The sequence below is a fragment of the Hydra viridissima genome, unplaced genomic scaffold (genome assembly GCF_058129835.1).
Source record: "Hydra viridissima isolate aposymbiotic clone 2 unplaced genomic scaffold, HvirCarnegie_v1 scaffold_22, whole genome shotgun sequence".
NCBI classification, from domain to species: domain Eukaryota; kingdom Metazoa; phylum Cnidaria; class Hydrozoa; order Anthoathecata; family Hydridae; genus Hydra; species Hydra viridissima.
Genome location: NW_028324321.1, coordinates 383,286 through 525,809, shown reverse-complemented (window position 1 = coordinate 525,809; position 142,524 = coordinate 383,286). Strand labels below are relative to the sequence as shown.

The 142,524-nt window shown below is 28.0% G+C and overlaps 14 protein-coding genes, 1 long non-coding RNA gene and 2 pseudogenes across 33 annotated transcripts; 9 read left to right on the top strand and 8 right to left on the bottom strand.

Annotated features, from left to right (window-relative positions):
* Positions 1-2,707: 2,707 nt before the first annotated feature.
* Positions 2,708-4,473, bottom strand: LOC149876327 (E3 ubiquitin-protein ligase MSL2-like). The gene has a single exon (XM_090075507.1). It carries the CDS (start codon positions 4,364-4,366, stop codon positions 2,762-2,764), a length of 1,605 nt encoding a protein of 534 aa, XP_089931633.1. The 5' UTR covers positions 4,367-4,473; the 3' UTR covers positions 2,708-2,761.
* A 48-nt stretch (positions 4,474-4,521) lies between these two features.
* Positions 4,522-15,201, top strand: LOC145191105 (propionyl-CoA carboxylase beta chain, mitochondrial-like). The gene is made up of 19 exons (XM_090075508.1): positions 4,522-4,809; positions 4,977-5,090; positions 6,162-6,230; positions 6,851-6,907; positions 7,216-7,329; positions 7,651-7,711; positions 7,830-7,879; positions 8,065-8,106; positions 8,374-8,440; positions 8,529-8,574; positions 9,268-9,342; positions 9,430-9,511; positions 9,631-9,754; positions 12,453-12,560; positions 12,729-12,829; positions 13,899-13,997; positions 14,106-14,151; positions 14,574-14,633; positions 14,734-15,201. The coding sequence occupies exons 1-19, from the start codon at positions 4,645-4,647 to the stop codon at positions 14,853-14,855; spliced, it is 1,602 nt and encodes a 533-aa protein (XP_089931634.1). The 5' UTR covers positions 4,522-4,644; the 3' UTR covers positions 14,856-15,201.
* Positions 15,202-20,915: 5,714 nt separating this feature from the next.
* LOC145191316 (leucine-rich repeat-containing protein 40 pseudogene) lies at positions 20,916-22,837 on the top strand (annotated as a pseudogene). The gene has a single exon (XR_016448826.1). The product of XR_016448826.1 is annotated as a leucine-rich repeat-containing protein 40 pseudogene (transcript).
* A 1,814-nt stretch (positions 22,838-24,651) lies between these two features.
* LOC149876326 (general transcription factor II-I repeat domain-containing protein 2-like) lies at positions 24,652-25,262 on the top strand. The gene is made up of 2 exons (XM_090075597.1): positions 24,652-24,867; positions 24,990-25,262. Exons 1-2 carry the CDS (start codon positions 24,652-24,654, stop codon positions 25,260-25,262), a joined length of 489 nt encoding a protein of 162 aa, XP_089931723.1.
* Positions 25,263-29,753: 4,491 nt separating this feature from the next.
* LOC149876324 (follistatin-related protein 1-like) lies at positions 29,754-38,656 on the top strand. Of its 3 annotated transcripts, none has more exons than XM_090075581.1 (10): positions 29,754-29,850; positions 30,011-30,043; positions 30,367-30,403; positions 30,501-30,725; positions 31,675-31,737; positions 31,947-32,140; positions 32,277-32,412; positions 32,496-32,559; positions 32,665-32,711; positions 38,525-38,653. In XM_090075581.1, exons 2-9 carry the CDS (start codon positions 30,011-30,013, stop codon positions 32,708-32,710), a joined length of 798 nt encoding a protein of 265 aa, XP_089931707.1. In that variant the 5' UTR covers positions 29,754-29,850; the 3' UTR covers position 32,711; positions 38,525-38,653. The 3 variants fall into 3 exon arrangements, with proteins under 3 accessions (XP_089931707.1, XP_089931708.1, XP_089931709.1); XM_090075583.1 differs by having other exon boundaries at positions 29,843-29,925; positions 38,525-38,656; XM_090075582.1 differs by lacking the exon at positions 38,525-38,653 and having other exon boundaries at positions 32,665-34,078.
* Positions 30,979-36,753, bottom strand: LOC149876325 (uncharacterized). The gene is made up of 3 exons (XR_016448814.1): positions 36,670-36,753; positions 35,612-35,671; positions 30,979-31,133 (listed from the first exon to the last, which is right to left on the bottom strand). It is a non-coding gene; the product is annotated as an uncharacterized LOC149876325 (long non-coding RNA).
* A 2,173-nt stretch (positions 38,657-40,829) lies between the features above and the next one.
* On the top strand, positions 40,830-63,840 carry LOC145191104 (phospholipid-transporting ATPase IF-like). 7 transcript variants are annotated; one of them, XM_090075571.1, is made up of 35 exons: positions 40,830-41,008; positions 42,667-42,727; positions 43,810-43,950; positions 44,136-44,225; positions 44,838-44,924; positions 45,001-45,108; positions 45,814-45,945; positions 46,032-46,135; positions 46,231-46,272; positions 46,825-46,889; positions 46,979-47,060; positions 47,422-47,554; positions 47,690-47,774; positions 47,911-47,969; positions 48,225-48,281; positions 48,380-48,469; positions 48,568-48,633; positions 48,811-48,948; positions 49,274-49,317; positions 50,212-50,280; positions 50,358-50,535; positions 50,975-51,156; positions 51,281-51,335; positions 51,461-51,609; positions 52,786-52,874; positions 53,096-53,169; positions 53,805-54,053; positions 54,222-54,281; positions 54,676-54,803; positions 54,899-54,957; positions 55,057-55,133; positions 55,220-55,285; positions 55,437-55,546; positions 55,687-55,873; positions 62,550-63,840. In XM_090075571.1, exons 2-35 carry the CDS (start codon positions 42,725-42,727, stop codon positions 62,721-62,723), a joined length of 3,432 nt encoding a protein of 1,143 aa, XP_089931697.1. In that variant the 5' UTR covers positions 40,830-41,008; positions 42,667-42,724; the 3' UTR covers positions 62,724-63,840. The 7 variants fall into 7 exon arrangements, 6 of the variants coding, with proteins under 6 accessions (XP_089931697.1, XP_089931700.1, XP_089931695.1 ...); XM_090075574.1 differs by having other exon boundaries at positions 40,978-41,504; positions 63,185-63,840; XM_090075569.1 differs by having other exon boundaries at positions 40,978-41,504.
* Positions 57,370-59,616, bottom strand: LOC149876323 (uncharacterized). 3 transcript variants are annotated; one of them, XM_090075575.1, is made up of 4 exons: positions 59,177-59,616; positions 58,835-59,020; positions 58,199-58,489; positions 57,370-57,774 (listed from the first exon to the last, which is right to left on the bottom strand). In XM_090075575.1, exons 1-4 carry the CDS (start codon positions 59,432-59,434, stop codon positions 57,481-57,483), a joined length of 1,029 nt encoding a protein of 342 aa, XP_089931701.1. In that variant the 5' UTR covers positions 59,435-59,616; the 3' UTR covers positions 57,370-57,480. The 3 variants fall into 3 exon arrangements, with proteins under 3 accessions (XP_089931701.1, XP_089931702.1, XP_089931703.1); XM_090075576.1 differs by having other exon boundaries at positions 58,835-59,002; XM_090075577.1 differs by having other exon boundaries at positions 58,835-58,985; positions 59,177-59,291.
* A 4,562-nt stretch (positions 63,841-68,402) lies between the features above and the next one.
* On the top strand, positions 68,403-76,564 carry LOC145191367 (protein IWS1 homolog). Its single transcript, XM_090075559.1, has 16 exons — positions 68,403-69,204; positions 69,437-69,530; positions 70,093-70,156; positions 70,278-70,317; positions 70,617-70,695; positions 70,868-70,910; positions 71,048-71,077; positions 71,260-71,331; positions 72,819-72,901; positions 73,184-73,235; positions 73,403-73,480; positions 75,183-75,300; positions 75,384-75,498; positions 75,643-75,681; positions 75,812-75,929; positions 76,011-76,564. The coding sequence occupies exons 1-16, from the start codon at positions 68,478-68,480 to the stop codon at positions 76,134-76,136; spliced, it is 1,878 nt and encodes a 625-aa protein (XP_089931685.1). The 5' UTR covers positions 68,403-68,477; the 3' UTR covers positions 76,137-76,564.
* Positions 76,565-79,858: 3,294 nt separating this feature from the next.
* LOC149876322 (very long-chain specific acyl-CoA dehydrogenase, mitochondrial-like) lies at positions 79,859-89,962 on the top strand. 2 transcript variants are annotated; one of them, XM_090075590.1, is made up of 26 exons: positions 79,859-80,268; positions 80,476-80,542; positions 82,200-82,272; positions 82,757-82,821; positions 82,949-83,041; positions 83,455-83,496; positions 83,840-83,908; positions 84,129-84,194; positions 84,425-84,490; positions 84,746-84,813; positions 85,149-85,194; positions 85,286-85,371; positions 85,463-85,511; positions 85,632-85,677; positions 85,843-85,946; positions 86,069-86,173; positions 86,378-86,464; positions 86,919-86,981; positions 87,318-87,419; positions 87,531-87,628; positions 88,627-88,699; positions 88,826-88,898; positions 89,195-89,267; positions 89,397-89,472; positions 89,603-89,741; positions 89,898-89,962. In XM_090075590.1, exons 1-25 carry the CDS (start codon positions 80,213-80,215, stop codon positions 89,738-89,740), a joined length of 1,884 nt encoding a protein of 627 aa, XP_089931716.1. In that variant the 5' UTR covers positions 79,859-80,212; the 3' UTR covers position 89,741; positions 89,898-89,962. The 2 variants fall into 2 exon arrangements, with proteins under 2 accessions (XP_089931716.1, XP_089931717.1); XM_090075591.1 differs by having other exon boundaries at positions 80,109-80,268; positions 80,479-80,542.
* Positions 88,791-95,674, bottom strand: LOC149876321 (neurocalcin homolog). 3 transcript variants are annotated; one of them, XM_090075592.1, is made up of 3 exons: positions 95,469-95,674; positions 91,556-91,809; positions 88,791-91,205 (listed from the first exon to the last, which is right to left on the bottom strand). In XM_090075592.1, exons 1-3 carry the CDS (start codon positions 95,627-95,629, stop codon positions 90,895-90,897), a joined length of 726 nt encoding a protein of 241 aa, XP_089931718.1. In that variant the 5' UTR covers positions 95,630-95,674; the 3' UTR covers positions 88,791-90,894. The 3 variants fall into 3 exon arrangements, with proteins under 3 accessions (XP_089931718.1, XP_089931719.1, XP_089931720.1); XM_090075593.1 differs by lacking the exon at positions 95,469-95,674 and adding an exon at positions 94,562-94,705 and having other exon boundaries at positions 90,645-91,205; XM_090075594.1 differs by lacking the exon at positions 95,469-95,674 and adding an exon at positions 92,894-93,033 and having other exon boundaries at positions 90,645-91,205.
* A 5,039-nt stretch (positions 95,675-100,713) lies between these two features.
* On the bottom strand, positions 100,714-111,521 carry LOC149876320 (protein EFR3 homolog B-like). Its single transcript, XM_090075557.1, has 23 exons — positions 111,251-111,521; positions 110,869-111,019; positions 110,667-110,788; positions 110,178-110,244; positions 109,899-109,975; positions 109,585-109,740; positions 108,626-108,704; positions 107,186-107,321; positions 106,895-106,971; positions 106,496-106,547; positions 106,187-106,319; positions 105,548-105,599; positions 105,238-105,331; positions 104,687-104,765; positions 104,492-104,564; positions 104,060-104,221; positions 103,128-103,259; positions 102,808-103,006; positions 102,637-102,725; positions 102,360-102,411; positions 101,686-101,768; positions 101,240-101,289; positions 100,714-100,993 (listed from the first exon to the last, which is right to left on the bottom strand). The coding sequence occupies exons 1-23, from the start codon at positions 111,466-111,468 to the stop codon at positions 100,915-100,917; spliced, it is 2,412 nt and encodes an 803-aa protein (XP_089931683.1). The 5' UTR covers positions 111,469-111,521; the 3' UTR covers positions 100,714-100,914.
* Positions 111,522-112,482: 961 nt separating this feature from the next.
* Positions 112,483-122,796, bottom strand: LOC149876319 (phosphatidylinositol-glycan-specific phospholipase D-like). Of its 5 annotated transcripts, XM_090075551.1 has the most exons (12): positions 122,611-122,749; positions 121,943-122,264; positions 121,605-121,821; positions 121,323-121,526; positions 120,037-120,382; positions 119,649-119,914; positions 119,093-119,420; positions 118,677-118,873; positions 118,314-118,556; positions 118,109-118,203; positions 117,693-117,719; positions 112,483-112,653 (listed from the first exon to the last, which is right to left on the bottom strand). In XM_090075551.1, the coding sequence occupies exons 2-12, from the start codon at positions 122,258-122,260 to the stop codon at positions 112,534-112,536; spliced, it is 2,361 nt and encodes a 786-aa protein (XP_089931677.1). In that variant the 5' UTR covers positions 122,261-122,264; positions 122,611-122,749; the 3' UTR covers positions 112,483-112,533. The 5 variants fall into 5 exon arrangements, with proteins under 5 accessions (XP_089931677.1, XP_089931679.1, XP_089931678.1 ...); XM_090075553.1 differs by lacking the exon at positions 121,605-121,821 and having other exon boundaries at positions 121,323-121,525; positions 121,943-122,040; positions 122,611-122,796; XM_090075552.1 differs by lacking the exon at positions 121,605-121,821 and having other exon boundaries at positions 121,323-121,525.
* On the top strand, positions 115,883-117,337 carry LOC145191107 (beta-1,3-galactosyltransferase 1-like). Its single transcript, XM_080068062.2, has 2 exons — positions 115,883-116,876; positions 116,970-117,337. The coding sequence occupies exons 1-2, from the start codon at positions 115,961-115,963 to the stop codon at positions 117,173-117,175; spliced, it is 1,122 nt and encodes a 373-aa protein (XP_079924188.2). The 5' UTR covers positions 115,883-115,960; the 3' UTR covers positions 117,176-117,337.
* A 2,927-nt stretch (positions 122,797-125,723) lies between the features above and the next one.
* Positions 125,724-128,107, top strand: LOC149876318 (uncharacterized; annotated as a pseudogene).
* A 451-nt stretch (positions 128,108-128,558) lies between these two features.
* On the bottom strand, positions 128,559-131,903 carry LOC149876317 (uncharacterized). The gene is made up of 2 exons (XM_090075530.1): positions 131,140-131,903; positions 128,559-130,891 (listed from the first exon to the last, which is right to left on the bottom strand). Exon 2 carries the CDS (start codon positions 130,800-130,802, stop codon positions 128,847-128,849), a length of 1,956 nt encoding a protein of 651 aa, XP_089931656.1. The 5' UTR covers positions 130,803-130,891; positions 131,140-131,903; the 3' UTR covers positions 128,559-128,846.
* Positions 131,904-132,462: 559 nt separating this feature from the next.
* On the bottom strand, positions 132,463-136,792 carry LOC149876316 (uncharacterized). The gene is made up of 3 exons (XM_090075531.1): positions 136,359-136,792; positions 135,587-135,653; positions 132,463-134,448 (listed from the first exon to the last, which is right to left on the bottom strand). The coding sequence occupies exon 3, from the start codon at positions 134,442-134,444 to the stop codon at positions 132,726-132,728; it is 1,719 nt and encodes a 572-aa protein (XP_089931657.1). The 5' UTR covers positions 134,445-134,448; positions 135,587-135,653; positions 136,359-136,792; the 3' UTR covers positions 132,463-132,725.
* Positions 136,793-142,524: the final 5,732 nt, after the last annotated feature.

Genomic DNA, 142,524 nt, shown 5'->3' with positions numbered 1-142,524 from the left:
TAACAATAGTTTTGAGTGCTACTTACATTCATATTCTTATCTTTATATACTTATATTCTTGATAATATTGTTCACCAAAAGAGTTTTGTAGATCCAAATGATCGACTGTGCGCAATCAGCTTAAAGATGCGGGCGAAAAAGAAGTCGAGTTGTCAATATGTGGCTGCATTTTCATTGGCCCGGCATTCTCATTGCCCCGGAATTTTCAAGCATTTAAAAGATTAAGATCCAGGCTAAAAAACTTTTTACTGCAATGAAAAATCGAAATGAAGTATTTTCATCCATAGACCATTTATGCTATAAGTTATAATACATATTATAACAATATATAAATATTAAAATACTTATGTTAAGAACTTTTGAAAAGCAATCACCTTAAACGTACAGTTAGAGATACGTAGCTTACAGCAATTAGACTGTGTGAATCACCATTTGAAAACAAACAGCGGAAGTTTTTGTAAACAAATATATTTTTATCTTTTTGAGTAGCAAAATCACTTCTTTAAATTTTTGAGGTAGAAATAATAGCCGGACCATCTCTAGAGCTCTTGCCGCCCTAGGTAAGAATTAAAAACCGGCAACACTTTCAGAAAAATACACCCCACCCCCATTCCCCACCCCAGTTGCCGAGTTTTGTGTATAGCATTAGTTTATTATTCTTTACAAATGATCAATTATCACAAAGCGTGTTTCTTTTTCTTATCCCCTCCGTCACGTGGAACAGTTCAACAAAGCTGCGAGTGATGTGCATAAGACATGCGAAACCAAGTCGGTAAATGACAGTAATTAATAGAAATCAATAGGAATATGGTAGTTAAAAGATAGTCAAATATGGTTGTTAAAAGGGACTATCGGACAGTAAGGCACCAATTAAAAAATTAAGCTTTTTTTTTTTTTTTTTTCGAGTAATTAAAAAGAAAAAAAAAGAAAAAAAGTAAAAAAAAGCGAAATTGAGACTCAAAATCAAAAACTTTTATAATTAGAAAATGTTTTAGTTAAGTTTATCATCATAAAGCATTTTAGCGCCCCTCGTTTTTTTTTTTTAAGTCTCCTCTTTCTTTTCCTTTTTCTTTCATTTTTAGATCCAGACTCTTGGTTTTCTGGTTACCAAAATAGATACTTAATAAAATTAGATTTATAATTACCAATATTAATTAAAAATTACTAATTTGTAAACACTTTAAAAAGAGGTTATAAAGCATTTTTATTTCTTCAAACGTAGCATTAGAAAAACGGATAATATTTTTTAATGAAATCATGTTACAAAAGAGTTAAATTGAGATGAAAAATATCAAAACTTGAGTTTATAAATTTTGCAATTCAAAACACACAAAAAATGTTGTTCGAAAAAATGCTTTTTAAGCAGTTAAGTGAAAAGCATGCAAATTTATGTTCAAATAATTCTTTCAGAACAGAATACAAAAAAATTTTTTTAAACATTAGAACGTTCGATTTTATCTGAAATTCGATTTTTAATAGTTTGTAAATTGTTGAGATTACTAAGTTAAATTTTAATTGAAGTATATCTCAGAAGGGAAATAAAATTTGCTTATAATAATCTGTTTTAAATGGCTAAGAACGCTCTTAAAAATACTACCTCCGTTCCACAATATTTGTCACATTTGATACATAAATTTTGATTTATAATACTTTTCCCATTTGATCAAACTTTTATAGCTATAGCTTCGCTTGTGTTAAGCCAATTTTCAAAAGTAATAGCTTGTTGAAAAGGATTACTCAAGGCTTTCTAACAAGCTTGGGGACTTAAAAGTAGGTGATCAATAGGTGAATAAAAAATTGCCAGTCAGAAGTAATTTCTTTATTAACTATATTGTAGTAATATTTATTTAAGTTATTCAATATTTAAAAAACTTTTCGTATTCTTCATGGCATCGGCATTGCATTTTAAATTTATGGGGAGTCGAATTTTGCTTCAAGGTTTTTTTTTATTTATATGAGTAATGCTTTAAAAGATGTTTCCGTTTGATATCATGATATTTTCCATAGAGGGCAGATTCACACTGTAATACAACTGGTATTGTGTTGTGAGTAGTACTGATTTTTTTTCTTCTTAAATTTGCACTATTAGAAAATAATTAGAGCGGGACAAATTTAGCAAATCTTTAAAAACATTACTCAAATGGCACAGATTTTCAATATTCGGACTAAAAGTATCCAAATGTGACAACTATTGTGGAAAGGAGGAAGTACTTAATTGCAATGAATAATAGGCAAATATTCCAAACAATGTCAACAAACAATGGAGGTGGGGAGGAGGGGTGGGAAAGAGGCTAAAAAATTTCACCTCAAATTATCATTTAAAACATAATAAGTTCCGTTACGAAAGAAAATATCTAAACATATTTAGAACGTAAGAATTCTAAATATGATTATATTTTGTTTTGTAAAAAAGTAATGTAAAAAAGGTATCATTTTTTTTTCAACTAAAAACAGTTTAATTCCGTTGCTTTTGATTGAATTACCTAATTGCAATTCGATAAGTAAGATATTTCAAACTGACAAAATAAGTCAGAGTTTTAATGTTTGATACAAAATTACACCATTAACAAAATAATTTTTGAAATACCCTTAAAAGAAACAAGTGCCAAATTTTTTGAGAACTTTTTCAGTTTTAGATTTTAAAAGACTTTGTTCATAATAGTTTTTGTTGTACAACCATTGTAAACTAGGAAGTCAACAGAATATGTAGACTTGTTAGTTATAGCTTCTTATAAAGAAAAAATATTATAGTAAAATAAATTTACAAAGCTTCAACATCAACTAAGTCAGGCTCTTCTTTTGCCCATTGCTGAATAAAAGAGTCTTGTAGATTTCTTTTACTGATTGATTGGCACTCGCTAGAAGTACTTCCATGATCAAGTGGTACTTTGTCATTTTCTAAAACGTAAGGATTAGAACAAAACCGGCATTTACAATTTAAACAAGCACGACCTTGCGAATAACAAGGACATCGAGATCGTTTACAAATATCATTAAGGTATTTTATATTGGTACCAACACCACAGCCACAAACACCACGAACTTCTTTTGGTGTCCATGGTTTTTTTCGTTTTTGATATTCCTGTAGCTGTTCAAAATCACTGTCATCTGAAAATATAGCATAGTTTGTAATAAATGTACTGGCTCTTCGTTTATTTTTACGACATGCTTCAGGATTGTATCTCTCTGATTCATCATCTTCTAAATGAAAGCTTGAATAAGCTTTCTTATCAATACCGTTTGTAATATTATATTGCACACTGAAATTAGAATCATCACTATCTGTTGCATTGACTCTTTTCATTTTTAATTTTAGAGGCTCTAACTTTGGTTCCTTGCAGCCTATTTTTTGCAGATCATTTTGCTCTTTGTAAACCTTCTTATTATGAGATTTTTTTAGAGACCCAATAAAATCAGCAGCTTTTTGGGGTGGAGTCAATGCTAAACCAAATTTTTCAAATATGTTCATGTTATTGCGTTTTGAAAGTATTGTTGAAGAAATGGACTGGTACAACTTTTTTTCAGATCTAATTAAGGGATCTGATTCTGTTATAAAATTTTTATCTTTTGAAGCATAAAAATCCTCCTTTCCATTCAATTGATTTTGAGATTCATCAGGATCTGTTATCTCATGTTTTTCTGGTGGTTTGCAATTAACACGATGTGGTGATGATGGTACTTTCTCATTGAGATTATCTAAGTCACCTTCTTGTAAAGAAATAGGTCTTGGATCATGAGAAAAATCAGCAAAAGTTTTTTTCCTGGTTGTCTGGCATTTACAGGTATAGCATGTGGAAGGAATGTCAATTTGGATATTTGCATCTTTTTTATTTATAACAGGTCTATCAGGTTTTGCAGAGGAATTATTACCATAAGCAAATTTATTATTACTTTGATTGAAAGAGAGTTCAGTTTTTTCATGTGTGATTTTGCTATCACAACTAATTTTGTCCGGTAATGCACCATCGTTCAAAAATTGAATAAGTTTTTGTTTAGTATTAGAAATTCCCGTCCCACCGTCCCACCCGGTAACATAATCAAGCAAAATGGCGCACAAGTTCTTATACAATCCCAACAAAATGTTATGTTTGTAATCCTTAACTAAACTGTCTTCACTGCGACACCATTTGCAGCCATTGCTGTATTTATTTTCGTTAAAACACGATTTGCATAAAAGATGATTGCAGTATTCAGCACCATATGGGTCTGTGCCCAATTTCCTACATGATCGACATGATAAGTACGTTTTTAGCTTAAAAAATCCTTTTTCAGGATCGAGAAAAACGTTTAGTGACTCCTCAGGGGCGTCTGCTTTCAACATCAATACTTGACGAGATAACTGAGTATATAAAATAGTTGCATTCATTACTTAAATGTTCCACTTCCCATCACTGCGTAACCATGAATATACATATTTGATGACTTTATTCGCGTCGAGCTTTGAACTTTACTCTAAACACGGATTTTTGTGTGTGGTCTAACGCACTAAAACTTAAACATTTTCAACTACAAAAGGTCATTATTTCTGTATAACTGCGTTGAAAACTGTTTAATTTCCAGGTCCCGCGTTATTCAAAATATGCACCTGAATTCCAGTTTTTCTTAAGTCGAAATTTTTTCAAGTCTGATCAGTACTGTGTAATCATGTCGTTATGTAAAGCATTTGTACCTTATAAATATTGGAGGAATGTTATTATTCCTTCAAGATTTGCAACTGTTTTTAATCCGGTTGCTGAAAAGATTGCCAAAAAAAGAGAGGCTGCTTTGGTTGGAGGAGGATTAAAGCGTATAGAAAGCCAACATAAAAAAGTAAAAATCTTTGAGTCTGTTATTAGTTTTTATGTTTGTAACTATGAACTCGACGTAAAAAAAGAAGAGTTTCATACTGATGTGAGATATAATATCAGCTCTATTCAGTAAAAAGATTGGTAAATAAATTAACATACATCAATATTTTGTTATAAATTTTTATTTAGGGTAAATTAACTGCACGTGAAAGAATTCAATTACTTCTTGATGAAGGCTCATTCCATGAATATGATATGTTTGCAGAGCACAATTGCCATGAGTTTGGAATGAATGAACAAAAGGTAAAAGTTTTAAAAACTTATCCAAACTCTTTTTGTAGAGTTAGATATAAGTTCAAATGTTGCTCATGTTTGCTTAATTTTATTTACACCTAAGAGTTACAAAACCATGTGGCTTTCTTACAATCATTTATATTCAATCTATATTACGAGATTATTCTAATTTAGAAAGATATTTGTATATATGGTATACTGATAAACATCTCATAACATATCATGTTTATCAATTAAATTTTTTTGTTAAATAAAATTAGGTATTTGTTTTGCGTTTTTTTTTTTTTTTGTTTTTTGTTTTATATTGAAGAAGATTTAATATAAGCATTTAAAATCATTCTAAAAATTATTTAAATTTGTTTGAGGAAATGTATTTATTTAAATATAACAAATACTGAGGTGAAATAATTTACACTTTTTTATTGAGTTATTTCTAAAAGATCTAAGCAATCCATACTTGGCATATATTTTTTTATATGAAATCTACATTTCTTATTTCAAGAAATGAATAAAAAATTTCTTTATTGATAAAGTGACCTAAGCATTAATTACTTTACATGAATTATGTTCTGTAAAGTTTGTAAAGATTGAAAGCTTGTCAAGTTCTAATTCTGTTTTGGTGAGTAATTCAAAATAAGTTAGCTATCATTTTGTTTACAATAACATAAATAATTTTTTAATTTAGCTTTGTTAATCTGAAATTAAGTAATGATTTTTTAGAATTTAAATTCCCTTAATAGATAAAGTTTATAAAGTCATTTTAAAAATAAGTGAACCTGTTTTAATGCAGATAAGATGGCTCTAATCAAACTGAAAATAACAAAATAAGCAAAGCAATACAAATTTTTGAATAGAAAAACATTTTAGAAGCTGATAGTAGTAAGTTTTTATGTGGAATCTTAATAGCCAAATTGTGAATTTCACAAAAGAATTCTTTTATTTATTTATTTATTAATTTTTTGAAAAACACAACAGATCCATTAAAAAATTTTTTTTTTTGTTTAAAAATTACCTAATACTATGTACTTAATTTTAAGTTATTTCTTCAATCTCAAATATTACTTTAAAATTGAAATTTAGTTTGCTGGTGATAGTGTAGTGACAGGCCATGGAAAAATCCACGGCAGACCTGTGTTTTTGTTCAGTCAGGTAATTTGTAGCTTTAATTTTTATTTTAATTTTTTGTTTATTAAACTGTTTCACTTCAATTTTTACAGTAAATAATTTTGTATTAAATCAAAACTAGTGCTCACTTTTTCTTCAAGTTTTATAGTCAAGGTTTTCCAACTTTTTGTATTTTGTATGCTCATTATTTGAGCATCCAATTCTCAAATGTAGTATGAAAAAAAATTGACAGATTTTTTAAGAAATTTTTTATATGGACCATATTCTAGTTTTTTATACAAAAAAAGATTTTATAACACTTTTATTTTCCTTTTATGAATTTTAAGTGAAAGAAATCAAATAAGATTTTTTTATATTTAGAAAAAATTCAAACAAGAACTAAAAGCATGTTTCTGCTGATGCAGTTTAAATTGTTTTTATTGTATCAGAATTGTTTTCTTTTGTTATTAGATAAAATGGTGCTGAAAAAATTTATACCTTAATTTACTTGTCCATTTATTTGCAGTGGTGAACAAAAGCTAAATATTTTGAAGACAAAAGAATCAAACTCTTTAACAAAATGATATATTTTTTAAAAATATATTTCAAGCTGAATAATACTGAACATGTTTGAAAAATATTTGAAAGGATTTTTTTTTTTAAAGGATTTCACAGTCTTTGGTGGTAGTCTGTCCATGGCTCATGCAAACAAGATTTGCAAGGTAAGCTTTAAAATTTCCCACTAATAGAAAATAAAGTTAAATATGTTTTGATTAAGTGTATATATATGTATATTTATGTATATACAATCAAGTCACACACACACAAAACAAAACAAAGAAATAACAACTATTTATGGTACTTAAAGTTTCATCCCTTTCAGCAATCATCAGCTGTGATATACCTATATATATGCATACATACGTATATATTGCTCTATTAACACTTAATATTGAGTACTCTCATACAAGCATAAGGCTGTATTTTAAAATAATAATAATTGCCTAACTTAAGCTCATTTTAACATTAGATAATGGATAAAGCATTATTACTGGGATATCCTGTTATTGGTCTTAATGACTCTGGTGGTGCCCGTATTCAAGAAGGTGTTGATTCATTGGCTGGCTATGCACACATCTTTCAAGTATTTACTTTATATTATGGTTGTGTTTTTTTGCCTCATTTTTTTGATTATCAATTTCATTAAATGATGATTAAAAATCATTAAATTTTAAAAGAAGATGGTGTCAAAAATTTGATTATTTAATATTTCTTGTGATTTAAAAGTTTGTTATTTAAAAAGCAAGTGATCAGGAAATAAACAAAAGAATTTTATGATCTTGTAATATCAAATGAATCTTATGAAAGAAACTATTTACATAATGCTATCTTTTATAGTTAATATGGTTTTGATTAGAAAAAAAGAGTATATTTATGATTAAAATTATAAATTTATTATTTTTAGCGCAATGTTTCTGCATCAGGTGTTATTCCTCAAATTTCTCTTATTATGGGTCCTTGTGCAGGTAATTTTTTTTAAATGATAAATTCATGTTTTATCGTTTGTTAAAATGAGTCTTTCTGATTATATTTTCTTCTATCTGCATATTTCAATTATCACCCAATAAAATCAATAAACTTTAGGTGGGGCAGTATATTCTCCTGCTATAACAGATTTTACTTTCATGGTGAAGGTAGGTATTTTGCAAGTGCAGTATTTTGGAAGTTCTTATACCACTTTGAACAAATAATATAAAAAATATTTTCCATTGACAAAATTTGACAAGAAAAGTTTATGCACCTGCAAGATTATTGCAGCAAAATTTGAAATTTTTTTTTTTTTAAAACCCTTTTTTTTTAAATCTTATTTTTATTTTAGGATACATCATATTTGTTTATTACTGGTCCTGAGGTTGTCAAGGTAATATTTGGTTATTTTTCTTTAAATTGCTTAAAGCAATTAAAATGGTTAAAAGACTAAAAAAATCCTCTGCATTAAAAAAAGTAAAAAAGTTCCAGGTATTGAAAAATTTTTTTTTTCCCATGAATGTATTAGTACCTTGAATATTAGTTAGTTCTACCCTTTAATGCTCCTAATGATATCTTTTTATGAATATTAATGCTCAAAATATTTTTTTTACATATATAAAAGTTATCTATGTTAAACTGCATTAATTTTTTTTTAAAGACTGTTACAAATGAAGACGTGAGTTTTGAAGAACTTGGTGGTACTAAAGTTCATACAGCCACGTCAGGTAATTGATTAAGCACAATTCTGTTTTCTGATGTTGACTTTTGGCTTTACATTTTAATTAATATACAATTGCTATGCAATAATTTTAGGTGTTGCTGCAGGTGATTTTGAAAATGATGTGCATGCATTGTCTCAGTAAGCCAATATTATTATTGCAGTTGCTGTTATTTTTAGTGATACTTTGTATTGTTTTTTTACACCTACAATATCACCGGCTGGGAGTTTTGGTATAGTTTTGGTATATATATATATATATGTTTTTTTTTAAATGGAAGTAATAAAAGTTTTTTTTTTTTTTTTTTTGACTTAAACATGTTCTACTCTTCCGTGAGTTTTAACATTATTTAATATATTATATTCTCCTGATTTTTTATTTTTAATTGTTTGCATTATTTCCTCTAAAAAGCTATATTGTAAGCTATATTTCTAAAAAGCTAAAAAAATTAAAAACAAGAATATTATTATTTTTGAGAAATAAAATTTTCTTTTTAATAACCTATTTTTTATTTTCTCATAAAATGTGATTTACTCAGAAACAATTTTTGAGCAAAATATTTTGAAGTAAATTAAAAAATATCCAAGGTATAAATATTTATGCTCATTCAATAATTATTCATTCTCAGTGTTCTTTATTTTACCACTCTGATTGCTAAATATTCTTTGCTCATCTTTTAAAATGTTCTTTGTGCACCTTTAAAAATAACATTGTTTTAATAAACAGTTTGTTTTGATAAATCAAGAATTTTGACACATGAAGTCTATTCTTGTTTTTAATTTTTTTAGTTCTCCCACATTTGTATTTATAGATAATATTTTCACTATTTTTAGGTTACGGGAATTTTTTGATTATTTACCATTAAGTAATAAAGATGAAGCTCCAATTAGAGTTTGCAATGATCCAAGGTTAAATTTCTCTCCATTTGATTGTCATTTTAGATTCTTAATTCAAAGTAATTCAAACCTTAGGTTATTTGGTTGCATTTTTTTTAGAGATCGACGTTGTCCAGTGCTTGATAAAATTGTACCATTGGATCCTCTAAAAGGATACGATATGAAGGAAGTTATGAAAGCTGTAAGTTAAAAGTTAATTCTTTTGTAATCCAAATTAAACACTTGTTATCACCTAATTTTACATTTTTGTTTATGATTTTCATACTTAAGCTCTCAACAGATTTACATTGGTTTTTTAAGGTTGCTGACGATGGTGAATTATTTGAGATCATGCCAAAGTGGGCTGAAAACATTGTTATAGCATTTGCCCGAATGAATGGAAAAACTGTAGGATTTGTTGGAAATCAACCTTTAAAACAAGCTGGTAAGCTAAATTTACATGTGGGAGCACTTAACAATAAATGGTATTCTGAACCTTTGCTAGAGAAACAAGAACTATTATGTATTGAAATACAGAAAGCCAAATATTTATATAATTTCATTTTTCACTCTGCATAAATACAAAGTTCAACACTTCAAAACAGGTTCGAAATTTATTGGGATAAATAGATTTGATTTATTATTATTGTTATTATTATTATTATCATTATTATTATTATTATTATTATTATTATTATTATTATTATTATTATTATTATTATTATTATTATTATTATTATTATTATTATTGTTATTATCATTATTGTTATTATTATTATTATTGTTATTATTATTATTGTTATTATTATTATTGTTATTATTATTATTATTATTATTATTATTATTATTATTATTATTATTATTATTATTATTATTATTATTATTATTGTTATTATTATTATTATTATTATTATTATTGTTATTATTATTACTATTATTATTGTTATTGTTATTATTATTACTGTTATTATTATTATTATTATTGTTATTATTATTATTATTACTATTATTATTATTATTATTATTATTATTATTATTATTATTATTATTATTATTATTATTATTATTATTATTATTACTATTATTATTATTATTATTATTATTATTATTATTATTATTATTATTATTATTATTATTATTATTATTATTATTACTATTATTATTATTATTATTATTATTATTATTATTATTATTATTATTATTATTATTATTATTACTATTATTATTATTATTATTATTATCATTATTATTATTATTATTATTATTATTATTATTATTATTATTATTATTACTATTATTATTATTATTATTATTATTATTATTATTATTATTATTATTATTATTATTATTGTTATTATTATTATTGCACAATATTTAGCTAAGGTTAAGCCCAGCATCTGTTGCAAAAGTATGGTACACAGTTTTGGTAGACACTGCATTTTCAAGGTGATCATTAGGTTCCTTCGATGGTTTTGTTTCACAATACATGTTGTGTATAGCAACTTTCTGAAAGCTTTGCCTTTCTTCTGGAGTTTTGCCTAGATGGTGTTTTTCCCTTCTGTTTTAATGCAGACATTTTTTTTAAGACACTGCTTCTTGAAACTCCAAACAATTCTGCTGTTTCTGTAACACTAGATGCTGCTATACTAGCACTAACAATTTGTCCTCTTTTGAAATCTGACAAGTTTGTCATTATGCTTATTTATTTTTTTCTTATATCTGGAAATAAACAAAGATACTAGAGCGTTGTGACAAAGTACACAAATAACTAATAGGCCACAAAATATTCTTAATTTTGAAGATTTTGGAAGATATTAGAAAATTTTTCTTATTTTAGGCTGATGTTCCTATGATCTTGTTGATTACCTGTATGTAATTTCATTCTGTTACATATCCTATGATATATGTTATGTATTGAACAAATGTTTTGATAATATAAAAGCATTTCATAACTACAAACAAATCAGTGAAAGCTACTATAAAGTCTACATTAAGAGCATTAATAGATATAAAATTACATATCAATATAAAAAAGTTAATAGTATAATGGTTGCAGAACATAGAGCTTTTTTGTAGTCATTTTTCTTTTGGATTAAAAAAGAACCTGATAGAGAAATATTGCAAAATTACACTTATTTTACAAGTTGCTGCTTGTCATTAAATTACAATTTCTTTTTTTCCACACAATATATATTTAATGAATGAGAAATGTTTGAAATAAATACCTCACCTGCTCCCTGCTTGAGAGAGACTCAACTCAAAGCCTAAAATAGCAGTTTCTGTTTGAATTTGAGTTCAGACTTCTGGCAAGTGAAGATTTGCACAGTTATTACATTTTAAAAAATTCTTCCTTTTTACCTTGTTACCTTTAGTTTAGAAAATTTGCTGTTAATGGGAAAGAACTTAATTGATAGATGATTTTGTTTAGTTTTTGATAAGTAGTTTTTATGGATATTCAGAAAATGTAAAAATTTAGTTAGTGTTTCTAGAGTCTTATATTGTGCAAGGAGTTAAATCTATTTTTAAATTGTACAACATCAGCATGCAGAATTAATTTTTGTATAATAGATATATATTCTAAGGTTAATCTAGCAAATGTTTGATAAAAATGTTAAGCCAAACAGTTTTTTAAAAGCAACTTGTTAACAATTTTAACACATTGATGGACAGTAGGAACAAGTGAAGTTCGAAAATTAACACTATATGTTTTTGTAATTTTTTGAATAATAAAAGTATAGTTTTACTTTTTCTGTTTAAATAAACTTAACTTTTATTAATTCAGCATCTTTATATACATTGCGGCTGTAACCATCATCTTACATAGTGAACTTCGCTTTGATGGCGATAGACGCAAGTGTCTGTCAACAGGTTAATATTTTGAGAATGTGAATAAATGATACAGACCTGGTACTTTGGTATTTTTTAAAAAAAGTTAAGTTTGAGTGCCGCAACTTTAAAATCTAGCTGTGTCTTTGTTCAGAATGATACCTATAGCTCAGAAACAAAATAAGCTCTAGTTCAGAAGCAAGAGTCAGAATCAACTTTATTTCAAAGTTTTCTAACATGTTTGTAAAGACAAACACTTATGTAACACTTATATTAAAAACAATATAATTAAACAGTAAAAATTGATTTTTGTTTAGGATGCTTGGATATCAATGCCTCGACCAAAGCTGCACGTTTTGTGCGTTTTTTGGATTGCTTCAACATTCCAATTGTAACTTTTGTTGATGTACCCGGGTTTTTGCCAGGTCTCTATAATACCTATTTTTTATCTGTTTCAAAATATATTTGTACTTGTGTATGTACATTTGTATTTATATACATATGTAAGCACAAATATAATACGTTTATAAATATATTTGTTCCATGTAAATATAAATTCTATTGATATTATATTTATTAAGTTTTTTCTTAAGGTTTGCACCAAGAGCATGGTGGCATCATTCGACATGGTGCAAAACTTTTGTATGCATATGCTGAAGCAACTGTTCCAAAAATCACATTTATTACCAGAAAGGTTGGTTTTGAAGCTGAACACCTGAAATCATGATCTATTTTGTATTTCTCAAAAAAAAAAAATCTTTTTACTTGTTTGTTTATATGTATACATTTATATATACACATTTATATATACACATTTATACACAAACACACACATACACACACACACAAACACACAAACACACACACACACACACACACACACAAACACACACGCACACACACAATCAATAGAAAGTTTAAGGCAGGGTTGTTAAATTGTAAAAATAAGTTTATAGCTACAATATTATCAGTTAAAACTTATTCAAAATATTTTTTTTGCATAATATAGACATTATTTGCTACAATATAATTTTGATGATATACTGTTTATTTTTTCTTGTAACATGTTCCAGAGGGTTTGAGTAGAAGATGGCTACTGTTTCTGTATTTATCTTTCAAAGTTCTTTCTAGAATAACTCAATGGGACTAAGATTGAGGGATTGGGGGTGGCCATTCTATTCATTCTAAAAATTGATTTTGTTCCAACTATCCCAAATAATTTTTAACGATCTTACTAGCATGTTTGGGATCATTATCATGCATAAAAACATAGCAATTAGCAAATAATCGCTTACCAGATGGTATTACTTAATGCTCCAGTCCCTGTAAGTCTCTTTTGTCATTATTATTTTTAAAATTGTATTTTTAAAGTAATATTAGTTTTTAAAGCAGTATTTTTTGAATTCTCAAGAAAAATTTTATGCATAAAATCATCAGTATAAAAATAAAGAATTCAACTAGAAGTGTTAGTTAAAAAGTAAATATCAAGTCTACAGGATTCAGCTTGTTCATATCATTTGTAAAAAAGACAATCAGTATTTAGCGTAAAAATAATAAACTAATGCTATATTCAAAGCTTGGCATATCTAAACTGATGTTTATGTGATAAAGTATATTTCGATAAAAGTGTAATACATCTAAACGACTGTTTTTTAATCAAATTTTTGTTTTAAGTAAAAGTTTGCAACCTGCCTTAAACTTTCCGTCGCTAGCGTGTGTGTGTTTTTGAAATAAATGTAAATTGACAATTGTCAAACTTTTAGGCTTATGGTGGTGCTTATGATGTCATGAGCTCTCAACATTTGCGAGGTGATACCAATTATGCTTGGCCAACTGCAGAAGTTGCAGTAATGGGAGCTAAAGTTAGTTTTATATGCATATTAGTGGTCTCTAGTTATTAGTTTTTAAAAAAGAATTTTTATTGGTTAGTTTAATAGTTGCAATATTTCTGTAAATCTGTGTTTTTTTAGGGCGCCGTACAAATTATCTTTCGAGGCAAAGACCCCGAAAAAATTGGTAAGGACAGTGAAAGTGAAATACAAGATCATTTTAAACTGACCGTTTTTAGAGATGAGAGAAGACACGATTGTCGAAATATTTTTTTAAAATGATTTTTGACAGTCCGTTTAAACCTATCCGTTTTTTCTTAAAAAAGGTCAACTGGATTCTATTTGAATTACTTTTTTTTTTGTTATCGATCAAATGATACCGATGAAAATAATCTTTTTATAACTGCATTTCAAGAATAAAAAGTTAAAAGTTTTTTTGTTTAACGGATCTTGTAAACTGGTGTCCATCAATGTAAACGGATTACGAAAAAACGGTCTGTTTAACTTATCATGCGTTTCAGCCTTTTAAATTACGATGTAAAATCCCATTACTCTGCTTTTCTAATATATTTTTAAAGGATCTTTTTTTTAAAAAATAAAATTCTTTAGCTCACGATGAACAGGAATATATCGATAGATTTGCGAATCCATTTCCTGCAGCTGTTAGAGGTACAGAATATCATTTAACTTTTTTTTAAGCTACGAGTTTTTATGAATAATGAAACTTGATATTGAATTGAAAGTACTTGTTTGGTTATTTTCTTTAAAGGTTACATCGAAGATATTGTTCAGCCTAGTGATACTCGTTCCATTATTTGTGATGATTTAGAGTTACTATCCAAAAAAGATCTTAAAAACCCTTGGAAAAAGCACGGCAACATCCCACTCTAAAAAAAGGAAATGTTTCTGAAAAAACTGCTTGAGTGCTTGAAAAAAAAATTTCTCTAAAACTTCTCTCTTTTTTCTTTTGATTTTCTTCTTTTTTCTTTTTCCTTTTTTCTTTTTTAAAGATGAAGCGACAAATTTCTTTTTAGGGTTGATATTTTTACTCGATAAAATTTTTCGAAAAGCACGCATTTAAAATGTTAGTATTTTTATTTTATTTATATTTTTTAAAGTATTCATTCGCATAAGCATTTCTTACGAAAATGTAATACCATAAAACCACCAACTCTTGTCAAAATGTGAATATATCAGTTATAAATTTAGAGAAGAGAAACATGTTTATAATTAGAAAGATAAATGTAGTTGTTATTAAAATTATAAAATCTGCTTAACGAGTGACAACTAAAAAACGAGACGGGGATTAAATACACATTTCTCTTTTAAGGTGTAAGGTAAAACAAAAAGGAAAAATATTTTAGAAAGTATTTTTATTCTAGTTTTTAAATATTTTGTTTTTACTTTTTTTTTTAATAGAAAAATGAATAAATAAGTTCAAAACAAAAAGAGATAAGAAAGCTTGTGAATGAATTTTTATATATAACAGAAATGTAGGTAAAAAGTTCACTTATGACCACTTTGAAACTGAGAACATACCTAAAAGTACTATATACAAGGTAATTAAACGTGCTGAAAGTGAATCTGGTTACCTAAGAGTTCAAGGAAGTGGAGGAAAGGCTAAGAAAATGATCGAGACAAACAAAAGGCTCAAACTTATGTTTGACCATAAAGACAGTTTCTTAACGACAGCTAAAAAGTTCAACTATACTCAACAACACAGTAAAAGATTTTTAAAAAATGGAAATTCTAAAACTGTCTACCAGAATCGGTTTGCATTTTCGAAATCTTTTACCATAACGTATAACTAAAGCTAAATTCTAAAAATATTTTGTCGACGTCAAAAATAATAAAATACGTTTTAACAGGTCGGTCTGGGTTTTTTTAGTGTTCTAGGTAACTTCTAGAAATGGCGTAAACTTTAAATTTTTTTACCGTTGTTTTATTTAAAACGCTCTTATTTGATACCTGTATGAATTTATATTCACACAGGTGTCAAATAAGAGCGTTTTACATAGAACACCGGTAATTGGAGCAATAATAATCAGAAAATTCGGGTCCACTTCTCTTTATTTCATTCCTCATGGAATGAAATAAAGAAATAAATTCTTTGTATTACCTTAAACTATGATCGAAATTCATGGGAAAAACTTAAACATCGAGAATTTTATCGTTTAGAAATGGCGATCATGTAAATCTTACAATCCCCTATCTGGAGGGGATGTCAACTTTACGTGGTTACAAAGACTTCTACAGCTAAAGTTTTTAATTGCACAACTTTTATAATGCTACTCTCACTCCCATCAAGTAAGGTGCTAAATAAAATGTTAATGATGGTAAGTAACGTTTACGTTTTAAGTTTATGACGTAACGTACGCTCCTTCGCTAAATAGATTTCCTTGTGGAAGAATTTATTAACACATATTTATTTACGTTTCTAGTCTACTTCAGTAATTAAAAGTAGCGTTTCACAATTAGTGAGCATTGTTTAAAAAGCTGACAACAAAACTCATAATAGTAAAAAAGCCTCAGTCTGTTTAATTTGCTTTTCAAAAGGATCAGGAATGACAGAAATTAAAGAAGGAACTTTTTAAATTGAACAGGATAATCAAGTTCAGGATAATCAAGTTTATTTGTTAAATCATTTGATCTAACAAACGTATTCCTAATGGCATCTGTAAAATAAATGTTAAAAAGCTTTAGAAGGACTGCACCAATAAAATCACCAATAAAAGTGTGTAAAAGGTCTTACTATCGGACCGAGATTACCCACCCTCACAGTATCACAAAGTGAGAAGAGAAAATTTAACAGAGAAACTGGAAAATGGTTGGGCGAACCTTTTACTGTCGATTCAATAATTCAAACTTAAAATTCAGAAATTTATATAAAAACTCTAAAATATAAAAACCGAAGGCCTGGATGTAAGTTTCTTTTCATACTTAGATACACGAGTTGCCGAACATCTACGCTCAAAATTATTGCAAAGAAATTTTTCGGAGGAAGGAAGTGAAATCAACGTCACAACCAAAAGTGAAGCGTTTGCCGTTTAAAAATCTAAAACCTTTTTTCAATTACAAAAAATCCCTGTTTTAAAAATAAGTTTAAAAACGACTTAGTAAAAAATCCAAGCAGAAATGCAAGATTTTCAAACTTACAGTGAGCTCAGAACACTACGGGGTATCTGTTTATCTACAAATGCTGACTGAGAGCTGCTAGTAAATCTAATGTCCCCTTTATCTTTGATCCAAATTGCTAGTGAATTTTTTGAAATGTCATAATTCTTAGCTACCTGAGACTTTGAAAATCTTTCTATAAATTTTCTCTATGCAGCGACAGTAGCCATTGTAAAATGTAAACACAACGTCTTCTATTATTATTTTCCGATGTAAAGATTTTTTAAAATAAGCCACAAGTAAATCTTCCTGATGACGCTAAAGAAAATTGAAATTCATCTACTTCAAGGAAAAAATTATCATAATCTTGAGAAATAATTATCATAATCTTGAAAAACGTTTGCAGCTCCTGGATACCACTTTATCGACTAGCCAGTGGAACCAAAATTCAGATTTTCTAAACCCTAAGCTGCATGGTGATCATTTTAATGGTGAAGAATGTTCTAAATTGCTGATAAGTATTCACGTGTAAGTAGTTTTATTAAAATTATCAAGAACAGATAAAAGTATACATATCAGTTCTATAGTTAATTTCCTTAAATGTTTGAAAGCTGTTTAAGTAACCTGTCTTGTGTCAATCTTGTTATCTGAATATGAATCAATCATTAACGAATACATTGAGGCCTACGTCAAATATTATCCTTTAAAGTGCATACTCTTGTCAAGCATACGAATAAAGGAGAGGGTTTTTGGTCTTAAGAGACCTCTGAATCTGTTTTTAATGATTTTAAATAGTTTTCGGCGAGTGAATACAAAGATTCTGGCTGCTTTAAAAGTTATCCGCAAAGCCTGCTTAAAGCCATGGTTGCATACAACCCCCGACATGCCTTTTTCAAAACGATTTTACTCTAAAATAAGCATAAAACATGTATGCGTATCTTTCGGAAACTTAATTTTAATAACAAAAGTTTGAAAGAATGCACAGCAAATGTAAAATAAACATTTGTGTAAACATTTTTTTTGTCGTTTAAATCATTCTGTGATTGAAAAACACGTGATAACAGTGATCAAAATTTGGGAACAATAATACCGTAAAGTTAGGATCCGTAGGTCCAATTACCTGTGTGAGTGTGTTGGAGGGGATTAGGGGTTGGAGGGGTATAATGGCATTAAAAAAGACTGTTAAAAGTAGACCTGAATTCATTTGTAAAATTCTTAATTAGTGAAAAAATCTTTGAATGTTCAAAGGGTATGACCATGCCAAGTCGACATATTTTCTATATAGATGAGGTTGTAAAACCCCTACAATCCTTGTTGCTTCAAATCTTAGTGAAATCGATGTAGTACGATCATTAATAAGAAAGAAACCAGCTAAACATCAAGCATTCACTAAACATCCAGCATTTACTAAAACATCCAACATTCACTAAAACATCCAGCATTCACTAAACTGAACCAACGAGCGTCTCAAACAGGTTTTTAGAAAATAAAAAACAATTCTTGCATTAATGATAATTTGTCACTAAAAATGTTAAAGTGAGGTTGGTATATCTAAACTTCTTCCCCCGGTCCTAGTTTAAACTATTTTAAGGCTGTCGGGTTTTTTGCAAACTGACAATCGTTAAGTATTATCAATATCTGAACTGTAAAATAGTTAGTATATATTTCATTTCATCTTATTAATATTTTATTATCTATTTTGTTATTATTTATCTTATCATTAACTTTTATATTTTATATCTAATAAAAAAAAGTTTTCTAATTCTAAAAATACGACAAAATAGAGAGAATGAGATAAAAAAAAAAAGAATCCTAAAACCAATTTTTTTATTTGTACTTTTTTATTAAAGGTTTTTATTAAAAGCAGAAATATTGAGTAAGAAGCTCCTCTTCAAATTTTTTCCTCAAGTGACCTTGTCTGCTGCACATCCCCTTAACATACCATGTTCTTATCCACATCCCTCTACCTACTTCGAAACATTTTTTTCATTTACATTTATAGCAGTAGCTGATATATGATACTTTAAAACAAACGTCAGGTAGAGCTTTTTAATGATGCCGCTTAAATATGAGAATCTCCAGTTTTCATATTCAAGTTGATTGCTTTCCTTTTTTCTGGTAAGTGGTTTAAGATTATCGTTGTTCCTCGATAGAGAAACTATTGAGTTTCACCCTACATATGTACACGTTGTGTGGCGTTCATGTTTTTGCTAATAACTCTCTATGCAAGAATATTAAGATATGTAATCAGATAGTTCAAAGAAATTCCTGGTTTTTTTGCAAAACCTATCATTGTGCTGCAGCTTCATAAATTCGTTATTCTGTAAATTTGCAATAATATAATTAATGATATATATTAACTAAATATCTAACTCGCGCGTCCGCAGTGAAGCAAATTTTTTGCCAACTAAGTTTGTTTTGCCAGCCAGAAACAATGATATATTATATATACTAGATGTCTAACTTCGATCCAAAAATTGAACCCGTGGAAGCCATTTCTAATTCGGGCAAAAACATGCATTTTTAACTTTTATTTCGCACGTCGGATATAGCTTTTGGCCTTATTACAAATGGCGAATTCAATTTGTAAACAAAAAAAGCGGCTTCACTTTTCGTCTAATAAAATCCCGCAAGTTAGACATCTAGTATATATAATATATCATTGGCCAGAAATGACGCATTGATAAAAACAAAGCAAAACAAAAATGAATTATTGTCAGTTTAAATAAAACGGCTACCGGCTTTAAAAATTTTTAAAAGTTGCTTCACTTTTTCCTTCGGAATTTTTCTGAAATTAGAAATCTAGTTAATATAAATATACATAATTGAATATTAACTATTGCTTGAGAGTTAAAATTTCATGTTTTTGATATATATAGTTAAAACACATTTTTGGCAAATTTTATTTAGGAGGACGAGAAATGGTCAGTTTCTTTTCAATAAAGACTCTCTAATTATAGCTGTAGTTTTTTTGAGAACGATTAACAAGTTGATGCGAACAACTCTCAAATTAATGCATGCTTCGTATAATTGCAATTATTTTGCATCCGCCATTATTATTAAACTACAAACCAACATCTCAACAAGCGTGGTTAAACAAAATATTTTCTCTTGAGAAACTTTAGAATTGCTATTAACACCAATTATTCGTGCTGATTAAAAAAAGTAATACCGTAGTGTGACCTAACAAAGTCCTATGCTTTAAGAAAGTCCTAATTTAATAAATGACAAATTTCGTATATATAAGATAAAATTTAGAGAAAAAAATTTAGTTATTTTAACTTACTAGATATCTAGTAGAATAACTAAGTTATTTTCCCCAAATGTTTATTTTATATATACGAAATTTGTCATTTCTTAAATTAGGACTTTCTTAAAGCGTAAGACTTTGTTAGGTCACACCACGAAACTCTGCCGATATAATTATTTATAATTTAAAAGGAGTTGAGTGCACCATTTTGATTTTTTTTTTTTTTTTTTTTTTTATTATCAGTCTGTTTAATTGCTTCCAATATACATGTTAGAAACATTAAGTGTGCTATACTATTTTTTGCTCGAACATTTCTGCGAACCTTTTATTTTACTGACACTGTTTTACCATAACTTAAATTTGCATTTTGAATTTGAATACTGTAAAAAATATTTAAACCTAAATGACAGTTGATGACTTTTCTGATCTTTTTTAATATTTTTTTTTCTTTATCTTGCATGTTTTTATATAACTAAAAAGGTAGCTTTTTTTGTTCTTAATAAGCATTTTATGTAAATCTCAGCAGTCCTTTTTTTGAAATTCTTAATGAGTATAACTTAATGAATAAAAATGCTTATAAAATATATAATTCCCATTTTCTTACATAGATCCAAAAAATGAATAATAAATCACGAACCAACAAATCACTTTTTAAGCCCATACAAGAAAAACAAGATGAAAAAAAAGCTGGTGTACCTATCAGTCTACTTAAATCAGCCAGACAAAGTGGTCAGTTAAATATATCAGGTCGTTCATTAAAAGAAGTGCCATTAGGGGTATGGCGTATTAATTTAGATATACCACCTGAAGCTCAAACTGTTTCCTTATCTGATGTAGATGAGAGGTGGTGGGACCAAGTAGACTTACGTAAACTAATCTTGGCATCAAATGAGATTCAATCCATTCCTGATGAGATCAAATTTTTGCCTGCTCTTAATGTCTTAGATGCCCATGATAATTGTATAGAGAGTCTCTCTGATGAAATTTCAGAACTGAGAGAACTGACAAAACTTCATTTAACTCACAATAAATTATCTGTCCTTCCAGATTCGTTATGTAAAGTTACTTCTTTAAAAACACTTTTATTGGCTGGAAACTTGCTTCAATGTTTGCCTGTAAATTTTGGTTTTCTGAGTAACATTGAAGAGCTTGATTTAAGCGATAATAAATTGATATCACTACCTGAAAGTTTTGGCAGCTTGGTACAAATTAGAAAACTGGATTTGTCAAAAAATCTTCTTAAATCTTTGCCAAACAGTTTTGATAATTTGGTGTCTCTCCTTGATCTCAATTTAAGTACAAATAAACTCACTGAATTACCTAAGGGTTTTGGCAAGTTAACTTCTTTAGAAATATTAGAATGCAGCTATAATCAGATTACAATGTTTACAACATTCAATGATCAAACCAATATAAAGCAACTATTTCTGGGGTATAATAGGATTCAAAAAATAGAAGAAAATGCCTTTGAAAAATTTCAATCTTTGGTTTCTTTAAGTCTGAGAGACAATGCTATTTCAGAGATTCCTGAAAGTTTTACAAAACTAAAGAAATTAGAAAGGGCTGATCTCAGCAATAATTCATTGTCAACTCTTCCTAATGCTGTTGGGAAAATGGATCTAAAGGCCTTGACACTTGATGGAAATTCTATGCGATCAATTAGAAGAGACATTGTAGATCGTGGCACTAATGCAATTCTTGCTTATTTAAAAAGCAGAATTCCTGAAGAAAAGGCTCCAACTAAAGTTGTAGATGTTAAAGATACAAAAACTACTTGTGATGTAATGGCTTCAAATGTCAATAATAATGCTCACCAACAAGGAAAACCATGTGTTCAAGAAAATAGTAAAGCAGTTACTGAACAATATTTAATTGCAACCACTAAAGTACTATCTTCATTAGGTGGTTCAGGAGGTTTGGCTAATTCTTTTTGGCTACCTGGTGCACAAATCTCTAAAATTGCTATACAGCGTAATAGCTTAAATAATTTTCCTCCTGAAATCTTGACCTATGCAGCTACTCTTAGTGAGCTAGACCTATCTCACAATAAGTTAAGCCATATTCCAGACTCTGTTTGTTCTTTGGCAAAATTAGTTTCCCTAAATTTAAGCAATAACTCTCTCTCTTCGCTACCAAGCAGCGTCAATCAGTTGGAGCATTTGTTAGAAGTTGTTTTGTCATTTAACAAGTTTTCACAAATTCCTGAATGTTTGTTTAAATGTAAAAAGTTGCAAACAATTCTGCTTTCGAACAATCAAATTACTGATATCAATGTAGTTGGATTGATGGAAGTCAAATGTTTGCAAACTTTAGATTTATCTAATAATAGTATTGCTTGCGTACCCCCTCAGCTTGGAAATGTAGAATGGCTCCAGTCATTAAATCTTGATGGAAATTGCTTTCGAAACCCAAGGCCTCAAATTATGATAAAAGGAACCCAAAGTCTATTAGCTTATTTAAGAGATAGAATACCTTCATAATTTTGAAGGCTTTATAAAGCAGTATCAATATTATGTGTGTTTCTATATATATATATATATATATATATATATATATATATATATATATATATATATATATATATATATATATATATATATATATATATATATATATATATATAATATTGATACTGTTTAGAATATTCTAATTATGTTATTTGGTAATTTAGTAAATAGAAATGAGGTTTACTTATCAAATAGCAACGAGTATTACCTATCAAATAGTCCCTAAAAGTAATAATAACATATGGTTTGATCAGCTTAACAAACTAATAATTTGCTCAATTTATAATCAGTGTATATTATGATTTAAATTGGCAGTTCGTGAGTGACATAATTTCATTTTTTTACTTTTCTGATATTTAAGTAGATGAAAATAGGATTCAATTTTAATTTTTTTTTTTTTCGATGCTTCAATTTAAAAACTGCATTAAAAGAAGTTGCTTTTAATTTTTTTTTGAAGTTTGATTCTACGAGTAATAAATTATGACATCTTTTTTAAAGCAGACGCAACTGATGTTTTGTTAAGTTCGTTGTATTATTTTGTAATTCTCCTCTAGTGTTATAAAAATATAGAAGAAACTTAATTTGATTATTACGCTTATTTATAAAACAAAAAACGTAAATATAAATCAATAAAATAATATAAAATATACATAAAAATACTTTCAATAAAACAATTTATTTCTCTTTAGGGTGGAGCTTAAAAAAACTTTTGAAAGTCTTACTCTCTTAATTTGTTCCTTATAATAACATTATCCATTTCATCCTCTATACACGATGTGTAATCTTTCTTCCGCTGGAGTCAGTTTGAATTGAGTCTTGAACTTCCAGATCTTCTCAGAGACTATGTGACTTTACTAGTTCACCAAGCATGAGTCATTGCTTCGGGCAACATATTGTACTCCTCTGGCAGGAGCAGCACCTAGAACAGTGGTGGGGAACCTGCGGCCCCCAGACACTCTTTGTGCGGCCACGAAATGTAAAATTAAGAACTTAAATTTTTTTTAAAATATTTTAGAGAAAATAATGAAATTTAAAAAATTACTTCGTTTTACCTTTTAGTTATAGTAAAGTGTATGAATGCTAATGTTAGTTAAGGGAAAAAATTGTTTAACTTGGCAAAGCTGGTACAGTAGTTATTGATTGACAGAAATAACAACAAAACAAAACAAAATGAATAAATAAAAACACCGTACGGATTTTTTTTGTGACAGTAGAAATCGATTGACTGCAAGTTTTTGTATTATAATGCATATCATGGTTTTCTATTTATGTCTAATTTTTCAACTAGTGTCAAAATGTCAGTTCTCCCTAAAAAAGCAAGAACAGTGCAAGAGGAAAATCGGTCTTTTAATGAAAAATGGGAGGAAGATTACTTCATGATTCCAACCAAGGATAAAATGCTTTGCTTGTTGTGTGACCTCACAATTGCTACTTTGAAGAATGCTACAGCGAAGAGACATTATGAAAACATTCATAAGGATCATAAGTATGCAAAATTAGAGGGAGAAGCTCAAAAAAATGCATTAGCAAAACTGAAGTCTCAAAAGAGCAAACAACAGCAGACATTTTCAATTGTTCAAGAACATGGAAATAGAGCAACTGAAGCAACATATAAAATTGCTCTCATTCTTGGCAAAGGAGGAAAACCATATAGTGATATTGAAACCTTGAAGGCTTCCTCATTGAAGCAGTGTCATGTATGGATCCAGATAAAGTGGATAAGTATAAGAAGCTTTCGCTTTCTCGGCGAACAACTACGGACCGTCAACATGAGCTTGCTACAAATAGTTCTGAGCAATTAATCTCAATATGTCAAATGGAGGACGCATATTATTCAATTGCTTTAGATGAGTCCTCTGATGTGACTGATTCTGCCCAACTTCTGTTATTTATTCGGGTTATAACTGCAGACATTAAAAGTTATGAAGAATTGTTTGCTTTAGCAACACTAAAAGGAAAAACACGAGGCTGTGATACATTTGCTGCTTTTAAAGAAAAAATTTGTCAGGCTCAACTTCAGTTGAAAAAACTAGTCAGTATTTGTTCTGATGGAGCTCCTTCTATGCGTGGAAAAAATGAAGGGTTCATTGCTTCCTGAAAAAAGAATTGCCTGATACAGATTGTCTGATTACATTTCATTGTATTCTCCATCAGCAAAGTCTTTGTGCAAAAGCTGCTACTTTGGATGACACATTAAAAAAAGTTATAGGGATTGTAAATTATATACGGGCAAATTCTTCACGCCATCGACAGTTTCAAAACCTTTTGCAATCTGATGAAGAAACACATTCTGTGGATCTTCCTTACTCTTCCAAAGTTCGTTGGCTGTCACAAGGATTAGTTCTGCAAAAATTGCTTGAGCTTCGAAAACAAATTGAGGAGTTTTTTACAAGTCAAAAGGAGATCTGTGAGCTTTCTAATCCATAATTTTGTAGAGATACTGCATTCCTCTGCGATCTGATGGCAAAGCATAACATGATGAATAGTTCATTGCAAGGTAAAACTAAGTCAATCATGAAATGCGGCAACAGATTCAGGCATTCAAGAAAAAACTTGTTTTTCTCAAAGATGCTATTTCTAAGTCAAATTTATCAACAGAACATTTGCCAGAACTCACAAAAATTATTCTTAAACAAAAAAATGAGAAAAGGTTAGAAAATAATGATATATCAAGATATGAAACAGTCCTGGATTCTTTGATTACAGAATTTAATGACAGGTTTAAAGACTTTGAAGAACATAATGAAACACCGAAACTAGCTTTTCAGCCTCATCTTGTTGAAATTTCAACAGCTCCAGAATATTTACAGATGGAATTGATTGAGCTTTCTGAGGACAGTATCCTAAAATCTCTCTTTGACAACAAGAAGGATTCATTGGAAATTTGGAAAACTGCAGTTGAGTATCCAAAACTCCATCAAATTGCCAGGCGTCTGAGCTGCTTTGGTACAACCTACTGCTGTGAATCTACGTTTTCACACATGACATTTATCAAGTCTTGTTTAAGGTCACATTTGACCGATGAGCATCTGAAGACCAACTAAAGCTTAAAACTACGAAGATAGTGCCAAATATTCAAGCTCTGGTTCAAAAGAAACAGAATCAGAAAAGTCATCGATAACTTTTGTGATACATGATACATTAAGAAATATTGTGATACATGCGTTAAGAAATATTGTGATACAAGATGCGTTAAGAAATATAGCATTAGTAAGAGTACTATACACCAAATTTGCATATTTATTAGTGCGGCCCCCAAACAATTTTTTTAAGGGTAATGCGGCCCCCAAGCTCAGAAATGTTCCCCACCCCTGACTTAGAAAAATAGTTATAAATACCAAGAGTTCTTTGTATAATTATCTCTCGGGTGGCTCTGTACGAGATGTTTCATGGCAAAATTGACGATGCTTTGCCTAACGTCTTTCACTATACTTGCCACGTCGTCTGCTGCACCTCTGGTTTGTAATTGGCCATTTCTATGAATGCATGCATTCCTGAAAGCGTTTGAAAAGCTGAACCACGAGAGAGGAGGTGGTTCCCATACAGTTTTAGAAGAATGCCACAATGATCAGTACTAGAATATGATGTCTGCAAGCCAGCGATAACAACTCTTAAGTTTCTGCTATGGATGGACGCGGGCACCAAATATCCGACCAGTGTTCGAATTAGTCCGTATCAAGATATATTTCGGATCAGGCTGTGGAGTCTGTAAGCCGCTGTTCCGACTTCTTGATTTTATCATGGACCAACTCCATACTTAACTTTACCGACTCCGACTTCATAAGTAACCAATTTGAAACAACAAATTTACTGTAGTAAAATGTTAACATTAGCTATTTCATAACCATGATATAAATAATCCAACCATTTAGTGCTTTAAACAATATTTATTAGAAAAAAATTTCTGAACAAACAACTTTTCTGAATTCTTGTTATGCAATAAACTCTTATGCAGTCACTAATAAAATTATGAATTTGTCAAAATCATGTTTGAAACATTGTCAGTTGGATAGAACAAATTTGTTCTTCTTTAAGTTCATATTCTTGAATAATCTTTTTCACCAAGACCTGGAAAAATTCGCTGGTATGATTAGCATTGGTATCTTTTACTGCCAATGCCTAGGTAACTACTTCATTTTTTTTTCAAAAACAAATCGGACATTGATTGCAAAACAGTTCACTCTGTTAAGAAACACAAAGCGTCCCTTGAGACATTCATTAAGTTCTTCTTTTTGTTTAACAACCTCTTCAATCACTAATTTTTAATACTCTCTCTCTCTCTCTCTCTCTCTCTCTCTCTCTCTCCAGAGAAACAAAGTTAGTTGAATACTTAGTCTTTCTAATGCAAAGTTAATTGAATACTTACAGTCCTTCTGTTTTGTGAAGCAGTTCTTTTGTGCTTGGTGGTGGCACACCTAGCTTTCTACTAAGAATATGCAGCACAGTGTCAAACAGTTTAAGTCAGGGGTTGGGGCATCATGAAGTTTTTAGTTTAAGGGATGGTAGAGGAGAGCCCAGGGGAGGTGATTTATGATTCTCAATGATAAGCAGCAAAATACCCTATTGCTTATCACTGTTTTAAAGGTCTTAAACTAACATGTCAAACTCCTTGCACTCCAGTTGTACAATTCCCATTATATCTGGATATCCTACAGCTATCAGAGCATCCTGGGACTTGTAGTTTTGTAACAACTGGAGGGCTACAGATTGGTGCTTGTACTTTACACTGACAGAATATAAAATATTTTAATGAGAAACATCTATAAAATCTGTATAAAAATTATGAAACTTTGTGAGCTGCTGACCTCTTTTTCTTTTCGGTGTTCGAAATGTTATACTTCCAAAAGCCTCATCACACGTATTATTCTGAGTTTCTATCTTCTCTGTGTCTTATTTAATATTTTGATTAAATCTGTCAACCCGCACACTGCAAAGCATTTAAAAAAAGTCTTGCAGCCTTAAAATTACAGGCATAATGTTGAAACATTTTTTTAATCTTAGAGTTAATAAAACAAAAAGCAATTTACAGGCTGTTCGAAACCAAGTCATTTACTTACAGTTGATTTCATCAAATTCATGTAATTTTTATAGGTTAAAAATTGAAGAACAAATGTTCAGTTCTCATTCCACCTTTTTTTTTTTTTTCTAATTAAATTTACCTACATTTTCAACTACCAAATATTTAAAACTGTAACTACATACATTACAGCATCATTCAGATCATTATCACGCATGTGAAAAGCTGCCCCCCCCCCCCTCTCCCCTACATTACAGTGTCATTCAGATTATTGTAGATCCCCGAAGTCACTAGAAATAACAGATTTATTTGAGCGTTAAAAGAATTTTTTAAGAAAGTTAAAGAGTTCCACAATATTTATTCATCAAACAAATTTTAACTAGCACATCCCCCTAAAATGCAATTATATTTTCTCCGTATAAATTAGTGAGACTTCGCAAATTTTACCTTTTACGAAGAATGTTTGAATTTAAAAATCGATTTTCGTTATACGATAATACGATACGATAAAAATGGAATCAATAAAAAGGTTTCTAAACTAAACAAATTTAGCGAATATTCGTTCATATCAAATTGCAAAAACCAAACTTACAAAATCACACAATGAGATGCCTATTAGACAAAAACAAGTCAAGAGGTCGATAAAAGTCTTTTAATAAGAGGTCCTGTAAATTTTTGTAATATAAAAGATATGTCTTCTTTAACCAAACTGAGAAATTTTTGTTTCTAAAAATGTGCCATTTGCAACGTTTAAAAAAAGAACTTCTCAATAGGTGTTCCTCGGTGTAAAAATATTTTTAGCAAAAGAAAAAAAGAGTAATTTAGTACTTGAAAGTTAACTAAATGCTATCTAGTTACAACCCTTTCGTTATTTTTCATTTAATGAACAAATAAAGAAAAAAAGCACTTAATTTTCTAAGTTGTCTTAAATTTCTAGTCTGAAAATTTCGAGAAAGTTAAAAACATTTTTTTACTTCCGGGGGATGACGGGATGCTTTATATCAAATTTTCAAAAAGTAGGATGGTTTCTACATGCTGTTTATTATTCACATTAAAACTGTGCAATGAACTTGAATAAACGGTTAAACTAGACTTTTCTAAACTAAACAATTCCTTGCCCACTTTAATGCTAAATAAGTTATAATGATTTTTCGATTTCAATTTTAGATTGCGGTACTTATATATATAAAAAAAAAATTACCTGACAATTAATTGAAATAAAAAATGTGGTATTTCTAGGATCTTGTATTGAAAAAAAATGACAAAAAAAAAAGAAATATAATCAATGAATTTCTTTTCTTTTTATTTTTTTTTTAATTTAAAACTCATACTTCATCAAAGGAACCTTTTTAGATTATCTTTTTTTTTTTAATTATCTTTTTTAATATCTTTTTTTAGCAAACCTGTACATGAAATTGTTAATGAAACTTGGTTACCAGGCTTCCTGGAAAATTCATCTTCAGTCAACTGTTGGTTAAATTGTTTTCACTTTATGAAGAATATTTTAACTAAATTAAAAATGTTAAATGTTTTAAAAATGTTTTTTTTTTTTTAATTATCTAATTAAATAAAATTGTATATTCTATCATATTTATAATTATTTAAAAACTCAAGCTTTATTTCTAATTAAAAATAGTTAAAAATTTTATTTCATTCAAAATAGTAATTATTTGAATCTCTTTTTTTCTTCTAAACTTTTTTTAAATGAAGAAGGTTTATTAAAGTATTAATTAAAAAAATTCAAAATTTTAAAAGATCCATCAAAATTTGAACAAGAAAAAATCTTCTGAAACACACAAAAAAAAAAACAAAAAAAAAAACAAAAACAAAATCAAGATATAATCAAACAAAGTTTAACTGTGACATCCTGTAGCACAACATCTACACAAATGAACAAATCACAGCGTGTTTGTTTATTTGCGCTGTCCTCATTTCTCTTAATTTATGCGGTTATCAAGGGAATAAAATTTCATTGGAAAAAGTAATCAACAATTTAAAGTAAGTTTATTAACTTTTTTTTTCTGGTTGAAGATTTTAAAACGTCCTAAGATTTTTTGAGTTGACTTTAAATTGGTAAATTTTTAATCATAAACGTTAAAGAGATAAAAATAGGATATAAATATTAGAATTATTTAAAAAATGTTATTCTTTTTTACAGATGCAGTTGTATATTCTTCTGGTTTTTGCTCTAGTAAGTAAATTCTTTAATGTCCACACGCGAACTTAACACTAAAATCGTTTTAGAGATTTTAATACTAGCGTTTTATCGGTTATAAGTTTGTGAACGGATTAATAAGTTGTTTATTTTCTTTAACTTTATTTACTCAAAAATTTGTTGTCTTTTTTTGTATAATTTATAAAAATAATAAATTTATATAAATAATAAATTAAACTTCGTGAATTTGTTTCTTTTTTATTATGAATCAAAACTAATCAATGTCCAAATTAACGATTAGCAGCTTTAGTTAAAAATTTCAATTTGTAATTAAAGCTGGTAACAACTTATCTTTTTAGGGTGGCATACAAACAAAAAGAATATGGAATACTAAAAGTACGATGTTTCCATTTTAAATATATATATATATATATATATATATATATATATATATATATATATATATATATATATGAGTTTTTTGTATTGATAGATAAAGAACAGCAGTCATGTGATGTGGTATTTTGCGCTCAGGGGCAAGAATGCATGGAAAGTAACGGTAAAGCAGAATGCCGATGCATTCGATCGTGTTTTGAAGAAACTTCCTTTGTTTGTGGAAGTAACAGAAAAACATATAGCAGCAGGTGTGAACTTTTTAAAGATGCATGCGTTAAGAACGAATCGATAACCTTAGTGGCAACAACGTCCTGCGAGGAAGGTAGTATTTTGGGCCAAGAATGTGCCCATTTGAATATGCCCATTTGAATGTGCCCATTTGAATGTGCCCATTTAAATGTGCTCATTTAAATATGCTCATTCAATTCTGTTCATTTGTGTGCAATCCATGTGAGTGCGCTCAAAACGATATAAAATCAGCGTAAGATTATAATCATATTTAACTATTATAATTAAACTCGAAATTATAATTACACTTCAAATTAAATAAAAATATACAATTTGTTGATATTTGTACTTTGCTTCTCTTTTATCAAAAATGTAATTTAAAAAACTCTTTCCTCATTAACTGAGTAGACAACAATCAAATCATTTAGAATGCTTCTTGGCAGATGATTTTGTTCTTCACTTCCTTGCAAATCTGAGCGGAGAGATCATTGTACACATTAGCCTGCAATAATTTAAAATATTTTATATTCAATACAAAAACACTTTGTAATTGAATATAAAGTTGTTCTAGAACTTTTCACTTAGAAACTGTATTAAAATGTATCTTGATTATTTTTAAAAATATTTAACGATAGGAAAAAAACGTCGGTTACAAAAGCAAGCACAAATTTGCTTTACCCCAGCAGTATTATTTAATAATAATAATAATAATAATAATAATGATAATAATAATAATAATAATAATAATAATAATAATAATAATAATAATAATAATAATAATAATAATAATAATAATAATAATAATAATAATAATAATAATAATAATAATAATAATAATAATAATAATAATAATAGTTTATATTTTATATTTTATTTAATGAAGATGATTTTCTCTCTACATAAATGATAACACATTCGACCAACATTCCACGAAACTCATATTTGGTAAAATTAAAAAACTAATATCTCAATTATATAATATTATATAATAATTATATAATAAATCTCAATTCCTTTTTTATATAAAATAACTTTTTTTTCAGATGACAAAGCGAAGAAAGAAATCAGCAAACAAATTGAAATGGATAAAAGCAAGCCAAAACCTGGTGAGTTCTGAGTCTCATCAATGGAGTAAAACTGGAGATTTTTTTTTTTTAATGAAAAGCAGAAAAGTCACTTTTAGATTATTTATTTTTAAATTTGTGCATAAAAACTTAAATAAGATATTTATTCAGTTCTCCTAAATAAAACTCACGCGCATTTTTTTAAAGTATGGCAAACACTAGTAGTTTATTTGTTTACTATATATTTCCAGTTGTTTGTTTACAAAAAGATCGTGATGAGTTGCGATTATCACTCATAAATCACCTTGAGAGCATAAAAACTCGTGCAAGGCAAACATATAAAGATCAACTTCAAAGATTTTTTTATTCTCATGACAGAGATGTGAACGGAGCGTTAGATATGTTTGAATTAATGAAACTATTAGAAGGGGAGCTACCGGCCGATGTAATTTTTAAAGTTTTTTGTTTGATCCATCTAGCGCCTTTAATAAGCTAGAGACACAATGTCAACCCTACTTTTTTTTCTTTATTTCAGATTTTTTTAATAAAACTGTTTTGTTTTTTTTCCCCATATTTTTTAGATCACCAGCAACCCAACTTTTAGAAAAATTTGTGTTGGAGAGATGATGTCATCGACAGACGACAACTTTGACGACAAACTTAGCTTGGAAGAATTTTTTAAATGTTTCGCTCCAGATTTTCACCCGACTCATGATAGTAAACAATATTTTTTTGTAACAAATAAATTTTCATTTAGTTTGTTATAATGATACATCCTTTAAACTGATAAATAATTCTAGATTGCGAACTAGAAGGTAAAGTGTATGAAGATGGTGACGATGTGTTGCAAAATTGCAACACATGGTAAGTCTTCGCTTATTGACTTTTGTAAGTTATTTTCATGGTCAATTGAATGATTTGTATTTCAATTTCAACATTATGTATCTCTTTAAATTTGTTATTTCTTAGTAAATGCTCTTGTGGAAAATGGATATGTACGTCGCGTGCTTGTTGAAGTAAGTTGTCGCTCACCACTTACTATTTTGGATCCCATGATATTCGTGGGATGGAGCAACATTTCATAACTGTTTCACGCTTTCCTTTTTTAAACTTTATTTTTTTAAAATTCTTTTGTTATTTTATGTTATCTAGTTTTTTCCTTTTACGTTGACATTAAGCTGCATTATTTTCAGTGTCATACAAAACTGATTCTTTATTAATGCACTAGGGTTATTAAATTCAATATTCCATTCTTTAAAACTACTTAAAACAATAGGAATAAAGGTATGGCTAAAAAAATTTTTTTTAAATTTTTTGTTTCCAATGACACCATAAGTGTAGAAATCACATACCACATTTTTAAACAGAAAATACCATTAGAAAGTATTATAATTTAAAAAGATCCACCCACCCTCAACCCATCTCCCCCTCCCTCAGCTAAAAACTATTTTCTCGTATCTTTTTCTATCTTTAGATAGGTACAGTTTAAGGTAACACAGCTTCAATTAATTCCTGGTATTACTTTGCTAACTATATGCATGCTTGTTACAAAATCTTTATATTAAATAAGATGTTTGTTACCTGACTTTTGATGTTTTATAAACTTCTTTTGGTTGCCTAACTTATAAGATTTTTTATTTGTTTCTAATTAAATTAAATATCAAATTGTTGTTTGATGAGACTAAAACCCAGATGTCTTAAAATAGTCATCTTTTAGAGTTGAATAAGAAAGATTGGGAATCAAATTTGGTGAGGTTTGAAAAAAAATGAAAAAAAGAAAGTATACAAGGTTGTTGACCTTTGTAACTTTCTTGTATTGATTTACATTTTACCAACTTGTGTGTTAAGACTTTACCAGCTTGTTAAATGTAACTGATAAAAATTGAGAATGGTTATACCAGGAAGATAGGGATTTGAAATCTTCAGATGTCAAAAAATGGTAGAGCTGGCTACTGTATTACAATTGAAGATATTTTATCTTAAGAGTTCATCCTAGAAATAAAAGTTCATCCTTGAAGTCTTAGTCTCAAGGAAGAATTCATTGCGGATCTTCCACTAAGTTGTATAATCAGGATAACTTTTCAAAGATCACTTAAAAACAATAATAACTTTAAGGAATTTTCGGTGTGTTGAACCAGTATCAACTCCAATTTAACCTCATCAATGGATTTAAAGTCATGCATTGTATTTTTGTACTTTTTATTAAAAAGCCTTTTTTCGTGCATATAAATTTATCAAAGGCTGACATTTTTTAAAAGTTGACTCATGCAATTCGTATTTTCTTTATTTTTGCATAAAAACTCCACGAAAAAATGTGCATGGGGATGATGACGAAAAAATGTCCATATTTGGTCATATCCAGCAGTTTTAGAGACAACAAAAATTATTACCATAAATTCATATGATAAATAGCCTTTATAATCTTTTACTATTTACAGTTTTTACATCGGTTTGATGCACCAGTCGAAAAACTAAAGGCTGAAACGTAACATAACTTCATCAATAATAAATTGAAGAAAGTTATATTTGTGTTTTGTAAACACAATAAAATTGTAGTTTAGCATCCTGGGACATAATGTGTCAAGTGTTTTTTATACTAACTGGTTGTTAAGATTTTTAACGGATGTTTCTACACGGTCATTCAGAAGCGCCAAGTTATTATACGCAAGCGCAGTAGTAACTTTAAAAAAAGTCAAATTTTGATAATGGCTACGGTCCGTAGCAACGAATTTTTTTATTTAGTTGACTGATTATTTATACATGTTTTCACATTAATCAACATTTTAAACTCTTTCTAAAACTGAAATCATAATAAGCATATCTCAGTTGCATAAGAAAATGAATCAAATAAGCTTAAGACTATATCAAAAAGTTTAAAGTTGCGCTTTTCTAAGTAAATTAACATTCTTGAATATGCTGATTTGTTTACACTCTTAAAAACACATTATCTAATTTTCTGAGCGTAGAAATTTAATAATTTTTTCGTTTTAAGTTAGATAAATTGTGTCTAGATTTGAAACTGTATTCATATCTGAGATTACAATTTTTTTTTGTGTTAAAATATATAGTTCTTCTGACTTATAAATTTTACTATCTATGACAGAGTGTATTTTACTATCTATGACAGTTAGATACCCAGTATCCCAATGACATAGTCTATGTTCAATTCTTAATTTATAATTAAGTAGAGCTATATTAAAATTAATAATAATACAGGGTTCATGGCACTCAGGGAAAACCTGGAAAACCAGGGAAAAGTTTTTAAAATTTAGAAAATCAGGGAATACCAAGAAAAGTCAGGGAATTTTTCTTGAAAATCTTGAAAATCAGGGAAAACTCAAGGAATATTTTTTATTTTAATATTCAGATTGAAGTAACTTTACAGTATCCAGTTTTTAAATCTTTTTTAATATTAAAAGTTGCTCTATACAGTGGCTTTATAACATTTATAATAAATAGTAGCTATATTAGATAAATGAATTACTATAGTAACTATATGTTTTGGGAACAAGGATTCAGTTGCAAAAGTAATATATCCTTCAACATAAACAGGGAAAACTATATACTTTCCACCGCATGAACTCAGGGAAAAAATATTTAAAAATATAGGAAAAGCAGGGAATTATCAGAGGAAAATGGATTTTCAAAACTGCCATGAACCCTGTAATAATAATTGTATTATTATTATATTGTGGTTTTGTCTTAGTGAAGCTACTGCAATGTTTGCACTTGCTCCACTATGACAAAACCACACATGTAATATGGTAGTAATACTAGTCTAATATTACTACCATACAATATATTTGTGTTTATATATAATAAATAAAAATAGTAAGCAAATCTATTCAAGATTAATAATAAAAAATGTGTATAAGCTACGCAAATCAAAGGTGGGCTTTAATTTGCCACATCCTACCATTATACAGATTCAGGAAAGCAGCTGGTAGAACTATCACTTGGCATTAACTTTGAGTATCTGAATGTAAAGTGAAAAATGTGTTATGCTCTATCAAAGTTAAAGATTTAATATTACTAAACTGTAGCCATTTATCATTATTATTTTTTTCATAACAAACTTTATTTATGAGGTTTGTTTTTAATACCTCTAAACTTAAGTTATTGATAGTTATATATATTTTGATATTTGATTACAAATTTATTTAACTAAAATAATATTTGCTATAATTAGGCTGATGTATCAGAAACAAAGGAAATATATTGTTACAGAACTAATCGTAAACATTTTGTTGCCAAAGTTTGAAAAATACCTCTGAGGTTCACCATTCCACCCTCTATACACACACACACACTCACACACACACACACACACACACACACACACACACACACACACACACAAACACAGAGAGAGAGAGTTTATTATTAGTATATATATATATATATATATATATATATATATATATATATATATATATATATATATATATATATATATATATATATATATATATATATATATATATATATATATATATATATATAGTCCAGTATTTTATCAACTCATAATTTATTTTTAAATTAGTAGAAGCAAATTTATATATACTTGCTAAAACTGTTTAAAAGTCTTATGAAAGCATTATAATGATTTTTTTTTATAATAATATTAGCATAATTGTATACAATGCTACAACTGTTTATAAGTTTTCAAGAAATTATTGTAATGATTTATTGATATTTTTGCAATATTTTAATACAAATTTATTAATACTACCAGTTATTTTATACTTTTACTTATAAATGGAGACTAAGTCTTTATAAATTGTTATAAAAACTAATTATTGGGAAAAGAACAAGATTATTTAATTTAAAACTCCATAATTATAGTTTTATAATTATGGAGTTCTTATTAGCATATGTTATGTTTTGAAAATTTTTGATTTTTGTAAGGAAGTAGTTTAATAAGTTACACATTGATTAAATTTAACATTTATCTGTACTAAAATGATTAATTACGTCATATTGTTCAAAGGCAATATGACATGATTTCCATCATGTAAAGTGATCTTTCCAAGATCCACAGCCATTTTGAAAATATCTATAAAATAAATGATTTTAACAAAAATTAAAAGAATTGTCTTATTTATTAGAATATATATATATACATATATATATATATATATATATATATATATATATATATATATATATATATATATATATATATATATATATATAATATATATATATATATATATATATATATATATATATATATATATATATATATATATAAACACAAATATATATATATATATAAATACAAATATATATATATAAATATATATATATATATATATATATATATATATATATATATAAACACAAATATATATATATATATATAAATACATATATATATAAATATATATATATAAATATATATATATATATATATATATATATATATATATATATATATATATATATATATATATATATATATAAACACAAATATATTATATGGTAGTAATATTAGACTAGTACTACTACCATATAATATGTGTGGTTTTGTCATAGTGGAGCAAGTGCAAACATTGCAGTAGCTTCACTAAGACAAAACCACAATATAATAATAATACAATTATTATTACAGGGTTCATGGCAGTTTTGAAAATCCATTTTCCTCTGATAATTCCCTGCTTTTCCTATATTTTTAAATATTTTTTCCCTGAGTTCATGCGGTGGAAAGTATATAGTTTTCCCTGAGTGCCATGAACCCTGTATTATTATTAATTTTAATATAGCTCTACTTAATTATAAATTAAGAATTGAACATAGACTATGTCATTGGGATACTGGGTATCTAACTGTCATAGATAGTAAAATACACTCTGTCATAGATAGTAAAATTTATAAGTCAGAAGAACTATATATTTTAACACAAAAAAAAATTGTAATCTCAGATATGAATACAGTTTCAAATCTAGACACAATTTATCTAACTTAAAACGAAAAAATTATTAAATTTCTACGCTCAGAAAATTAGATAATGTGTTTTTAAGAGTGTAAACAAATCAGCATATTCAAGAATGTTAATTTACTTAGAAAAGCGCAACTTTAAACTGTTTGATATAATATTAATCTTATTTGACTCATTTTCTTATGCAACTGAGATATACTTATTATGATTTCAGTTTTAGAAAGAGTTTAAAATGTTGATTAATGTGAAAACATGTATAAATAATCAGTCAACTAAAGAAAAAAATTCGTTGCTACGGACCGTAGCCATTATTAAAATTTGACTTTTTTAAAGTTACTACTGCGCTTGCGTATAATAACTTGGCGCTTTTTGGTAAAGTTTGAATGACCGTGTCTAATGATCCTTTGTAATGTGTTTTTTTTTTTTAAAAAAAAAATAACAGTATTATTAAAGTAGACTTTAATTGTTTATTTTTTTATGAGCCGAATGGCTCTCAAGTCTTAATTACTCATTATTATTATTATTATTATTATTATTGTTATTATTATTATTATTATTATTATTATCATTATTATTATTATTATTATTATTATTATTATTGTTATTATTATTATTATTATTATTATTATTATTATTATTATTATTATTATTATTATTATTATTATTATCATTATTATTATTATTATTATTATTATTATTATTATTATTATTATTATTATTATTATTATTATTATTATCATTATTATTATTATTATTATTATTATTATTATTATTATTGTTATTATTATTATTATTATTATTATTATTATTATTATTATTATTATTATTATTATTATTATTATTATCATTATTATTATTATTATTATTATTGTTGTATTTTGTTTTTAGATTTAAAGAAAGAGAATTGAATATGAACGAGTTTTTAAAAGAAAGAAAATTAAAGTTGAGCGAGTTGTTAAAAGAAAGAAAAAAAATTATGTAAGAAAATTAAAAAGCAAAAAAAAAAAAAAAAAAAAAAAGTGTTATCCAAACTGTTATTCAAATGTTTAACTATGGTAACTATGGTAGGCATTTTATCACAGAATTCAGTAGAATTAAACTAAGTACCATCTTGTTTATTATTCCAATGTTTTGCTCCGGTAGCCATTTCATAAAAAAAAAGAAGACTATACATTATAATAAATATATTCATTAATTCTATTCAATGATTGTAGAACGATTCCGGTTTGTCTGAGAAATACCCATTTACGGCTGGAATGGTTTCTTTGTTAAATGTAAAAACGCTTAACCAGCAGGCAATTCTTTTTATTTTGGAAATATATAATAGTCAATAGAGAGCAATTTTGAGGAATACAATAGATAATTATGCAGCTTTTATTTTTATTCATTGATTTTAGCGATTGTCAAAACGCTTTTGTGAGCTGATGTCACGAGTTTTTTCATCCAATTAGATCTAAAAGTTTTATATGTGTAATATGGATAATATTCCTTGTGCAATGTCCAAAATTTATTATTTTGCCTTTCTGAAGACAATTGATCAGCAAAAATTGTTTTTTACTATAGAAAAATTGTTGCCATAACTTTACCTGCTCTAATAAAACAAGTTTTTGCCTTCTTTTGTGCTCTTCCCATTGGTTCTCATTTTTTTTGACTGTTGTTTTGTTTTGGTTTTGATTTGTTTGAGAGAAAAAAGTTCACATATGTTCATTATAAGGAAGTTTTGTCAAATGAAAAAAAAAAAAGATGGCCGCTGATAAGTTCACCAATATTTGTCATTCTCGAAAATTATCAGAAGGCCTATGTTATCATAACTGACAGTTGTATCTTAACAGATGGTTTTATTTACCGGAGGCAATTTTAATTAGACTCCTTGGGAGAATAGGTTTCTCAGCATAAGTTGGTTAATTGTTCTTTCATCACTTCAAATTGCTACCATCGAAAATTTAGTTCAATACAAAAGGGTGCGTCTTGGTCACTATTGGTATAATTCCCCAAACGTCAAAGCAAAAATTGTTTAGCTTCTCCAATTTATAAAGACGATAATATCGATTGGTTAGGTGTTTTAGAGTTGTAAGAGTAAGTGTAAGGGAGTACTAAAGGAGTACACATTAAATTGCAACGGTTACTATGAAATGCTGAACAAATAGAAACTAATCTGTAAAGGGGAAAAGAAGGGTCCCACATCTTTTGATTTGAAGACGTTGTTCCCGGGGTAATTCCTACTAAATTTTCTCAATACAAAGCTTAAGCAAATTTTCTATATAGAATTCTTAAAGCTAAGTTTACTACTGAACTTAATGAAATTTTATATTTAACTGATTATTTATCTTTAATTTAGCAAACAGGGTGTTTTAATTTAGCAAACAGGGTATTGGTAATATTACGGAGACATTTAATTTAGCAAACAAGATGTTGGTAATATTACGGAGAAATTTAGCAAACAGGATGTTGGTAATATTACGGAGACATTTGGCAAATTTGGTTGAAAGCAGCGAAGTTTTTTTTGCCGCTGAAACTAACTTTTTTTCTATAAAACTACAATCTGTAAACTTAAAGTTTTTCTATTATTAAAAAAGTTGTATTTTAAGGGGAAAAAAAAAAGTTTTTTTTCAAAGGGGAAAAAAAATTTTTTTTTTCTAAACGGGGGAAAAAAGTTTTTTTCCCCTTGAAAAATATCTTTTTTAACAATAAAAAATTTTAACCTTACAGATTGTTGTTTTATAGACCTCATAAACTGTGAGCTGACTTCAAATATGTTGGTTTAATGGATGCATATTATAACTATACTTATTATCTTCATCATAGGCCTAATGATCTTGTCTGGAAATTGATATTAACCATAAAATTTATGATTTATTTATGAGTTAATAAGTTGTATTTTAGATAATTAACTATAAGAAGAAACAAAGTTTACTGATATTTTAGTTTAATCTGTTATTACAGATATTTCAGTTTAGCCTGTGTAAAAGTCGAATCGATTTAATTTTATTTAATGCTCCATAGTACGGCTCCTGATTAGCACGGTGGAGACAGTTGATAAATGCAATGCATGTTAGATATTTTATCTCATATTCAATATATCTTTTGGGTTGTACGAGGTTGGTGAAATAATAAAAAAACTTGAAAACATAAAAAAACTCACAATAAACATGTAAAAATTTGAGAAACGGCCATTTTTTCTTCTATATGAATTAGTTGAAGAAAATTTTCGTTTTGACGCAGCCTCTTGAACATTGTGAAGATACAAAGAAATGACGTTTAACGAACGTTACGATGTAACCAAACAACAACTTTTTAGCGAATTGCTGGCAATTGCGAGCAATTCATTGCACATGTTATGTAACATACCTGAATTACATTTCTTTTTTCCGGGTTAGTTTTCAAAGTTGTATTTATTTGTATGTTCCTGATATAAAATTTAGTTTCTTTGATGAGAAATCGGCCATGAGCCTCTGCTTTGTCTAGTCGGCGTGACCTAGTTTGTTTACGCAATTACCTTATGCTCGAGATGATGGCTAACCACAAAATTATTTGAAAATTAGATTTTTTTAATTTCTTTTAAAATTCTTGTATGTTAAGTAAATACACGAAACATTTTTGTAAATCTAAACGATTATTTAGCATGACAAATGCGTATAGACAAATCGTCTTGAATGTAAATAGTGTACATTTGGATATTTATGTGCAATGTAATAAGACTAAGGTGTTGTGGGCAATATTCCACTTAATGTAATCCAAGATAAAATATACAGAGGAGGGAGATGAGAAATGAGACATAAGAATTTGCATCTCAACAAAAACAACACTTTTTCTGTCAATCAATTTGGAAAAATCCCAAACTCCTCATTTAAAGATGATGTTGTTAAAGGTTTGACTTAGTTCTTAGCACTCACGATAAATACTGTAGTTTTGTACTTTACAAAACAACAGCAAAAATATTATAGTAGTAGTGAAAAGTGGGGTGCAGGTGATTAGAGGGATGCAGTAGGACAGGCCACAAGAGAGAAGTGAGACAATCATGGCAAAAGAGTTCCATCAAATATAAAAAATTGACATAAAAATTAAAATTTAGCGCATTTTTTTCATGAAAAATTGTGCTTTTTCAGGTATTAGTATGATGTTTCATTCTGGTACAAAAGTTTGAAATAATGAGCTCTCCCACTCCTCCCTTGTCTTGCATCTTACCACTTCCACTTACATGTGTGTATATTTGTGTGTAAGCGTATGTGTGTATATCAGCAGTGAAATCAAATGTATATAAGGAGATAAAATTTAGAAATGGCATTATTTTTTTTTTAAATAGATTCAAATATAATGAGTCTTAAAGTTATTTTTTAATTAACCTAGCAGGAATTCAGTGCCACATATGTTTTTACATTTATTTATAATCATTATATATATATGTGTATATATATATGTATATATACACATAAATTTATGTGTATATATATATATATATATATATATATATATATATATATATATATATATATATATATATATATATATATATATACCTTTTCTTTTATATATATATAAAAGCAAATGAAAACAAAAGACTTTTTCATACATCAGTGTTGTATCAACACATATTTTTTCCCGTTTCCTTGGCACTTATACTTAAGTATATACATAATAAAACATTTATAAAATTAATTATTTATTTAGTACCTTTGCTTGTGTTAATATTGAATGCCAAAGTGAATAGCAGAGGATGAATAATAGATTTCTAACATTTTATCAAAAAAAATTTTAAAACCAAGTTGGACTTTGTAGGTGTTTCTCTCTATATTTTATGTCCACTAAAATTTGAATATTGTGTTTCTTTGAATTTTAACTTTTATTTGAATTTTAGTTAAAGACAAACAAAAAAAAAAATTTTTTTTTTGTGTGTTTATTATTTAATTAAAAAAATCTCTACTTCTTTCTCTCTCTTTCTCTCTCTCTCTCTCATATATATATATATATATATATATATATATATATATATATATATATATATATATATATATATATATTCATTCATTCAGTTATAGAAAAACAGCAGCATTAAAACCAATTAGTTGCTTATGTCACAGCCAAAAAGTTATGGTATGAATTACTTTTGTTCAATTTAAATTATTGCAGATTTTATTTATTGCAGATATTTAAATTATAGAAATTTGTTATCATTTGCTGATTAAAAAGAGTTAAAAATATGTGTTGGTTATTGTTTATAAAGCTTTAAAAGTTTAAAGCTTTTTAATCAAGTGAATTTCAAGTTACAAGGATATTTGTATTCTAAAATATGTTTAAAAAAAAGCATCAAATTGATAAACGTTGATTAATATTTGTATTGTCAGATCCTTTTAGTATATATTATAACTTTGTTTTAATTTTATATGCATAATGTTGTTTTTATTAAAACTGTAGTAATCAATTTAAGCTTGGTTAAGTGTATTTATTTAAAATATCTTTAAATGTTTTTCATTAATAAATTTTTTGTTAATTTTAATCTTTTTATCTAGGCAGAATGAAATTTTTGGTGCAGTTGCATGATAAATTTAAAACTAGTTTTATAATTAGCATCTTTAAATAGTGCTATATATAAACTTGTAAATTTTTAAAATAATTATTATCTGTGATTCTCATTTTCTTTTATTACTCTTTTTTTTTTTTTTTTTTTTTGAAATTTATAAAAATTGCAGTCTGTAAATAAAAAAAAATTGAAGATTTTACATTCTATATTCAAATAAGTGCTTAGAGTATATATGTGTTCTATGTTCTCTAGATATCAGTGTATAAGTGGAGATTTTAGGGCATTTAGAAATGGTCAAAAAAAGAAGAAGTTTTATCTTAAGATTGTGATTGTATAAATTTGTTAAGATTATAGTAATAAGATTGTTTTTAACCATTTAAACCAAACACATCTCACTAGAATACACAAAATCAGTACAAATAAAAGGATAGAAAATAGTCTTTAACTAATGTTCAGTTGAAGCCACATTCAAATCATCATCTGAGGATTTTAAATGACTTTTTTAAAATTTACATCTGCAGAGCTCATTCAATATGTAAAAAATTTTACTTGAAAACCAAAATAAGCTTTGTTGTTAAGCATACAAGGGTAAGATAATTTGGAACCATGCCTAGAGACATGTTCAAGTTACTTTTCAAACTCCGATTTTTTTTAGAAACTTCCATGTTTCAAATCTCCAGATATTGGAGAATTTCGTGTTGTGTATGCAAACCAGTACATTCCTTCAGGAGAAGAAGGTATTGTGGTGCAACAGACTCTTAAACATTATGCTGATAATGTTGTAAAAACCTATAAGGTATGTATGTGAGTTTTTTATAATTTGTTTGTGTTGTTTGTTGAAAAAGGAATTAAATTATTACAGTATTTTTAACCAAATCAAATTATTTTGCTTAAGTGCTATATTTTTCTAAATGTATATTTTTTAAAAATATTTTTACTTTTTTAATGTACTGTCTTAATTTTTGATTTTTTGTTTTTTAGTATGAAATTTGGAATTTTCCGGCAAAGAATCTTTTTGAGCAATTCCGAAGAGTGGCAAACTTTTATTTTTTGTGCGTTGTGATTGTTCAGGTTGAAAATGCATTTTTCATTAAAATAATTGGTTAGAAAACTCTGAAAATCTAAGCTGTAAGCACTAAAATCAAACTCTCATGTTCTGTAAAACTTAATCTTAAAAAATAATCTTGTGGCTAAATATGTGAGAATCAAAAATTGCTGATCCACTAAAAATCCTTGATGGGTTTATTCCTAAGAATATTCTAACCATTATGTTCTTGAATTCATATTTGTGTTTACCTAAGACAATGTTCTTTATAAATCAGCAGGAGGATAGTTTTAGTGTACATATATTTTGTCAATAAGTAAGTATCGGTTATTTATAACCTAAAATGACAAAATTAATTTTCTCTACACAGTGTGCACTGTGTAGAGAATACACATTCTTACCCACTTCAAGATATCAATAAAGCAATCTCTATCTCTTTTTCTTTCTCGCCAACAAAGATTTTATTTAAATTTTTATAACTCTGCCATCTTAACTTTCTTAAACTGATCATTATCATTATTATTTGAAAAATATTTATATTATCAATACTGATGTCAAGCTATTTTTGTAAATTTGCTTATTTAAAGGTTAATGAGCTATAAAAAGGTCCTTATACAGAAAGGTTGTTCTTTTTTTAGTTTGCTTTAAGAGACCGAACACCTGTCAGCCCAGTAACAAGTCTGCTTCCATTACTATTTGTGATAGTTGTAACTTCTATCAAGCAGGTAACTTTTGTCTTGCTATTTTACAGTTAAAATGGCTTTATCTGCATTTATTATGTGTGTTATTTATTACAAAAAGGGCTATGAAGATTGGCTTCGTCACAAAGCAGATAGAGAAGTCAATAACAGAAAAGTTATTGTTGTAAAAAATTCAGAAGAGCAAGCTGTTTACTCCAGGGACTTAAAAGTAAATTACTGAACAGCTTTCTTAAATCTTTTTAAATTTCTTGTCCAATTTTTGTTTTATTTGGATTTTCCTTAGTATATTTCTATAGTGTTTAACATTTCTTTTATTACACATATTTCTTTTATTAAATATATTTATTTTATTTTACAAAGTTTATTGTCATTTTCTTAAAGCTGATTTGACCGCTTACATATATTATTATGTATGTGAGCAGTCAAATAAGCTTTAAGAAAATTACATTTAATCATTAAAACCCAGTAAAAAGATTGGACAAAATACAAAGGGTGTCTTTTAGAAAAAAAGAAGTGTTTTGTCAAGAATAAGAAAATAAGACTTTAGGTTTTTGTTGGGGAAAATCAAAGTGAAACATTCTTATGATAACAATATGTAATCTTATTCTTTTATGTTAAAAGTCATCAATATTCTTCTGTTATAAATTAATACCTCATTTGTTAACTAAATAACTGAGATTTTAACAATTAGTTTATTATTATATATAGTAATTTACATTTATTGATATTGAGTAATAATATTTTCTTATGTTTTTTATATTTTTTCTAATATTTTTTTTACAAATCCTTTTTTTAATTTTTTTTTTTAATTTTAATTTTATTTTTAAATCTTTTTTAAGATTAATTAAAAAAAAAAAAAGGAAAATTGCGGAAAGTTATGAGGTGATTGTGTATTAATTTGTTTCTTTTGCAGGTTGGGGATATTATCAAAGTTCAAAACAGAGAAGAGTTTCCTTGTGATATGGTTGTTATTTCAACCTCAGAAGAAGATGGTAGTGAGTGCAGCATAATGACTGCAAATCTTGATGGAGAGACAAATTTAAAGGTATCTTTTAGGAAATCTTAAAATTTGAAAGAAGTATTTTAAAAAGATATTTTAATCTCATTGTAATTTATTGAAAATCGATTTAGATTCGTTACAGTCTACCGCAAACAGCACAGTTAGACAGTCCTTCTAAATTAAGCAGTTTTCATGCACGTGTAGAGTGTGATCATCCTGAATACGATATGTATAAGTATGCCAGATAAAATTCAGTTTATCTCTTAAAATCTCTCAATCCAGTTAACTAAAAGTTGAGTATGATTTTCAAATGCTTAATATATTTTTCAGGTTTAATGGCAGAATGATATTGGGTAACTCATCAACTACATAGTAAGTTAACCATAAATTTCTGTTTAATTCATTGTAAAATTATAAGCATGTTTACATGTGTTGATTGAATTCATTCATTACATTATGGCTTCCATCTTATATTACATATTTTGTATCTTACAAAACATCGTGTGGAAAAGAACACAGAAGCAATGCAAAAAAGTTCAAAATATCAACATGCAGCTATTTTTTATTTAATAGCATAATTTGAGACACTTAATATATAGTTTAAAGTTATATAGTTTTGAATTTAAAATTGCCTTTTATATCATACACTTTAATTTTTTTTTTTATAGTTTAGGGATATTATTTTTTAAATTTTCTATTTTCTGTTAAGTTTTTTTTTATTTAAAAGAACTTTTCTTGTTAAAAATAATTTTTTTCTTCTACAACATTGTTTTATTTTTGTTTGATGTTGTAGGTATGTGTTTCTCTAAGTTTATATTTTTGTTTTGTTTCTTTGTACTTGTAGAGTTAATTATATTTTTATCAATTCCAACTCAGTTTTTTTTCACTCTTTTTTACTTTTTTCCAACTCTTTTTTTTTTTTAGTTCTCTTGACCTAAACAACCTTTTACTACGAGGTTCAAAACTCATGAACACAAGTTATGTTTATGGTAACAATTTGTTTACTTTGTAATTAAAACAAAGCTAATGATTTAAGATGTTCAAGTAATTTTTTTTTTATAAAAGCTGATTTATTTAGGTTTAGTTATATATACTGGAAAAGAGACAAAAATGGCTTTGAATCAACAATCAAAGAAGTCAAAGTTTTCTCAAGTTGAAAAGTACAATGCTTTGCAAATGATTTATTGATTATTTTGTGAAAATGTCAATTACGGGAAAAACCTGTTTGTTTCTTTTTTTTTTTTACTTAAACACATAAGTAATTAAAAGTAATCAAGTTATCGTTTTTTTTGTCGTTTTATATTTATAAAACAAAAAAACGTGATGAAAACCTCTTCTTAATGATTTTTTGTGTGATAAAAACAGATGGGCAGGTTGAATTAACAATATTTTAGAATATGTTTGAAAGTTGATTGATGATAGCAGTCTATAGTGCTGCTGTTGCATTCATTTAATTGATTAGTGTTGTTGGTGTGTTATTGTCAAACTTGTGCTTTTAGTTACAACTTGCTAATTCTTTAGAGGGCTGAACACATTTTTATTGATATTCCTTGGACTGCTACTTGTAGAGGCATGTATTTGTATTATATTAAAATTCTCATGGGAGAAATCTGATGAAGGAAATGCATGGTACTTACTCAGGAATTATAAACTGGTGAGAATTAATTTTGTTTGTTATATTTGCAATAAAACAATAATGATTGCTAAATTGGTAATAAAATGAAATTGATCAATACTCCTTTATAGTTCAATAAGAATGCTGTTATGATGGTGAATTTTATTAATTTAGGATTTTGAGCAAGTAGTGGTGGATCTTTTATCCTTTCTTATACTGTTCAATTATGTTATTCCCATTTCCTTATATGTTTCTCTAGGTAAGTTAGATATAAACAATTACTGAGAAGTAATGCATGAGTAAGAAAAACTGAGAAGTAATGCATGAGTAAGAAAAAATGTTTTAGCAAAGTATTTATATTTTAATTATTTTTAATTATAATTTAATTATTTAAGAACTACAGAAATTTTGTGGAGCAAGATTTTTTAACTGGGATTTGGACCTGTACCATGAGGCAAGCAAACATCTTTATTTACATTTAATTCCCTTTGATATGAACTCTATAATTTATATTATATGTTTAATATATGTGTATATATATGCAGTAAATATATAAATAACATCAATAAAAATAGTTTTAAAAAGGAGTTTATTTTTAAAATGTATCAAATGTTGCTAGCTAATATCTTGTTTTTAACCTCGAGTAGTGTTCATTATATTAGTTCCTGCATTTAAAATTTATTTTTCAAATCAAAATTTTTGTTTTCAGCCGACAGATGAGCCGGCAAAAGCTAACACTTCAGACTTAAACGAAGAATTAGGGCAGGTACAAAGTGTTTGAGCATTGTTTTGAAGTTCATGCTAAGGCTTTAATGTATATAAACTGAAGTTTATAAAGTGTTTGTAAAATGAAATGTTTTATAGATTGAGTATGTGTTCAGTGATAAAACTGGTACATTAACAGAGAACAATATGCAATTTCGACAGTGCTCGATTGGTGGCGTCAGATATGAAGTATGTTATCACAAGTATTCAACCTTGAGATAACTTTTTTTGCATTTTTAAAATCTATTATTATTTTGTTAAATGTTTAACACTTTTGTTGTTGTCAGGAAAAAAATCATAAATTATTTCCAACTGATCAAGAACACAATGGTATTGATTGCAGCTGTTTGACAGTGAGTAAAAAATTTTAAGTAAAAAGAAAAAAAAAAAATTTTTATTAATAACTGCATCATATTTATACTGCTTTGTATGTTCTTTAATTATATTAAGTTATGTTTTTTTGTTGTTTTTTTTTTTTGTTATATTTTGATTTTATTTAAAGAATGCTTTTTTAATCCGTTTTCTTTTAGGAAGAGTTAAAAGATTTTTTCATTGCATTAGCATTGTGTCATACTGCTCAAGCCAATGAGCTTCACAATGACGATGATATCCCTGATGGTTGCTATTTGTCAACAGCTGTTTACAATTCTAAGTTATATAAATATCAGGTAATTTATCCTACTTTATATTCAACTGCTTATGCAACATGACAGTTATTTTGCTGCTGTTTAAGTTGCTTTTTTTTTTTTTTTTTTTTTAGATGTCAAATTACAAATTTGATGAGTTTTTTTAAGCAATGTTTTTACCAAAATAAAAATGAAACTCAAACTACTGTTTTTCCCAAAGTTTAAAAATTACTTTTGAAACAAATTTCATTTTCATTTTTGAGATAATTAACTGAAAAAGGTAACAAAAAAAAAAAAAAAAAAAAAAGGAATGTTGCAAAGGGTTGTTTTCCCCCTTTTTTAATATATTTACTGTTCTACTTAACAGGCTTCATCCCCTGATGAAAAGGCTCTTTGTGAGGCTGCTGCCAGGTAAGCAAAGACGTAACTTTTGTTTATAAATAATAAAAAACAAAGTTTGACATTTTTGATTTCATCCATTTTATTAAAGTTTTTTTTTATATATGCTTAAGTTATATCTATTTAGTCAATATTATTTATAAGTGAGCTCTTTGTGTAGTTGTCAAAGACAAGATGTTCAGGCAAGTTTTTTCTAAAAAGTTTTTTCTAAGTATTTTACGAAAAAGAATATGAGTAATATTCATGTTATAAAAGTTGAAAGTTTACAACGTTTTTAAGTTTTTTTAAATTGGTAAGTTTTGTTAAGTTAATAAAGCTGTGAAGTTTACATCTGAATTCGTTTCACTTTTCTAAGTATCTGGCTTGACACTTAAATAGCGTATTAGCTAGTGCAGTAATTATTAAACATAAAAAATCTTTTTTTAATCTTAAAACAACCAACTATAAATATTCACTCTTAATATTAACAGTCACTAAATATTCACTATTAATATTAACAGTCAGTAAATAACCTTTTAATGTTCATATTCATTTTTCTTCCCTTTAAAAAGGAAAAATGGATACAAAATAAATAAAAGAAGTTAGTCAAACTTTCGATAAAATTTCGAAACTTGTAATATTGGTCAAGTAATTTTTTTTTTCTTTTAGAAAGTTTTTTTTTAGACTCAAACTCAAAACTCAAAGAAAAGGGCTACAAACTTTTTAAACTGTTTAGTGTGAATGTTAAATAATGATTTTTAGTATTGGACTGGATAATTTTTTAGTGTTAGACTGGATAATTTTTTGAAGTATTAGTTGATTGGTTTTTAGTTTACTTGATATTAGTATATCTGTTTTAGTAAGTATTGAATAAGGATGATTTTTTTAAGGTATGTAGTTATCTTTAAATAAGGATGATTTTTTAAGGTATGGCGTTATCTTTAAAGGCAAAGCCAATGATTATATGGAGCTTGAAGTGTGTGGGAAGTTTGAAAGGTGTGTTAAACTACTTTTCTCCCACAACTGTGCTAATAACAGTTTGCAGTATCTTAAATATTTATTTACTTTAACAGATACAAGCTCCTACATGTCTTAGAGTTTGATTCAATTAGAAAAAGAATGAGTGTAATACTTGAAACTCCAACCAAAGATATACTTATGCTCTGTAAAGGAGCAGACTCCCATGTCATTCCGCGATGTATTACAGGACCTGCTCAAGAAACCTTGGCGCATATTGACAAATATGCTATGGTTGGTATTCTTTTTTAATTTTATTATATTCCATTATTTTTTCTAGTTTTATAATTATTTTTTTTATGTAAATATATTGTTTATGTCATAAACCACAACTTATAAATTTTTTAAAATTTAGTGTCTCACTGTATATCTATGTGTCTGTAAGTGTGTTTATATACATATATATATATATATATATATATATATATATATATATATATATATATATATATATATATATATATATATATATATATATATATACATGTACATATATATACATGTACATATATATACATGTACATATATATATGCATATACAAGTATATATATACACATGTATATATATATACATGTACATATATATATATATACATATACAAGTATATATATACACATGTATATGTGCATATATATATATATAGGTATATAAAATTTTTTTTTTCAAAAAAAGGAAGGTTTGCGTACATTGGCAATAGTGTCTCGAAAAATTCCTGCTCCATTGTACAAAGAAATTAATGACAAATTGCTTTATGCACAAACTGCTATTTCCAATCGCCAAGATTTGCTGGCAGAAGCCTTTGATGTGTTGGAAAATGACTTTCATTTGCTCGGTGCAACAGCAGTGGAGGATAAGTAAGTTTTTTTCAATTATAAAAAATTCATTTGCTCCTTTTTTTTTCCTGTTTAAACTTTTGTTCTTACTTTGTTTTAAAAATTTTAAGTTTTATTTTGAAATTTTTTATGTGAAATGGTTTAGACTTCAAGATGGTGTTAAAGAAACTATCGAGTCATTGCGAGAAGCTGGTATTAAGGTGTTCTAATCATTTTTTTTAATTTGACTTTTTTTTTATTCAAATGACTGTTAAACTCAAATGTTGAATTGTTGAATTCAAAAACTGTTTTAATTGGTCAAAAAATTGAAAATGTTTTTATTTAGGTTTGGGTATTAACTGGAGATAAACAAGAAACAGCAGTTAATATAAGCCTTTCGTGTGCTCACTTCAAGCAGGATATGGATGTAACATACCTTACTCAAAAAAAGACCAATTCGGAAATTGAAAAAATATTAGATGAAGCATTAAAAAAGTAATTTTTTTATGTACTATTATTATTTTTATTTTGAACATAGTTATTATTGTATAATTATTAAGCAAAATTTATAGTAACAACTAATTAAAAGTGAAATAAATATTACATCAAACTGTATTTTTAACTAAACCTTTTAAAAGCAATAAGGAAAAGACCATTCCAAAAAAAATTTTCTTTTTATATACATGATACACCCCTCCTATCTTGTTTCTTTTGGCAAAATGTGAATGTGTACAAAATTTTAGATAATTTGATGATGTTTTGACTCCACTCAACCCAAATAACTAATTTACTGAAGGAATCTTTATTTTTCCACACTAAAACCATGAAAAAATATTTGTAATGTAGTAATAGTAATAAAAAGAGAAGATTAAGTACATAACTGAAAGGTACATTAACATAATAATAGTTATAATAAAGTTTGTACAATTGTGAAATTGCATTGTTAATTACATTGTAAGTCAGTTTATCTAAAGTTAAATAAAAATCAGGCAGAGAAAATCCTGCTCAGTGGTGAACAGGATGACCACTCAGTTATTTATGTTGTGCAGGAGTCAAAGCGTTATCAAATGATCTAAAATTTTGTACACGTTCAAATATTTTGACAAAAGAAACAAGATAGGAGGGATGCGTCATGTAATTTAAAAAAAAAAATTTTTCTTTTTTTTTTTTGTTTGCAATAAGGAGTTAAACAATTTTTTTTTTATGTTTTGCATAAAACTTATGTAAAACTTGTTCATCTATTTTCTCCTTTTAAATTAATTGGTCATATTGGATGATATTGTTTATACTGTTCTTAAGCCTCTTGTCTCACTCACTCAATCTTGTTAACCAATCCTTGAAATCTTTTAAACACTGAATGTGTTTCACAAGCCTCTATTATTGATAATTAATCTCATGATCTTTTGATCACTGTTATTGAGCAGATTAAATTTGTTGGACATAATTCCTCTGAAAAACTGAAATAGAAAAATTTTCTGTATTTTGTTCTTCAGCGATTGCGTCCTAATTTTTCAAATTGTTTCATTAGAGTCTGTGGCTTACCATGTCATGTCACCATGTCACAAAAATTGCATGTAATCATCAGACTCTTTAAAAGTAAATTTATATTGATTGTACACAAATTGTATATATAATAAATATTTTAAATATTTAAAAATTCTTTTTCATTAGAATATACGATAAAAAATCTTATGAAAGCATAGAAAAAGCAGTGGTTGTTGATGGATTAACACTTTCCTTGATCCTCAAAGGAAGCACAGGTATCTTCTTCTTTTTTAAAATAAATGTTTAAATAACAACTTCTTAAGGTTGCATTATACAGATGATTAATTTTTTTTTTAAAACTAGTTATTGACAAAATTTTATACTTTATTCTGTTTTTTTTATATTGAGTTACAATATGAACTATTGTTTTTAATTATGTTGTATTTTAATTATGTTTTATTACATTTTTACCTTTTAAAATAACTTTTACATGTAGATAAATTTATTGAATTCACTCAGCAATGTGTAGCGGTTTTATGCTGTAGAATGTCACCATTGCAAAAAGCCCAGGTATCCATTCATAAATAATTGTTTAAACCATGCGCAGTGGTCTCAAAAAAAGTTGTATGTTGTATATGAAGTTACAATCCAAATTTTTTGGGTGCTAAAGGAATTTTAAAGGTACTTTTAGGGTGAAAAAACAATATGAACTTTTTTAAGCATGTGGACCACTAATACTTGTCAAAGCACTCTAGAATGTTCAGAACATGTTTAAGAGATATCCACAAAATAATCCAATATCTCATCATATAGTAATGATCCTATCATATAAGAGCTTAAGAGATAAAAAGTCTGAAAATGTTTACTAACATATCTTTTTGAAATGCAGTTATTTTTCTGCTTCAAAAAATTTCTGTTGGAAAAATCTGAGAAATATTTTTTTTTTGTGTTACAGAACAATTTATTATGTTTACGCATCGCATTATACATATACATTATCCATATACATTATACATATTGTTATTAAGAACATGCTTTGTGGGCATCCATCAAGTTCCAACATCAACCTGAGGTCCTGTAAAATTAAATGAGCTATAAATTTTGTGTTAAGACCCTTTCTGGACCATTGTACAATATCTTTACTTTAAAAACAAAAAATTTCTTAAGTCTATTTGTTAAAGTTACCTTACATATAATTTTTTTAGGTTGTGCGCCTTGTAAAGGAATCTAAATTTAAGCCTATCACCCTGGCAATAGGAGATGGTGCTAATGACTGCTCAATGATCCAAGAAGCACATGTTGGTTGTGGCATAATGGGTAAAGAAGGAAGACAAGCTGTAAGATGCAGCGATTATGCATTTCATAGATTTCGTTACTTAAAAAAGGTTTTACTAGTGCATGGTCATAACTACTACTCAAGACTTGCAACAGTTGTGCTTTATTTTTTCTACAAGGTAAGTTTTACTAGTGCATGGTCATAACTACTACTCAAGACTTGCAACAGTTGTGCTTTATTTTTTCTACAAGGTAAGTTGATGCAAGAGTTGTTTTTTTTTTTTAAAGGAAATTTAAAAAAATAATTTTTTTAATAATTTTTTTCCTTTTTTTCCTTTTGCGATCAGAACATTACCTTCATCACTCCTCAGTTCTTCTTTCAATTGTACAATGGATATTCTGGTCAGGTTTGTATAATATATAGAAATTTTATAAATAGAATCATGTAACAAAGTAAATTTCAAGTTTTTATTAACAAGAGTAAGTAAATAAACATGCAGCTTTTTTAGAATGAAAATAAATCACAAAAGTTTTACAAATCAGAAAAAAAATTTATGAAACAAATAGTGAAACAAGTACTGAAGTAAAGTTTTTGGCACATAAAATTATTTGTAATATCATATTACTTTTTCTAATCGCATACAACTATTTGTAATAATGTAAAAACATTTAGTTTAAAATTATGTATTACCATAAAATAGTAAAATAAAATGATAAACCAAATAGTTGGAATTGAGATGTATGAATTGAGTAAGTTTAGTTTTAAAAATGACTTCAGGGACTTAAATTTTGTTATTTCAGCCATTGTACGCAGGTGTGTTTTTGACCACTTTCAATATACTTTTCACTTCCATGCCGATTTTACTATATGGTATCTTTGAGAAAGATCTTAAAGAAGATACTTTGATGGAGCATCCAATTTTATACAGGTTGCACAATCTTTTCATTGAAAACTCTCTTTGTTTTGAATACGTATTTTTTAAAATTATTGTTCTATCAAATGACAAAACATTTCTTTTTTTAGAGACTTGGTGAAGAACTCAAAACTCTCTTGGAAGCAGTTTGGATTTTGGATTCTTGCTGGTTTGTCATTTTTATTTTAAGTTAACATTTTAAATAATCAAGTCAAGTACATAAAACTATTGGGTTTCTCAAACTTTTGATTATCAAACTCATTTTTAGGAGTTTGGCACGCCATTGTGATTTTTTTTGGTACCTCATTTATCTACAAAAATGACCATTTTGCTTCATTGATGCTGGTATTTTACTTATTTTATTAAAATCTTTTTATTATTTGTGATTTTGAACTCTTTTTTTTTATTGCTTAATTTTTTTTTTGATAAAGGATTATGGTTTGTTTGAGTTTGGAGTGTTTGTATTTACCCTTACGATTCTCATCACGAATTTCAAGGTATAAACCTTGAGTTTTCCAAGTTACTTCCAGCTATTCTTAAGCTTGTATAAATTTATTGTTATATAGTTCCATGCTTAAACTATAAAGTCAATTTAGGGGTTAAAGTCAATTGATGTAATACTACAAACACTTTAATCTTGTCGTCTAGATTGCACTTATAATACGTTTTTGGCCGTGGTTCGTTCACTTCTTTTTATGGGGCTCTATCCTACTTTACGTTTGCGTTGTTTTGATTGTTAGCGGTTTTGTGTGGCCATGGTAAGTTAAACTGTTCATTAATATATGCACATCCTGCTTCATTCGTGAAAAAAGATGATAAAATCATCATAAAGATGATAAAAAAAGATCGGTGTTGCTTCAAAGTTAACGATGGGGTGTTCATTGATTTTTTGTTTTAGGCCTGGTATAAGAAGCACGTTTAACTTAGCTTACGACTTAGATTTATACGATTCATTTTACATGCTAATCGCTTCGTGGCCGTTCTGGCTCTCATTATTTATTATTACACTGGTTGCGCTCATTCCAGATATTGTTTTTAGCGTTATAACAATGCATGTGAGGCCAACGAAAACCCAACTCTGTCAGGTAAAATAAATATTTGTCATTCTGCAGGTGTTTACCTATTCTGCTGTGGATTGGTCAAAGCAAGCAAGATCTTCAAGAGATGTTAGATTTCTATCTTTAGTTTACCTATGAAACAAGTAAATTGAAGATTGAAATCTGGCAGAAAACAAAAATTAACAGTATTACGGCCGAAAATTGTAGTGTAAATAAAGCTTTACACGGTAGTTATAGTCTTCCTTTTAAAATATAAACACAGCGCTTTCGTCTCCAAAAAAAAAGTTGAAATTTTTAAATTTCCATGTCGAGTTTTAAAAAGAAATCGTGTGAGATGGAAGAGAGTAGGGGGGGGGGGCGCGACTAATTCAATCTTTACTATCTCTTACTGTATTATTTTTTTTTTACTTAGTTTTCTTGCTTCGTTGACCAAATTTTCAGCAGCATTGTTTTGGTGCTTGAGTGTAAAGAAATTCTTTCTAAAAACTAGAAAGATAAGGTTATATAAGGGATGCTAAATCATCTTATCGTAAATTTAATTGTATTTTTAAAATTAAATAAACGAATTTATTACTGTGTGAGATAAATAAACTTGAAAATTTCCTCGCATTAAAGAAAATAGTTCTCCATAAAAATCCTTTTGTTTTTTTTTTGGGTTCGGGAACAAGTTCATGGCGGTTTTTTAGTAAAATTCAACTGATTGTTTTATAGTGTGAAAATAAATTGAAACCAAATATCCCCCATTATTATCGACAACGTTTTGTTATTTTTGGATAGGGCCAAGATGCCATCGGTCAGGAACCTCTATAGTTTCTGGTTGAAAAATTAAATCAAGTAGTTTTCACAAGCTTCACACTAAAAAATTATGCTGTTATATTTAACAAAAATATAACAGCATTGGGACACGATATAACAGCATTAATGGCGTTATCTTGTATTGTTATGGTGTTATTATGCTGTTTTTTTTTTCACTTATGTTGTTATATTTTTATAAATAAAAGCAAAAATAACAGTAAAATGCTGTTATTTAAATATAAATAACAGCAAAATGCTGTTATATCGTTATCCAATGGCGTTATATTTGGTGTTATATTCAAAAACCAAGCTAACGGCATAATATGCCGTTATATATTTTTTTACACGTTTTGTCTTTATCCATGGATAAAAACAAAGCGTGTAAAAAAATTACTTGCAAGTAAGATAAAAAACTAATCATTAATACATTATCTATATATAATATAATTAATAGCAGTTATTTGATCTATTAAACAATATGAGTTCTTTCAATGCAAGTATTACTAGTAAGGCATAATATATATCTTATAAAATATTTTTAATATATCCAATGACATTTTGATATAATTGTAAAAAAGACACCATAAATATTCCTTGTAAAAATAATTTTAGATCAATGAACTTCTAATAAATCTGTTTATTTTAAGTAACCGCTTAAACCAAGGATTAGGTGTCATATTTTTAATGACGTGTCAATTATCAAAAATTTATAAAATCAGTTTATTATTTTTGTAATTTCAAAAAAAAGCTTTATATCCCTTAATCGTTAGGCATAAAAAAGTTAAATATAAAATGAAATATTTTATAAAAAATTTAAAGAATTACTTAATTAAAAAAAGTTAACTGTTTATACATGTAATATAAGAGTAAGTCTTCTTTGATTTTTTTTCGAAACATTCATTTAGTAACATTTCTTGGAAAAGGCCCATTAGTTGTGAAAAAGAAGACGGATAAGAGAGGTCTAACAAGTAGTAAATGCAAACAATAACGCATAAAACTTCTTTAATCGTCCGTATATCTGTGTTGATCATTTCGCATCCTGATCTACTACGAACGCCATATTGTGTTGCGTTATAAAGCACTTGCGGACCATACTTTGCAGGTATCTTCAACTCATCGAGCAGATCGTCAGACTTAATGAAATATATTCAAACTTTAATTATAAAAATTTCTACAAATATAATTTAATAGGTATTTTCCAAATAGTTTAAAAGATTTCGTTGTAACAGATTAAAATTTATAAAATCTTTTCTTATAACACCAGATTTCATTTTAATTTTTTCAGCTACTATTTCATGAATTTTATTCTTTCAGCTTTTAATCTATTTTTGCATTTTAATTAAGGTATTGTATAATTATTTTAATTTCTTTTATAATAAGTTTATACTGAAATGAAATAAATATTTATGCAAATATTATTCCCAAATAAATATTTGTAATAAACAAATAAATTCTACATTAAGTAGATTATTTAACACAAAAATAATGTAGACATTTTCATAAATTCATTATTTGAAATCATTAAACAGAATTCATAAAATATTTCATTTTACTTACTTCAGATTTCTTAAACAAGACATCCTTTGCTTTTTTTGAACCTATTTTACATTGTAAATCAAGCAAACTTTCAAGATGATTCGAAGATCCTGCAAATGCTTTATTAACAAAAATTGTACATGCTTCTTCAATAAAACTATACTGTGGGTAAAGGCGCTTAAACTCAGCAATTATTAAACATGGAGCCAGTGACAATCGAAGCGGGAGTTTTTCATATATTTTTGGTTTAAAAAGATTTCTATTCAAAATTGCAAGAACATTGATAGATGGTTTTGTTTTTGTTATTTCATTCTAAAAAATATAAAAATAAAAATATTGTAAATTCAAAAATAAGCAATGGTGCACATAATCAATTAACCAACCAAAAATTGTTTATCATAAAATCGTTTAAAATAACATGATATGGCGCATGGTGCTAAGGTGGGTATAACACATGTTATAAAATTACTTGATATATTATACATTAAACAATTTTTTAAAGTATTTTTGATTGTGAAAAAGTATTAATTAGTAAAAAAAACTATATAATAGTTACTAATTATATAATATTTACTAATTCAGTAAAATATTTCAAGTATTGATTATCATATTGCTGTTCCAATTAAGTTAGCATAATAAATAAATTAAAAATATAACCTCAACTTCAAGAAGAAGCTGATCTTCTGAAAGTACTGGTTCAGCTGTGGATATTGAATCCATAATATATGGAGACTTTTTAGGTTTTGAAACCTGTTGAAATTGTCTAATTGCTTTTCCATTTGGATGACTTTTAGACCAACGTTGTTGCCTAATTATGTTTGATACCTGGGTTAGAAGTGAATCCTAGGAGAATTTATTTTTCAAAACTATATCATTTAAGGGTACATAAACAAATACTTATTTCATACAACAGCAACAAAACATGTATGTGTCATAAACACACCTAAAAAATTATAGCAGTGCCATGAGATTGTAAATAATTTTTAAAACAATTCTTACCCAGTGTTCCAAGCAGTTTGGAAAATTAAAACGAAGTGTTGACTTAAGTTTAGAAAAAAACTCTCTCCGAACCCATGCATCATTGTCTGAAGGAAGGGCAACATGACAATACTGAAGAATGCTACTTTTTAACTCCTTTTTCAAAATATCATTTGTTGAGACATTGTTTAAGAAGTTCAAAGATGATGTACTAAAAAAAGTCCTCAGGTGAGCAACTTCATCTGAATCAAAAGGAACTGTTGAAATCTGAAAAAACATTAACACAATAAAATGTTTGACATAATAAATATTACAGCAAAGTGTGTGATATATTAGCTAAATCATAGTGGGGCGATTGTTTAAATGGTTTTTGAGACTTAGAATTTAGGGTGTTTCATGGTGGCATATTAAAAATCAGAGCTTATTATAAGCAACATACATTAAATAATAATACATTGTTTACAATAAGGTTTAGATAAATTTTTTAATATAAATTTTATATAATTTGTAATTAAATGTCACAACTATTTATATTGTGTATAAAAGAATCATGTTAGAAAATGTTCATATCTTTTTAAGAACATTATTTGTGATTTTTATTGCAACATATTTATTGTGTTGTTGTGTCATGTCAAAATGCCAACATTTATGAAAGTTTAATAGCCAAAAAATAAAATAAAATGCAAGAGTTATACAAAAGATTTCAGTATTTCAAACCAAATTTTCTGAACATACAAAAAAGGATATAATATATGTTAAAATCTGAATTTCCTTTGAATCTTTATTCAAACAATATTTTCACATTTTAAATGTGTTTCTGCTGTAAAAATAAAAAATATAATAAAATTAACAAATTTTTATTATGTACTTTAAAATATAAACTTATAAACATATATTAAAAAAACTTAGATTTGGCACTGCTAAAGGAAAAATACTGATTCTGCCATTCACAGAACTTGAATTAGAATATTGTATGACGCACCAAGGAAATATCAAAGTATCTGGATAAATAAGAACTTGTTCAGAAGATTCACAACATATCAAATATGCTGAGTGCGCTTGTACTATAAGTTTAGAGCATTTAAAAGCACGCTTGTCAATTAAAATGATAAAATTTTTAGTCTAAATAAAATAAAATATACCTACCAGATGCACAAAATTCTAAAAAATTACTGGCAATAACTATTTCAGCATTTTCTTTAAAATTAACTTTAATTGCTTTCATTTTTATTTACTTTTTACTTTTATCAGCTCGTGCTAACGCTTTAGAAACTAATTTGGCAGTTTCAAAACATCTTATTTAAATATGCCAAAATGTGGCAGCATTGCAGTGATATTTTGCTGATATATTTGCTGTCACGTGTGTGACATTAAATATAACAGCAAGTATAAATGCAAAACTATCAGTAAAAATAACAGCAAAAATCTTTAAATATAACACCATAACATAGCAGCATAATATAACAGCAAATATAACACCATTATAACGCCAAAATTGTTTGGTCTCCAATTATATCTTTGGATCCGTGAATATAACAGCATTAATAACGGCATTATAGAATCTGCGTACATAAATGCTGTTATAATGCCGTTAGTTTTTTTAGTGTGTTCTTTTAAAACCAGATTAATCTTATTGGGAGAATTTTATAAAGATCGGAATAAGTGATAGTCAGGGGGTGCTGTGTCTGGAATATATACAGTGGATGCTACAAAATTTTCCGTTCAAGCTCTCTTTCGCAATTTTTGACGGGTCATCAAGAATTGTGTAGTCGGGGGTTGTCATTATGAAAGAACATCTTTCCTATTATTCCACTCGGGCCGTTTTCTTTCACTGACCAGAACGTGAGTCATTCACATTTAAACTACGAGAACAAAAGCGAGCGAACCATATTTTAGCGCAGCAGATTTTTATAAAGCACCTTAACCGTACACAGCGCAAATTTTTTCACCTGCGCCATTTTTCATTACTTTTCTCCATTTTCAAACGCAAACAACTTTCTAACCGCTGCACAAATTTGGATGTTTAGACACGCAAAGTAACGCTCCAACTGTCACTTTTCCTAGGACCGCTTAGTGGTGTCGCTGCGATTTGTGTTTCCTGAGTTATTTGCAATTGGCGCCGTCTGTCGGCAAAAACGCTACGAACTTTTTCCAAGAACCAATACTTGTGTTGTGCTGTCGGTTTTTTATTTTTTATTTGTCGCTTTTCTTACGATGGCTTAATTTAATATTATTATAGTTGTCTAGTGTGCTTCATTTCAAATTACTCATGGATTCAATTATTCGATGTGCTTATGTTTCTAGTATTTCCAGGAAAAGTTTTTCGAGTTCTAAATTTTTTTGAGAAAAAGTTGTGACGTGGCTGTGATTTAAATTGAGAATTTCAACAAAATTGTCGATTCGGGTCTTTTTTTTATCGAATATTTTTAAAATTATTTTATTGCGTCTTGTACACCTACCTTTACTTAGTGGCAGCAACTAACACAGAAAATCCCATTTAGATAAATGATTCTGACTGTTCAGAGCAATCACATGGAAACAAAGTAGGCGAAGCGCATGTGGGAGAAGCATTATCTATGCAAAGCCTCAGTGGAAATTTCGAGAAAGATAACATCAAACTAATAAATACAAAACCTTTCTCCATTAATTAACTTAAAGACGAAATTTTTATAGCGAAATGTAAATAACTTTAACGCTTCTGATAATTTAAATGAAATGAAATTTAAATAAAAAATATTTAAAAAAAAATAGAAGTAGAGATTTACTTACGAAAGGATTTACATAAAGTAAGGACATGGTGCTCACAATACGTCTTGTATCAAGAATCGAAGGAGAATTAACTAAAAATCTTTGATTAAGAAATTGTAAATGACATGAGAAAAGACCGATATTAATTTTTAGGATTACTGAACGGTTAGATGTATTTACCTATTTGCAGCAAAGTTAATTTATTATTTAAATAAATATTTCGCTATTTTAGCAAAAACTTATAATATATATACACAAAATTTTGCTAAGCATTTTATAGATATACTGTAACTATTACAAAGTATGATTTTTTATGATTCGATGATTAAATGATTTAAAATATTGTTGGTGTGTATATATTAATCGACTTAATTACTATTAATGTAAATATTGTATTACTTAAATATATTTATTATCTTTATTCTTGACTGCTCGTATGTTACTTGTTATTATCGATATTTTCCACCAAATCCAGCTGGAATCATTAAAAGAATTTTCAAAGATTGCATCTGAAATCACAGATGCATTCCGTGAAAAATTTCTTTGGGTTCTGCTATTTTAATGAATCCCAACAATTTAGGTTCAGAAACAATGGCGGAGTCTTTCGTGTGATCATCTATTGGTGATTTTTCTTTCATTTATTTAGATTAAAGATTCATCATCTAAACAAGTCCTATGTTACAACATAAGTTTCAATTATGGCTCGTTCTTAAGTTCTGAAGAGTATAAGCGCCAGTTGGTTGAAAACATTGATGAGCCAAGTCTTTATTACTATGGCTCTCTCACAAACAAATATAGAAATAAAACACTGAGTTTCTAACTTTTTCTAACTTTTCGAACCATGTTCATTTCGTTAGGTTTAATTGACTTTTTGTTTGTGTCCAATTTACTTATCTTCTTTGCTTGTGTCTAACGTAATGTCTTCTTTGCTTGCGCTAAAATATTCAATAGAGTTGGCGCTTTAACTATCCTACTAACAAAAGAACGTGACTAAAAGTTTTATACGGAATAGACTTTGTGTAAATGCAGAAAGTTTGGGTTCAATGATGAAGTCAAGTTTGCTATCAATTACTTACGTTTTATGTCCTTTTCATCTTCATTTTTATCTCCAACTCATTTTTGATTGTTGTTTTGGCTTTTTTTGTTCCCCGCAAATTTTTATCTTCTTGCGTCCTGGTTTTGTTTTAGGAGTAAGCGTCGTTTTTTTGTTACCACGTTCTACATTTTTTGTAATTCGAATATTCTCGTTTGACTTTCAATTACAATTGGTGTCTTTTATAGGTTGAGTATTTCAAGCTTCTTCGATTTAAGTATATCACCTTGTAGTTTATTGAATCCCCCTCTTGACAAATACGAAAATGATGCTCAATGTTTCTGTTTGACTAACATAACGATGTGTTAAAAGGTAACTAATCAATTACTAATTTTTCGACTTTTTATTTTGTATGTCTATAGTGGCTGTGTGTGCGCCTGCTTTGTATATAAGTTTAGAATTGTATTAACAATATAAAAAAAGATATTGTTTTTATTTTGATTTACATATATACGGATGTTATTTTGCCTTTTTTATATATAAATTTTTTTTTAGAAGCGTTTGTATTTAGAATATAATTTGTAAAGTATTTTATTTTTAAGTAATTGAAAAAGCAAATTAAAAAAAAAAGCCTGCCAACTTTTATTTTATGCTGATGAAAATTTCCCAACCGTTAGAATGTAGAAAGTTGTAAGGTGTTCGGTTCTTTATTCTCATTGTTGACCCTTTTTAAAGGAACTAAATTATGTTAATTTATGACTTACCTTCTCTGTGACTTTATATTTATTTATGCTAATTTATGACTTTATGTTAATTTATGACTTACAGTCTCAGTGACTTTGCAGCGAATACTTGTATCTTGTGTCCAATTTTAATAATTATTGAGACCCAATTACGACAAAAATCTGTTTTTAGTTTTTATGAAGTTTTTTTATGAAGTTTGCTACTATTAATAAAAATGGCATCCAAAATGGGGCTTCGTAATGGCTTTTTTACAAGATTAACTTTATAAAATTTGCCAGTGAGTTTGGACTCGGTATTGATCAAGTTACCAACCCTGAGGACCCTGAGGAAGAACAATCTCAAACTTTGCATTGAACGTCCCCTCTAATTAATTATTAGATTTAAAAAAAAGCTAATTACTCAATCATTCAAGCTAACTAACCTCTTTAGCTCTTCGCCTTATTTGGTGCCGTTGTTTTAGTCACAAAATTATTAAATTTTAATTCATTTCTGCTCAGAGCATGGTTAAGCATTTCTTGCGCCTATCTTTTTGTGCATTTTTACACAAAAAGGGGCGCCCCCTTCCCTTCATTCATTTACAAGCTCATGGTAAACTATATAACGAGGATTTTTAATGAGAATAGAATAAATTAAATTCGTCTGCAAACAAATTGAAATACATAAGATTTGATTTTAAGTAGATGTCGTTTTTTATACAAAAAATACGGCAAGGGTCCTAGAACAGAGCCTTTATACCATAGTTCAGTGTGTTCAACTTTCGGTGTCAAATACTTTTTGAGAGATCAAGTGAAACAATTGTGTTAAAAGCACGAATTATTTCTATGACTCATTTGCTGCGTGGTCAGTGGAGTATTGCTTTTAAAAACAGAATTGTTTGCTTTACAGCATGTTATTTTCCGTTGCATGCTTATAATGATTACTATGCGCTCCAGCAAAACTGAAAAATAAGGAAGTACAAATATGGCTCTATACTTTGAGACATTACAGTAATCACCAGTCTTAAACATCGGTGTGACGCGGCAGTTTTTAATTTATCAGGAACACTTCTTGTTTCAAGAAGATGACTGAAAATACTGTATCAGATAGACTTAATTGTTTCCAAAACTGATTTGTATTTCTTTTTTTTTTTTTATAAATTCCTGCACATTTACTATTTTTAAGAGTTTGGATTAGTTAGGGTTATTCCTAAAATGTATCAAAGTTTTGATATATGACTAAAATGTATTAATGTCTTAAAATATTACTAAAATCCATCAATGTCTTCAAATATGATTTAAAAAGCCTTTAGAACTTTTACCGCTAAAGTTGAGGCAGTATGAGAATGCTGTTGTTTAATTTTGCAACTAAACTTGCGTCATCGTAAATTAGTTCACCATCAGAGGTTTTTTTAGCTGGGGAAACGAGGTTTAAGATCCGAGGCCGAAAAAAATCTACTGCTCGCGGCTCTGAAAATTAAATTTTAAAACTTCTCTTATTCGATAGAAAAAAATTTAATGTTAATTTGGTTCAAATTAACATTAAATTTTCAGTTTTTTTTTTTTTAAAGTCAACCCAGATTTTCTTAGCCCAATAAATATTCTTAATTTCCCGCACCCTTCATTTCTTAACTCTTGACAAACACAGCTATGGTCTTTTTCTTGAAGTAAAAGATTTTAAAAAAAAGATTCTTTAGATAAAGCTTGACTAAACTAACGAGAGTTAAAAGATTTTACGAATTGAGAAATTACACATCTTAAATTAGTTTTTATTTATTCAGAGTGACGTAGTTATGTTAAACACTGATTCAGGATTATCTTAGTGCTCTTTTTTTGCTAAAGTCGAAAAGTGTACTTCATGTAGCTACCAGGGAAGAGGTTTGGATAGACACAATTCAATCGATTGAATGAACACAGTTCAATAGATTGAGATAGAGGAAACAGAAAGCAAAAAAAAATTAAAAAAATGAAACTATTAGAAAAGTTTTTGTTATTCCAACAAATCAAAGAAACTTTTATCACAAAATTTAAAGTTTAAATAAATAAAAAAAGAATAAAGCTTGGGAAATCAATATTCTACTGTATTGTACAGTCGTGGAACACCTCAACTGAGGATTGAGCAACACTGCTGAACATTGCAGAGAAGTCACTTGTACAAATTTTAAACCGACATGAGTTAATTATGGTTTAATAGACAGACGTTTATGCAATCATGGTTTAATAGACAAGAGAAGCATCCAGATCATGGAGTCATCCAGATCATGGAGTCATTAGACCTTGATTTAGGAGCGAAAAAAAGAAAAAAAAAATTGTTTTTTAAACATTTTGAATGTAAAATTTTTGAATCCGTAAAAATGTAAAATTTTTGAATCCGTAAAAAATGTAAAATTTTAAAACATTTGTTATTTTATACCTCAGCTTAAAGAGGGTCCAAATTTGTTAAATAATAAAATTATTGTAAATGTAAACTTAAATAAGTTTGAAGAGAAAAAAAAAACAGAATCAAAGGACCCCAATCTCCACTTATGCTTACCTACAGGGTTAGTAACCATTAGGACCGCAGGATTGGTAACCTACATGATTTAGTACTCTTATATAAAAGTTCCATGCCGGTGCAATGACGTTGAAATCTTTTTGAAAACTGCAGCCCGGAGTAAATATTAGACGTTGATTACTAAAAATTTTAGTTGCTTCATTCACTCGTTCAAATTCTGTGGGCGGAGTACTGTTTTTAAATACCAAACTCATTACCATGCAGCGTGTCATTTTTTGTCAAATGTAAGTACGTGTAAGTCTACTTATACATTTTACGCTCTAACGACCTTGAAAAACAAGGAAGTACCGATATAGGCCTGTAGTTTAAGACACGTGAGTCATCATCGGTCTTTATTATCAGCACGAATATTCAATAATTTTGAAAAAAGATATGCTTGCATTCACGCTGCTTTTATCAGTTTGTGCACTTTCATTATTTTGAAAAGTTCGAAAGATATTTTCTAGTTCATTTTTGTTAATTTGATCGGTCCCTAAATGTCTCAATCTTCTGAGGCGTTATTCGCAATGTGTAGAACGTAAAGGGATTTTTTGCTGATAAATTTGCACCTATAATTGCTTTATCATAAATTCGTTCACCATCCGATGCATTTTTTTAGTAAGCTTTGAAGTTAATCCTTTTTATGACGTGTTTATGACGTTTTATGACGTTTTTATGTGTTTTCTTAGCGTTTCCTTTGTTTGGTTCTAATAACTTTGGGTAATGAGTATTTTTATAATTTTTATTCATTTCGTTTTTTTGTAAGTTTTATATTAAATAATTTCTCGTGGGGTTTTTTTGTTTCTTACTTGAAGCATTCAAGTGTTTTTATAATTTTTTTTCTTTTCAGGAAAGATGTTGTTTATAGAAACGTGTGAGAAATAAATCATGAGCATTTTTAAAATTACTTGATTAACACAAGATCCTTACCAACATCGCTAGTTAAAAGATTTCGAAAATGAAATACAGAATCCTTACTAATTTGTCGAGTCTTGATTAAAGATTTTGCGTGAATCGTCAATTAATTAATAAAATTGAAAAACTTGAAATAAGATTGCATTCTAGTATGTAAATAAAACACCATTGCATTGACTTTTTTTAAAGCTAAAAGCTCCAAGATTTCACGCTTTTCATTTTTAACTTTCTGATTATATATATATATATATATATATATATATATATATATATATATATATATATATATATATATATATATATATATATATATATATATATATATATATATATATATATATATGTATATAATATGGAAATTATATATATATAATATGAAAATTATATATATTATATATTACAATATATTATATCTTATATGTTATTACATATCATATTATATATATTATACATATATTATATACGCTATATATATAATATATGTGTGTATGTGTGTGTTAACAGCTGATTTTAGAAGGTAGTTCATGTTATAAAATTGCTGAAAAAGTTTCTTAGTAATCTGCATAAGATAAAGTCGTCTTAGGAATATTTATGAGCTGCAGTAACTTTTTTCTGAAGGTCAAAGATTTTCAACTCGGGCTCTCTTCCGTATTTTTTGACTTGGACCGTATGGAGCAAGGAAATTAAGTTTTGGTTTTAAATAACGGCATTTAATTATGCGTTTTCGATGAAAACAATTTTCCCTTCTTCCAATTTCACATCTAATTCTGAAGCTTCTAAATGTTAGCAAGTAAATTTAATATCATGCTTTTAAGTTTCTTCCTGAATCTTAAATAATTTTTAAGGTTAATGAAGAAGTTCCGATTTTAAGCTGGAAAAAAGTTTAAAAGTTTTTTATATTAGAGAAAATTTACCAAGTTCTATTATCAACCTATCTATCTATTATTTATTATTATTTTGTATTATGATTTATTTTTGTTATTACTATTATTGTTAATAATAATAATGACAATAATAATAATAATAATGATAATAATAATGATAATAATAATAATAATGATAATAATAATAATAATAATAATAATAATAATAATAATAATAATAATAATAATAATAATAATGATAATAATAATAATAATAATAATAATAATAATAATAATAATAATAATAATAATAATAATAATAATAGTAATAATAATAATAATAATAATAATAATAATAATAATAATAATAATAATAATAATAATGATAATAAAAATAATAATATTGAACAATATATTTTTAAACAATTTTAATATTATTATTAGCCAATGACACTCATTTCTATAGTACAACATTATCATTATATTATAGTGCATCTTTAAAAAAATTAAAATGGCAGCTGCCCTAGATGATGATGATGATTTAAATTTTTCTGATATTGACTCTGATGATGACACTCCAGCACCTGCCCAAACAAGTCGTTCATTTATTGCTCATAAAGAGATGAAATCATTTATAAATGAAGAGCAGCATTCTAACCATTCTAATGAAAGTGATGAATTTGAACCAATTAGTCCTCCAAATGAACAAGGAAATCTTGTTGCAGATGATACAAATCAAACATTTGAACCTATTAGTCCAAGTTCAGATCCAGGGGAGGATTTTGAAGCTGTCAGTCCTGTTGAAAAGTTAGGTAATGCTTTTGAAAATATAAGTGATGAAGAAAATGATCAAAAAGAAGATGAGCCTGAGGAAGGTAAATTTAGTCCCACTCAAGAAAGTGACAATGAATTAAATTTTGACGAAGAAAACTCAAATGATAGTGGTTACAACCTGCTTACTTCTAAAAAAACAACTTCATCAAAACCATCTATCTCAAAAAATGTTGATGATATTGAAGCACCAGTCCCATCTCCATTTAGTGATGTTGAAGATATTGACGATTTGCCTGTTCAAGATGATACTTTACTAAATGATTTTTTAATCAATAAAAGTAATGATAAAGATGTTGAACCAATAGGTGACAGAAATGAAGTAGATTTTGATATAAAGACAAATGAAGAACTAGATAAAGATAATAGTGGCCATTACTTAAATAACATGGATAAGTATAATTCAGGTTTGAAAGTTAAATGCTAAATTTAAAAGTTTTATATTTAAGGGTTTAAGAATATTTGTTTTGTTAAAATCATTTTGAGTAATAAGGATTTAGGCTTAAATGATTTAAAAAAAGCTATATTATAAAATTTGTTTTTAACATGGAACAAGCTTAAATTTTTTTAAATGTCATCTGGTTTCAATGGTTCACTAATAAACACTATTGACTATAAATCCAATCCTTGTTGGTTTAGAGAAAGAAAATGGCTCTACAGAAAAATCTGTAGTCAATCATGAGGTAGAAAGTAGTGATCCAGAAGAATCTGACACTCAAAAAAAAGATGAGCAGTAAGTATACGCTGGCTGTAAATTATGCTTCCTTAAGTAAATAAAAATAAATTGAAATTTGATAAATTGCATATAAAGAGTCACTTGTTTATTGCTTGCTAAAGCAAGTTAATTCCCAATTGGCAGTTATTTTTGAGTAGTAATTAAAATTTTTTATGGTACACAAAAAAAATATAATTTATGCATTTGTTAAATGTATCTAGCATCTACTTTCATCATGGAACCTTTTTGAAGATGTTTTTAAAACAGCTACAGTTGTTTTCAATGAGCATCAATAAATTAATTTTAAAAATACATTTTTTTTTTAAGAAATAAAATTCTAGCTCTTTAAGACAAACAATATAAATTGATACAAATTTATTAAAATTTCCACTAATAGATAACATCAAAGTAACACGTTTTAAATTCTGCATTTTGTCTTTTATAATTCTCAGTTGTAGTTTTTTTAATTCCATATTGTATTTTTGTATTCAAGTGGCAGCTTGTTTGGAGGCTGTAACTTAAAGACTTTTGATGGAAGTTTTTACTAATACTGTAATGTTTTTTTGTCAAATGTGTCTAGAGAAGATGCTGGTAATCTAATTGCTGATATATTTGGTGAAAGTGATGATGAAGAAGAATTTGAGGTTATTATTTATACGTCATATATTGATGATTAGACTTATTTTATTATTTTTGTTTGTGCTGTTTGGTAATGAGTGTACTTCAATCAACTCCATAAAGATGTCTTTTTAAAAATTTTTAAAGGGTTTTGACGATGAAGAAATATTACCTGAAAAAGAGAAAGGTAACAGTTTTCAAAATAAGGGTTATTTTCAAGAATTAATGAGTATTTTTTAAAGTATGCTTTTAAAAATCACTCAGGTTATCTTCATTTATCTAAATCTTTAAATAATCATCAGTTATCTCCATCATTATCTCAGTAACTATCTCTATTATCTAAAATAAAACAACTGATATTTATATGATTTATATTGATATTTATATGATTTATATGTGATTTTCTATAGCACAAAAGTTATCTGTTATTGGGGTTTTCATCATTGTTTTATAATTAATTTAATCTACTCTTTCTTCTCATTTCAGTTGTAAGAAAACAAGAAGATGGTAAAAAGTCTGGAGATGGAGAGGAAAGCAGTGAGGATGAAGAACTCCCTGTTCGAAAGTAAGTTTTACATCATATGTTCGATAAGTACAATTTTATTTGAGTTATTACAATTTTTAAAATTTAGTTGATGTTTTGTCTGGTTCCAAAAAATTTCTACAAATACCAGATCAGAAAAGTTTAATGTGATGTTGTTGTATGTGTTCTGTTAAGTGTACTTTTTAAAATTTAGCTTTGTATCCGATTTTGACATAATGCTCCAAAAAAAGAAAGAGGTAATGATTTTTTTTCTCGCTGTTCTCCAGTTAAAAATGGAAACCAGCAATGTTCATAAATATTTGTGTTCACTTGAAATCGAGGATGTTAAGAATTTTAATTATTTACTTTTTACTTTATTTTTTCTTATTTTCAGCTAAACAAGTTTAAAAGGAGATCTAAAAAGGTAAAAAAAAAGTAATAATAATTCGAAAACTTTTTTTTTTTAATTTCAATTTGAAGAATTTTTGTCACAATAAAAAGTAGTATAAATCATTTTAAAATATGATTTTTTTCATGTGTTTGGATCACTACAAAAAATAAGCTAAAATGTTTGTGTAGTAAATTCATTCTTTTTTTAAAATTTAGGACTTTGAAGTAATTAATGACAATGATGACATCATTGAATCAATGATAAGAAAAATGAGGGAAGCTGCCGAGGTTGGGAACTAGACATAAAAAGTTTTAAAGTTTAACGGATGATGCATAAGTTGTTGGACAAGTTTTAATTTAATTCTTCTAGCAAAATAAACAACCATGTGGTCTATAATGCATTTGTAAATTTTTCTAGTGAGTTAAACAACAATGTGGTCTAATGCATAAGTAAAAAAATCTATGAAATGTTTTCTTTGTTGTTTTAAACACATTTATTTAAAAGTTTACTTGTTTAAAAATTAATTTATTTAAGGTGAAATGCAGCAGAATGAAACTCATTTTGAAAACCTCTTAAAATCTCTTTTGTAAATCCAACTCTAACCTAAAAAATTTGTAAACTCCGAAATCATTTTGAAAAAGAAAGATTATATCAAAATACAATCTATGAAACTTAAAAAGACTTGAAACTAGTCAGTCTTTTTCTGATAAAAAGTGCTCTGGTAATCTAACATCCTGGACAAGAGAAAAGAAAGAGACTTGTCAACAATTTAAATGGGATCAGTCAGAGAAAATTGGGTCTTAAATCTTGTGTAAATTTTTCAATAATTGGTTATCAGTTTTAAAAAAAGAATATTCAATACAGAAAGCATGAAAAGACTCCAAAGTATGGAACTATGGAACAACAATTTAAAGCAGAGAAAATAAACAAAAAGTTTGTTAATCAGCTCCATAATAAATTATTTCTGGTCTCCAATGATGAAAAATACTTTTGTTTTGCAGGTGATAAAATTCCCGGAAATTCTGGATACCACACAAATGTGTCCAAAAAGGGTTGGGTTTGTAGAAAAGAGAAAATTGCCTAAAAGTAATTAATGTGGATAGCCCTATCTGACAATGGTATGTCCAAGCCATTATTTCATACTTCAAAGGCTTTAGTAATCAATGCACCAATTTATGTTAATGAATGTTTAGAAATAGGATTTAACAAGTTCCATAACAACTTTAACTATTTGTTTTATTCAAATTTAGCAAGTTCTCATTACTCTTAAGATTCTTTAAGTTGGATGGGCAATTATGTTAATTATGACAATTATGTCAATTATGTTGATAAAGAATCCAACCCACCAAGTGTGTCTCAAGCACAACCAATTGAGAACTTTTAGGGATGTTTGGCTCAAAAGGTTTACAAGGGAAGTTGGCTAAAAGAGCAAGTCTTGAGTGATCACATCAATTTAAACTAAAATAATTTGAATTTTTTTCAGTAGCTTATGAAAGTGAGCGATGCAAAATTGAGATTTATTGCAGTTGATGGAGTTTTTCATAAAAGAAATAGCTGATTTTTATTCAAAAAAAAAAAAACTTTTAGGAAAAAAATTTTAGAAAAAAATCTTCGTTGTTTACTTTATTCACAAATAAAGTATTAAACCTTTTATTTTGTCTGACAACTTATCCATCGTTCGTTAAAATGTTTTTGACAATATTTGTTGCTTTATCAGCTAAATTGCTTGAAAATTTTCTGTATTGAATAAAAATTTCCTAGCATGTGTTTTTAGACTGATCGCATGTTGAATCAATCCTCTAAAGCTGCTACAAGCAAGATGAAAATGCTGCCAAGCGTGTTGAATCATTTGAGAAAGTATTTTGATATTTTCTGTTGGCAATTAAACTTTCAGTAATTAAAAGGTTTTATTGAAAAAGACAAAAAAAATTCTTGAGATGGAAGATTTTTTTTCAATGATGTGCCATTTGAATATTAAAAGTTTATTACTTAAAGATAAGAAATAAATAAAATGAAAACAAATATAATGAAAAATAAGATAATGAAAATTGAAAGTAAATTATTTCAAATTGTGTTAATAATTTTTCTATTTGTGGCTAGTTGTTTTAAAAAATTTTCAGATGGTATATTTTTGTGTAGGGCAGATCTACAACAGACATTGATAGATTGCGGAGTGTTGCCTGCAATGAAGGTAAAAGATTTGTTAAGTAACAGTATATTAAAATGAGATTAATTATTGCTGCAATATAAAAAAGTGAAAAAGTTTCAACTGTAATAGCTGACAAAGTAATTTTTAAATTACTTTGTCAGATTTTACATTTGAAACTTTTCTTAATTTGATAAATGTTTATCTTTTAGGATTGGCTGACACCATTGCCTGATCATGCTCTTCCACATATAAATATTCGAAAAACTTTTTTAAAAGTGCTGAGTGAAGTAAAAATTTTTGTTATTATCATTTTTATTATTTTTGTTGGTGCTGTTCATATTATGTATTGTTATTTCACCCAAGTCACATGCATCCCTCTTTCTATTCTCATTATGATACTTATGCATTATATTACAAAGCAGGGGTGTATCCAGGAATTTTCAAAGGAGAAGGAGTGGGAGAAGTAAGGGAGGTGGGATTAAGAAGTAGAAAAATATTGTTAAAAAATTCTAATTAAAGTTTTTTAATAAGAATTCGTTTTCATTTATTATACATTAAAATTATTTTAACAATTTGAAAAAAAAGAAATTCGTAAAAATACCAATATCACTTATAACTTACTAATAAAATTTTTGTTCACGAACAAAAAATTTGCTTAACTTTTTTTAAATTCAAAAAAAATATTATTAATTTTAACAGATGTTTAATCTTAGTATTAACTCAAACATCCCTCCCCTTCCCTTCCTTCTCCTTCCCCTCCCCCCCCCCTTCCCTCATTCTTAATACTTCTCTGTTGCAAAGTAAGCTGTAGTAAAATAATTAAATGTTTTGTTTCTTGTTCAGCTGTTGAATGTTGGTCAAGTGCTATCTTTTTTTACACTTGTATATTTATTTAAGCAATTTAAATTTTGACATGGTAGAATAGTTGCTTTGTAATAAAGGTAATTGCCTTAAGGGTTTTATATAATTTTCTGAGATTCAGGTCAAAGATCTCTTCATAGCAGCCTTCAGAGACTGTGTGAAAGTAAGACTTTGAACTCGCAACCTTTCAACTATTGCCAAAATTGAAAGGTGCAGAGAATTAAATTTTGGGAGTTAGGAACGGACAACCTGTTGAGTAAAAATGATGCTGTAGAAGGTCATGTATAAAATGGAGATAACAAACAAAGGTTTTAAAAAATATAAAGAGATCATCCTGAAAGTAATAAAAAATGTAAAGATATTTTTCACAGAACGGCTGAGAGCCACAACAGAGAAGAGATCGTTATTGTTATTTATAACACGTTTTTTATTTTCAAGGTCAAAATTAATTTATGTAATTGTGCTGAACAAAAAATATAATGCAAGCATTTTTCAAAACATAACAATGGATAATTTTTAACATTTGAAATGGACCTACATCATATTATGTACATCATGTTATGTACGTCATGTTATGTACGTCATGTTATATACGTCATGCTATATACGTCATGTAATGTACGTCATGTTATGTATAGGGATCGCTAGTGTACGGTATACTAAAAATTTAGTGTACAGTTTACCGTAAAGTATACCGTAAAGTATACTGTAAAGTATAACGTAAACTAAACTTTTTACTTATTGATTTTTATGATTACTATTGTTATTAATTTATTTCAGATCAGAGAAATCTATAGAATAAACAATCTTAAAACGGTGAAGAGCAGCACAAATAAAAGTTTTTACTAAGTAAATCTAAGAAACAAATTGAATTAAAAATAAACAACACTTTAATCATGATTAGTCAAATAATAGACATAGTCCAGTAATTTAGTTCATTAAGAAAACATAATTATTAAATTATCAAACCAGTCCGAAAATATTTAACAAAAAAAATTAAACAGGTATACTAATCTGTATACTAACTTTTAGTATACCAAGTATACCGTAAAGTTAGTATACCGTAAACTGTAACGGGCGATCCCTAGTTATGTATGTACATCACGTTATGTGATTTTTATATTTTAGTTCCCTCCTCTGGATAAAGGTGTTTTAAAGTCTAGCGGTATTGGACGCGCCGTAATGCTCCTTTTCAAGCATCCAAAAGAAATTCCTGAAAATAAAAAATTGGCCGGAAAAATAATAAGTAAGTGTGATTACATAAAATTTTGGGTCCCTTAGTTGCAATTCAACGGGATTGTTTGTTCAGTAACTTTATTTCCTATGTAGGTCAATGGGCTCGTCCCATTTTTAATGTGAGTACTAATTTCAGCGAGATGTCGCGCGAAGAAAGAGAAATGCGAGATAGGGCGAGTATCTCCGGCGTAAAGCGAAGAAGGCTCAGGTAATTTTTCCTGTTTTCGTTTTTAAATATTTATGCTATTTATGTAAATTTAGTTTAGTGTAAAATAATTTTTTTTCGAAAACTACAAGATTACTCAAACGTCTTTATTGTGACGAAATCATTAATGTAAAGTTTTTTTTAAAGTTCTGACGTGGACAAGAACGAAGAAGACGATGAATCAAGGTCGGTTATAACATGCTAGCTTGCATTTTGTATATATAAAAACCTTTTTTGAGTTATACTCTTGCACATGTGTTTTTGATTTAATGTTGTCTAATTTTTCTTATTTATGTTAAATGACTTTAATTTATAGACCTCGAAAACCTGGCGATAAAGGATGGATTGGGCGTGCGAGAGTGCCAATGCCTTCGCATCGTGATTACCTTAATAGACCAGCCTCAAAGGTGGAAGGATCGTTTGAAAAATCAAAGGTAAACCTTTTTCAGATTACGTGTAAAAGATTCTCATTGAATTCATGCAATGACTCATTGAGTCAATATGTTTCTCTTCAGGGCACAAAGAAAAGTTTATCGCGTTATGAAAAACATGCTCGTAAATATAAAGACAAACGAAGCTCTCTAGGCGGTGCTCTAAAAGCTGTGAGCATTAGTTTAAATGGTGGCAAGATGGCTTTGTAACATTCACTTTGTGTGAAGCGGATGATTTCTCGTACCATCTCATCAAAGAGTATATTTACTAATTCGTTTGAGATATCTTCTAGAATTGGTTGGCATTAGAATTTTAAACAAGTTTTGCTCTACTTATCAGAGTACCCGCAAGAAAGAGACCCGTCAAAAGACATTTTGGAAGAGAAAAAAAGGCGGCATTAAAATTTCTTTCACTTTTATGAAATCTTGAACAGCTTCTGTTGCCCAATTTTTCTGCATGAACTCTTTGTTCGATTTGGCAAAAGTTGTGACGTAAATGTTTAAGTTGCATGTTTTCTGATGAAGCTTTTTTAGAATTTTTTTTAGTAACTCAAGTGGGTTTCTCATTATTGTTACTATCTCTACTATTGATAAAATAGGTTTATTGTTAATAATTTTGAATAAATTATTAAAACCGATCTTTTTAACTACTTTGTCACTTTATTAACTTATTACATGTATCTCCATTACATTGTATCTCCATTACATGTAGCTCCATTATGGTCGGAGTCTTACTTTAAGTCTAGAAGAAGATTTTTTTTCTCTTTTTCGTCAACAGCTTTCATGTTCAATACCAGTTTGGCGCGTTCTTAAGCGCGGCCTGTAAATTTCAGGATCAATGTTTAGGCGATACTTAGGAAAACCCTTTGGGGAGTGTGAATATACAGAATCGTAAAATTGCTATGGAAAATATTAAAGTCCTATAATTTTGTCCAAAAAATGCATTCGATTTTTAAAATTTTGAAGAAGACACCAATAAAAACATGAGTTTTAATCCGTCTTGTGTTCGTATAGAACCAATTTTCATAAGAGAATGATGCAAATGAAGCAAAAACCTAAAGTTATCACTCACTTTTACTTGCAATTTTGTCTTGAATCAAAAGTTTTAGTTGAAGTTTTAATTTAAAAAAAAAAATTTTTTTAAATAATTGACTTTCATTTTTTACTTCACATTGCAACATTCAAAAATCCCCAACAGATAAAAATCATGACTCGTTTTTTTTGTGTGTGTTTCCAAAAAATGTGAACGGGAAACTTAAAACATGATAGAAAAAGTGTACAAAGTTTTAAAAAAGAACTTGCATTTTAATAATGAAAAGTTTCTAAGAGGAGTTTGTCACAACTGTTAAAAATTGCTCTGGAAATATGATCAAGATGACCAAAAAGTTTGATTGTCTGTGTTGTTCGATAAAGCAACATAGTCGAAGTTCTATAAGCTATGAGTGTTTCATTTACAAGGTTGAAAAACTAAAGCAAAATAAAAACCATAAAAAAAAAAAAATTTAAAAGAAAAAATCTTGATCATCATCAACCTCAACTCCAAAATGAGCCAACTTAAATCTTCTTTAAAATAGTCAACAAATAGAACTTTGAGCCATGCTTTATCAGAAATTTGATGCTGAAAGAAAGAAACTCAGTTGTTCACAACGTCAAAAGTCCGCAATTTGCAAGGAATAAGGCACAACAACTCGGATTACTAAAGTTGTTAATTGCAAGGGTTTTAGAGGAAATAACCAATCATGAGTTGCTTTAAAGGGAATACTTAGCAATTTACCTAATCAAGCTTGGAATTGATGGTGGAGGGTCATTTTTGAAAATTAGTCTTGATAAAACAAGGAAAAGGAAGGCAATGAGGTTAAAGCTTCTTTGTTTATTACTGAAGACCTTGAACTTTTGGATTTGATCCTACCAATTGAGGTTCAAATTCATTTGGGTGTTGTTAACCACCTCTTCAAGAACTTGCTGCATTGCTGGCTATTAGCAAGAGACTGGCCTGCAAAGCTGAACATTTAAATGCAAGCCTTTCATGGTGTTTAATTTTGCAGGGAATAAGTGAAGTATGTTGTTGCAGAATTTCGACATCTGTCAAAGGATGGCTGAAATATCCTGTACCTTTTAAGTTCAAGGCTTCATTGAAACTTTCAGTCTCATCAGAAACATTGTCAATTCGTTTTTTAGAGAAACTTTGGATGACAGATTTCATGAGAAAATGGAATACTTCATGCAAATCTATTTCCATGTACCAGAATTTATCGAAAACCATGGCGCTTCACTTGGATTACTCGTTGACCTGGTAACAGAAGCAATCTATTCAAAGTTCAAAAATCACTGCAAAAGATACAAAAGAAAGCTTTTACAGTGCAACGTCGACTACAACAGCAAACATTTGTAAAGTCATTAAAGAAACTTTTCAACTGTTTTTTAAATTACATACACTTGGAGGTTTTTAACAAGAAAAAATACCACCAATAAAAACAAGTGTATGAAATTGGAACCATTTGCAAAGAAATCACATTCAAGTAGCTGTGTGGTTGCCATTCTTAATCAAATGCCTAGTTATTTTTTATTTAGATTTGTCATATAAAAATGCATCTACTGGTTGTGTTATTCAACAGAAAAAACTCTTTTCTTGTGCTTTTAAGTTTTGTGTAATACCATTTTCAAAATGTTTATGATTAAAGAAAAAATTCCCTATTTAAAAAATTTGGATTGAAGATGTTTTTCATCAAAATCTTAAAAATTTGGATTGAAGATGTTTTTCATCAAAATCTTAAAAATTTGGATTGAAGATGTTTTTCATCAAAATCTTAAAAATTTGGATTGAAGATGTTTTTCTTCAAAATCTTAAAAATTTGGATTGAAGATGTTTTTCATCAAAATCTTAAAAAATCTAATAACTCTTTTCGAACGAAATTAAAAGATTTTGAAATTTTGCATAGTTTCTCTACTACGTGTGTATCCCCAACGAGATTTCTTGGGAACTTTAATTAATTTTTACCTTAAAATGGTGAACTAGTTATAGACATATCCGGTTTGGAAAATTTACTTTTATGAAATTATTCGGCAAAGTAATTTAAAAGTGATAGAAGTATTCTGCATTTTACATTAAATTTCTCAAACACTCTTTTTTATATTACGAGTTGATCGGTAGTTTACATTTATATTTATACCACGTTAGATGTTCCGATTTAATAGAGTTATCAAAGTAAAGATAATTAAGTACTTAATTATCAACAACTACGTAGTTGTAAGTTCTAATTTGGTTTCCAGAAAGTTTAAAGTTCGGATAAATTTTAAATATAGTGTTTATTACTGAAAGAAGATGCTGGAGGTAATAACAATGACATTTTTAAGAACAAATTTATTCCGGTAGAAACGATGTTCCGGTTGATGATGGTATTTTTAACAATGACGTTTAAAAAAATATGTTTAGGCAATAACAGGTATAAAGTATCAGTTGTGATGCTGATTGATTTTATTGATTCTTAAATGTAATAAAAAAATTATCCAGTTATAGGAAACTCGTGGAAGACTGAACTCGTCTTGTTGTCAAAAACTTATATATTTATCATAAAATACTCTAAATATATTTATTATTAGGTTTATTTATGTTTTAATTTTGCAAATTGAGTTAGGACATATGCATGTTTAGTAGGCAGTTGTGTTAGGACATATGCATGTTGAGTTGGGACATATGCATGTTTAGTAGGCAGGCATACGGTTTAAGATTATTTACAATCCGCCAAGTCAATCTAGAGAGACTAAACTTACCCCATTTTGAATGTTTCTGAGTCTCCGCCACTATTATAGAGATCAGTGGTCTCCGCCTAAATAAAGTTAATTTTGTTTGGGCGGGTGTTTTGGAGGTATGACTTTCTGTCGAAGATCAAAGTTCAGTTTCATAAATACAAACGGAAACAATTCCGAACTTTGAACTTTTCTTTCAACATAAAACGAATACTGCTTTCTTTTTTTAACTTATGAAAAAAGAAGACAGCCTATAAGCATAAAATATACTAAAAGCACAGCTTTAAACAAGTTTATATTCAAATGCTAAATTAAAAAAAGAAAGCTTTTTATACTAATATTTTTTTAACACCTGCCTATACCAATCATATTATTACATAAAGTTACTTTAAAAATTACTCGATAGAGTTGATACCCAAAGTAATAGGTTTGTGTTGTTATAGCCACAAAAATACTTGATTTATTTACTTCAGTTAACTAAAGATAATTAAATACACTTCAGCTTTAAACACCAATTCTATCTATATTTATAAAGTAAGATGATTCGAACAACAAGATATGGCAAAAAATGTGGAGCAGCATTGAAATCTTTTAGGTAGGTGTAATTATTTCATTTAAACAACCTAATTTGTTTTTTGTATATGTAATATCTATGTTGTTGTTCAACATACTTTTTTCTTTTGTAACCTTGTAAGTTAAGCTTTCATAGCTGTTTGTTAAATAATTTGAAAAAATTTGCTAAAGTATCTGTGTGGGATCCACTAATTACCTGACAGGATATATAATATGAATTTTTATTTAGTAGTAAACAGCAATCAAGTATACAAGTATCTTTTGTACGCTATGCTTCTTCTTATAGTCCAGAGAAGGTATAACTTGTTTGGGTAATAAAAGACATTTTCTAGTTTCAGGAATTGAAAAAAGCATAATTCCTTTTTTTTTTTTTTTTTTTTTTTTTTTAGCCAAAAGCAAAAACTTAATAGGTTCTCATGGAGTTTTTTTTATATTAAAACTATCTTTTTTAATACCATCATTTTTTCTGATTTCAAGAATGTAATATCTTTTTATGAGGTCAAAATCAATTTTCTTGTGACACAATTTTATCTTATTGCAAAGTTAATTCAGATTTTTTTTTCTTAATTGTTGTTTGCATAAAATTTTTCAGAATAGCCTAAAAAGTATTGGTTGGAAAGCATTCAAAAATGCTTGACAGGTTATAAGCTTTTGTGAAAAAATGCAGGCAGAAAGTTTTTATATATGCTGGCAGAAAGTTATTATATTATTACTAAATTGATGATTGGTTAGTTCTGTCCCTTTTTGAAAATGTATAATTAAATTTTTGAATGGCTTGATTATGGTCAAGCATTTTTTTCTTTTGGTTAACATAATACTTGTTAGATGTTTAATATACTACTTTTTCATTATTTTCACTACTGACCACTTCTGATGTCCAGATTTGTGGACACCAGAGACTCCAGATAAATGGTCAGTAGTTAAACATGAATTTCTTGCCATTGGAAATATTTTCATAAATTAATAATTCATAAACTCTCTTACTTCATGTCTCCTGTTTTGAGGACATTTTTGAATAATTTTGATAAAATTATAAAAACATAATGAACTATATTTTGTGGAGAATTATATTTGCCACAATAATTTACCAACCTTTAATTAAATCAAGTTAATTAATGCAAGGTTGTTTTACAGGCATGCACATTTTGTTAGTGATTATATATTAGTTTAGTATTATCATTTTCAAATGGACTAGATGGAGTAAATAAGCGATTGCATGTAAAAATGATGGATTTTAAAGTCTTTTCCTACAAAAACATGAAATTCATTTATTTTGTTTAGCAAGTTTTTAGAATATAATTTCTGATTTTGAGTAGATTTTAAAAAGTAAGTGTCTTTTTTGACCTCTAAATTTGCTAGTTTGTACAATTTGTAGATTGGATAAACAAGGTGCAGGGGGTAAAACTAACACAGAAGTTTTAGGTTTCAAGTTTTACTCAAAAAGGGAAAATATCCTGTATTAATTATTTATTCTTAGGTAACCTGTTGTCAATTAGATTTTTATTTTCTCTTTGTTTTTAAATTTTAGGAATTATTTTTTAGTTAAATTAGCACTGAAATTAAGTCCCTGCTAAATATCCACTAAAGTCTCAAGTTATAAGATTATTATGTTTTTCATTTAAAAATATTGTATCTGTATTTTTATAGTCATAAAACTTCTTTAGATTACTAAACAGCTTTCATGAATATGAAAATTTCCGCTGTACAGTTTTTCTTTTTTAAATAAAAAACACTGTTGTTCTGTTGTGTGTGTGTGTGTGTGTGTGTGTGTGTGTGTGTGTGTGTGTGTGTGTGTGTGTGTGTGTGTGTGTGTGTATGTGTGTGTGTGTGTGTGTGTGTGTGTGTGTGTGTGTGTGTGTGTATTTGTTGCTATCAATATTGTGTATCAAATTATTATCTTACTTTGTCTATTTGTATATTATGTCAATATTATATTTTGTTAGATTGTTTCAGGATGAAAAGTCATTTGTAATGGGAATCTTTATGGGATCCGCAAACATCAAGCAAGTTTTTCCTTTCCCTGAAGGTTTGTTATATTTTGTAAAATAGATCTTTTAATTCTTCCGTTTTTGAATTCTTATCGTGTTGTGTCTGTCTGTGTTTATACACACACACACGCACAACATGATAAGAAACATGATAATAATGCAGAAGCATTACATACATATATATATATATATATATATATATATATATATATATATATATATATATATATATATATATATATATATATATATATATGTAGTGCTTCTGCATTATTATCATAATGTTTTCTGGTCACTTTTTAAAGCTGAATTCCATATCTATATTTAAATCACATTCTGCACTTATGCATATAAATATTGCTATTGATATTGACTCTAAACTTTTCTTTTTGCAGCAATTTACAATATCTTTTGTGTTGAAACTGTTTTTTTTTTTTTAAATCTTTAATTTTCTAAAGTATTCATTGAAACTTAATCTGTGAAATAAAAAGTATTACATAATAAGTATTTTTCTTTACATAGTGTTGAGCTCAGACCAGAAAAATGTTGTAGGAGAACTAATTGAACCTGTAGAAAAGTTTATGTCTGTAAGTAAAATTAAATGCATGAACAATTTAATTTATTCTACTTGATTGCAGAAATGTTTTGCAAAAGATTTTTTCTGACTTCTTTTTATTTTTATTTTTAAAACCAAGTTATAGTTTTATACTTTAGGAAGTAAATAACCCTTTTACAAATGATGCTAATGAAGCAATTGAACCAGCTACATTAAAAGGATTGAAGGAACTTGGTGCTTTTGGTCTACAGGTTCGTTTGTAAAAGCTTAAGTTTAAATCATGGTGTTTTGATCATAAAGCATTTGATATCAATAATGTTTAGGAGAATTAAAATGCTAAAAAGCACATTATGTCATTATAAAGGCTCTACTTTGAATAATCGATGATTAACAGCACATACTTGATTTGCTCCCACAGGCTTCATACTGTTGCTGACTTGTTTATAGGTTATTAAGAAATATCAATAAACAATAAAAGTTGAGTTAAATTAGTATATAAAAGATGCTCTTAATAAATTTTGTTTTGCTTTCAAGAAATGGGCAACACAATTTGTTTGTAAAAACTGACTTTGGATTTTATTTACTTTGAAAAATAGAAAGATTTATTCGATTCTTTTGAGGTGTTTGTTGTGAAAAAATATTATTTCTGGTTTAAATTTTCTAGGTGCCATCAGAGTTTAATGGTGTGGGATTAACTAATACACAGGTAGAGATACTTTTTGTTAATAGAGCGATATATTTTAATTTACTACCACAACAAATAAATTTATAAAATGACTTTTTTTTTTTTTAACTTAGCAAGCATGTGTTGCATGTTTTAGAGATTTTCCAAAATTTTCATCTTTTAATCAAGTTTCTATTTCTATAGAATTTTACAACAAATTGTTTTGTTTTTCAAAATCAAAATGTTTTTTTTTTTTCTTTTTATTATTATTATTATTATTATTATTATTATTATTATTATTATTATTATTATTATTATTATTATTATTATTATTATTATTATTATTATTATTATTATTATTACTATTATTATTATTGTTTTTTAGTATGCACGAATGGTAGAAATTGTTGGGAAATATGATCTAGGGGTTGGAATAGCTCTTGGTGCACATCAGGTATTGTAATGCAGTGTTGTTCAATCATCTTCTTTTTCTCTAAAGTAGTGGAAATAAAGTCTTGTCAGCCATGATTTTGTTAGCTATGTTTAATAAACTTTATGAATTTTTAAATTATTATTTTTAAGCTTGATTTAATTTTTATTTATTAAATTAATTTTTTTTTTAATTAAATTTTAAACTTTATAAACATTAAATGTTTTTGTTTCACTTCTTTCAGTCAATCGGTTTCAAGGGAATTCTTCTGTCTGGTACAGAAGAACAAAAAAAGAAATATTTGCCTTGTGTAAAAATATTTGTTTTTGTTTTTTTTTGTTTTATAGTAGTTGAAAAACCTTCTGTCCCCTTTTTTTTTAATTTATAATTTGATTATATATTTCATTTTTATTTTTTTATTTTTTAAAAAAAGGGAAAAAAAGAAAGGAAAGAAATTTTTTTGCTGTTTAAATTTAAAGATGGGGTGAGTTTTTAATGAAGTTGTTCATGCATGTTTTTTTTTTGTGATTAATGATTTAGTTGGCGTCAGGAGAAAAACTTGCTGCTTTTTGTCTCACAGAACCTAGTAGTGGCTCAGATGCTGCTGTGAGTAGTAAAGCTTTGTTACAAGTTTTATTTTACTAAATGTGTAAATTTTTTTTCTTTATGTGTTCAGTTTCTATTTTTTACTTCTAAAGTTTCTACTAACCAGTTAAAAATATTTAATTGATAGTTTGCTGCAAGATGCTTTATCATAATTTCTAAATCTTGCGTGCGTACCAATGTTAAGTATCAACATTTTGTATCATTAAAATTTGTATCAACTTATATTCGGTACTTGCAATTCAAGTATTCTTATAGTCAATTCGCACCAATGCTAAACTTAGTCCTGACGGAAAGTATTGGATTATGAACGGAGGGAAGTTGTGGTGAGCTTCAGTTAATTAGTTGTTATGTTGTTGTTGTTGCTATGTTGTTGTTATGTTGTTGTTGTTGTGCATTCTGTTGTGTATTATTGTTATTTTTGTGTATCTTGTGAAAATTCTAATGAAATTGAGATTCTTGACTGCTGATTGGTATAATGGAATTAAAATTAGGAGAATGTTGAAAACAGCTGTAAAATACAGTTTTTTTATTTACATGTAAACAAATTTTTTGAATTATCTTGAAATTCTCAAAGTTCTGTACAAAACACAGATTTGTGGTAACGGAAAGTATTTTTTTGTGTAATTTTTTTACCATTTGGCTATTTTTTTTTTAATAGGATAAGTAATGGTGGGGTAGCAGAGATATTTACAGTGTTTGCCCAGGTTTGAGTTTGAGTATTTGTATAGTAAAATGCAGAGAGTTAATAAAAACGTTTTAAAATGTTTAGTTATTCTTATTATTTTTATTGTGAAGACACCTGTGAAAGATGAAAATTCTGGAGAGGTGAAAAATAAAATCACTGCATTTATTGTTGAAAGATCATTTGGTGGTGTAACAAGGTGTTTATCTTCATTTGCAATAAAAAACTTTTATGTCTTTTTGATAAAGAGTTTGATCTGAATTTTACATAGATTTTTTTTTTTTTTAAAGTGGTCCTCCAGAGAAGAAGATGGGTATCAAATGTTCAAATACTGCTGAGGTATGTCTGTTGTATATTAAACAAGTATTAGTGCTTTTCTGGCACAGCTCAGTATGTGAGTCCATGCATTTTTTTTCTTTTTCTAAACACTATAAAGTTGTTTTACCGTTGTCTTTTCAGGTTTACTTTGAGGATGTAAAGATACCAGTTGAAAATGTTTTGGGAGGTATGTAAAATGTTTCAAATCTCAAAAAGTGAAAAAATGGTATTTTCTGTGGAATCACTGAACTGTGAAATAAAAGTAAAAAGTGTAAAAAAGTTTGATATTTTTTGGAAAGAAATTTTATAACTATTTTCTGTGTTTTCTTACTTTTGTATTTTATGAGATTAGGTGTGGGAAATGGATTTAAAGTTGCAATGAATATTTTAAACAATGGTCGTTTTGGCATGGCTGCTGCCCTTTCAGGAACACAGAAAAGTTTGATTTCTCAAGCTGTGAGTAATTTAATTTATTTACTCAAGACCTATTCATTTTGTTTAATGTTTTTTTTTTACTTGGAGTAAGAAATGTTTTAGAAACTGTCTTTTGATTGAAAATATTCTTTGCTAATACCTAGGTAACATTTGCATCAAATAGAACTCAGTTTGGAGAAAAAATTATCAGCTACGGTGTAATTCAAGAGAAGATTGCCCGCATGGCAGTTAGACAATATGTTACAGAAGTAAATTTTTGAAACATAATTTTAATATTGTTTTTAAAAATTAAGAAAGAGTCTGGTCAAGTATCTTACATTGGCATTATTCATTTTTATTCATTGTGTTGATATGATCATTACATTTTTTACCTCTAACATCACAAAAAATTTGTTATTCTACAAAACAGTTTTCTTTTTTTTAACATGTTTTGATTTTGCATTTTTTAACAGAGCATGGCATACATGGTGTGTGGCATAATGGATAAAGGATTTAAAGATTTTCAACTCGAGGCTGCCATAAGCAAAATTTATGCTTCGGTATGTATTATTTTACTGAATTGAAATTGTAACAGCTAAAGCATGTTTATTTACAGTTGTCATCACAAATTAAAGTTAAGGCATTATCCATCTAGGAAATAGGAGAGGTTTTATTTATTGTATGGCTGTAATCAAAAGGTCTACCACAGCGATATAACAGTTATATTTGTAAGAAAATGACCCATAAACATTATAATTATCTATGAGTTACGATTTGGGAAGTGGATATTATATTTGAAATATCAACAGAGTAAAAGTAATACAGTAAGAGCTCAGGAAACCTTTTTTTTGGTACCATTCAAATGGTGTTTAACAAAAATAATACAAAAATCATTTTAAAAATTTTACAGAGATGGTTTTTCAAAGAGCATCAGCAATGCACAAACGTTTTTTTTTTATGTAAATTTTTCAAGGGTTTGAGGCTCAGTTTGCTATTTATGTTTTATTTGACCAGGAATCAGCATGGGAAGTTGCAGATGAAACTATACAAATTCTTGGTGGCATGGGTTACATGAAAGTATGTTATCCTTTTTTTTTGTTGTTGTTGCAAGTTTGTGTTTCTCATAGTTGTTTTGCATTTTTATTTCAATGTTGTGCAAAGCTGTTATCGATAAACCTAATAAACAGGTGCATTTGTAAAAAAATGATCCATAAACAATAGCATGATTCAGATGATCCATAAACAATAGCATGATTCAGTGAAAAGTGTACTGATAATTTTATTTTTTTAAAAAGAGAAAAATTTCTAAACATTTCTTGTTGTAATCATTAGGAACTCGCTGATGGAGTTTTTTCTCTAGTAAATAGTCACAAAAAGTGAAAGACTGTAAATCAAAGTGATTATTTTTTTTAGGGCACTGGTACTGAAAGAGTAATGAGAGATCTGCGTATCTTTCGTATATTTGAAGGAACCAATGACATTCTACGTCTTTTTGTTGCTTTGACTGGATTGCAGGTTATTTATAATAAACATTCCTTAGAAAAATGTAGTTTGGTAATATTTACTGCAATTAAAATTGAAAATAGTTGGAATAAATAAAAATTGTAACCTTTTTTTTTTTATCAGGGAGCAGGCAAATATTTAAAAGATTTACAAAGCACAATGAGAAACCCGTTAGCTAATATGGGAGTAGTCTTACAGCAAGCCATTCTCCGCTCAAAGCGGTGGGTTTAACTAATTTTTTTGTTTTTTTTATGTGTTTCTAGTTTATTAATCTAATAAATGATTTAAACTTAAAAACAATTTTGTAATGGAACAAATGATTTAAAAATGCAAAGAAAATTTATGTAGATAACACTGATTTAAAGTTTGATGTTGGTTTTGGTCTGGCATCCTCTCAGTTTTAAAAAAAAAAAAAAAATTAAATTTTGTTTTTTACTTTGAAGAAAATTTCGGAAAATCTAAAGCAGGAAACCAAAGTATTAAATTATTACAAATGCAAATGTGTAACGACAACAAGAATGAACCATAAAATGGAGCATCTGAAGTGTTTATCAGTGATTGCTCTCTTGTGTGGAATGTAAGGAGAGTTACATTGTAATATTGTCAGGTGAGAAATCTGAATGAAGTTTCAAAGGCATTGGATCTTAAAACTTTACAGGAATGTTGTAGTTTAACAAAGTCGTTGTAATTAAACGCTGTGTAACAAAAGTTGTTGTGATGATATGTACATCAAAAGTTGTTGTGATGATACGTACATCAAAAGTTGTTGTGATGATATGTACATCAAAAGTTGTTGTGGTGATATGTACATCAAAAGTTGTTGTGATGATACGTACATCAAAAGTTGTTGTGGTGATATATACATCAAAAGTTGTTGTGATGATACGTACATCAAAAGTTGTTGTGATGATACGTACATCAAAAGTTGTTGTGATGATACGTACATCAAAAGGAGTAATGGTTAATTAAGAAAAGCTATTTATAGTTAAAGAAAAAATAACTCACCTTGCAAAAAAAAGATAGTAACACAGTCACAGGAATTAGAAATTAAGGTTCCTGAGACACATTTCATTTCAAATTTTTAAAAAACTGGAGGCTCTCAGTTAAAAACAAACATCAAATTCTGAATAAGTTTTATTAGGCGATAACAGCTAATGACATCTTTGCATTTTTTTAATTTTTTAATCACAGTGTAGTTAGCTATATAGTTCTTTTTCAGAGCTGCTGGATTAAGTGCCGGGCCTGATTTCTCATCAAGTGTTCATTTGGATCTTAAGCACCATGCAGACTTGGTGAGCAACCTTTCCCTGATAAATAATTGACCTTTGTGTGTGTGTGTTTTTTTTTATTTGGTGACATGGTTTTTGAATCTATAAATTAATCTTCGAAAACTCTTATTTTCAAAAAAATTTTTATAGGCATCAAAAGCTGTTGAAGCATTTGGTGTTACATCAGAAAAACTGCTCATTAAATACAAAAAAGATATTGTTAGTAAGTTTACTCATAGTTCTTTAAATCAGGTGGAAAATGTTTGCATAGCTGAGATATGTAGCTTAGTGAAAAAGCTTAGTGTGGTATACTGAATAAGATAGTAATGATTTTAACGATGATGATTACAACCAAAGTGGTATTGATTACGCTCGTCATAATTAACGTCTGATTTAGTTAATTGCTGTCTTGCACTCTAAAGTGATAATCTTGATGCTAATCTAGTTAAAATCACGATAAAAAAAAAAACTCTGCGTTTATCATATCAACAGGTTGATTTTAAAATTTGTCGATTCTAGATCAACAAATGATCTGTTACCGACTAGCTGATGCTGCAATTGATATTTTCGGCATGATTTGTGTTTTATCTAGGTAAGTTCCAACAACACTACAGATATTTTCGATCAGTAGTAAATTATTATAGATTTAACTATTTTCATAAATATTCTATCAACTATTTTTTCATATACATCAACGTTCTATTTTTGACTCTTTATTAAGGACATCGAAATCGCTGATCAATTTTGTTCCAAACGCAAAACAGGAAGTTCTGTTATCCTCTATTTTCTGTTCCGAAGTAATTTTTGTTTGATAACTATTATGTATTAACTATGAGATTAATCCGAACATAGTATTTTTGGTTCCTTACTTTATGGAAATCTGTGTAATAACATATATACAATTAATATTTGTACGTTGCATTAAAGGCATATAGTCGTGTGCAGCGCAATCTCGACTCTTGTCTTTCTGGAAAATATTTGGAGAACGATAAACTGAAGTCTAACGTTGCTTCCGAAATTGCTAAAAGTATGGGCGTTTATACACAGCATCCTCTGGGCTTGTAAGGCAAGAAACAGTTTTTTTATTCTCCATGACCTGTTTTTTTATTCTCCATGACCTGTTTAGAAAATTCTACTTGTAAATATAACTATTGTTTGTTTGTTGTTGTTTTTTTTACGTTCTTATATTTTAGTTTTAACTTAAATTGTAATTTTGTTATAGATTAGTTCGTCGTGCTCACAGTTTGTATTTTTGATAATTGTTGTCAAATACTTGTGGGTTTTTTCTACGTTTGTTTTAAAAGCTGTTTTTACTCCATTGATTATTTATTATAAATTCAATTGTTAATGATCGATTCCGTTGTTAATCAAACAATCCCATTGTTAATCTAACAGCATTAAACTTCGAATTCAACTCCAAGTTAAATGTGCTGGCCACTAAAGCGTTGCTGCGTTGCTGCGTTGACTAATAAACCATTGTATCCACCTGCTATTAAATTGCTGCTTAAAAAAAATATAAATTTAAAATATCAGTTACAACCGTTCATAAACGTAACAAAAATGCGTACAAATTTTGTTTATTGAATGGGAATGCCCGCGCTCCTGCATTTAATACATGATGCTGCTATGGTACTGAAATCTTTCCATTTCGCTTGACTTATGAAAACTAAGAAACGAGACTTACAAAGCAAATCTTTAAAAAAAATGATGTCATACATAAGAACGCATAAATTTTCAACTGAATGTTATGAAATAAACATAATTTGTAATAAACTGACGTAATTTAAGGATGTCGCTTCAAGCAATTTCCTTTCTGGTGCACTTAGTTTTTAGATTTGATTTTAAGAGTTCACAACGAAATTTTAGGTGATTTGTGTGAACTATTTTACGTAAGGGAAACTTGGGGTAAGAGGGGCAGGAGAAGTTGCGAAAAGCATTCAGTGAATTATAAATAAGGATTTAGAAACGATAAACCGCGACTTGGAGTTTTATTGAGTTTAATACAAACAGAATGAAATCTTGCAAAACAGCGGAAGCTTCAGAGGGTTGCGTTTAGTTATACACTAAAAAAAACTCCGGACGTACGAAGTCCTTAAACAACACGCAGTCTTACGCTGCGTTTGAACTTTTGTGATAATTCCGAAAGGCCTTTGCAAGTTCGATAAAAGTTACCAATAATCTGTATCTTTTTCGATGGTAAAGGTATCTTTTTAGAAGGTTTACTCGTTCGATTGTAGAATCTTCACAAATGTCAGATCGTTTTGAGCTCCTTCAATAAATTCTTGAAGAGAAAGTTTATTATCGTGGTTTTTATCGAACTTTGAAAACAAAGAAAGAATTCTTTCGTCGCTCGCATTTTTATCGTTAATATTTCCAATCATTTTTTTAATAGACTTAACAATAGCTAAAACTTCGTTTGAAGTTATTGCACCGTTGCCGTCAACATCGTATACCATGAAAGCCCAGCGCAGTTTTTCTTCCATCGTGCCTCTTGTTGTTATTGATAAGGAGCACATAAATTCACGGAAATCTAAAAGAATGTTCGATAATACCTTCAACAACCAATAAAAATACGATCTTAAAAAAAAAAGCAGCGCGGTCTATAAAACTGTTAGGGAGAAGCAACAAAATCAGGACCGTTGTACGTACGCACAAGGAGTGTTTTTATCAATAAAAGCGTTTTCGGCCTAATGGTTAGGATCAAGTGTAGCTGGCCTAGGCCAGTGTGCTTTTATTAAACTAATATTTTTATATTTTATTTTCGCCCGCTCTTCAAAGGGGAGGCAAACTCAGGGTCGACGTGCTACTGGATTTTCCCTGGAGGGGAGTGGGCAGTTGCTGGAGGACTCTTAACGCTATAATACCTCAATAAAAGCATACCTATAGTACCGTCGTGATTTGTGTCGAAAGTTCGAAACAAATGCTCGGCAAATTTCTTAGCTTCAGTTGTTCCGTAAAATTTGCTGTATATATCGGTAAACTGCTGCAGTGATAATCGTCCTTCTGGGCAGTCTCGCTTGAAACCAATATGCCAGTCTTTAAGTTCTTGTTCGGTGAAATGGGTGCGGTTAAGAAGGTCGGTAATTTCTTTAGGAGGCAGTTTGCTAGAAGTTTTACCCATCTGGCTGGCACGTCTTAAAACAAATAAGGTGGGTGAATTATAGATTTTACATAACTACATATTTACATAATGCATATATAATTTAATATACAGAAACAAATAAAAATAAAAATCTAAAAAAGATTATCATAAATTAAATTAAATCTAAATTAAATCTAACATAATTTTAGTTATATATATATATATATATATATATATATATATATATATATATATATATATATATATATATATATATACAATATTTATAATGTATAATTATTTATATATACACGTCAATGTATACATAATATATATATATATATATATATACACATATATAAAAGATATTTAATCTAATAATATTGCATTATCTTTAATGTTATACAAATTTTAATTCCACAAAAAAATTGAATTTTGTCATTTTTCATATTTGAAAGGGGCTTTCTAAAATGATGTTCGTGCCTTAGATTTAAATTTTATATGCAGCCATTTTATCATTTATTATATGCATTACACTGTATTCAAAAAAATTTAGCATAAAAAAATACAAGTTTATAAAAGATTGCATAAAAAAATTTACACTCATAAAAATTATTATACGTATATTATCAAAGAAAAAAATACGATCACCTTTACAGATTTTTTTGTTTGTTGTTGTTTTCTATGAAGAAATGCGTTGTATTGTTAAAGAATTTTTTTTAATGCGATGAAAACATATGTCTTAGCAAAAAAATATCTCTGTAGTGAAATATCTCTGTAGCCTTGTTTATTCTTGTGTTGAGAAAAATTTCACAAATTTACGCAACATTATTATTTGGACTACTCACTCCAAACAATATTAGGTTGGATTGTTCTAGATAATATTCTAGATCAGGTCAGTGAATAATATTGAGTTTAGAACTTTAAACTATGCTAGGAGACTTTTAGTTATAAAAAATTATTTTCTTCAAGATCTAAATTTGGCATCGTTTTGAATTTAGTGTTCAATTAAAAGTAACATAAAGAATAAGCAAATAGTTTATATGAACAGTGGTTTATTAACAACACATCCCACAACATTTTATGCTTTGAAAGGATAATATAACGACCAACTTTTGATTAGTAAATATTCTTACCCCTTTGGGATTTAAAACGTGTTCCAAATGGCTTACCCCTTGGGGTTGCTTTTAAAATAAGAAGACATTACAATATATATTTCAATGATAAATTGAAGAGATTTATGCGTTCATGACTTTTTTAAACGACGCGCTTTTTCTCAAGATATAATCTCAACAGAGTTTTAAATATGTTTTCTCCTGTGTGAGCGCAACAAAAGAATTCGTTGAGCTTTAGTAATAAGAACTCAAAAAGAACCAATGTCACTATTGTTCAAATTTATAAAAATGTAGATATAACTATACTATATATACTGAACAAGATGAAAGAAACGATGTTATCGCTTTTGAAAATTGATTATTTATATGCAGATATTATGAATAACATCTTCGTATTTTAAGATAGCCTGCGAGAAATGATTAATTATGCTAATCAATTTACGATTTAGAAAAAATTTTAGGAAGTTCGACCATACTGGTTCATTGAATTTTGTCGACGAAATTGTGAAAGATATCAAAGTTAAAAATTTAAGCTACGTATTCAAAATGCATGCAGATTAAACCAATCAAAGTGATTTATTGGTAAAATGTCCGTTTAAGTGTTGTTTCCTAAAAATACTTTTCTAACCGATCGCCATTGCTGTTTTATTAAGCTTGAAATTATGATAACTAGGAGAAGCACCGTTCTCAAAATAACTACAACTCTTTCACAAAAAACTAAACAAACGCCGCAACGTTTGCTCGAATATTTACGGTACCTGTTTTAACGCGAGAATTGAACGTAAGTCTGGTATAAAAATTCGAAAGGTCACAAAACAATGCAGTTTTCCTGGAGGGGACTTCTGGTTTTTGAATAAAATAATTTTTAGGATTCACAACCAAATCCTGTTAGTTAGCTTTTAAAAGCTCATGGCAGGGACTTTTTCTTCGCTAGAGACTCGTTTTACTTTTAACTGAAGAACGATAACTTTTCATTATATCCTAATAATGTGGAATTGAAAATTTTGTAAAGAAACAAGAAGCAAAAACTTTTGCCAAAGATAGTTTACGCAACAGTTTGCACCATTCTTAGCAGACACAACAGCTTGCACCAACCGAAGAATCTTACTCAGGTTTTTTTGCTTCGAATAAAAATTTTATGCATAAATTTAGCATATAAAAATTTGAATGCTTTACGAATCTCAAAACAAAATTTTGAAAATGAACAACTGTTTTTTTTTTTTTTGTTTTTTTTTTTAATTTTTTAATAGTATTTATTATTTATATATGAGAAAACCTATAATTTCTAATTTCTATAGTCTCTAATTTCTTTACTTTGCTGAACCTCTACTTTGTTGATCCTTTACTTTGATGACCTTCTAATGCCCCTCCATTGAAAACTTATATATTTTTTAAAAACATTTTTTACATGCATCATGTTACTATATATATTCGTAAATACGTGGAACCATATTTATACATAGATACATTTATAAACATATGTAATATATTTCTATTTAGAAGTATGTGACTTGAAGTATTTAAACACGTCTGAAAAGCCGATATAAAATACCGATATAAATTACCGACATAAAATACCGACATAAATACCGACATAAAATACCGACAAACTATCGGCAAGAAAAAAAAATTTTTTACGCATTAACCGCTCTTATTTACTTTTTATGAATTTTAGTGAATTAAACCTACCTTTAAATTCTGTACAAGATTTAATCGGAATAAAACTCCCAGCTTCTAATACATATTTTTATAGTTACCAAAAAAAATTATGTTTAATATATAATGTTCTATTCTGTTTGTAAAGCGAATTAAATATTTCCATTTTTATCTATTCATTATGCTTCTAAAAAACAAATAAGAACATAAAAAAAAGGCACATCGATTAATTATTAAACAGTTCGTTTGGCAAACACGATATATAATGAAAACTTTGCTTGATTGCATTAACTGAAATGAAAATTGGAATGATTACTGCGTTCTAATTTTTATGCAATAAATGTCGGCGAAAAAAAAAATAAGGCACATAATTATCACACTACTTACAAAACGGGGAAACGCTATTTTTACTAACGCAGTTTTATTTGACGGGGGAAGGGGGGTTCTCAAGAGAGATTGTGGGTGTTATCATTTCTAGATCGCTTTCTGGAAGGAAAAAACTTAATCCGGAAAAACCTAATCAAACTCCTTTCAGGAAATCTGCTTTGGCAAGATGGTATTTAATGATTTAGGATATCCGTTTTTACAAGAAAGAATGTAATATTTTTGGGTGTCTGTTGAATTTATTAAATGGAACTTCAACAGCTTGAATAATTTTTACGATTTATACTTTTTACTTTTTGCCTAAATTTTTAAACGATTTTTTTTTGTGTGAGTAAATTTAGTGATAGTACTTGTTTATTTGTTTATTTTTCTTTTTTTTTTTTTTGTATTATTTTTTTATTGTGTTTTTATTGAACTTTATATGAGTTACGTTCATTCACTTTGAAAGTAAATATATATCCTGAATCTCATCCACATGAGTTTACTTGTAAAAAAATACAAAGCCTAAATAAAACGGAACAACGAGCATGCGAGGGACAGATACAAAGTTACTTACTTTGAAAAACTTTCTCTGAATGACCATCTCTGGTGGTCTTCTTTTTTTGTACTGTATTGTCTTTCATTAGTCGCTCGAACCTGATTATCTCTTTCTTTACGATAAAGTATTTTTTTATTTTTTATTTTAGGGTTCTCATCTTTTGCCAAGTTCGCACCCATGTCTCCTAGAGCACCACATATAGAATAATATCAGTAAAACAATTAAAAACTAAGCATCATGGGAAATTAAATATAAGGGTGAGGTATTTATTATAAATATTATGTATTAAATAGTAGCAAAAAGATTTAACTAAAATTTAAAAACTGGGAGGTTCTCAAACTTGATGAAATAATTTTAAAAAAAAACAAAAAAAAAACAGCCGTAAGATTAAAAATAAAAAATCTAACTCAAATGCCTAAAGGAAATTCTCCAACCACATCTTTCGTGATACGAAGTAAAATTACAAAGTATTTACGAATTAATTTCAGAAAACAACTCATAAATAATGAGAAGAAATTATAATTAAAAAAGACCAAAAGGTGTTTAAACCAAAGAAAAGAATATATATATATATATATAAGAAAAAAAAAACAACGCTGTATGTTAAGCATTTTAGAAACGAGTGATCATTTTAATAATAACAACGGGTGCATAAACAAGAACGACGTCAATAACAGCCCACAATACCGGCGACGAAGACAAGAGCAAAAAACCTTCTGTTAAAATAAGAAATAAGCGCCACCAACATAAGACCCACCGAAAACCACGCAACGAAAAGTAACAAAAAGAACCACGTGGTTTGGTTGACAGAGAGAAAAAAAACTGATAGAGAAAAAAAAACACTTTGAAAAACATCGTAATTTCTTCAGAAAGAAATGCAACTTTAGATATTGGTATGTTTAAGGTCGAAAGCTAAAAAAACTCCATTTATGATTAATTAATATTATTACTATACTGTTAATAATCTGTTGTAATAGATTTTAAAATATCATTAATAAATTACACGCATTTTAGTTATTTAGGCAAACATTCCTATCGAGAGGTAAGGACTTTCCAATTTCACGGATGAAAAAAAAAAAGGCTTTTTTATGATGAACTTGTTTCACAAAACCTTTTTTGGTTGATTTTGTAATAGGGAGATCTGGACCTGAAACTCAAAGGCATCTCTGAGCAAGACTTTGGAAGTATAAAGTCTTGCAGAAAACTATAAAAGTGAAAAACCTTTCTTTCTGTATTTTTGAGCATTGAAAACTCAAAAAAAAAAAAAAAAAATTGTTTTTCTAAATAAAAAGGTAATCTTTAATTATGAAAAAAAAAAAATTTTTGTTTTAGAATAAAAACCAGGTTACGACAAATCAAAACAGCTCTGTTGCTTACCTTTGGACTCAAACGAGAAGATGACTTACCCATGACTTCTAATTTTAGAAATCTGCAAAAAAAAAAAAAAACAAACAAAAAAAAAACATCCGCCGAACAAGGAAACTGAATAAAGATTCTTTGCGGCATTTGGAAATGAATTTCTTTGTTTTCACATCTTGTAAATTTTCCATTAACATTTTTACAAAAGTCGTTTATTAATTAAATAACTTGAGTAAAACGAGTCAAACAGATTTTATGTTGGCACCTAAGAAATCCAATATACAAAACAAACAACCTTCATTGCGTAAGAAATGACGAGCGACCAGACACCCTTATCAAGAAAGTTGACGACGATCTTTGTAGAAGTGTAGAGCATAACTTATTATAAATTTAAATGAAATTCAGCGTTTTGAAAACTTGATATTCTTTTTAAAATTATGAAAAATTTAAAAAGTGACAGCATGATAACAATCCAAATGAACTAAAATAAACAACGGTTTTGGATTGCCAGTTTTTGGTTTTACATTACGGTCGAAGTTAGCTTTTCATTTGTCTGAAGTTTTAAAAAAACAAGAAGTGTAAGTTGACTACACATCGGCAGGTCGAGGGTGTAATCATAAAAAGTTTGAAACTTTTACAAGTTGTAGCTTCTCCCTCATGACAGTTTTTTCATATAACTTCTCCCTCATAACAGTTTTTTTAAAATGGCAAATCTAAGAAAAGAAAATTGTTTCCACGTGGTTTCTTACCGTTTTTAGACATTGAAGCTGAATTGATAGAATGACCAAAAAAGTAGAACTAATCACACCATTTCAATAAAAATAAGTTTAAATTCACACATTTTGCCTCCTTTGTAACGATAATATCAAAGCAAAACTTTATAAAATACGCCACTATTAAATTACGCAATGAAATTAAAAAAAAAACAAAAAAAAGAGAGAATATTTCGCTAAAATATGCTTATTATCTTTCAGCTATAAAATGAAGATAGTTTTATAACCATTTTAGTTTTATCGCTGACATGGTTGCGCACGCTGTACTAATCTCAAATAATTGTATCATAAAGATATAATTGTTAAAGATGAGATGTTCTCACCCAAGCTAAAAACATAAAAAAAAGAAAAAAAACTGACATCAAGCAAAAAATCCCATAAAATTTATCATAATGTTTTATTTGTTTTCTCTTTCCAAGAAATGAAAAATTTTCCATCAAAACCCTCATGTAACATTTTTAAATAACTCTGTAATAACTCCAAACACGAAAAGTGTATCTAAAAATTTCAAACGTTTTCTTTTCTACATTTTTGCGAGCAGATGTTCCAAAACGTCAGGGAATGATTTTTATAGGACAACCTTTTTTAATTTGCATTTTTTCTTGAAAAAATAATTGCTTGTTTTTAATGGGGTTTAACAATAACTTATAAATATAGGTCTCTGGAGGTTTACTCTTAAAAACCCAAAAATCAATAACTGTTTATATTCCTTTTTATACTTGTTTCGTAGTCGCTGTTGTTATCGCCGCAGTTATTTTAGCCAGGCGCTGTTGCTGGATATTGCAGTTGACATCCTTACTGGCGCTGTAGCGTGATGACGTTAATGCCCCAAGGAAATAAGTTTGTTGTGGCAAAGTTTTTTTGCGTCATGGAGCACAAGAAGATGCACAGATAAGAATGGAAGCTTTTAGGGATTAAAAAGAAGGATATTTTTGCATAAATATCTATTTAAGATGTGCAGGTGTGATTTTGCGAAAAATTTGCAGCTCAAAAAAATAAGCGAAAATGTTGAAAATATTTGAACACAAGCTTAAATATTTACGTAATACTAATTCAAATATTCTCTCAAAAAGCTGCGTTTAAGGTCCGATAGTTGCGTTATCGTGTATTTGAATTTATGATTCAAATATACGGTGATTTTCAGACCCTAAAAAATCATTTTTGTACCCTAGAAATAAAAAAAAAATTATAAAAACACAATCTTTTTTTTTTTTTTTTAATAACTCTTTTCAAAATTTTGATTTTGAAATTTTGTGTAAATATATTTTACCCCCAGCAGAGGAGCGATAAAAGGCTTTACAGAGGTTCGCTTCATTTTCGTAAAAAAAATGTCGATTATTTGTGGTAAAATTTCTTTCTTGTTAATGATTTCCTTTAATGTAAAATGCTTTTCATTTAGCAAGTAAATGTTATATGTTTTTTTTAGCAATATGTGAAGTTTTACGAAAAAGCACAGTAGCCAATTAGTTAGCAATTGTATTGTTTCTCAAAATATTAAAAGCATACGTGAAACTTTTAGGACAAAAAATTTTTAGGTTATGAATAGAAATATTCATAGTGACGTGAAGATGTTTTTTGAATTGATGGAAAAATCTATTTTGGTTGTTTTGAAAAATTATTATTTTCCAAATTACGTCATAGGCAGAGTTACAGAGCATTGGCTGGTCTTAGCTTTTTCGCAATCAACATCATGGTTCCTAAACAATTTAAAACTATGTTTAGATTACTACAACCAGGCCCTTTGCCAAATGAATACCTGGGGAATAACTTAATTGAAAGCAATCAATCATTCATGGAGCGTCGACAATATTACGAACGGACAATTTTCGCTCAGAACATGAATATGTAAGAATAGAATTACCGAAAGAATATTTCGTTAGGTCGTTGATAATTATAAACCGGCCTTTATAGTCAAATTAACAGAAGTTTTTACTGAATTAATGTCCAGAATTACAAAAATCGGAAAAAAAGAAAAAATTGCTTCAGTGAAGTATCACTTAGTATTAGTTCGATTCAAAAAAGAGTCGAACAATACGAAGTACAGATTCGTTACCATCGAAAAATACGAAGTACAAATTCGTTACCAGAGAAAAGGAGGAAATTTTTTGCTCCCCCGTTAAATTCAAAACAATTGCAAAAAATAAAAACTTGCGCGCAAAGAGTTGCGCAAAGAGTTAAGTCACTTTTGAACTCGGTTCAAACACTGAATTTCAAAAGCAGCCAAACCAAACACTTCGAAACATTTAAATTCACATTATCTTAGTTCAATCGTACAGTGTTACGTCAGAGTCAGCAAAACAAGTTAAAGTTTAAAAAACGTCTTTTTACAATATTAATATATTAAAAAACATGGAAACTAGGTTGCAAAATTAAGAAAACAAGTTATTTTCTCAAGAGATTGTTTTATTGCTTAGATGCTAAACAAAAGAACCGTCAACCATTGTAATCGTCGTAATGCACATTTAATACATTTTCAAGCTATAAATTCTGATCACGTATTCATAAACAATAGTTACGCGTTGTCGGCTTTAAAAATTTTATCACCTGGGCAATTTTCAACTTTATTTGAAAAACACGTTAAAAATATTTTATGAAACTATTGAGTATTTGGGAGTCTTCTTTATTAAAGGCTGCAGTCTGCTTTGTCTTGGAAAATTATTGCTTAATTTTGCATTAACCATCCATCTACCTTATATTTACTTTTTTCTACATTCATAATTTAAAAAGTAGTTGCGCAATACTATTTTAGTAAAACACTTAAAATTACTACAAAATTTTGTTAAAATTCTCTTTAAATATTCAAAAAAAATATTAAATTTGTAACGCGTATTGTTAGAATTTATTTTTTTCCAGCCCTAAAAACGTCATTTTACTGTCTTCAATTTGTCATTGTTTTTGTCACGACCACAAGTTAAGTTCCAACAAAATATTTTAACACATTTCAGACACGAAGACGTTGTTTCATAATTCTCTTTAAAATCTTAAAAAGAGTTTTTTTGAACATGACAATTAAAATAACCGCATTTTAATTGTCTTAACTTTTAATGCTGTAGTAATAATAAACCTGTCTAAACTCAGGAAGATTCGAAACTGAAAAAAATCCTCCCCCCCCGTCAAAAAAAAGTCTTCCCCCGTCAAACTTAAAAAATTCAAGTTTTAAATAGAGTCCATAAAAGTTTCAACTCTTCATAAAAAATGTTTTATGAATAAAAACTGTTAACCCAAGCAATGACCCTGCAACAATATCCAATGTTAGATATTGCATTTTTAAAGCCATCTGTTCTCAAAGTATTAGTTGCACCACTAGTTGCTCTCCCATCTTTAATGTTTGATCAATAGATAAAGATCGAAGGAAACTCGATTTCAAAAAGGTTCTTTTGAATTCCAGATTGATCATAGCTTTGGTTATTTCTAAAATTAAGATTTTTAGTTTTAAAATTTTCAAGTTTATCACAAGAAATGGATAAAAGTAAGAAATCGATAAGTAAGAAATCGATACTTCCCTATTTTAAAGATATAAAATTGTGGTATGTGAACTTTATACATTAGTCAACGCATACTCACTCCAACTACATACCCCCTTTTCAAGTCCTGCAGGACGATATACCCCTTTTCAAGTCCTGCAGGACGATAAAGTGTCAAAATTGTACAACTTACATCGTTGCTACATCGATCGTCTTCATTAACTTGCTCTCTACTTCTTGTCTCTGCAAAACGTAAAAGAGATGAATGAAACGTCAGAGGTCATCAAATCAAGAAGTCAGCATTTGTAAAATTTATCAAAAATTCTTTGCAGTTTTTCTGAAAACTATTTGTGTCATTTTTTTGTAGATTATTTATAGTTATCTATAGAATATATATATATATATTTTTTCTAAAAACTTAAACACTGCAAGATCGTCTTCAAAAATTTTTTTAATAAACTCATCGTATAACGTAATTATTTTAAAAATTCATCTTTAAGAAAAGTCTAGAGGCCATTAATAAAAATTTTATGGGTACTTGATGCGGACTGGGGTACAAATGATAGATTAGCACTAACGTAGAGAATAGGTACATGTTTATTCCATGGCAAGGCTGTAAAAAAATTTAAAAAATCTTACCTCATTCCCTTTACTCGTTGCAATTTGATGAAAGTGTATTTTGTCGTATTCGCCCAGGTCCTGTGTCACGTCTAATTTTTCTCCTTTCGAAATAAAGTTACAATGAGACGTCAAAATAATAGAAGGATTATATAGTAATAATAATAATAATAATAATAATAATAATAATAATAATAATAATAATAATAATAATAATAATAATAATAATAATAATAATAATAATAATAATAATAATAATAATAATAATAATAATAATAATAGTAATAATAATAATAATAATAGTAATAATAATAATAGTAATAATAATAATAATAATAATAATAGTAATAATAATAATAATAATAATAATAATAATAATAATAATAATAATAATAATAATAATAATAATAATAATAATAATAATAATAATAATAATAATAATATATTATAATAATAATAATAATAATAATAATAATAATAATAATAATAATAAAAACAACAACAACAACAGCAGCAACAACAATAAAAAAAAACAATAAAAAAAAAAACAATAATAACAATAACAAAGACAACAACAATAGCAACAACAATAATAACTAAAATAATAGTAATGATAATAAAAATAATAATAAAAACAATAGCAATAATAATAATAACTCACTAAAAAAAAAAAAACTTTACAAGAAACAACATACGCAGTGCGTCTTTTAAATCTTCATATGTTATCTTTTGGATGGGAACGTCATTCTAAAGAGTACACCATTAATCATCATCATCATCATCATCATCATCATCATCATCATCATCATCATCATCATCATCATCATCATCATCATCATCATCATCATCATCATCGTCATCGTCATCGTCATCGTCATCGTCATCGTCATCGTCATCGTCATCGTCATCGTCATCGTCATCGTCATCGTCATCAAGTAAAAAAAACAACTGGTTTCATAAAAAAAGCCTCACTCCATAAATACTGGATGAAACACTAAGCAACGAATCAGCTTTTACAATTGGAAAGTTTTCAGGAATAGATGCAGAAGAAACTGTCCTCGCTAAATATAAAAAATTTATTAAACAAAATATATCTTTCAAAACCAACCTAAGTAGCAAGACAGAAAAAGAGAGAAAAGATACCTGCAGGTTTTAATTCGAACGGAGTTTCGATGCTCTTTGTTTCATATTTGCTGTTTTTTAAAGCGTTTACAATTGTTTCACGATCAAAGAAAAAAGAATAGTCTAGCGAACTTAATGCAGCGTCAGTTTTAATCTCTTTGTTCGAGAAAAGCGTCGAAGGTAAAATGCACGGTGCTCGCTCGCTACGCTTCGATATGACCTAAAAAAGATTTTGACTTATGACCTAAAGAACTTTTTCCCATTGAACTTTTTCCTTTTAAAGTTTAAAATTAAACGTGTAAGAGTTATTACTAAACAAATTGTTTCAGAAAATCACTTGCATTCTGGGTATGATGCTGAAGTGCAGGTATAGCAGTCATGTCACATATCAGCAAAAAAAAAACAGCGACCAATCCGTGTATATAACATTTCTGCGTTAATGACAATTGTGTTTTGGATGATAACATCAAGTTCTAATGAAATAAATAACAATGTATCAACATTTTCATTTCCTGGAAAAAAGTTAAATTTTCGTTAAAAGCAAAAAGCATTAAGAAATCTTAGTGAATCAGCTTCATTAAGTTTGCAATTCTATTAAAGTGCATCACGTAAACGCAGAATTTCAAACCAATTTCAAAAAAAAAAAAAAATTTCATAACTTCATCAGTTTGGGTAAAATTTTAAAAACTTGATAGGCTATGTGGTCAAAAACCATGTTTGAAATTCTACCAAGTTACTAAAGAATATTTTTAGTCTTCTTTGAAATTAGGATCACATCTTAAATAAAACAACTCTGGAGAAGTCTCAATAGTTGGCTTTGATCCTCAATGTTAAGCTTGAACCCTTTCTTACAAAAGAACAGACATTTTCCCCATAAGTTTCTACCACTCCAAATATTATGATCTGGCTAGGGTGGTTGATATGATCTACACTCCTAATTTGTCTTTAGGAGACTGGGATCAGGAATTTTTCATTTTTTCAATAAATTGCTTCTCATAAAAAAAAGCAGCAAATTTTCCCCTTTTTTAAAAAAATGATCACAAAAAAAATGATCACATTTGCTGAGCCTGGAGAGCTCCTACATTCAAAAAAGATTCCGCACTTAAGTATTAAAAAATCTATTAAACTCTTTAAATCATGATAAAAAGAAACACCATAACTATTACAATAATTATAGTCGATAATTGTCTAAATGTAATGATTCATTTGAAAACACCGCTAAAACATCAATAATATTTGTTGCTTGCTTGAATAATTTTTTTAAAACACGTACCTGCAACCCAAGCACAAAACTCACTAACTCGACAACTGTCTCCTCTTCTCCAAACTCAAGAGCAAGTAAACAAATAATAAAGGTCAGTAGCTTAAAGTTTGTGTTGTTGTTGCTCGTGAAACAGCAACTTTCGTAAATATGGAAGTAAAAGTCTTGATTGTTCTACAAAAAAAAAAAGTGAGAGACTCTTTTGTAATACAACTGGTGAACTAATAAACTAATTATTTAATAATGAAAAAAAATGAACACAATTTAAAATTCAAATTTTAAACTGTGTTACTGTCATCCTTTGCAGCATTCAGAAAAACTCAAAACATTTTAAGTGTCTTTTTTGTACAACTCAAACTCCTAAATCCTAAAATCCTAATCCTAAAAATCATTACGAAGATTTTTTTTGATAACCACAACAAGAAAAAAAAAAAAAAAACCTACCTTACGCATGAAAGCAGCATCTTGTCTAGAGCATTTGTCAATATTCCACGTTTGATTTGATTCAGTTAAAGAGCTAAATAACAAATACTGCTATCACTAGAAATTTTAAATAATAATCATTGGTTTAAAAGACAAATCCAATTTTTACTTTATGAATATTTACTGTATTGCAATTTAATTTAATAAACTGTGTACCATAGTTTCTCTAAAGATGTAGCATTCTTTCTTCTATCCAATAAACTAACAAGAAGCATTTGAAAGTAAACACGAACATCTAAAAATAGTTACCGTTTGTTACTTTTTAATGTTATAAAATAATAATAGATTTATTCATACATAGCTACAAAGCGTGCAATCAAAAAACAATACTTCCAAACACATACACACTTTCGGCTGAGAGTGATCTGTTAATGCATATTTTTAAAAATTGTGACCTTTCATATGAAATAATTCCTTTATGTTCTATTACTTTCTATTACATCTATTACTTAGCTTTGTGTTGTTTTCTAAGATCAAAAATTCAAGAACATTTAACATAAAATTTGTATTTTTTTTTTTTTTCACTCAATTATTGACCTATATAGTTTTTTAAGTCTTGGTTTATTGTCCAAACCAGATCGGCTGTTACTCTGGGAAAGCCATAAATATTAAATTGTTTACTGAACAAACAAATTTTATTGCTTGAATTCAAGTAAAATAAAATTCTCTTGGTCTCCTTTAACACTGAGAATGAACCAATTTTTCACCTGGATTATGAAGTAGAAGTCCTGAAAGCACAGCATCCAAAAATTTTGAGGTAAATGTAAAATTAAAATGCTTTGTTTGATGGCTTTCAGCAACCTAAGAGAAAAACAAAGCTAAATAATAAAGAAAAATACAACTTAATAAAAAACTTTTTCAAAAAAAAAAAAAAAGAAATTTGGAAAAAAAAAAAAAGTTTTTATAAGGAATAACACAAGACCAATGTGAGAATAACACAAGATCAATATAAGAATAATACAAGAACAATGAGAGAATAATGAGATTGATGTAAGAATAAGAACAAATCAAAAATACCTTCAGTAAACATTTCAGTAAGCTTAATTGCAGCATCTCTTCTGTGTCATCTCTACAACATTTTAGAAATACTTATTAAATATTATTATTATTATTATTATTATTATTATTATTATTATTATTATTATCATTATCATTATCATTATCATTATCATTATCATTATCATTATTATTATTATTATTATTATTATTATTACTATTATTATTATTATTATTATTATTATTATTATTATTATTATTATTATTATTATTATTATTATTATCATTATCATTATCATTATCATTATCATTATCATTATCATTATCATTATCATTATTATTATTATTATTATTATTATTATTATTATTATTATTATTATTATTATTATTATTATTATTATTATTATTATTATTATTATTATTATTATTATTATTATTAAAAATCGAAAAATACTAATTTGTGATGAAAACGATGGCTTTGTGATGAAAACCGAGGGAAATCTTTTTAAACTTTTTAAAATCATTTTTAACTCATTTTTTGAATAATTCCAGCAGACTTGTTAACAGGTTCTAATAATTTATCATTTGATTATTAAAATTGGACCTGATAGAAAAAAAAAAGAAAGATGCTTTAATTTAAAAAAAGAAAAACAGGTTTACACTGAGGAAGTCAGTCCAATATCATGTTCAGCTTCACTCTGGCTTGTTACTTTATTTTGTTGCGGGATTTTCAAAATGATAAACAGCATAACATCTACACGTTGAAAGTCAGCAAGTATCGATGAAAACGCTCCTAGAGAAAAGAAAAAAAAAAAAGTAACATTAACAAACAGTAAAAAATATTAAATTAAAACATTAAAAAACAAAAACATCAATAAACAAGAATTATAAACACTAACTTATGTCATAAATATTTTTTTTTTTTGTTGAGAAAAAAAAAAAAAAGACTTTCAAAATAATAAAAATCACCTGCAGCACTAACAATAGCTTTTTGAAGGAGTTTTTCCTTGTGATGTGCGGACTAAAAATCAAGTAAAAAAATATCGTAACCACAAGTCCCGGTCTTTCAGCTTTTTAAAAAAGAACTGGTAAATAATTTGAAGTTTTTAAAAATAACCAAAAAGAGAACATGATAGTAGATGTAGAATTCAATTAAAATAAAAATATTTCTCTTAATATTAAATAAACCATGAACTCCCGCAATACTAAATGGGAAAAAGCAATAAGAAAGTCTCCTAAAAGCTACTAATGTCAAATGCACTTCACATCACAAAAAATATCAAGCAGAGTAAGGCATTTTAAAACACTGACAGTAAAAAAAATGCATCTGATAAAATTCAAATCCAATTTTGAAATATTCTGCAGTACCTTATCACTGCACATAACTTCAATGGACATCTTCAAATGTTTTAATAATGTATTAAACACTTCCAAGATGGATGGACCTAATGTTTAAGAAAAACATAAAGTTAAATATTTGAAAACTGTACAAAACCTTTTTTTCTTTTAAATAACAAAAACATTGCTCTGTAAATACAAAAAAAAAAACAAACACAACCATATCAAAAAAAAAATTAAATGAAAGAAAACATAAGAAACATTTTCTGAAAAGATAATCAACAGCAGATGAAAATGGGCACAAAAAGAATTAAATATTACCAATTGAGCCACTAGTTGCAATTTTTACTGAACCAGATATCATGTGAACAATGCTGGCTTTTATTTCTGGCTGACTTCCTTTGTGTTTATCAAGATGCGACAACAAAATTTCTATAGCACGATACGAATACTGATTCTAAACATTAAACCTGGGTATAAACTCTAGAAAAAAAATCTGTAATGTGCAATCTAAACTTTAAAAAATTTTTGTAAGTCTCCTAAAAATTCCCAAGAGTCTAAAGAAATTTTGAGTCCATAGAAATTACGTAGGATTTCTAAAGCACCTTTTGTCCTGGGTATAAATTCACATAGTGCGTATATCAAAGTATTATTTATGCATAAAGATAAATACTATCATTAAATTATATACCAAGTTAAGATTAAAAATAAAAACACTTAACTTATTTAAAATAAAGGTAAAACTGAAAAAAAAAAAAATTAAATATAAAACTTAAAAAATGAAACTGTAAAAAATATAAACAATCAGTTAAATTAAACAATTCTTCTTCTTTTCTTAAAAACATGGCCACAACTAAATTATTATCATTATTATTATTATTATTATTATTATCATTATTATTATTATTATTATTATTATTATTATTATTATTATTATTATTATTATTATTATTATTATTATTATCATTATCATTATCATTATCATTATCATTATCATTATCATTATTATTATTATTATTATTATTATTATTATTATTATTATTATTATTATTATTATTATTATTATTATTATTATTATTATTATTATTATTATTATTATTATTATTAGTATTATTATTATTATTATTATTATCATCATCATTATTATCAATTCATTTCTTTTCTTCAAAATTTTGAAAGTTTAATGACAATCATTTTGATATAAAATAAGCAGAAACTTAAAATTTTTTTTATCAATTTATTGAGCTTTTTTTTTTTGTTTTGTAAATATTGTAAATCAGGTTTTGTGTTTTCTTGAAATATTTTTATTTCAAACTTAGAATTATAGTTATACCAATATAACACTGTTTATTACCATACCGTATCTAAACTTTTTGAAATACAAAGGAAAAATTAAATGTTTATGTGTCTTTGCATCTGTAACCTTAACATAAAGATTGGTCTAAATAAGTATGAGATTTATCAATTTTTGGTTGAAAATTATTCTTAAGTTAAAATACCATAAACATCCACTTTGAGATGACATGAACACATAAATTTTATGACTTTCTTTTACCACAGTTTACCATTACTTAAAGTTAAAAAAAATATGTATAATTTAAGAATTTTTTAAATAAATCTTTGTCATTTGAATCATTTTATCATTAATCACAAAATATCATTATAGACAGTAGTATATACATACATAATATGTACCATATTCAAAGAACCAAAAAATTAAATTATTTAAAAGTTAAAGCAGTTGAAGGAAACTACAATTACCTGAATAGAAAACATAACAAGTCGAAATATATGTAAAGGAAATTCGTTCTTTAACCACAAGTTTCTATCATCCATAAAACTAAAATATAATAAATGAAGACATTTTATTTGAAACCATGACACATTACTACTTGGATTTATGTTTATACTGTAGATATCTCGGCATAAAGCTTCCATTAAACAAACACTGAACCACTTTCTGTGATCTCTTAAACTTCCAGTACTTGATGTAAATTTCTCTCTTATATAATGAAACAAATCCTGCTCATTAAAAACCTTTATAAATTTATAACAATAGAGAGAAAGACGGTAACAGGATTTTTGACAACAACAATATATTCTTAACCCTAAACAGCGCTTTGTAACGATATCGTAGCACACTGGTTTTTTCAAAATTTTTTATTTTCCAAACTTTTATTTATTTTTTTTTTTCCTTTTCTGCTCACTGTGACAAAAAAGTCACGCACCCAAATTTTCGCCCCCCCCCCAAATTTTTTTTATATGTTTGTTTGTTTGCTTTTTAGGGACTGTTTAAAGTTAATTTCAAGACTCATAATTTTTCTCTTCTAGTTACAAAAATAGCGCAGTTAAGGGTTAAAAAAACATTAATTTAGGAAGTAGCTGTTGTCAGGCAACAGTAAACTTTGATCAAACCATTTTAACTATTTTTTCAACGAAAGCTTAAAACAATTTTAATTATTGAAAACTATTAATTGCAACTATTTTGCTAAATAAATCTTTTGCAGTTTTACAAAGGCCTGTTTTGAACTTTCAAAAAGTATCATCATTACTATCATTATACTATCAGTATTTATTATTTTCATCATCATTACTTTTTACTTGTTATGATTTACAAAATAACTTAAAAGACAAAAGTAAAATTAAACAACTTTTTTTTTTATTTCAAGTTTTTACTTTTGTTTTTTTTTCTGAGCTTACATTAAAAGTTGTGAACTTACGTTAGCAATGGGTATAAAATTGCAGCAATATTGTTGAATCCAGCTCTTGTAACAAGTTCACGTAAACACAAGTCTGCTAGCTGTGCAGGATCCTCTTTTTGCGTGGAATTGGCACCAGTTTGAGAGACCATGGATGTTGAAGACTCTCTTAAAAGTCTATATAAAAAAATATATATGTATATTTGTATGTGCATGGATGTGTGTATGTACTGAATATATGTGTATATGTGTATGTGTATGTACATGGAAGTGTGTGTACTGAATATATTAAAAGTTAAAACTTAGGGTACAGAATTCCAAGGCAATAAACTTACGCTTCTGTATTTGATTCAATGTTATATAATAATGCTGGAACAATTTTAGTCATGTGGGCAGCATCCCAAATATTTGCCTATAGAAAATAACAAATCAACTAAAAACTTGATGACACCTAATTTTACATTTAAACCATTTTAAAGGTTTAAAAAAAACAATTTGGTGAGTCAAATTTATGCGAGTCTTATCAGATTATAGAATATTATTTGTGGTTTTTGGTAAGAAATTAAAAAAAAGAAAACTGCTTTGGTTACTTGCAGTAAGAAATAACACAAAACCTGCAAATCATCATTGACTGTTTTCCGAACAACTCCTTGTAAACCATTAAGACCTGATAATCGAACACTGTAATTTTTGAAAAAACACTGTAAAATATTGAAATTTAAAAAATAGAAATATCATTCAATTATTAATTTTATTTTAAATCAAAAAAGTCACACAATACAATTTTCTTTTAAAAAAAAACCATTCATGACTAACAATAACAACATTACCAACTACTATAAATTCCTTCAAACAAAATTAACACAGACATTACAACAGCAATTCAAGAAGCTATTAAGATTCTCATCAAGAAGAAACTAAAAACTAAATTTTTGGAAATCACTACTCTAATTAAAAATTGTAGTGAAATTCTAACAAACAAACAAAAAATTTCAAACCACGCAACAAACGCAATTTTTTGTTCTCTTTTTTGTTTCTTTTAAGTATTTTTTTTAATATCATTTTAAAAAAAGGAACAAAGAATGTAAGTAAATACAGTTCACCTCTTTTCTATACTTTTATTCTCATTGCTTCCATAGCAAAGCTGACTGAAACGTGATATGAAAAATTCATAGCGCCTATGATAAGATGGTGTATCTTCTTCTATATTTGCAAACTTTACAAACTGAGTGGAAAAATATATATAAAAGTTAATCAACACACGTTAATTTTAGTGGTTCAACAAAAAAAAATCTAACTCCTCACTGAGTTTGAGGCACAAATTTGAAGTCCAACAATATTTGATTCAAGTAGTGTTGAAACCATCTTGAGAAAACTTTCAACAAACAAATTTAAACTTGAAGAGCGACATGCAAGAAGTAAGTGATCCATCGCTTCCATTGCTATGTAAACATAACTAAAAGAAGATTGTAAGTTTACATTTTTACTGTGAACTTAATAATGTAAAAAACTGTCATCACAATGCATTTTGAACTAATGATTCAATGATGATATTTTAAAGCTTGCAGTATTAATACACTTTACAGGTAATCTTTTTAGCTTTTAACAAAGAATATACTAATGAAACCATCAACAACTCATTGAGTTATCAAAGATTGCCCTATCTCTAAATCGAACAAAAACTTACTCAATCTTTTTTCTATATAGATGGTTGCTCATCTTAAGAAACATATAGTCCCCAATTCTATCTAGTTTTTCTGGGGCTGATAAAGCATAAAATGTCAATTTCTCCATATTAGATTTCACTAAACCATGGCTTGCATCAGATGGAAAGACATTGTCAACAAGACGTTTGTATCGGGTACGCAAATTGCCAAAGCAGCTACAAACGCTGGAGGTTGCCATTATGATTTTTGTTTTTAGTGTATTTTTAGTCTGTAAGAGTAAGGTCCAAGACTTAAAAGAAACTATCATATTTTTTTTTTGCTTTTTAAACAATTTATCTTTATTTTTGCTCATAAAAATATTAACCATCCCTTTTTTTGCTAAATAAAATTCACAAAGTTTATGTTTTAGTTAAAATTAAATTTTTTAAATCATTAATTAAAAGTTGTTTCAATTTTTAGATCTCAATAAAAAAAAAAAAAAAAAAAACACCATTAATCTTCTTTACTATTTTCTCCCTAGCACTATTATTGTTATGCAGAACATTATTACTATGCAGAATATTATTATTATTAAGCAGAAAATTATGCCAAAATTTTGGAAAAGTTTCTCATATCAGTGTTTTTAAGAACTAATTTTTATAGCTTCTTTTGATACAACTTAATACTGAAAGCATAATGCACCTAAAAAATCTAATTGTAAAGTAAGTTACTGTTTGAACTTGTCATTATAAAAATTGCAGTTACAATTTGTTACAACAAAACTGCCATTTCCCACAATAAATATTACTTAAAAAATACAACTTAGTTACCTAGATTGCCTTACAATCTAGGTAACTTATATTTTTGAGGCATTCATATTCTTTTTTTTTTTTTTTTATAATGATTTTATAACAGCTGTTTTCCATTTTAACTTTACAAACAGAAAATTTCCTTTGTTTACAATATAAATTCTTAAAAAATTGCACTCATATTGCAGAGAACGTGAATGAAAGTAAGCCAGAGAAAATAAGCAAAAGAAAGTAAGTGAAAGAAAGTCAGGGGAGTAAAAGAAAGACTATGTTTCATTTTAAAATAGTAAAAAATTTACTTCAATTTATATTCCTATTAAAACTATTTTTAAATTAAAAACTATTTTCTAATACTTTTCTATTTACAATAATATTGAAAATCAATATGTAATACTAGAAATGATTTTTTTTATATACTAAAAAACTTGTATAAAATATTATCATAAAATGTATAATACTATGAATTTATAAATTCATCTTTGTTAAACATTAAAAAACAAAGTAAAAATGATGCATTACAAAAGATCGTATGCCTGAACTCGACCACCATGAAATGCTTGGTATGAACTTTGAGGCGAGGAGATTATAATTTGAGAGCCAACAGTTATGAATGAAGAACCAAATCTTGAATGAGCCTTAAAAAAAAAAAGGTTTCTTTGTCAAAATATTTTTTATACTTTGTTTCTTAAAAAATGGCAAAAAGTTTTACAAAATCTTCAAACTGATAACTTTTATTTTTTTTGATGTTTTTTTACTTTTGTCTCTTTTGTCTCTTTTGTGTTAAGTTAACAATAATGTAAATTACATAAACGTTGTATTCTATATTAACTATTCTATGCTTGTTAACAACTGTGTCTTCATCAGACATTTTTAGTTTTTTTTTAAACATTTTCAGTCATTGAATTTTGTAACAGCTTTTACTCATTACATTTATTTGACGCTCTAAACAAAAGAATGACAGAAGCAAAGAATAATAAACAAACCACACCATCTATTGATGCTAGAGGAGCTCTATTATCATTTACTCCATCTAGTGATAACATGAAGTTGTTGACATGACTAATTTCTGGTCTTGAGAATAAAGAATAAAGAAGGAAAAACATAAAAAGTCCTATAAGTGTCCAGTGTTGGATTAAAATGTGCTAAAAAATTTCTAATGATCAGTGAGCACTGATCTTGTGAGAAGATCATAAAGCTTCTCTATTGTTTAAATTAGATGACCATTTAAACAAAAATCAACACCAAACAGAATCAAGAAAATGCAGACAATGAAAAATGAGCATGTATAGAGTTTTCCTCTAAAATCAATCAGATAGTAAAATACTAAGGACTCTCACTTTCTAAAGTTAATATTCCCAACATTCAAACTTACTATGAAAAAAAAAAGTGATTTCCTCAAAAATGGCAATGTGCACTGTGTTCTAAACCCTTTTTTGTTTTTCAAGAACAATTGATTTGGCAAATTATTTAAAATCTTTTGTAATTAAACTTTAGAAACCAATTTAAAAAGAAACTACAATAATTTTTTTTTTTACCTGATATTTCATGCTTAAATAACTATTGTTTAGGAAAAAATTGCTGTAAAAACTGAGAAAAAAACTTGAAAGAAAGTTCAGCAAAGTTAGGACAGCATATTGCTAATAAGATGATTTTTAGAAAGAATAATATAAGCTATTTGATATCACTATAAAAGACTATAAAGAAGAAAAGATAAGGAAATTCAAGAGAAAAAAAGTACATTCAATGGCAAAAGCAAAGTAAAGAGAAAAAGAGTACAAGAGGCAACCTTAAGTAATGAAGTGAAGGAGTTGTAACATATAACTCAACAGAAGAAAAAGAGAAATATTTTCTCCAATGCAGTAAGAGAGAACTGTGAATCTTCTTTAAACAGGATTGGAGTCTAAAACGCTTTAAAGATTCAATGATTCAGAAAAGTTTAGGAAACTATTATGTGTACATCTGGATTATAACTTTTTTTACATCCTCATACTCCTGTATCTTAATTTGATGAACTTTTGCTTATAAAGAAAATAATTTTAATTTTACTCAAAATTCTTACATTCAAATTCTTTACTAAACATTCAATTGTGTTGTCAGCATCATGGAGGAAGAAAAGATTGTTTTAGCACCTGTTGTTTTTACTGGAGAAGAAAGACGGTGATATTTGTACACAACAACCTCAAGATTCCAAATTGTGATGTTGAAAACATTACTGGGGTGCTAATGAGTCTAAAAGATTACAAAAGCATTTTTGGAAACCAAGAACCCAAGCGCTGTTATCATTTGCAAAATCATGGAGGAAGTCAACAGTGAGAACTTGCGAATTCATCAAAAAAATGCAACAAATGGTGGACAAAAACCCAGCAAGGTCATTTGTATTGATGGCTAATGAGTTGCAGTGCAGTGCCAATACAATCAGATTGTACGATTTGGATTTGAGGTGTTGATTTTATCAAATGCAGACCATCCAAAAAAAGCTCACACATGTAAAAAATTTAATATATTGTTCCATAATTTTTTAAGTTTCTTGTATATTTCCATTATTTGTGGCTTTCTTCCTCTGATTTTTTCTCTAAGAAATTGTTACTGTCCAATTATTTGTATTTTGTGTGGCATTCTGCATTTTTCTTCAATGATTCTTCAACTTTCTTCTTTTTTATGGCTGTATCTACTCAGATTATTAGTTAAATATTTAACAAAAATAATAAAGTATGATATTGAATTCCTTTCTCTTTTATGTTTTAAAAAGTTTCAGAAAGTTCTAGTAGGTTCCAGAAAGTTCTAGAAAGTTCTAAAACTTTAAATAATTTCTAATTATAATGGTGACCCTTTTAAAAATTTTAAAGAAATTTAAGATCTTTTAATATAAAAGTTTATTCATTTATGATACAAGAAAACAAATATCTGAAAAAAATAAATAAAAATGTCATAACCCTATTGTAGATATTGTTTTAACTTCTATCACAATGCCTATAAGTTTTAAAAATTCTGTTTTCATTAAATAACACCAAATATTCCACTTATAGTTCAATATTTTTGTTTGTCAACAATTTTATTTTTCAAAAGAAAAAGATTTAAAATGGGATAAAAGCAACTCAACCTAAAACTTTAGTTATGATGTTATGCTAAATGATGTGTTTTTTGCTTATTGCAGAACTTTTTTGAACGTTTCTACAAAATTTCTGTAAAATTTCTATCAAATTTCTATGAATTTTTTTTTTAATTTTCCAGAATGAATAAATTGTCTAAAAGAGAAAACTGCTAAATACATGCTAACCAATAATAATACTAAACAATAATAATAAGACTCATGCTTCACATATTTGATCTTAAGAATTTTGGTTTTGTAGACAAATGACTAAAATGTTCAGAAGAGAAACGGTTAAATATATGCTATGTTTTTATATATATGCTATATATTAAATATATGTTAAATATATTTAATGAAGTTAATGAAGACACATGCTTCACATAATTAATTTTAAGGATTTTGGTTTGGTAGACAAACTAAACCAAAACTTTTTATATCTTAATAACACTTTTACAAAGTGGGCCAACTTGGACTGAATAATTTAAAATGCATACTACTTTTGTATTTTTAATATTTTAAAAATATGAAAGTTATATGCATTTTAAATCATATAACATTAATCACTAAAAATTTGTGATATAAGACAGGTATTAATGAGAAGCATCTAAAAATTTTTTTTCTTTATGTTTAACATTAATATCAGTATTAAATGATTGAGAACTATCAATCAAATTAATAAATAATGAAATGAAACCATTTATCAAGCACAAAAAAACTTCTCAATCAGTTTATTAATTTATAAAACCTATTCATTCTGTGTTTGATTCAACAAGTTTTTTAGCATTCCAGATGTGTTTCAACAAGTTTTTTAGCTGGTGTGGATGTGGTATTAAAAGAAGATTTGAGCAGAAATGTCTTTTCGATTAAAGTTCAAGATAATATTTTCAGCTGCATTGGTTTTGCTTTTTTTAATCTATGCCTGGTCAAAAATATATAAATTACATCAAATTTACTTAATAGCACCAAAATTTGAAAGGATGTTGTCAGAAAATACAGATGCATTAAATGAACTAAGAAAAGAAATATTTAATAAGATACTGACAAACAATGTAAGTGACATTAATAATATTCAAGCTAAAGATGCATCGTCAATAAAAACTAACAAAACAAAAGAGGAAATTGAAACAAAGGAAAAAGATGTCTTAAGTCATATCATGTTTGATGGAGTAGAAAAAGCTAATGGTGTCTACTCAGTATTATTCCTCATATCTTCTCACACAAGGCATGCCTGGCGCAGGAACATTATACGCAATTCATGGGGGAATCCTTCATCTTGGACTGTAGGCAATTGGAAAATTGTATTTATAGTAGGATATGAAGAAGACAAAATGTTAATGAATAATTTAAGGCTAGAAGCAACAGAAAACAAAGATATTGTTATTGAAAATATAAGAGAAAGCTTTTATGATCTGGCTAAAAAAGTCATAATAGGGTTAACCTGGGCCAAATATTTTATGCAGTTTGAAAATATTCTAAAAGGAGATGATGATACATTTATGAACATTGACAATATCATAACATTTGTTAAAGAAAATCATATATCAGAAGGATACTTTGGACAGAAAATGGAATTGCAGCCAGTAGAACGAGATGGCCGATATAAAGTAACCAAAAAAGAGCATGAAAAAGATACCTATGATCCGTATTGCTCAGGAGGAGGATTTATTTTAACCAACTTAAGTGTCTACAAAATTTTGCCCAATCTTGACATTAGGAAAACTTTACGAATTGATGATGCTCATATAGGAGAGGTGGCCTATAAAACAGGTGAAACTACCTTTTCATTATAATTTAAGTTAATTTAAAGCAAATTAATGCTTAAGTAATTGTTGCTATTAAATAATAGCATTTTGTGTTTAGGAATCAACGCAAAAGCAGTTAATGGTTTTTACATGTGGAATGATTGGTGTGAGTATAAGAAAGGAGTAATGGTTTCTCATCCTGCAAATATGGAATGCATTGGCTTCTTATTGAAGAGATCAATGATTGATAACAAAAAACTTCCACGAGACCCATTACTAGAGAGTCAGAGATTTTACAAAAATTTTACAAAAACTGTAAAATGAAAAGATTAACACAAATGAAATCTCAAACTAGAAAATTTTTCAATAAAATGTAATATACAACAATAAAAAGTGGGGTGTCTGAAGGAAACTCTTTAATAACATTTCAAAATAAAATTTTTGTAAACTCTCTTTTTATGTCACTTTATCTCTTCAAGAACTTATAAAGTTAAATTATATATATATATATATATATATATATATATATATATATATATATATATATATATATATATATATATATATATATATATATATATATATATATATATATATATATATGTATGTATGTATTTATTTATACAATACTTATACAACTATCTTTTTTACTCTTTATAAATATTCTCACATTATGGAAATGAATTCTGTCACTTTTGATTTATTGGAGGTTATATATCAAAAGAAACTGAATTACATTTAATTATTTCTGAACGCTTTAAAACTAAGAAATATTTGTTTAAATCTGAATGAACACAAAGTCAAAACAAATTTCTGAACTTTATCACAAAATTTGGCTTACCTCTTTTCCTAGAAGTACTTTTCTTGCCTGCGGATGTTAATAGATATACATCAAAACAATTAAATTTATAAGAATTTTATTATAAACTAAAAAAAAAACAACAAAAGACAAAAAAAAAACAAAAAAAACAAACAAACAAACAAACAAACTTAGTAAGCAAGAAATTAAATTTGAATGAAATAAAAAAAAGTAAAATGTGACATTTGAGTAAACAAGTTACTGTGTGCAGTTTAATAAAAAAAACTTGAAACCAAAAATTTCTGGTGGAAACTAACTCTTAATTTAAATAACTCTTAATGGAACCACAAAACAAACTGGATTGGATCAAATGAACTTACAAAAAAAAAAAGCAATCAAAGTTAACAAACAATATCACTAAAAACGCAAAATAAAAAATCTAAAGTGAAAATATTTACTTTAGCTCCTGGACAGGGATTCATTTCATAAAAAAAACATTCTGACGTTACATCACCACTAAATATATTGAAAATGTAAACTGCTCCTTCTTCTCCTGAATTAAATAAAATTAACAACTTTTAACATATTGCTCAGAAAAAAATTTAAATTAAAGATGGTGACCAAATCATAAATACTCTGGGAATATTTTTATAAAGCAAATACCTCCAAAGACTTCCTCTGTTAAATCAATTGTTCGCCTTGGAGCTGATATTAACAACTCATCTTTGCCATCCTTATCCAAATCAACAAACTTAACTGTCTCACCAAACCTGCTGTATGCTCTGTCACTTTGATAACGAGCTATAATTTTTGGTACATTTTTGAAATCAGAATCAAATTGATACAGTGTTACCTCACCAGCTTGTTTCAATACTTTTTGTACACCAAAAAAAGTAGCTTCAACATCTAAAAATGAAATCAGAAAATTTCTTGTTAACTTTGTAAAATCTTAGCAATAATATTGTTATTGGCGTAAAACTTCTTGTAATAAAACAACTTATTTTATTACAATGATTTTTAAAAAACCTTTTGCAGGAGAAGAAACTGCTAGAACTATAGTTTTATTTCCAAAAGGATAACCAAAGCTGAGTGAACTTCCAAACTCTGCAAACTGTTTATCGCTTGATAAAGTTGAAGAAAACTTGCCATTAAAATAAACATCAACACGACCAGCACTTTGCTTGTCAAGAATGTGGTATGTACAATTAGTCAGATAGCATTTTCTAATAAGAATCATTAAAATCTAATTACAATCATTAAATTTCTAATTACAATCATTAAAAATTTCTTAAATATTACCACTAAAAGGTTTATAACTTTATACAGACTATGCATAACAAAATATAATAAAAAATAAACAATAACAATATTATAACATTAATGATAATTATTGTATAAACATTAGTAGTAATATTTATAAATATCAATTTATAAAAGACTACCTATATTTTGGTGAACCAACAGCTAAAACACTTTTACTGCCAAGTTGTTTGCAGCTAATTGACTGTCCGTATAAGCTATAATTCTGTGCAGTAGGATTTTTAAAATGCATTCTCTTTTCTTTATCAATTTTTTCAACAAAACCAACTTGATGAAGGCTGAATGGATTCCCTACAAAAAGGTTTTTTGAGCAACCAACAACATAAAATCCATAGTTGGTGTAGCAGTTCTCATCATAATAATCCAAAACTAAACTCGGTTTGTTGTTGAAACCATTCTCAGAGCCAAAGTAGATATAAACTTTTCCTGTATACTTCAGTTCAGCAGCACCTGCAGGAAAAAATAAATGAATTTTGCATGTAGAAAACTCAAACAAAAAAAAAATTACATATTAATGTTAATGCTTCAGAATTAATGACTTTTTCTGAATGAAAAACGCAATCAATGTTTTCATATCATATTTTTCAAGTTATATTTAACTTATATTAATTTGTATTAATTACATTTAATTTACATCAATAGTAACATTTATAATAACATATATAACATAACAAAAACCTGAAGTAGGTGCACTGATCACTAAATCTTCAAATTCATCATCATTATAATTTACAGATGTTAATGACCAGCCAAATTTTCCCATCATTTCATATCCATCAAATACCTGCTCACTTACATCTTCCAAAGATCTACTGCTTTCAGAGATAAACCTATCCAATGGTACAAAATAGACACAACCAATCTGAGGAAAACCTTTAATTCCATAATTTGGTGCACCTATCACAACCATTTTTTGGCCTTTTATTTTCAATAGAATCATACTTCTAATAATGAATAAAATTAACTTTATATAATAATTTGACTTTACTAAACATAAATATATTCCCTCCACAAAACATAAAATCTGGATGATTTTTACTTATTTTCATCATCATCATCATCATACCTTCCAGCATTAGCATAAGGCATCTTTGAGAAAAATCCTTTTAAGTTGATATGTTGAAAGCTCGGATGAAGTGTTTTTTTAAAAGATTTAAATGCTGCATTTGGTGTAAAATAAACTCCTCTTCTAGATAGTTTTTCATCCATAAATAATTCTAACAATGAACTGTTGGAAAGTGAATACTGAAAAACATGGCGATTAACAGGCTTAGTCTTTAACATATAGGAGCCCTTGCAACGAATAAGCAACGGACTATCTTCCATATTACAATTATCTGTCCCATGTTCTAACATATATGCTGTCTCTACCCAAATTTTAGTGGTCCAAGAAGCCATATCATGGACACCACCTAAGTATTTTGATAAGGAAGGATTAAATACAAGCAAAAATTACAATAATTTTATTAAATAATTAAAGCCAAAAGAAATAAATTTTGGATTTATACACAAAGAATATTTTAAATATGAATTATTTGAGAATTTTTTTATAAAAATCATCAGCCCTTTTTTTCATATTTTATTATCTATTGAAAATATGTTCATCAAAAATCTATAAAACTGCTTTGAACACATTTAGCATCTATTTGGTTCAAGACAAGTCATCTACTTGAAGACTTTTTTGCTTCCTCTCAAGAAGGTAATAAATGGTACTAAATGCCTGAATTCAGAATAGAGACTTTGTCAAAAATCTGAAAAAGATAATACTAGTTTCCACAGCTTTTTTTCAGTTTCAGAACTTGTTATTAGATGTTTTAAAATCCTTCTCGATACTCAATACAATTTTTTGAATAAATTATTTTAGTGTTAGTTCCACTCATTGTTTTCATTTACCTGTAATAATAGTTAAAGCATAAAGGAAGGAAAACCATAAAAGTATATGATAATGAAAACAAAATCATAAAAGTATATGATAATATCAACAAACAATACCTAACACCTTCCTTGAAATGGTGTTAAAATTGCTTTGCTTAGAATAATAAGTTCATTCCATACTTAAATTTTCTTATTTAAATTTAATTCATAAACTTTTTTTTTTTTTAAATTCAGCAGCACAAATACATTCAGATACATACATCTGAATGATACATATAATACATATAGAATACACACATCTGAACATAATTTCAAGTTCTGACAAACAATCCTTCTCAATTTTTCCATATCACAGCAGTCCTCTTAAAAGCTAAAATCAAACTCTCTTCAAAAGAGAGTTCAAAAGAGAATACAGCAGCAATACCTAATACAGTAAACACCACTAATAGACTTATACCTAAAAATAATAACTAATACCTAAAAAATATTCATGCAACTGTGTAAATAAAAATGGAGATTTTGATGCAGAAATCTTAAAGATTTTTGCACCACCAATAGATTCAGCCAGATATGCCAGGTACAATAGTTTACTACACATTCCAATCACATACTTCGGGATTGTAACATTGTAATTGTAATACAAGTTGTAAATATTGTATAGATCATGAACAGGTACATACCTATAAAAAAAAAAAATTAAATCAAAATTATGTAAAAAAAAACATGAGTTTAAAATTTTATTTGGAAAAACGCCTTCCCATTTAAAAACATCCACTGGAGCATCATCTTTGTCTAACTGTGAAAGTATATCACCACCAAAGTCTCCAACTGTATGTGCAGCATCATAAATACCATTAAAATCAGTAGATGCCATTGCATCTAAGAAACCTTCAGATAACCCTAAGCTATGCCATGTAATATCAGCAACTTGATGTGATACAAATCCAAAAACAAAAGCAATTAGTTTTTCTGTCTCCTAATTTTTTTTAAAAAAAAACAACTTAATAACAGTACTTAAAACTATGTGTCATATAATTAATAAATGCAAAAATTGTTTTAAATAAATGAATTCTTAAAAAATCTCAATTTTTTCTTACCAAACTCCATGGAGGAGGATATGTTTTTCTAATATAAACAATTGTTGCATTTAGGAATGGTGCCCAATGTGTATCCTCAGCAACACTATGGTATTTACCTTCAAAACATATATCGGGATATAATGCATCTGGGTAGGTATTGCCTGCAATAAAGGCATCTTGATGCTTTTTTAATAATGCAGGAAAATCAATTTGCTGTGAACTTTTAAAAAATGTTAAAGCTTCATGGGCAATACTTATATGCGTACTAATACCACAGCCTTTGACCAAAACAAATACATGCACTAATGTGAACAGCTGTAAACTTTTTATAATCATTTGCCTATATATATATATACATACATACATACATACATACATACATACATACATACATACATACATACATACATACATACATACATACATACATACATACATACATACATACATACATACATACAAACATACATACATACATACATACATACATACATACATACATACATACATACATACATACATACATACATACATACATACATACATACATACATACATACATACATACATACATACATACATACATACATACATACATACATACATACATACATACATACATGTACGTGTTTTCATTTTAAAAAAATTATTAAATTATATGATTTTAGGGGATAATTTATACCCACCTACGCTATATACATTTGAAGGTTGTTACATTGTGGTGTTAATGTAGCATGGCAAGTCACGGTATTTCTAAAAGAACTTTACCAATATATATTCAGTAAGAAATAATTGCCAGATTCTTTCTTTCTTTTTTTTTTTATAGGTCTTCTGATAAACTTTTTTCTACATTGTTATGATTGTATATAAACTGATCACGTGGTCATACGGCAAAGTAGGTATCCGAGAAATATTAGTTTTCAAAATGCTACTCCGGAATGTTTCGGCGAAAGTGATATTTTGTAAAGAAGGAGGAGGGGGGGGGGGCGGCGTAGAAATTATGCCAAAAGGACATAACTCTTTTTAAGCTTCTGATTTTACTGTGAACTGACAAAAATGGTTTAAAGTTTTTTCTTTCTAGTTTTTACTTTTTATATAATTGCAACAAGTTTATAGATCCCCCCACCACCCCCTTGAGTTCGGTTAACTCATTTAAAGTTTGCTGACGAACAGAGATTGTCCAATGAAAAACAGAAAAATATTTAATGGGTCAACTAATCTAAGGTTTGGTGGTTTGGGAGTGAGGGAAAATTTAAATTTGCAATCCTGTTAAAAATTCAGTTGAGAATCAATATGTACCGAATAAAGGAGGTGGTAATATTATGTTCCAGGAAACTTTTTCCTCGCCGAAATCTGTTGACGAATCCTTTAGAATTATCTTAGCTGGAGACATTTTGAAAAATAACTTCACCATATTTTAAGAATTATCAACATGGCAACGATCAAAAACACTCTTTCAAAGTATTCAAAGAATGGTTTGATGAAAATTTGGGAAACCTGTAAATGCTATAGCCTGAAAAATAAAGAAAAGTTATAAAAATTGATCGAAAATAGTTGGTAAGAGTTTCCAATTTAATAAGATGTCAAAACGATATGCCGAAAAAACCAAGTCAAAACGATATACCGAAATGTCAAAACGATTTCAAAACAATGCACCAAATTAAAACAAAGGTCAAGCGTTTGATGTTAAAAGACAATTTACTATTTGTTTTGATCCTCGGTTTGGAATGTAAAAAAATAAAGAAAAATAACTTTACATACCCTTTTTTTTTTTACTTTATGAAATAGTATACCAAATGTAAAATGAAATGAAATGATATAAAAAATCTTATTGGCTTCATTAAACTCAAATTGAAATGATTTTTTTGTTGTTCTTCTTCTTAACTGACATTTTTTAGTTAATTTCAAAATCAGTTTATTGAAATTACTATATTTAGTTTTATTGGAAGAAGTTTATAAATATAATTTTTATAATTTCAATAGTCGTATTATAGCGCCAACAAGTTTTCCTTTATTTTCAGATTGTAAAAATGATTATTGTAGTTGCAGTCGATTGCTAATAATAATCAAGTGCAGTCTTTTTTTTCAGAAATTCCACTATTTACAAGAATTTTGCTTACTGTACATTCCTTGTACTCAGTTTTACTGCTGTCAAATTTATTATGCAGTAAGTTTTTTGCCTCGTTGTCTCTGAATCTTCAGAACCATTGTCAGAATTTTGCATAAATCTAATTCTTTATACAAGATATCTTGTTTAAATCTTTACAGGATTTTTTTCATTGATCGAGCTTGTCAATAAACATTTAAGATTTTCTTGTATTTACCAACTTTGATCTCCGTTGCTTTTTTTTTGGCCTTAAAAGAAGACATCTTTTCATATCTGAAGGAAGAATATTTTTAGGTTTTAGCCTAATCATAATTTGGTAGTTAATTTAAACACTATTAACATCAATTAAAAAATTTAACTAAAAAATAATTCTTATGAGGTAGTTTATAAAAATAACTTTATGAAATATCAATTCATTATAATTTTATAGCTGGTTCGGGAGAGAGCTGCTCACACAATGTTGTAGTGCGACGTTACAATGAATGTTTTTAAGACCTTAGTCTCAAGGTATTCTTTCAATTATTCCTGGGTTTACTAAGCCCTTTTTAATCAACCATGGTAACAAATACGCAAAGTATGTTCATCAGATGATAGTAATTAGCATAAATTACAATAAAATGATAATAATTACCAAAATGATAGTCATTTTTGAGCTACAAACTCTTAAATAAAAATAAAAAAATTCTTTATAAATTTAACAGGGGAATAATTTTGACAAAGTTGCACAACATTATTCCTCCGCAAACACAAGTTAAGAGCTGATTTTACTTTAGAGCAGGTCGTATCACTGCTTTAAGATACAGGGATGTCTTAACAATGTAGCCCACCCACCACAGAGTTTAATCATATTTAACTTTGCTCAAGCCATCTTTTATAGCAACAATCACAACAAAGAAAAGTTTACATTTTACTCAATAGAGTTGTGGGTCTTCTTTTTATTTCAGCACAAGAACCGTTCTTTGGTCTCCAGATGTAGGTGCTAAATGTAAGCGTCATGGAGAGACGAAAACCCTGAAAAATGATTTTTGGTCTCCAGATGTAGGTGCTAACTGTAAGTATTATGGACGAAAACCCTGAAAAATGATCTTGAAATAAAATTGTTGCTTAAAAGCTGAATAACGAAACTTGTGTTGTAAAAATTCAACAAAACTGCGTATTGCCTTTGAGCTTTTTCTTCAAATAAAAAAAATCTAATTATTTATAAATAATAAACAAATTTTACTTAACTATTTTAGTTTTAAAATCTTTTTTGTTTTGTTTTTATTTTTTAATTTTTACAATTTTTGACGGCGAAACTCACAATTAAATTAGTTTTTGACGGCAAAATGAGAAGCGACGAAATGTTAATGCTCCATTGCTAATTATTTATACCAACGTCGATCACAGTGTTATAAAATGGGTTCTAACCTTGACTTTCTGACCCGAGAAAACCCTTTTGTGGAATGATAGCCCACACTATGGGGATCACTTGGATATAAGTATTAAAATCAGATTACAACGTCCTGGCAAGTTATTGATGTTTAAATTTTCTGAATTTATTGATTACACACACATTCGAAATGACAGCTTGTTTTGCATTTTTACATTAAGATATAATTTTAAATTCAAGTAAACAAACATACTGTAGCATAAAGAGCATTATGTTTTATGAAAACATAAAAAAAAATTGAAAAATTAAAAGATATCAAGAAGATAAGCTTCCTTTATTACCAAACAAATATAATATTTTTTTATTCTTCTGTTTTTCTGTTTAACTTTTCATAAAAATTATTTTTAACTGTGAAAATAAGACAGTTTTTGAATTTCGGGAAAATTTCGGGAAAATAAAAATTTCGGGAAAAGGCATGATTTATTTACTTTATTCACGAGAGCAAAACTGCGCACATCTAATTTTACAAAGAAATGCCGAATACCGCAAAAAACCACCAAGACTGCAGGAAAACTGTCTGTTTTCTTTGCTTCAGTAAATGTCAGAGGGAACTAACACCTTTCCTAAAAGAAAAATGCCCAACAATACTCAATGAGAGGATCAATTTTAGTAATGACAAAGTTCCACTTGGAATTTGTGAAAAGTGTCGTTCTTGTTTAAGAAGAAAGGATTCTGGAGAACACATCAATCTCCCATCACTTTACAATTTTGAGACTATAAAAATTCGACCTCAAACTAGAGACACACAATGTGACTGTTTGATTTGTTCTGTTGGAAAACTGAGAAATAATGGTCAACAGAAAACTCAGCTTTTGCAGAGCTCAGCACAAAATACTCCATCTTCAACTGTCCAAAAACGATGCTCCGACTGTTTTTCAATTATTGGAAGAGGATTACCTCATCATTGCACAAAGGGTACTTTGCGAAATAACCTTGTTGCTGTTGCAACCAAGGATCCTGTTGCATCTGAACGAGTTGCTGCTCTTGTTGTTTCAAGTAAGAATTCTTCTCCACATGGCACTGTTCGATTGAGTCAACCACAAGGTGGAAGAATGCTTCCAATAATGCCAGGTAAAAGTTTAACTTTCATGAAAAGATATTTTAGAAATTTCGAAATTAAACAATATCTGCATTTATTTTAGGTTCCTCATCAGCTAGAAAACTATTTCCTCCAAACCCATCAATTAGTATAAAAGAACTTGTTCAAGTTCAGGCAAACACAGGGCTTTCAAACAATGGCATCAAGAGACTAGCTGCTACAATTAATCAGTCAACTTCACAACATATTGTTGAGAAAAACTATGCTGTAAAATTTGATGCAGTTAGTAAGCAGCTTTCTCACCATTTCACGAGTTCATTGATTAAAGATCATGCTGGATGTGGAAGGACTGTCATTCATTGCAAGGACTTCAAAGAGCTTAAAAATGAACTCATTTCTATGAGAAGCACATCAAACAATCATATTGTGAAAGTTAGAATTGACGGTGGGGGAGGATTCCTGAAAGTAAGCCTTGGAATTATTGAATTAAATCGTGAACCTAACACTCCCCCAGCAAAACTCAATTGCACAAACAAGTTTTTCAAGGACACTGGAGTTAAGCGGCAACTTATTATTGCTGTCTCTGAGGACCTGCAAGAAAACTACTCAAATGTGTCTCAAATTTTCGAATTGATCAATATGAGAGACCAAGATTTTGTTTTGTCCTGTGGCAAATATAATTTGTGGTCTCCAAGCACACTCAAGTGCACACCCCTGCACCTGGTGTGAGTCAAGTGCAACGGACCTTTTAAATCAAGGAAAATTAAGAACTTTCCAATCTCTTGATCAGAATGTCTCACTTTTCAATGCAGCAGGATCAAACATCAAAAGAGCTCGTGATTACATGAATGTTGTTCATTCTCCTGTATTTGATCTTGCTGGTGGCACATTAGTTTTGGACTTCATACCGCCAATGGAGTTGCATCTCCTTATTGGTGTTTTCAATCATCTCTTTGCTGCCCTACTAAACGTTTTCCCTCAAGGAACTCTTTGGACTGATTCACTGCACATTAAACAACAGCCTTATCATGGAGGGCATTTTGCAGGAAATGAGTGCAGGAAGCTGCTAAAAAATATTGATCTTCTTCAATCTATTGTCGAGAAACACTCATGCTATGCTGCAATATCATTAGTTGATGTATTTCGAAAATTCAATGCAGTAGTGTCTGCCTGTTTTGGATGCGTTCTTGATCCAAGTTATGTACAAAAAATTGAAGCTTTCAGAGTGGCTTATGTGGCACTGCAAAATGTTTCTGTGACATCCAAGGTTCATGCTGTATTTTTTCATGTGAAAGATTTCATTGACAAACACGGCCAAGCTCTCGGACTTTACTCAGAACAAGCAACAGAGGCAATGCATCACAACTTTCAAGTGCATTGGCAAAGGTACAAACGACCTAACCATCATCCTAAATACAGTAAAAATTTGCAATGCTGCCTTGTGGACTTTAATAGTAAACATTGCTTGTGAAAAGAGCCATTTTAGAATGATTTTTTCTTGTATTAGAATATTTATTTTAAAGCATAATTTTCATTTTAGATACACGATAAACTCTCAGAATGTCTTTTTGTTTCCCTAGTTCATATTTATTGGAATAACCTATATTTTGTACTATATTCTGTCGGTTTTTGACGGAAAACTCGAAAATTATGGTTTATGTCGGTTAAAACTGAAATTTGGCTTCTAAAAAATAAAAAAAAAAAAAAAAAAAAAAAAAAAAATCTTGTCGGTAAAATTTGTTTTTTTCATTTTCACCCCCCCCCCCCCCACGTCTTTGTCGTTCGGTACGGCCCTGTCAATAACTTGCCAGGACGTTGTAATCTGATTTTAATACTCATATCCAAGTGATCCCCATAGTGTGGGCTATCATTCCACTAAAGGGTTTTCTCGGGTCAGAAAGTCAAGGTTAGAACCCATTTTATAACACTGTGCGATAATCAGGTGCTCACTAAAAAACACACTTTTATTTGTAAACGCAAAAAACACGCACTAGATAATCATTATTAAGATGACAATTTACGCGAAAAAAACTGTTTTGAAAAAAAAGGACACACAAACTTGCAGCAATACTTTATTCTAAAAAACAATTTCGCAACTTTTTTTTGCAAATAACTACATGAAAATAGTAATCGAAGTTGCCAATCGAAGGTAAAAATCGCAGTCAGATTTAGCAAAACAGGCATAAGGAAGTTCACAATCAGTTGAAAAAATTTAAATATCATGAAAGGGAAACTTAACTCACGTAAACCTATATATATATATTTAAAAAAACTATAAAAAAAAAAAAAAAAAAAAAAACGAAAAAAACGAAAAAAAGGAGTAAAAAAAGTAATAAATGAAGATGATTCAGATAAAAACTTCCTTCTCACTGAGATGAGCATTGGATATAACTGTGAAAAGTTTAGAAGATGCAGAGGCTTTTGGTGCCAGATTTTCTTGCGTATCTTTTTTAGTTTCATTTTTAGCGTTTTGGTTTTCGTTTTCAATTATTGACTTCTTCTCATTGGCACGAGAACTTACACCGTTAACAATCGATGTATTAAGGTCGCTTAAATCTATATTAACCTGTTCAGAATCTACTTTAACAGGCCCTTTATTTACTTTAAACCGTGATTTCGTTTGCTGCTCAATTATAGCTTGTGTATTTTCTAAACAAATGTCTGTGTCTTTTTTATTTGGCGAGAGATCTACTTTTTTCATAAAAAGGTCCTTTTTATCTACTGAAGGACTTGAAGATGCCTTTTCCATTTCCAATGCATGCTTGTTGAAAAAACTTTCATCGAGGTTTTTATCAGAATTGCCTGGTTTTTCCAAATCAATGCATTGTGGACTTGGCACACCTAACTTGGAGCTCGTTTCAATGACATTTTCGTTAACCTCAACAATATTTTCGTTGGTTGGAACACGGATGCCCGACTCCGATGGTGTTGTAGCTAAATGAGAAACTTTAATAAAGTTCATTGAAGGGCTTGTAGAAAATACATGACTGAGTTGAGGACTTGCAGCTGAAACCAACTGACTATTCTGAAGTAAACTTTTCTCCATAGGTTTTAGATGTTCACCACGCCGTATTGTGGTATTTCCTTGAATATTGTTAAGCACATCAGCATAGGGATGGTGTGTTTTTAAATCATCAACAGGGATAGATTCATCAGATAACACGGAACGAGAGGATTGTGGCTTCGCACGTTTAGAAAACTTCGCAATGCCTAATTTGCTGAAAATACTTTTTCTTTTTAGATTGGGATTGCGGTCTTCCAAATCTATTCCTAAAACAACATGACTGACTCGTGGCGATTCTTTAGAAACTTGGAATCTTCCTACTTGGTAAGTTCTATGCACTGTGGCTTCCAAAGACTGAGAGGTCCATTCGTCGAGTGTATCTAAATTAACGTCATCTTCGCTCATTCCATCAAAAGGATCATCGAGTTTGTCTTGAACTCCCTGCAATACACCGAAAACAAAAGCTACCATCAACGATATATAGTAAGGCGACCAATTGTTAATCCGATTTTCACCCTGATTACTTCCTATATGAATGTAGTAAGGAGACAGAATAAGTGGTATTGCAAAGATTAGAACTTTAGTGAATGATCGAATTGATCGAGGTGAACGGTATTCACGAATTACTCTTAGCTTTTCAAAGGACAAACACATTATGTTGAGAAGAGCTACCATATTTGAGACGAGAGGAGAATTAGCCGGCATCGGACTAGCACGGACTTTTTCATTTAACTGATTAGCATCACTTAAGTCTTCGTATATAACGCGTAAAATAAACTGACGTCTGTCCAACTTCTCAGTTAATAGATATTCACGCAAATGAAATAAAAGACATTTTAACTTATTACGTACAGTCTTCATGAATCCATCATCAAGCTCACATGCCTCCCTCCAATCACGTAAACAAAAAAACCACATCATCGATGAAGATTTAAAGAGTGCTAAATCTTCTAAAACTTTTTCACGTCGTTGAAAATCAGTGTTAATAGAGAAAGCTAACGGAAATACGATAGGCGACACGAACAACGTCACATTAATGTCGTACTCAATACGGAGTACTTTGCAAGCGTAAGTTATTACTCCAGCTAACGCCATTTGTAAAAGAACCATGATGTTAAGGTTCGAAAAGAAACTCTGAATTAAATTAAGATCGAAGGCAAATACTCGGAACCGATTGATTGATTTCCATAAGCCTTTGCGTTTGCGTTGTCGCCGCTCACTCCAATTATATATATCATGTCGACTATCTTCATCCTCAAAATCGAACTTGTCAAATGTTTGTTTAGTATTCGTTTTCATCTTCGCAAATGCAAACTGTTTTGCATTTCTTCAACTTAACTGCGCGTGAACATTTAAATTTTAGAACATCATAAGTTACTGTTGAATCTCTAAAAAGAATCTTTAATTTAAACGAAATTTCAGTACAATCTTAAAATCGATATAAAAAGTTAATAAATTGAAAAATTATTACATAATTAACACAAAACAATTGCCCCGCCAACATTAAAAAAAAATTCTTTTTTAATAGACTTAATTATAAAAGAAAGCTTTTCAGAAATGGTCTGTTAAAAAGAGTTGATTAGAACGTTCAAATCATTTAATTTGACATTTAATGATTTAAAGGTTTATCGCTTACACTAAACTATTTCACTACAAGTTGACACCGTGCCAGAACACTAAAATTTCAGCTTCATAATACAGAACACACGCAAAAGAAAAATGACAAACAGCTCATCTTTGATTCCGTTCAAAATAAAATAACGTAAGAAAAAACAAATATTGATATCCTTTCTGTGTTTAACTTTGACTTAATCAAATATACACACACACATGCAAAGCAAGCAAGTAAACACCGGTAAACCTTTTTAAAACAGAAAAACCACAGAGCTCAATATTTGAAACGTTTCTATAGTGACCACAAAAAAAAAACAAAAAAAACCAGAAGCATCAGCCGATGGGTTGTGCTGACCCTAATTCTTTTAAAGGAAAATAGAACTATAATTCGATATTTATTTGTGGAAAAAAAAACAAACAAAAAAAAACATTTTATTCAATATCTGAAAATTGAAAGAGCTTTTTTGTTAACAGAAACAAGAAGAAATTTTATGTTCGCCTAATCGGAAGAAGGTGTGACATGAATATCTCTTAAGCCCACATTATAAGTCAGTATTAGGAAATAATCTTTTTAAAACAATGTACCCAACCTGTCATTTGCTAAAAGATAACACTTTTAAAACAAAAGGTAACAGTTATCTTAAAGTTTAAAAACGTCATCCTTGTTTGGATTGAAAATTGCGAAAATTTTTGTAATGGACCAAAAAAATATATAAAAACAAAATAAAATTATAATTCTTCATGACGAACGATAAACAGCAATAAAACGAGAAATTTTTTAAAAAGAACTATTCTTTTAATTTATTAGTTAGTGATAAAAGCAAAATGTCTAATCGAAGCAATTTTTCACTTACAGTACCTTAGACACAGAATTAAAAGCGTTTTTGAACAGAAAAACATAGTTGTACTTAACAGACCGTTGAGCCAAACGGAGTTACAAATGAAAATTACGAAATTAAATAGAATTACACTTAAACAGAAACTAAACGTAACAGCCGTAAATTAAAGAAAATCCATATTATTTAGAGAATTTCACATAGGAAGCTGCAGTAAATCTTTTCAAAACGAATTGCTAACAATAAATATATAATACTAAATATAATAATGAAATACTTGAAATTAAATAACTAATAATTAAAAATCGTAATCTTAAGATTTACACTGTTACTTTTAACTTTATTTATATTTGTATTTTTATTTGTTTTTTTTTAGTTTAAGGCCTTTTTTTTTTTTTTTTTTTTTTGATCTCCATAACAACAAATATTTTCTTTTTTAAAACAATTCAACATACAAATCTAAAACATATAAATGAATTTAAAATGCAGAAAAATAATTTACATATAAATTTGTTTTTTAAATAGTTAGATAATAAATATATTTAAGAACGTTGTACAAACTTTAAGTTATCACACTGTCATGTTTTAAATAGTATCTCATAAAAATATAAGCAAAAAAAAATATTTAAATAAATATTACCGACATAAAATAAGTTTTCATTTAAGTTTAGTCACAAAAATATAATAGGAGGCACAAATGATCCACTTGAAAACACAAATGTCCGTCAAATTTAATAAATTAAGTTTTTTCTTTTTTCTTTTTTAAAAACATTTAAATTTCAGCAAAGACGCTATCATCAGATTCACTTTCAGAAGATTGTTTGCAATCTAAATCATCCACAACTACAAAGTTTTCACTATGTCGATTTGAAGATCTGTTGTCTAAAAGATTTACTTCTTCAGAAATGCTATGTTTATGCTTACTTCTAAACTTGAAATTATTTGATGACAACAACCACAAATGGGGGTTGGAAAATACTTTCTGAGAATCTATTGAGGAAGTGCATAGTGGAGTATTTTGACTTTCGCTGTTGAGTGGCATTTTTGAATCAGCTTTAGATGCAAACATTGTAGTTAGGCCGGCTGCAGCATCAACTCTATTGCTAGTTGAACTAGAATCATCAGCAAAATCATCAATTGGATGCTTGATAACACCACCACGAAATATAGTAGTATTTCCTTGGATTTTATCAAGAATATTTGCATAAGGATGTGATTGAGGATGAAAAGCTTCAAACATAACATCTTTTTCAGAATGCATGCGTAGTGTTTTTCTTTTTGAAACACAACGTTTGAAAGATGGATGATCACCATTCAATATTTGAAGACTCTTTTTACAAGGTGTGTTTTCATCAGAAGATGAGACTTTTATTAGTGATCTTTTCCTATTCACTGCTAATTCATCTATTTGATCGACTAAAGATGAAAAGGAAGTTCTGGACCTTGGAAATATAATCTCCTTGGTATTCACAAAATTACCTTGTGTTTCAACTTTAAAACGACCAACTGTAAAAGTCCGATTTATTGTTGCCCCAAGGGAGTGAAAAGTCCATTCATCTATTGTTGATAAATTGATATCATCTTCACTCATTCCATCAAATGGATCATCAAGTTTATCTTGGACACCTTGCAAAGCAGAAAAAACAAAAGCAACCAATACTGATATGTAATAGGGTGCCCAAATATTACCACTTTTCCGACCGATAAATACAAAATTAGGTGACAATATAGTTGGAAGAAAAAATATAAGAACTTTATTGAAAGAACGAATAGATCGTGGAGATCGATACTCTCGAATGACTCGCAGACGTTCAAATGCCAAACCCATAGTATTCAATAGGACAAGAGCTCTTGATATGAGAGATGTATTTGTGGGTAACTTACTTATACGAACATTTTCAATTAACTGATTTATATCACTAAAATCTTCATAAACAGCTCTTAGGATTACTTTTCGACGGACAATTTTATTAGTCACGAGATACTCTCTCATGTAAAAAAGTGTACTCTTCAATTTTTGATGAAATGCTTGCATCCAGAACTTATCTAGTTGTGCCGCCTCTCTCCAATCTCGCATACAAAAAAATAATGTCATTGCAGCAGCTTTAAAATTTGCTAAGTCATCTAAAACTTTTTCTCTTCGCTGAAAATCAGCATTAATAGCAAATGCTAATGGGAATACAATAGGAGAAACAAACAAATTAATATTTACATCAAATGTTAAATTGAAATACGTTGATAAATATACTGCAACAGCTGCCAATGCCATTTGGAAAATCACCATAAAATTAAAGTTTTGAAAGAAACTTTTTAATGTTACTAATTTAAACGTATACAAAAGAAAACATTGAAAAAGCATATTTCCTTTAGTCTTGAGCCTAACAACTCGCTTTTGTGACCACTCATAAATCATTTCTCTTCCATCTTCATCTTGAAGGTCCCAAATATGTGAACCACCCATGATTTTTGAAGTTTTAGGTCCAAGACCCATTTTTCTGAATATACAAACATACACAAAAATGCTTAATTAAAGTGATTTAAAGTAATCAACTTCAATATCATCACTACTATCCTTCTTCTATTTACTACCTTTATAAAATCTGTAAACAAGAAACCTTTGACAAATTATTGTTAATATATTTAAATTTTGTTCATCATTCGTGTATCTTTCAAATAGTCACCAAGATTTCATGTTATGATTTAACAATGTGTTTTCAAGGAAAAATGCTCATCAAGAATTAGCTTGGGTTTGTTTTGATGTTTTTTTTTACAGTCATTTTTTAAAAATCTTATGGCAGGTTTTACTTGTTTTTAGTTCTTATTTTGTTTCATGCAACATGCTATGACATACAACTTTTATTCCTGTACACTTTATTACTGTAAATCAAAACATAAAAACTAAAGAGAAATGTTTTGAAAATTTATAATAATTTATGATAATCATTTAAATGCTAACATAAGGTTTTTTAAAAAGGAGAAGGTTAGTAAGCCCAGCACCTCATAAATTCAGCAGGTTTTGTAATTAAAAAAAATAACAAAAAACATACATAAAAAAGTTACTAAAAACTCATAGTAACTAAAAATATCAAAACAACAAATAGAGGTAAGGAAATACTCAACAATCTGCTATAACATTAAAAAAGGCTTGATGAGAACTTTTACCTTGAAATTCAACACACTGTCAAAAATTACACCACATTGAAACTCTGTGATATTTTCAAAAGAGACATTACATATATGTATATTAGATGATGTTTGACAAGTTGTCATTTTATAATTCCATTTACTACAAAATCTCTGTGAGAAATTGTGATTTTTAGTTTAATTACTTAACAATCTCTTTATGTTTTAGAGAAATATTTTACCAATATCTTATATATATATAATATCTTATATATATATATATATATATATATATATATATATATATATATATATATATATATATATATATATATATATATATATATATATATATATAATAGTAAGATATTATATATATAATATTATATATATAATATCTTACTACCATTTTCTGATAAATCAATTTTAATATCTTAGTTAAATTACTTTTAAAAAAATAGAAAAGAGAAAAAAGTTTATGGTAAATATATGCTTAAATAATGAACTTACCAAACTAATCAAAATAAAAAGTTTTCAATCAAATTCAAGCAGTTTATCTGAGCATGGAAAAAAAGATCTGAAAAAAGAAATAACAAAAATTAATGAAGACGATAAGAAACCTTCAAAATAACTGTTTTTTAAAAGCATAAATTCTAATAAGTTACAATCAAGTAGAAATAATCTCAAATTCACCATTTCAACCAAATGTTTTGACCGCTGCTATATAATTAGGAAATATGCACATTAAAGAACTCCTAGCTATTTCATTTTTAAAAAGCTGCTTAATAAAAATTAGGAAGAAAAGATTTAAAAAAAGATCTTAGATGATAACAGTGTTTATATGGCTGTTTATAAAAAATATTTTCATTATGAAAGTGTCTATAAATGAAGAGTGTATATAAATGAAGAGTGTATAAATGAAGAGTGTGTATAAATGAAGAGTGTGTATAAATGAAGAGTGTGTATAAATGAAGAGTGTGTATAAATGAAGAGTGTGTATAAACGAAGAGTGTGTAATAAAAGAAGAGTGCAGAGAAGACATCTAGATTAAAAGAAAAGCATTAAAGAAGATTAATCAGATGTCAAAGATGTTCATTAACAATCATCATCATCATCATCATCATCATCATCATCATCATCATCATCATCATCATCATCATCATCATCATCATCATCACCATCATCACCATCATCATCATCATCATCATCATCAGTACATTTTGGTAAGAAACTTACTTTGTTATAAGTAAAAACAAAAAAAAAAACAAAGTGATTAACATACTGTTGGAGTTTCCAAGCATACTTTACAACTTCATCTTTTTTTGTACATCCGGAATGCCAAAGATTAGAAACAAAGTCTTACATTTTTACATAGTAGATCTGACCTAAAAGTCTATATATAATAACTTTCATAATAGTTTTGTGAGAAATTACATCAAATGTAATTAACTTGAACCAGTTTTTGCTAGTCTTCTCTTATATTCAACAAGTATAAATCAACCAAATTTTATGAAGATCTTATTACTATAAAAATTATGAAGATCTTTAAACTATAAAAGCAAACTGGTAAAACCTGGTTCAAACTGGTTTATGTGTCACTAAGCAAAATTTGCACAAATTAAAAAACAATATATTGATTTGGAGTATTAAAAAAAATTGCAGTACAGTTGATCAACCCTGCCATGAAAATAAGTTTGTTAAATAAAACCTTCACACTGAATTTCATAAAAGGCAACTTAATGACCCATATATATATATATATATATATATATATATATATATATATATATATATATATATATATATATATATATATATATATATATATATATATATATATATATATATATATATATATATGCCTGGCAAGTAAGTCAGGTAAAAATAAACTTAAAAGATTCTGATGTTGTACCTACTATTGTTTCTATTCACATGTATTAAAAGTGTATTTGAAAAATTTAAGCATTTTATATAATAGCAAAGAAGTATGAAAGTGTTAACAATGGCATCTCCAATGATGCAGTTAAGATATTTCTCAGACTTGTGTTGTAGCTAAGTAAGTTAATTGCCCTGGCATTTTTAGATGCTGTGAACAGTGATTCTAAAAAAAAGATGATCAATTTGTCAAAAGAACAAGACTCTGTTGCAGCTCTCCATTGAAAAAAATTCAATATAGAACCAAGTTTTATTTCAGAAAAGGAAATCAAGGACTTTATATCTAGTAGAACAATAACATTCTTTAACAAGCTAAATGCTGACTTTCTCAAACAAAGAGGTCCATATAAGTAGCACAACCTGGAAGATTTTCTCCTAGCAAAGAAGTGTCAACAGTTTAGCAGTGGTCAACAAATGGGCTGTGATGAAACTGATTCAGAATTACATCACCTTTATTACAACATATTTGAAAAACTCAAATAGTATCAACTGTAGCTGTCTCAAGCCACAGAGATGAGTATCCCGATCCTAGAAAACTATTGTTTAACAAAGAGGAACTCTCAAAGACGGTTTTAGTTATTACATTAGTTAACTACTATACAAATATAACAAATACATTGTCTGACAATAATTCTACTCAACTTTTCAACCATTAAGTTACCTTTAAATATTCATTTTAAACTCTAAAAAATGTTCTGTGAAAATACCTTTTGTGATACCCTTTCATTTTATGAAACTAGTGTGACATAAATTGAAAGGGTATCACAAAAAATTCAAAATATCATACATTTTAACAAAAATACATAAAAATAACGAAATTATATATATATATATATATATATATATATATATATATATATATATATATATATATATATATATATATAAATAAAGGCTTGTTATATGGTGGTCTTCTACTATATATATTCTTTGTAAAAAGCCACTGTACAACCCTTTATTTATATAAACGGTGTAAAACCGAATAAGCATATGCTTTGTCATGTCTTCATAATTCAGATTTATCACTTGTGTTCCATTTGGCGATAATACTGCATTACTAAATCAAGAGCTATCGAGTCTTTATATATTTCCCTTTCTTTTCTTCTAAAGAAGAATAAGAAACTAATAATACAAAAAATATCAAATGTGTTTGATATTTTTTGTTACATACCGCGTTCTTTTTTTCGCTACTTTGGTATTTATATTGTATTTACATTATTTAACTTTTCTGCGATGGAGACAATGAAACTTCTCCTTTGCAACTATAGTTGATATCAGTGTCGAAGAGACCTCTTCTTGAAATCGAGAAAAGAGTGAAGTTTTTTTTTTAGTGGAACAGTCAAGAATTATTTCAATAGGAAAATCACAAAAAATTCCACATTTAATTAATATAGTTTTTGATGAAAAAATAAAACAGTTTTTTAGTAAAAAAAACAAAACTTTTAATGACGATAGTTGTTAATGGCTACCATGGTAACAGCTTATAATTGTAGATAAATAAAACGGCTTTAAACGAGGCTAGAAACGTTGGCTTTGATCTATCATAGTTTTTAAAGTTTGGCAAGTTTAAAGATAAAATTTAGATTAGCACTCCGAACTCTAAAAATTATGTTTAAAAAAAAATTTCATCGATTTGAATTCCTTCTCTATGCGCGCATTACTGGTAAAATTTGAGTCAAATATGGGAGAAAACAAGAGTAAGAACTATATGAAAAATTACATGAGGGATTATAGAAGTTTTAAAAAATTATTTAATGCTAATGAGGAAGAGGTTAGTTTTGAAAATGGTACCTACTCCGTTTGCGACTCTTTTGTATCATGCGTTAGTACGCACATACCATTGCGTACGTATATTCAATTGCGTACTAACGGTATGAGTAATTTTAAATATTTTGAAGAAAATGAAGAAGAACTAGATGACGAAAGTATCATTAGAAATCATTAACAAGCAAGACTTACAGATAACCATAGAATAAGTACGCAATTACAACTACCAATCGCAACTAAATCACTAGTGAACTGGTCTTAAATCAACGGTGAATATCACTGCTAATTCACTAGTGACAAGTCACTCAATTACTGGTTATCAAAAATTTACCGATGAACACCAGGGAATAAGTACAATAATCTAACAATAAGTGTTAAATCACTACTAAATTACCAGTGACGCGCTCGTAGGGTTTTTAGTTTAAAAGAGAAAGTATGATTAAAAAAAACCCTTACATAAAAACTTAAAAAATTTATTTTTTGTAAAACGGTGAATAACTACATTCTTTACTTAATGATGCAGTAATATTACAATGGGTATATCAGGGATCAGGTGGAGTCAAAGTTTTTTGGTTAAAAGTCACACATCTTCCGATCCCTTTCCTTATTTGAGTGTTGCATATTATTTCATACAGTGAATTATTCGAAAATAGTTTAAAGGTTCAATAATTTTTTGTTTTTTATGAAACTTACTTGATTTACAAATGTTTTAAAACAAAAAACTTAACAAATTCCCTAATGACCATTAAAAACAAAGAAACATTTTACTTTTATTGAAAAGTTAACCTTTAAAGATAAATTATCTTTCAAGCTTTAAAACTCATAAACGAAGTAATAATTTTATTTTGTTTAAAATGGCAGTATAAAAACAAATTTAACAAATGAAAAACAAAACAGCAACAACAACAACAAAACACTTACAGATTTTAAAAGCTATAAAGTAAAACTATAATGTTTAGGAAAAACACAGAAATCATTAATACTTTGTAATTTTGTTCTTCAAATGTATATTGCTACGCTAAGGTATTAAATCCATAAGACTTTGTACAATTTTTTTAGGTACTATCTGTTAGTGCTTGGTAGAGACATCATCATTCTTTCTTAATTTGATGATATAATAGTAAGTGCCGATTTTTCTATTTGTTTGTCTTAGTATGATCAGAGGTCTTGAATGCAATTGAATTATATCGGGTGGGTAGCTGACACACCATCTTAACATATTGGTTTTAGAAGCAAGATAAGAAGTCAAGTGATTGTACCAAATTGATTTGAAGGATATCAGTGTAGCAAATTGAATTATATATGCTGTATATGTATAAACATATCTATTAGTATTGGTTTTAAGCTATACCGTTTTGTACTCTTTTATCTGCTACCAATTTTCCGGCTACCGAAGCAATATTAATGGAGCCAATTTTAAAAAACTTTCAAATAACCAGCACCGTTGTAATTCATGCACGCCCATATACCAAATTTATTCTACAGTGCAATCAACATTATTCTTTCAAGCTTTATACGCAAGTAGGTTCCGATTTTTTGGCTATCAACTTCAACTTTCGTTTCATCGCTAAACATCGCTGTTCGCTAACTTAAACTATCCGAAAATTTGACAAACGCGCAGAATGTTAGGCGTGCTTTCTAGTGTCCAGCGTTCAACTGAGTTTTTGTGCATGCTGTTTTCAATGATATATTAAGAATAACTAGATGTCTAACTGCCGTAAATCGGTATAAGAAAAAGTGAAGCAAAAATCGGCCATTATGGGGGGCAAAATCTTTACACTATTTATCAAAACAAAACAAATACGAAGCTTTTGATTTGTTAAATTTGCCCCCCATAATGGCCGATTTTTGCTTCAAAAAATACGCGAAAGTTAGACATCTAGTTATTTTTAATATATCATTGGCTGTTTTTCACACAACTTGGTGCTTAAAATGAGTTTTAAGAACCAGCTGTGGGCTTATTTTTAACCATCCGCTTTTGCGCAGTTAGGTGTTGTTTTTTTAGATAATTGCTTTAATTGATACTAAACTGTGTTTGTCTCTTGTACTTCAGCTAGTAGCCAACCAGAAAACTGTCAATTATGGGCTGTATCCATTCTTTAAATTGCTAAACGGTTCGAAGAACAGACAATTTCAGTATTACAATGGGCCATGATATTTGGCAGACTGAAAATCCACGTTCGAACAACACTATTTTTGAGTAGGATTATAATTTGCGATTATTTCTTAATATTAGAGATTATTAAAGAACCTTCCCAGAACTTTCACGAACACGATTACTTTTAGAACTTTTTTGAACACGATTACTTTTAGAACTTTCGTGAATACGATTACTTTTAGAACTTTCACAAACACGATTACTTTTAAATAAAAGTTGTAAATATCAGTAAAAAGAACTATAATTTTTTATTCTTCACACAGGACTTGAATGAGTTATTTACAATTATTCAAACTTACTTTAAGGTATTACAAACTTTTTTTTTTTTTTTTTTTTTTTGAAAAAGTGCTTTTGCTGGAAAACTAACTACCTGATTGCATGGAAGTTTCAAAATGAAACATGGTAGGGGAAAGGTGCCTATGATGGTATAGTGCCTATGATGGCATACCAGTCATATTTCCAAAAATATTAGTTTTTGATCAATAGTGATTAGACCAACATGTGTATATTAGCAATTCATTACTTCTGGTGAAAATTCGTCCCTCTGTCATAAATAATGCTTTTTGTAATCAACAAACATAAATTTTCGCATGTGGTGTTGTAGTTTTAATGCTCTCATATATTTAGGATTACAATTTTATTATACATCATACAGAAATGAAATTTTCATGTATTTCATCTGAAAGCTTTGTACATTTATTAGAATACTTATTTTAATGCTATGTGTAGAATAAGGTAGACACAGCTTGTTTTAACAAGTATGACTCTTTCCTATGATGGCATACCGAGGAGTTGCCATCATAGGAAAGTCTGCAAAATGAATTGAAAAAAATACCTAAAATAGATTTTAATGCGCATAAAAAGGTGATCAAGCTAATACCAAAGATGAAATACAAGAGCTTGAGAAACCAACACATTTCGAAATGAGATCTGCCCCATCAGAAGCTTTCATATGCATTGGATCTTCCGTTTCAACGAAAGGATAAGATCTAGTATACAAAAGTTGTGTCCGATGCCTTTAGCAACCCCTAAAATCGAATTGAAAAAGGCACGAAAACGTGGTAAAACTGGACTACTGAATACCACACCGGATATCCAAGAATTAAAAGATAAGGCAAAATATAAAGAAAGAGAAAAAACTTTATGTGAACTGTGCTTATAGACCAAATATTTATTTTTAATTTTGTTTTCTTGATAAATTGTGTTTCCATTAATAAAAAACAAAAAAAAATTCTTGTTTGTCTATTTTCTTTAAAGTGTGCCATCATAGGAGCAGTTAGTTGCCTATGATGGCATACTTGTATTTTTTTTTTTTTAATGGTATATTCTTATAAAAAAAAGCAAAATAGTAAAAATTCTGAGGTTCATTAACTTTCTGCATGTTAGAGGGAATACACCCATGTCAAAAATTACTTTTTAAGTTTTCAGGTAATGACTCAGAGAAACGTTAAAGTTAAGTATGCCATCATAGGCACCTTTCCCCTATCCTTATTTTGCGCACAGCTAATTACTTTAGATGACGTAATGTAATGCTTTGAGGAAAAAAATTTTTTTTTAACGATATATAAGCAAAATTATCATTAATTGT

Excerpts from the sequence above, each read along its gene's own strand:
- LOC149876327 (XM_090075507.1), bottom strand. The coding sequence starts at position 4,366 with ATGAATGCAACTATTTTATATACTCAGTTATCTCGTCAAGTATTGATG.
- LOC145191105 (XM_090075508.1), top strand. The coding sequence starts at position 4,645 with ATGTCGTTATGTAAAGCATTTGTACCTTATAAATATTGGAGGAATGTT. Across the intron at positions 4,810-4,976 it reads TAGAAAGCCAACATAAAAAA|GGTAAATTAACTGCACGTGA; the intron begins GTAAAAATCTTT and ends ATTTTTATTTAG. Across the intron at positions 9,755-12,452 it reads TCAACCTTTAAAACAAGCTG|GATGCTTGGATATCAATGCC; the intron begins GTAAGCTAAATT and ends ATTTTTGTTTAG.
- LOC149876326 (XM_090075597.1), top strand. The coding sequence starts at position 24,652 with ATGGAGGACGCATATTATTCAATTGCTTTAGATGAGTCCTCTGATGTG. Across the intron at positions 24,868-24,989 it reads AACTTCAGTTGAAAAAACTA|CAAAGTCTTTGTGCAAAAGC; the intron begins GTCAGTATTTGT and ends ATTCTCCATCAG.
- LOC149876324 (XM_090075583.1), top strand. The coding sequence starts at position 30,011 with ATGCAGTTGTATATTCTTCTGGTTTTTGCTCTA. Across the intron at positions 30,404-30,500 it reads AAGAATATGGAATACTAAAA|ATAAAGAACAGCAGTCATGT; the intron begins GTACGATGTTTC and ends TTGTATTGATAG. Across the intron at positions 31,738-31,946 it reads TAAAAGCAAGCCAAAACCTG|TTGTTTGTTTACAAAAAGAT; the intron begins GTGAGTTCTGAG and ends ATATATTTCCAG.
- LOC145191104 (XM_090075571.1), top strand. Across the intron at positions 48,634-48,810 it reads TTGATTGCAGCTGTTTGACA|GAAGAGTTAAAAGATTTTTT; the intron begins GTGAGTAAAAAA and ends GTTTTCTTTTAG. Across the intron at positions 55,874-62,549 it reads CGAAAACCCAACTCTGTCAG|ATTAAAGATTCATCATCTAA; the intron begins GTAAAATAAATA and ends TCATTTATTTAG.
- LOC149876323 (XM_090075575.1), bottom strand. The coding sequence starts at position 59,434 with ATGTTTTTTCAGATTTCAACAGTTCCTTTTGATTCAGATGAAGTTGCT. Across the intron at positions 59,021-59,176 it reads CAAACTGCTTGGAACACTGG|GATTCACTTCTAACCCAGGT; the intron begins GTAAGAATTGTT and ends AAATTCTCCTAG. Across the intron at positions 57,775-58,198 it reads TCTTGTTTAAGAAATCTGAA|TCTGACGATCTGCTCGATGA; the intron begins GTAAGTAAAATG and ends TATTTCATTAAG.
- LOC145191367 (XM_090075559.1), top strand. The coding sequence starts at position 68,478 with ATGGCAGCTGCCCTAGATGATGATGATGATTTAAATTTTTCTGATATT. Across the intron at positions 70,318-70,616 it reads ATTACCTGAAAAAGAGAAAG|TTGTAAGAAAACAAGAAGAT; the intron begins GTAACAGTTTTC and ends TTCTCATTTCAG. Across the intron at positions 70,911-71,047 it reads TGCTCCAAAAAAAGAAAGAG|CTAAACAAGTTTAAAAGGAG; the intron begins GTAATGATTTTT and ends TCTTATTTTCAG.
- LOC149876322 (XM_090075590.1), top strand. The coding sequence starts at position 80,213 with ATGATTCGAACAACAAGATATGGCAAAAAATGTGGAGCAGCATTGAAA. Across the intron at positions 84,491-84,745 it reads GTAGTGGCTCAGATGCTGCT|TCAATTCGCACCAATGCTAA; the intron begins GTGAGTAGTAAA and ends GTATTCTTATAG. Across the intron at positions 85,372-85,462 it reads TCATTTGGTGGTGTAACAAG|TGGTCCTCCAGAGAAGAAGA; the intron begins GTGTTTATCTTC and ends TTTTTTTTAAAG.
- LOC149876321 (XM_090075592.1), bottom strand. The coding sequence starts at position 95,629 with ATGGGTGCGAACTTGGCAAAAGATGAGAACCCTAAAATAAAAAATAAA. Across the intron at positions 91,810-95,468 it reads TTCAGAGAAAGTTTTTCAAA|ACGTGCCAGCCAGATGGGTA; the intron begins GTAAGTAACTTT and ends ATTTGTTTTAAG. Across the intron at positions 91,206-91,555 it reads AAATCACGACGGTACTATAG|ATTTCCGTGAATTTATGTGC; the intron begins GTATGCTTTTAT and ends ACATTCTTTTAG.
- LOC149876320 (XM_090075557.1), bottom strand. The coding sequence starts at position 111,468 with ATGGCAACCTCCAGCGTTTGTAGCTGCTTTGGCAATTTGCGTACCCGA. Across the intron at positions 105,600-106,186 it reads ATTGGACTGACTTCCTCAGT|AGATGACACAGAAGAGATGC; the intron begins GTAAACCTGTTT and ends AAAATGTTGTAG. Across the intron at positions 103,007-103,127 it reads TTCAGCATCATACCCAGAAT|GTCATATCGAAGCGTAGCGA; the intron begins GCAAGTGATTTT and ends AATCTTTTTTAG.
- LOC145191107 (XM_080068062.2), top strand. The coding sequence starts at position 115,961 with ATGTCTTTTCGATTAAAGTTCAAGATAATATTTTCAGCTGCATTGGTT. Across the intron at positions 116,877-116,969 it reads AGAGGTGGCCTATAAAACAG|GAATCAACGCAAAAGCAGTT; the intron begins GTGAAACTACCT and ends TTTTGTGTTTAG.
- LOC149876319 (XM_090075551.1), bottom strand. The coding sequence starts at position 122,260 with ATGATTATAAAAAGTTTACAGCTGTTCACATTAGTGCATGTATTTGTT. Across the intron at positions 119,915-120,036 it reads CCTTATGCTAATGCTGGAAG|AAGTATGATTCTATTGAAAA; the intron begins GTATGATGATGA and ends ATTCATTATTAG. Across the intron at positions 117,720-118,108 it reads ATCCCTGTCCAGGAGCTAAA|GCAAGAAAAGTACTTCTAGG; the intron begins GTAAATATTTTC and ends TAACATCCGCAG.
- LOC149876317 (XM_090075530.1), bottom strand. The coding sequence starts at position 130,802 with ATGAAAACGAATACTAAACAAACATTTGACAAGTTCGATTTTGAGGAT.
- LOC149876316 (XM_090075531.1), bottom strand. The coding sequence starts at position 134,444 with ATGGGTCTTGGACCTAAAACTTCAAAAATCATGGGTGGTTCACATATT.